A 126240-nucleotide genomic window follows, 5' to 3' on the forward strand; every position below is an offset into this window, starting at 1 on the left:
AGCATAAACAGACAATTATCACATGGAGAGTGACAGGGGGGTGGGGGCAATCAGGGTTGTTACACACCCATCTAATTAGTATTCAACTAACAGAGACACTGCCTGGAGTTACAATTACTTTTTTACAGTTTGTGTGGAAACAACAAAACATTTCTGACTGCACTTTTTACTTTTATGCAGCCAACACTTTTGTTTACAAGGTTCAACCTTCAAAAGTCTTGGCTAGATATATTTATAATGTGTTTTCTTGCACTGTTTGAAGACCTCTAAAACCTGTTTTTTGTACAGTTGTGTTTCCCCTCAATTTAAATAAAACTTGATTGTATTACATTCACTTTACTCTCATATTATTTTTTGTTAGGCTTTTCAGAATACAACCATATGTGTCACTTTTGCATAGATGTTTACAGTTAGTTGAAATACTTGAAAATGTCAAGGTGGTGACAACTGCCTCAAAGTCTCTGAAAGGCCTTAGACTCCAGAGGGTTGAGGCTTAGGGTAACCCTAACCCCGAACCCTTCAAGTTGCACTTTGAAACCCATATGGGCAAACACAGGTGGGGCCACCGTGGAAACTGCGGACAAACCCACGTGGGACCCTTATCTGCAGCCCAAATTTAAATCTTATGGGCCCCACATGGACATGGTGGCTGGGTTAGGTCCACATACGTAAGATTTGTGGAAATTCTGTCTGTACCCATCTATCTATCTATCTATCTATCTATCTATCTATCTATCTATCTATCTATCTATCTATCTATCTATCTATCATCCTCCATTTCTCCGGGGATCGGGTCGCAGGGGCAGCAGCTTGAGCAGAGAAACCCAGACGTCCATGTCCCCGGTCACTTCCTCCAGCTCTTCTGGGGGGACCCCGAGGCGTTCCCAGGCCAGTCGAGAGACATAGTCTCTCCAACGTGTCCTGGGTCTTCCCCGGGGCCTCCTCCCAGTGGGACGGGCCCGGAACACCTCACCGGGGAGGCGTCCAGGAGGCATCCTAACCAGATGCCCGAGCCACCTCATCTGACTCCTCTCGATGCGGAGGAGCAGCGGTTCTACTCCGAGCCCCTCCCGGATGACCGAGCTTCTCACCCTATCTCTAAGGGAGAGCCCAGACACCCTGCGGAGGAAACTCATTTCGGCCGCTTGTATTCGCGATCTCGTTCTTTCGGTCACTACCCACAGCTCGTGACCATAGGTGAGGGTAGGAACGTAGATTGACCGGTAAATCGAGAGCTTCGCCTTCTGGCTCAGCTCCTTTTTACATGAAATAAAAAGTTTGCAAACTCTTCCATTGTTGCATTTTCTCTTTTGTTATCGTGTTTTATAAAACGGGTTTCCCCTGATGCTGTTGTCCAAATGCAATAAAGGAGAATTTCCTGGGAAGGAGTAGGAGGACACAGATAAGTATTTCTGTTAAGCAACCGAGACGCAACATGAAAATGACCCATCTTCCTCAGGTCTAAAGCATTTACGGATAGATAGTTAAGATGTATCAGCAATGAAGTTTTATTTACAGAGAAATTCAGGGTCAACTTGGTGTTAAAAGACAAGCGTCCGGATGGGCCGAGGCCAAAATAACAAACACACGAAGCTATCTGCGTCAGGAGGGAAAATTACCTCAACAAAGCAAAGCAAAAGAAAAGACAATCACTTACCTCCCTGGTCTAACAAAACAGGAGAAAATGAGTGAAAATAATATGGCAGCCCACCCCTACAACCTCCAAGTTATGACTGTGTAAAGTTAGGTGTGTGGCTGGTTGGGAGGTGAGGATATGAGGGAGTCGCTGTCATCCTCACAGCTCTTCATAAGAGACCTTTTCCCCGGTAGCCAATCCTCTGTGAGCTCTTGGAGTTTCACCCAATCGGAGCTTGGCACCGGCACACTGCAGTTTGCATAAATTACTCAAAACACAGCAGTCATAGCAATCACTCTTCTCATAAAAGAATACCAATTTTGAGTGCCACAAAAACTTAGATTAAGGCCTGAAATAAATTCTACAGGGTTGCACAAGAACTGAAGTCCACCCGCTCCCGATGACCTCCCATTCTTTATGTTTCCTTCCAAGCAGTCAGACTTTCTTGTAATCTTTCAAAGCGGTGCTGAGCAATAGTTCTCCAGACTTTCTTCGATCTCAGAAACATGTTCTTTTTAGAGAGAAGAGGCTTTCTCCTGCAGCCCTTCCAAACAAGCCATACCTGTTCAGTCTGTTTCTAACTGTGCTGTCATGAACTTTAACCTTTAACATGCTAACTGAGGCCTGCAGAGTCTGAGATGTAGCTCTTTGGGTTTTTGACCTTGGGGTGACCTTTAACCTTTAACATGCTAACTGAGGCCTGCAGAGTCTGAGATGTAGCTCTTGGGTTTTTGACCTTGGGGTGACCTTTAACCTTTAACATGCTAACTGAGGCCCGCAGAGTCTGAGATGTAGCTCTTGGGTTTCTGACCTTGGGGTGACCTTTAACCTTTAACATGCTAGCTGAGGCCCACAGAGTCTGAGATGTAGCTCTTGGGTTTCTGACCTTGGGGTGAACTTTAACATGCTAACTGAGGCCTGTGGAGTCTGAGATGTAGCGCTTGGGTTTCTGACCTTGGGGTGACCTTTAACCTTTAACATGCTGACTGAGGCCCGCAGAGTCTGAGATGTAGCTCTTGGGTTTCTGACCTTGGGGTGACCTTTAACCTTTAACATGCTAACTGAGGCCTGCAGAGTCTGAGATGTAGCTCTTGGGTTTCTGACCTCGGGGTGACCTTTAACCTTTAACATGCTAACTGAGGCCTGCAGAGTCTGAGATGTAGCTCTTGGGTTTCTGACCTTGGGGTGACCTGAGATAATGTGGAGGTGAATAGGCAGCAGTGTCAGTTTGCAGGTGATTTGAATCCTGTCAAACTTTCAGGTTGATTGGGTCACGAGCAAGATCTGGCTTTTATCCAGTAATCTCTCTAAAAAAACAACTACAATCCAGTTTATAACCACCGGGATTCTGTAAAATGTAGATAAAAAAGAGAAAGCAGTGATTTCCAAATCTCATCAACTCATATCTTATACTCAATAGATCTTAAAAAAAATATATCAAATGTTAAAACTGAGACCGTTTAAAGAAAAATGTGAGTTAATCTTAAATCTGTATCAAATTTAGGATGAAAAAGCAGTTTCCCAATAGAAAAAATGTTGAAAATCACTTTTGCTTAAAACTACTGATGGTAATTTTCTGAAAACTAGCTTTCCCACGAAAGGGGTGATGTTCATAACCTGGTTACAGGGTTGAATATTATGTAAGACAGGCAGCTGTGGGAGGTTGGCCTTATGTATTCTGAGATGCTGAGTGGGATGAATTCATCCTCCATCTGCATCCAACATAAACTCATTCATCGTTTTATACTGGATTCGGGTTGTCAAAAATCAAACGAGAGAATGACTAAATGTGACCGATGCAAACAGGCACCAGCCACTTTGGTGCAGGTGTTTTGGCTTTGCCCCAAATTATTCAACTTCAGGAAGCCAGCCTTTGACCGTCTTTCTTCCTTTTTCCCCCCCTTGTCCTGTCCAGCATTATGCAGCAGAATTGTAATCTGATAACTGTTTGTGCCAAACACATTTGCTTTGCCGAGGGAAGCTTTATGAATGTAAAGCTCCCCTTGATGCCCATCAACTGCTTATTCATTGATTTATTTTTGTTACAATACTTAACATGTGATAGTGCCGAACCGGACCGGGGGACGGGGAAAGAGGGAGAGCACAGAAAAAGAAACGCAACAGAAATAGAAAGAAACAAACATAAAAAACAATGGAAAATCAGACAATCAGCTGCTACACCTGTAAAAACAAAACTGAAGACAATCCACGGCCTCTGTGGGGGATGCAGCCTCAGAGCCACCAGGAGCACCTGTAGGCAGACAAGCAGAGAACAAACAAACAAACAAACAAAAAAGCACAAGCAGCAGCAATCACATACAATACAACTGTGGCTACAGATGACCTTAAACCACAGGACAACACAACAACTGCTTAGCGAGCATGCTAATGGGCTAATGAATGTGTGTGTGTGTGTGTGTGCGTGTGCATGCGATACACATGGTCCCACATGATAACCGTGCTTAAATATCAGTGTATAAGAGTATAGGGCCACAAGCACAGAACCCGGGAAGCCCACCGCAGGGACCCAGAAGACTGCAGAGGAAGCCCTCGGACAGAGGCCCCCCGGCCCCACCAGGCCTCACAAGCCCGAGCACCCCAAACCCCCCGTTATAGGCCCCGCCCAATACCTGAGTGGGCCAGGCGTCCCAGACAGCCAAACACAGTGGGGAGAGGCCGTTGAACTTAGCCCTCTACTTACCTCCACACCTGAAGTCATTGACCAAAAAAAAGAGGGCTCAGACTCAGTCACACCTGGCTGGACATGCACACATTAAGATGATAGGAAAATATTAGGAAATTTGCATTTACAATTTGAATAATCGTTTGGCTTTTGTTCACATGTGATTTGAATCCTGTCAAACAAACCAACTGGATGCATGATGAATGCGACTGCGTCCAAGAGAAAAATGTTTTTGCAAATCAGCGATTTCAACATGCTGATTCATCCTTGAGCGAGACAGCAGATCACTGCCAGCGAGAGCTGAGTGCCTTGACATTAATAAGGTATTAAGGAAACTTATTTTTATCCAGTCAAACAAAGTTAAGTTGTTTGTCCACTGTCCTGCAGCTTCCCGCCACTCCTAGGTACATGTATAATGTTTGATATGAAGTAAAGAGCAATCACTGTCTATGGGGCTGAAGACAGAGAAGGCAGAGGTGGGCTTAAAGGTGGGCTTAAAGCAGCGCTTGGCCAATAGAGGACAGCGCCCTCCCAACAGAAAGCATCATTCATAAGAAGTTTACAAAAATGTCAAAATTTCAAATTGTTGTGTTTAAAATATTGATATACCCAGGAGCATGTGTGAAAAGCAGGAAAGGGTTTGCATCCCATTCCTGCTTTTCTTACCTCTTTTATTTCTTCCCCTACCCGAACCAGGGTTTGCGTCCCCACCCCGCTGTGACGGGTGTGCAGTTGGTGAGAGGCTGGTTGGTTATCGCACTTACTCTAGCACTAGTTTTGCTCTTAGCTGTTTGGTATTAGAAGGAAATGCACTTATGATTTCTTGTGACCTGAAGTTCTTTTGCCTACCGATGTTGAACGCACTTATTGTAAGTCGCTTTGGTTAAAAGCGTCTGCAAAATGACCGTAATGTAATGTAAATGTAATGAAATACATCAAACTACTGTGTAGAATACATCAAACTACTATGTAAAAGTTGGTGGTTCGTCCAATAACCGGAAGGTTGGCGATTCGATTCCCACACGCCACTCAAAGATTGGTGAAACTGACAGCTGGAGGGGTGGCAGTCCACCTCCTTGCCACGGCCGAGGTGCTCTTGAGCAAGGCACCATACCCCCATGCTCCCCGGGCGCTGTGATTGGCTGCCCTGCGCTCCAGTGTGTATGGCATCTGTCTCTGTGAGTGTGTGCTCCACAGGTGCCAACCTGGATGGGTTAAAAGCGGTTATGTAGTGTAACAATAAATCTGATCATAAAGGGATAGTTCGCCTCTTTTGACATGAAGCTGTATGACATCCCATATCAGCAACATCATTTATGAACATCTTCTTACCCCCTGCTGCGTCCTGTGAGCAGAGTTCCAGCCTCGTTTTGGTGTTGATGAAGGTGGTCCGGCTAGTTGCCTGGGGTTTAAAATATAAAGCGTTTGCTTCTCAAAACAATATGCGTTCAAAAGAGTAATACATTTGCATCACAAAATCCTCCCTCCAGAAAAAGTCAGACCTCACAATTGCTTGGCATCCCTTTCCTATCCCTTTAATCATAAAATCCGTTTTTCCGCCACGTCCACTGTTGGTATGTCTCAAATTCAGCTCTGGCGCGATGGAGAAGTCGCCCTGAGGAGGCGGGGTTTTGTAGCAAATTAGCCAATAGCATAATCATATTGTCAAACATTTCATACAAATTTATCCAATCAGCGCTGTCAAAATAATTCCACAAATGGCGACAATTTTATCACCCCAAGCCTAAACTAAGGCAGTTAGACTCTCAACAGACGCCATTTTTCTACACGACAGCAAGCAAAATGACAACCCAGATAAGACCGACTCCTACCTCCGTAAGATCTCTACTTCAAGACCCATTTGAGAGCAGAACTTTGATGGAGAAGCTTTGGGTGAAAGAGTTGGGCCCAGATCACCCTGACCTCGCTATCAAACAGCCAGCAAGTGAGACGGGAAAGCGGTACGTGAGAGGCTTCTCTCCCAACTGCTACACCAGAAAGGCTCAGCTAGCTGGATGCAGCCATGCTAACGCTTTTATTTTGTTTTCGGTTTACGCTTTGAGATATGTTTTTATTTAAAATGCAATATTATTAATATTCAGAGTTTATCAGAATTAAGATTTTGTGGTTTTGGTCAGTGTTATTTTATGATGGAATAAAGTAAATGTTGAATTTATTTAAGTGGAATATCTTACTTTACTTTTTTTGCATTAACTCATTTTAAAACATTTGACAATCACTAGATGTCAGTGTTGTCATTTGCAAATGCTGCCCTTGCATCTGGCTGAGTTGTATTATTTTAATATATAGTATATAGTATATATTAATTTATAGTCTAAATATATAGTCTTTAATATATAGTTTAATATATCAAGTCTGACTCCAGCTATGTTGAATGTATCTTTATCCTGATACAGGTGGGATTAGACGATCTGCAGGTGGGGTACTATGATCTGCAGGTGAGGTACTGTGATCTGCAGGTGAGGTACTATGATTCGCAGGTGGGGTACTATGATTCGCAGGTGGGGTACTATTATCTGCAGGTGGGGTACTATGATTCGCAGGTGGGGTACTATTATCTGCAGGTGGGGTACTACGATCTGCAGGTGGGGTACTATGATCCGCAGGTGGGGTACTATGATCTGCAGGTGGGGTACTATGATCCGCAGGTGGGGTACTATGATCTGCAGGTGGGGTACTATGATCCGCAGGTGGGGTACTATGATCCGCAGGTGGGGTACTACGATCTGCAGGTGGGGTACTACGATCTGCAGGTGGGGTACTACGATCTGCAGGTGGGGTACTACGATCTGCAGGTGGGGTACTACGATCTGCAGGTGGGGTACTACGATCTGCAGGTGGGGTACTACGATCTGCAGGTGGGGTACTTTGATCTGCAGGTGGGGTACTATGATCTGCAGGTGGGGTACTATGATCTGGAGGTGGGGTACTACGATCTGCAGGTGGGGTACTATGATCTGCAGGTGGGGTACTACGATCTGCAGGTGGGGTACTACGATCTGCAGGTGGGGTACTATGATCTGCAGGTGGGGTACTACGATCTGGAGGTGGGGTACTACGATCTGCAGGTGGGGTACTATGATCTGCAGGTGGGGTACTACGATCTGCAGGTGGGGTACTACTATCTGCAGGTGGGGTACTACGATCTGCAGGTGGGGTACTACGATCTGCAGGTGGGGTACTACGATCTGCAGGTGGGGTACTACGATCTGCAGGTGGGGTACTACTATCTGCAGGTGGGGTACTATGATCTGCAGGTGGAGTACTACGATCTGCAGGTGGGGTACTACGATCTGCAGGTGGGGTACTACGATCTGCAGGTGGGGTACTACGATCTGCAGGTGGGGTACTATGATCTGCAGGTGGGGTACTACGATCTGCAGGTGGGGTACTACGATCTGCAGGTGGGATTAGACTATCCACGGGTCACGCACAGTGACCCTGAGCCTCATGCACACTGCAGAGAAAAAACAAGGGGGAAGAAATTAGTTTACCTTGAACTGAGCTCCAATTCAAACAAAAAAAGTAGGTGTTTATCTTTCATTTATTTGGTGTCATTGGAATGACTTTTGGACCATCAAAGATCATGTTTACTTTTGTCCATTTCTTAGTGGGGGTGGAAAAAGCTTTGAAAGGATTTCAACATTTCTCTCTGGTGGCCTCAGAAAACCTTTGGATGTTTTTTTTGTGTTGCTCTTTATTTCTCTGCATTAACTCTGCCATGGACACCATGTGATTGGTTTATATGGTAGATTGTTGGGACAAATTTCATGAAACTCTAAAAAGGAAGGTGGGCAAAGAAAGAACTAAGTTTTCCCCTAACATTCATTCGTACCATAAAAGATCTTCAAAGGACTTTTATCATCCATATTGTCGGACTTCCCTAAACCAATACACATTAAAATACAGAGGTCCGTCTCTCTGGAACAATCTACCCACATCACTGCAATCAATTTCAACATTGTCATTGTTCAAAAAACAACTGATAAGATTTTTGATTAGCAAAGATTTGTTAGGTTTCTGTTATGCACTTTTGTCACTATATATTTTTTACATATATATATAAATTTTTTTTAATTTTTACGCTTAAAATTAAGGTAAATATAGATGAACATCACATGACATATTACACTGTGTCGTTAACAACAAAAACTAAGTGAGGAGCCAGGAGCTGTTGATTAATGCACTGATTCATTGATCATCAGTAAGTGTGAGCACCTCGCATTCAGGTGTGTGTTAATATAATGTTAAGGAGGAAAGACATCAGGTACACTATCAGGAAAGACATCAGGCTTTGGTCTCCAAAGGCTCCAGTGTCTGGTGAGGCTGCTGCAGCTGATGAGGGGAGACCAACGTATGCTGCAGTGATGCAAACAGGAAGAACGGTATTTTTTTTTTTTATGCATTTGTTTCCAACATGGATGAAATGTGCCAGTTACCAGGTTTTTTTAATGGCCACAGCACAGTAACTTGAGTGGAAACCACTTCTATCAATCAATCGATCAATCAATCAAACTTCATTTATATAGCTCTTCACAATAGCCAACTGGTACTCAAAGTGCTTTACAACAGGATAAAAACAACAATACATAAAACAAAACATAAAACAGGATTCAGAAATGGTAAAAGTGCTAAAAGTGCTGCAGGGCATTAAACGCCTTCCACAAGTTAATAAATAAATAAACTGCTATGACGGCGCAAAGCTTCATAATTTGCATAATAATGAATAATTAATCATTGTGTCAATCACAGTGGAGACTGTCCTCCTCACAAACATGACCAAATGGGCGTTTTGCTAACGGAGGTGTGGTGCTCATGAGGTCAGTGTGTTATTCTGAAAATGGCGTCCATTGACGTTGTGACGGAGAAGCACAAAAAACAGTGATCTTTTTTAACTCTTACCCAAAAGATTTGATTTGACCCATCACCAAGGCAACCAGAAAGGGCAAAGGTCGCCCGGACACACTGTAGAACATTGTATGCCAACCCTTACCGTTGTCATTCTCTAAACCCAAACTGGAAATAACACAAGAGTTTAAACTGAGCATTAATGCTTTAGTTAGGTGTTTCTGAACGAACATAACCAGGAACAATAAAACCAGTTATCCAGGGTCAAACTTGGCTGATGGAGCGTTGAGTTATTGTGCAGGCCGATCCTTCCCCTTCTTACTCGTATGCGGCTGGCAAACCGCTGCCTCGCCTGGTCCACTTGAGCACTGCGCTCTAGCACCTGCTGAGCAGCTGGTCCAAACATGTGCTCTGGAACCACTGGAAGAGAACGGAGAGAACGGAGAGTACGTCGACACCCTTCGGACAGAGAGGACTACGCCAGCCAGACTTGTCACTGTTGACATCCACCTTCCAAGCTCCGGAGACATGAATGCAAAAGTCTGAAGGGATGTATCATTTACGGTCTGAGCAGAGAAGTCTACACCAGATTCCTGCAGGATCTGAGACAGGCCCAGTATAAGGTGGGCTATATTATAAGCCCTAACAAGGAGATCATCGGTCAGCCGGCACTGAGGACGGGGACAGCGGGCATCAGGTCTGAGAGCCTCATTGGGTGAGACTGTCAAAGAGGCAATGGTAGGATCGACTGGGACCATACGATCCAACCCATAGCTGCCTGCCTCCTGCATGGCTGCCCAATTGCTGCAATCACTGGCGTGAATCACCACTGGGAGCTGACACCCTATCATCAGGCTGCAGATTGAGTAGAAGCTCCTTAATCTAGGCAAACTCAGATGAGAGAGTGCCCACTTTGTGAGCCAAAGTGTCCACCGTCCTAACTTTCTTCGGAGGTCCCTGTGATGCCGTACTACGTCTGCGTCCCCGTCCCCTAGGTGCTGCTGGGTCTGCGCTCCCGCTAGCGGATAGCAGCGCAGTATCCCCTTCCACCTCTGCCAGTCTAGCCCTTCTGACCGACAGTGGCATAAACCCACAGTTGTCACATAAACCTCTCCTCAGGTGGTCAACACCGAGACAGGCCAGACACTGATCGTGGCCATCCTCAGGTTGGAAGGGGGCCATACAAGAGTTATAGACATGCAAGCTCAACATGTCATTAAGTGGGACAGTTTCCCAAAAAAGGACGAAAGAATAATACAGTCAGTTATCCCATAAACAGTGTAAGACGGTCACAGCGGAGACACTGTGCAGCACACCCACACAAAAATCACTCATCTCTTTACCTGAGGATGAAACCGAAATTCCAGTGAAACGGACGTTATGTTTGCCTCCCACACAAAATGCAAACCTTTGCCAAGAATATTGCGTATGTGGCCGATGGGCAAACTGATAAGCTATTCCCTCCTTGTATAAAAAGGGTGTCGATTCATATGCAGACACTGTGATTCCTGGTTCCTCAAACAGTAAGACTTGTTTCTTCATTCAGATTTAAAGCGACAGACCCTGTTGTCATTTTCAATAGTTGAATTAAATGAATTCAGGTTATAAAAACAACCAAAGAACAGTTTAATGTTTTTGTAGCTGAGATGAAATATAATATTACCGTTGTTTATGTGTCATTTTCTGCAGAGCCAGCAAACAGGACCCAGGTTACTAAATGGATCTCCACGCAGCTAAATGGATCTCATGTGAGTACTCTGCCCGTTGTGGGATTTTGTAAAGAATGTAGAGATGAAAGTTGAATTATTCCAAGATTCCTGCTGATATTACAGGTGAAACAGTTCAGAGAGAATAAGTGATGTGAAATGCTGTGCTGTTCCAGTTTTCTATAATCTAGAAGAACGTTTCAGGCCACCATTTGGAGGGATTCCCTTTTTCAGTTTGGCACAGATAGATGCACTGGAAAAAATCAAAGTCTTACCAAGTATATTTGTCTCATTTCTAGTCAAACTATCTCATTACACTTGATATAAGACACAACTGCCTAACAAGTACCATTTCAGGCAGATATAGGGACTGGTTTGAAGACAATACATCTGGAATATCTTGTTAAATGAAAAAGTCACATATCATATGAAACAATCTTTTTTTTGACATTTGAAGAGGTTTTTAAGAGAATTTCAAGATCACTTTTATCTCAAAAGTTCCAAATATCACATCTTATTTCAAGAAATCTTGACAAGCCGATTTTCACTAGTTCCATTGGCAGATTTATTTGCTTATTTCAAGCAGAAACGTCTTATATTTGTTGGTTTTTTTACTTATTTTTGGAGGGGCCTTTTTTTCCAGTGTGAGTTTGGTTCATGAAAAGCTTCAGTGCATGAACATAAGGATGAGACTTATTTTACTGAGTTTGCAGGCACATTGACTGACTCCCACATGTGAAATATATCAAGAATGAAATACAAAAAATACCTCAAATACAAGTAAAAAAAAGTGAAGTTATAAATATCTTCAAGTAAAAGTACACGATTACAAAGTGATATAAACAGGATAAAGTTTTTGTTTGTGCTCCGACGTGACGTTAGCTTTGCTTCCTTCTTTAGTTTTGCCGCCTGTTTGCAGTCTGATTATTACTCATTTGTCTCCGTTTCCTTTGTAAGATCCTCTTTACATGAGCAGAAATCAGGCTTTGAAGCCTTTATCTGCAGCATCTGACTTGTTTTTGGCACCGCCCGCCTCCCCGTGCTTCACCTTTCAAACGTTGGAATTTTTCATTGTAACCCGTCTCTAATTATGGATAAACACTGCATTCATTCTCTTTTACTTAGCAAAAAGTAGTTTATTCAAATGTACTACGAGTGTACTTATTTTATACTAAAACTGAGGCAGTACACTTGAAGTTGACTTTTTATATACTATATTTTATATACTTTAGAATAGTATAGTGAAGTATACATGGCTTATAATGAAAAGTATAAAGAACATTATGTACATTAATACTAAGACTCACACTTGTACTATACTTGTACTTGTATTATACAAAGTACTAATACTTAGTGTATCTTGATCCAAATACAGAATAAGGTCAAGTCGTTGACTCAGAAAAGTTGACTTGATTTCATAGAAACTCTCCGTTTTTGAAATGCTGTAAATCTTTAATCTTTAAGCAGCTCTTTGTAAATACACTGTATGATAGCTTTTAAAATGTTATGTAAATATATCAAACGTGTTCTCAACATTCTGTCTTGTGACTTTAAAAATACATTGCAGTCTAGTACACATACAGTATGAGTTAAGTCGAATTAACTCGAGTTAACTCTATGAGTTAACTAATAAGGGACTGGATAATGTCCAGTTCACCTTTCATGTGGGTGACCTGGGTTCAAATCCCCTGCATGAAAGATACTACCTCCAGTAGGGGTCCTTAGGCCAGCCTCTTACCCTACCCACCTACCCGTGGAAGTAGCTTTGGATTAAAGAGTCTGCCAAAAGCATAAACATAAACACTATGCTACAAGTAATATGCTGCGAAGTATACTTAAGTTATAACAACAAGTAAAATAGCAAAAATTAGTACTGTTTTAATAATTCTAAGTTCATAAAAGTAAACTTAAAATGTACTTCAAATAAACTAAAATGTGGACTGGAATTATGTACCTAATACACTAGTAGTACATAGATGAGTGTACTTGATCTATACTTGAAAGTATACTTTCAAAAACTTTAAATTGTTCCAATTTAGTCTGAAGAAGTATTAAATTAGTATACTTTCTAGTACACTACAAGTACATGGTCCGCAGTATACTTGCTATACTTTTACTTACACTCAAGCATGCTTAATAAAAATGAAGCTCAGGAATACTACTTTTTGCTAAGGGACGTGTCACTTATTCTGTACTTTATAGACAGATTTATTGGCTTTTTCTTTCTTCCCATTTTGTGTTTCCAGTTGCTTTGGGCTTGCTGGTGCACCACAGCATCACTGCTGAAATCACCCAGAGGAGCCAACTCGCTGATTGTTTGAATGACGCAGACTACGAAACGCTGCTGCAGACAGCAAAGTCTGGTCTCCCAAATATAACTGGAACTTACCATGTTGCCATTGTTGGAGCTGGCATGGCTGGACTAACAGCTGCGAAGCTACTGAAAGCTGCAGGACACACGGTACACAAAAGTATTACTTACAGTAGATGAAGTAGACTGGATTATTAAGTCATCTTTTGTTACATATATTTAGATTAGATACAACTTTATTGTCATTACACATGTACAGAGCAACAAAATGCAGCTTAACATCTAAGCAGTGAGCGCATGCAGCGTAAATAGTGTGGTTTATATTTTTATAGCATATGGACAGTATTTGCAGATGAAAATCTATGATTTTATACATACATATTGATTATATACAGGAAATAGAGCAAAATACACACAATGATTGATTGAGGTGTTGAAAACATATAATGCAGATGGATAGACTATTCACAGGAACCATAGCATGATTTACAATAAAGGAAATAGGCCGAAAATAAGTTGTTTTTTATAAGTTAATTAATACTTAAGGCCTGTATTTTTAAATATTTAAACAAGGTAACCATATTGGAGGCAAGTGAACGAGTTGGAGGACGGGTGGAGACCTACAGGGATAAAGACGGGTGGTACGTCGAACTGGGTGCCATGAGGATCCCAAGTACTCATCAGTGAGTGAATCGGAAAAAAAAGAGTCTTTCTGCTGCTCTTCATTCCAAATCTTATGGTTTTTCTGGACTGAACATCTCCCATCCTCAACCTTTCCACAGTATTCTTCACCACTATGTCGAAGAGCTGGGGCTCCAGCTGAATGAATTCATAATGGATGACAATCAAACCTTTGTCCTGGTGAACAGGAAGACACACAGAGTGTCGGAAGTGAAAAACAATCCCAATATCCTGGATTACAACCTGAAAGAGAGTGAGAGAAATAAATCAGCCAGCCAGCTGCTGGAGGAAGCATTAAAGCCGGTACAGTATATGGGTTTCAGACGAAACTTTTCAAACACTTAGTTTGCTTTTATTTGAATGAAAAGTTACTTTGTTCAGAGCTAATTTACCCGTTGATGAACATCATTGTATCTCATCCCTACTTCGCTGTTGTTGCCAGAGCAAATGTTTAAGGACCAATCTGACATCCAACAAGAGTCGAATAACTTCTCATTATGTGGATTTTCACAGAGACTGTCTGCCTCCCCAAAAATTACCTATGTGGCATAACTTACTTATGCAGGCACATGCTGCCTAAAATTATTTTCAGGGAACATACCCCCTCTAGTGGTCATAAGAGCAACTGCACGTGGAAGGGGGACAGTTGCATTGTAGAAATAATATATTTGTGTCTTCACAATCATTCTTTTTCTTAAACCTAACCAAGAAGTTTTGGATTTTAAAGGCAAGACAAGTTTATAATCAGTCCATAAAACATGAAAATAATCATTAATTAATCAAACTAAAAGCAAAGAGTGCAGATAAAATACTTAAAGAACTTTTTTCAGCCTGGATTTAAACATTGTCAGAGCTGAGGCCTGTCTCACATCTCCTGGAAGAGACTAGTACACAAGCAGAGCTGTTTTAAAGTCTATTCTCTGAGCGACAGGAAGCCAGTGCACAGACCTGAGCACTGGACTAATATGGTCAAAGTCAAAGTCACGTTTATTTGTAGCACATTTCATGTACAAAACAGTTCAAAGTGCTTCACATGAAATAAAAGCATTGCAGCAGGGAGTGGAAGAAGCATTAAAATATATAAAGGAATATAAAGAGAAACAGATAAAATAATTAAAATGATTAAAAACAAGCAACAGTCCAGTTAAGTTCAAAGATATCGTGCAGATTTCATGCATAGACACATGAGAACAGAAATGTTTTTAACCTGGATTTAAAAATGTCTCCATTTGGTGAAAGTTTAATCTCCACTGGCAGTTTGTTCCACTTGTTTGCAGCATAACAGCTAAATGCTGCTTCTCCATGTTTAGTCCTGACCTGAGTCCTTGGATCTAAGAGCTCTGCTGGCTTTATATTCTCTGAACATATCACAGATTGTAAACCATCAGCAGGCTTTTAAAATCTATTCTGTGACTGACTGGAAGCCAGAGTAATGATTTTAAAGCTGCTGTGATGTGTTCAGATCTCTTAGTCCGGGTTAAAACTCCAGCAGCAGCGTTCTGGATGAGCTGCAGATGTTTAATGCTCTTTTTGGGAAGTCCAGTTAAAAGAGCATTACAGTAATCGAGTCTACTGGAGATGAATGCATGGATGAGTTTCTCCTGGTCTGTTTGGGAGAGGAAACCTTTAATTCTGTTGATGTTTCTGAGATGGTAAAAAGCTGCCTTGGTGACAGCTTTGATGTGGCTGCTGAAAGTCAGATCTGAGTCTATCAACACTCCGAGGTTACCAACTCGGTCAGTGATTGTAAGGGCCCGAGTCTCAAGATATTTACCAACGCTGACCCTCTTCTCTTTGCTCTCAAACAGAATGATCTCAGTTTTGTCTTCATTTAATCGTAGAAAATTCTCTCTCATCCAGGTGTTTACTTCATCCAGACACTGACACAGAACGTCTGCTGTGCTGCAGTCGTCTGGTGACAGAGACACATAAAGTTGTGTATCGTCTGCATAAAAGTGTGATAATTGATGTTAAAGTTCTGCAATATCTGACCCAAAGGGAGCATATACAAGTTAAACAGAAGAGGTCCAAGAATTGACCCCTGGGGGACTCCACAAGTCATGGCCACTCGCTCAGATTTATAGCGAGTGGCCGTATTTCCTGGTTCTAGTCAGGACTTGAGCAGCAGCGTTCTGGATGTACTGCAGCTGTCTTACAGCCCGTTTAGACCCCAGTGAGCAGGCCGTTACAGCAGTCTAACCTGCTGGAGACAAACGCATGGATCAGTCTCTCTAAATCTGGTTTAGACACACACTGATCTGTTCGATGCAGCGACACAGTGTATCTACAGGCCCGTGTTCTCCTGCCGTCAGTGACACGTAGATCTGAGTGTCATCTGCATAGTTGTGGTATGACACATTATAGCTGCGTATTAGCTGGCCTAGTGGAAGCATGTACAGATTGAACAATACGGGTCCCAGGATTGACCCCTGGGGAACCCCACAGGTCATAGCCATTTGGTCTGAGACACAGTTACCAATTTCAACAAAATATTTCCTTTCCTCGAGATAGGACTTGAACCAGTTTAAAGCACTACCAGAGATTCCCACCCAGTCTTCTAGCCTCTGTAATAAGATGGCATGGTCAACTGTGTCAAAGGCAGAACTCAGGTCCAGCAGAACTAAGACTGTGACTCTACTTGCATCTGTGTTCAGGGGGATGTCATTTGTCCCCTTGATCAGAGCTGTCTCAGTGCTGTGGTGGGGCCTAAAGCCTGATTGGAAAGTATCAAAAGCATTGTTAGACAGGAGAAAGTCACTAAGCTGTTGGTATACAACTTTTTCTAGGACTTTGCCTAAGAATGGCAGATTTGATATGGGCCGGTAGTTGTTCAGTACTTTGGCATCAAGACTGCTCTTCTTTAGAAGAGGCTTAAAGCTGCAGTCTGCAACTCTTTTCAAGCATAATGCCTGGAACTGTCTGGGGATTCTGAAAGTAGTACATTAAATACCCCAATACAAAAAAAAAAAGAGTTCTCTAGGTCCCCTATATGTCCCGCTAGGTCCCTCCAAAGCCAGCAGGTTTGTTTACAAAATTGCAGACCGGGCCGGTAAAAGGTAACCAATCAGGTTACGAGCTGGGCTCTGCTGCCTGTCAATCACCGATTGTGCACGCGCGATACAAGGTAGGCTCGTCCCCACGCTTATTTATCTGGACTATTGAACTTCATTACGGGCTAGTCTACTTACTGTGTCTTCCATGATCGCAAATGACAGGTGAGTTGATGAATGAGGAGTCGTGTACGCGCATCTGGCGTGCACGTAGACGTGCAAGAGTTCTCATGTGTTTTGATGGGGCGGGACAGGAAGTTGAATAACTTTTTATTTTTCGGTTAAAAAATAAGCATTTCTTGCATTTTGCGACTACGGAGGTCACCGTTTTCAACTTCAAGCGTTCTGATAGATCATGTAAACTCTTAAAATGCCAAAAATTAGGACTTTACGTATGACAACAACAAATCCTGCAGACTGCAGCTTTAATGACAGCGGTTTTCAAGGCCTTTGGAAATGTTCCAGTCTGGAGTGAAATGTTAACTAGATGATCGAGTTATGGTAACAAGCACAGACTTTAGAAATCTAGTGGGAGACTCATCAAGGCAGCATGTTGATGGACTCAGAAAACCAGAGCCAACTTATTTTCCGGGCTAGCCAATCAGATAACGTGTTTTGTTAATATGTAAACATTAAGTCAGAACACTCCAAAAACACAACAAGAAATTTTCTGTTGTGAAATGAACTTCCTTTTGTCTATAAACATTTGTATATGGCAATAAACAGCTATTTAAACTTGTATGCACCGACTCTGGAGCAGAACAGAAGCTAGCTGTCCATCATGACACAGAACACATCCGGTCTTTGTTCTCATCAGTGATTTATCATGTTCGCCGGCCAACCGCATGAGCATCTGTCTGTAGGTGCTTCACGTATGATTAAATGAATGCTTGTTGAGATATGCCAAAAAGCCGACAATTTCCATGTGTGCACACTCTTTCATGTCTGATTTTTGGGTGACTGGAGGATTCAGTCCATTGTCAGTAAAAGTGGCGAATCTCAGTACAAATCCTGCTTTCTGTAGGTGAGAGATGAAGTGAAAGCACGTGGATGTCTGGCCGCACTGAAGAAGTTCGACCGATATTCTGTCCTGGTAAGATTCTCATGTTTTATTGATATTAAATGAGATTGAGCTAAATTTAATTTACCACAAATATGATTTGACTCAGACCCATAATTTAATTCCATTCACTATGTATAAGGAGTTGAGTTATTTGTTCTGTTGACTTTTTTCAGTTTCTCAGCACCAGAATGAAAAAGGTTTTTTTTCTGTTGAGCAGGGATATCTGCAGCAACAAACCAGTTTGAGTTCAGAGGCGATTAGGATGATGGGAGACTTGCTGAACCAAGACAGCCTCATGTCCCTGGCGCTGTCGGAGATGATTTACACGGAGAGTGATATCAACGACGCAACAAAGTAAGGGCTAACACTGTGCCATTCAAAGTTTATGGGGAGAAACTACATATCAATACACACATGGTAAAACATTTAGGCGAGTTCAGTTTATTCCAGCAGAAAAACAAAGTCTCATAGCTTATTTGTATGCCACCCTTTGCTCATCATTGCTCATCACGAGTGAACGTTACACATCTCACACCACCTGTGAATTTTTTTTATTTTTACCAGGAAGTTCCACTCAGGTCAGAAACCTTGTGGCAAGATTTGTAGTTTCTGGTGGAAGCCACAGACTGCAGTAATTTTCAAGTCAACAGTAGGTGGCAGCAGTGTACCGTACAATCTGACTCAAAATAGTAAAGAAGGCAAGCAGAAACTAATCTGATTAGCAATGACATGCTAGTAAGCAAAGCTGTAGACTGTTTTGTACATTGTTGCCTTCGGTATGATGGTTGACAGTCTCCAGGCTAATGTCCAGCCGAAGCAGTGACCAATCCAGTGGGTCACCAGCATTGGAGAAGCTACCTGTTAGCTACTTGTTAGCTTATCTAATGCAATTAGACAATAGTTGATCCAATGAGCAGCTGCATTGGACGCATGAATGACCATCCATGTAGAATCAGTAGAAAACTGCTCATTTGCAATGAACCAGACTGAGGAAGGATGGCCGTCCGCCTCAACCAGCTGCGGTTTGAGATGACAGGAAAGAGGGGACAACAAACACCGTAACACCATTCAAAGGAAACCTTTTGAGATAGGGAAACACAAGTTATTGACAACAGTAATGTCACAGGAAATAAAGGGGGAAAAAGGAGAGAAAAGTGAGGAAAGGTGTGACAGATGAGGCCCCCCCGCAGTCTGGGCCTATAGCAGCTTAACTATGGGATGTTTCAGGATCACCTGAGCCATCCCTAACGATAAGCTTTATCAAAAAGGAAAGTTTTAAGCCTGGTCTTAAAGGTAGAGAGGGTGTCTGCTTCCAGAAGCCAAATTGTCAGCTGTTTCCACAGAGAGGGGCCTGATAACTGAAGGCTCTGCCTCCCAAACTGGCAGCTGGTTCCACAGAGAGGGGCCTGAGAACTGAAGGCTCTGCCTCCCAAACTGGCAGCTGGTTCCACAGAGAGGGGCCTGAGAACTGAAGGCTCTGCCTCCCAAACTGGCAGCTGGTTCCACAGAGAGGGGCCTGAGAACTGAAGGCTCTGCCTCCCAAACTGGCAGCTGGTTCCACAGAGAGGGGCCTGATAACTGAAGGCTCTGCCTCCCAAACTGCTTTTAGAAACTTTGGGAACCACAAGTAAAGCTGCAGTCTGAGAGCAAAGTGCTCTGTTGGGAAAATATCCAACTCTGAGATATCTTAGATGTGATGGAGCTCAGTCATTAAGAGCATTATATGTGAGGAGAAGAATCTTAGATTTTATTCTGAATTTAACAGGGAGCCAATGAAGAGAAGCTAAAACTACAAAGCTACAAGAACGTATGGTAACAGTTGGAATTTTTCTGTTCTCTAGATACACTGAAGTGACTGGCGGAACAGAACTTATCGCTGATGGTTTTAATGAAATCCTCAAGGACCAGATCAAGCTCAACTCGCCTGTCAAACGCATCAATCAATCAGACAGTGGTGTCAAAGTGTCATATCAGAAAGATCAACAGCTTCTAGACCTTGATGCTGATGTTGTCCTGGTAACAACCACCACCAAAGCAGCTCTCTTCATGGACTTTCATCCACCTCTATCCATCCAAAAGATGGAGGCCCTGAGGTCAGTCCACTATGGGGGCTCCACTAAAATCATCCTCACATTTAGTGAAAAGTTCTGGGAAAAAGACGGCATCAAAGGTGGAAAGAGCATCACAGACAGGCCTTCTCGTTTCATCTACTACCCCAGCCATAGTTTCCCAACAAATGAGAGCATCGGCGTCCTCCTGGCCTCCTACACCTGGGACGAAGACTCCCAAATCTTCTTAGGATTGAGTGACGAAGACCTGAAAGAGGCGATGCTGAAAGATTTGGCACTGATCCACGGGGATCACATCAGGTCTCTCTGCACAGGCGTCAAAGTGAAAAAGTGGATGCTGGATCCGCACAGCTTGGGTGCCTTCGCTCTGTTCGCACCTTATCAGCACTTAGAGTACTCCGAGGAGCTCTTCAGAAGCGAAGGCCGAGTGCACTTTGCTGGAGAACACACAGCCTTACCTCACGCTTGGATCGAGACGGCTATGAAATCTGCAATCAGGGCGGCGACAAATATTAACGAAGAGGGACAGAGGGAGTTAGTCAGACGTACGATCAGAAAGAATTTCTGAGGTCTTGGAGTTGATCACAGGTTCCAGAACTGTTTCCTCTTCCTTTCTCATCTTATTTGGTCGCTGCAACCAGTAGTTTGAACATCTCGAAGTTCCAGTTTTAGTTAATGTTTGTAGCTGTAAAATGATTATTGGGCTGTAGGTCAGTTAAAGGGACACTATGTAATAAATTAAGTAATTTATTAGCTCAAATCAACATATTCATTCATAAATTATACCTCATTGGTGTAAAATTATCTCTGTCAAAAATCTCACTTATCCTCCTGAGTGAAGAATAACTTGTCTGTATCTACATAGAGCGGGCAAGCTCTAAGGAGGCTGCCATGTCCTTCCGGTCTATTTAAAAAAACAACGAAGTGCCGAGATGGACATAAAGCACTTTGAATGGCGTTTTCCCAACGCCAGGCCTGCAAGCGGAAATGACGTCATTTTGACGTGACGTCCGCCGAATGGCTTATTACTGGCGCTAATGGTAAATAGATTTTATCTCGTAAATTATCCCACTAATAATGCATTGATTGTTACCAAACTTCTGCCATAGTACACATAGGCTCTTAACTCACAAAACGAGGCATTAGAAAGTTTGTAAGTTTACCGGGAGTTTATTTAAAAGAACACTTTCCAGATAGCAACTACACACTGCTGCTAACGCTAACGCTGCGTCGACGTCACTTCCGGTAACTCCTGGAATATGACTAATTGCATTGATTGCACACCAAAGGCTATGTCAACTTATGTTATCTGACATGTTATCTCTCATCTGTGTTTATAGTGTTATTGTATGTGTGTTATGTAATCCTTTGTACTGTGTGTCTTAATGTCTTTTTGTTTGTATGGACCTTGAGTCTGAAGCTATAGCTTCTTGAATCTTGACACATACCGCCTGCCGTAGTTCAAGAAGTTGCAGCGCACATTTGAAAACGCGAGGCGCTAGAGAGCAAATTCATTCGACTGCAAAATAAAATTGCACCACCAGATGGGGGAAGAAATTACAAAGTGTCCCTTTAAATATCCGTACAGCTTCCTCTCGCTTGGTTTTTCATTAAGATGAATAAGTTCAAAAGACAACATAGTTGCGCTGTCTTATTGGGCTCTAGGCAGGGGTCGCTTTAATCAAACATTTTTTGTTGTTTACCATTTATTTTAATTTTTTTTAAAAGGTGACAGAAAAATCTGAAGGCCATCTGTCATTTTGACTGATTGGAATTCCCACCCTTAACCACTTGGTGGCAAATGATCAATTCACTTCGCTTGTGATTCCAATGTGGCAGCAGAGCGCGGATTCAGAACAACATCAAAACAGCCATGAGAAATCTGCAAAAGTCCAAAACCTCATGACAGCCTCTGCAGCGATCCCACCTTAGACATAAGTACGCACAAGCGGGCAGGCAATTCAAGTCCATGAGGACCAGGAGGAAGGTGCGAGACTGTGCGTTCAGGCCACAGCAGGTGAACTGTTCATATTTGAAGTGTGAGCCGTTTAATTTCACTGTTCATATTATAGCAACTGGGACCACAGTCAGTATTTTTGTCTGCTATACTTCTGCTTGATGTGTGATGGCGCGGGGTGGATTCTCAGTTCAGCTTGTTCGGACTGAACATTAATTAAAAATGAATGAAAATGAAATACTATTGAATATGTCATTATTATCACAAGACAAATACAACTTCGAACACGACCATTTAAACTTCAGTACTTTTGTGTTTATCATTTTTTAAATTAAAGCGACGGGTAAAAATAGATTATGACGGGATTTTTACAACCCCGTCAGTCAAAATGGCGGCCAATGAAAAAGTCTAGCGCAGCCTCTGGCTGTAGGTCAGTCAATGATCCGTACAGCTTCCTGTTGCTTCATAGTTTTTCGTCATGATAAATAAGTTCAAAAGACACAGTTCTGTTTTGTCCGGATGGAAGTCAGTTAATGATCTTTTAAGTGGCAGTTAAGAACTGTAGGATTGGATTGTGGTTTTTGCTTTTTTTTTTTTTTTTTTGGAGTCTCAACCTTTTTTCTTATGGTTAACAAATAGTTTTGTTGCGGGATTTCGGTTAATTTAATAAAGGGCTATTTATAAATAAAAAAAATGTTATAACCGACATACAGTAAACACTCTTCTTGGCAAGTTCAAAAGACATTTTAGTGGCTAAATTCATAATTAACCTATTCCAAACACAAATATTTCTACACTTAAATCCCTGTCCTCTTTTGTCAACTTTGTCAGATAACAATCTACAACATTTTGGGACTGTTGCTCAAACAAAGCACTTTCCCCTTAAAGTCAAAAGTCAAATCAAATTTATTTGTATAGCACATTTCATGTACAAAACAGTTCAAAGTGCTTTACATAAAATAAAAGCATTGCAGCAGGGAGTGGAAGAAGCATTAAAAATACATAAAATAACATAAAGAGAAACAAATAAAATTATTAAAATGATTAAAAACCAGCAACAGTCCAGATAAGTTCAAAGATATCGTGCAGATTTCATGCATAGACACATGAGAACAGAAATGTTTTTAACCTGGATTTAAAAATGTCTCCATTTGGTGAAAGTTTAATCTCCACTGGCAGTTTGTTCCAAGAGGAGACTGAGGAAATAGTGCGACATATCTTTTGATGGTCCAAATGAAATGAAATTCTGCTCTTATTAATCGAAACCTATTTTACGGACAAACTAAGCGGTTCTAAGATTATAACTGATGTCTTTTTGGACAGACACTAATTTGAGATGAGGTGCATACATCACACAGCAAACCTGTACATAAAAAAAACAAAAAAAAAACAAAGCCACTTCCCTTTGGTAGACCTAAAGGAAAAAGTTTTCCACCCTGAAAACAATCTTACACATTCATCATGGCAGCTGCAGTGAGAGGTTCAGGAGGTTCTTGGTCCCCACAGCCATAAGGCTAATTTACGATCATTGTAAATATCCCAAACATTTTTGAGCTACTTGACTAATTTGAATTTCCCCCACTGGGGGATTAATAAAGTATTTTTCAATCCTCACCAACTCATCCTGGAAACTGTTTCACATGTTTTTATTTAAAATACAATACTATTATTAATATTAAGAGTTCGTCAGAATTAAGATGTTGTGGTTTTGGTCAGTGTTATTTCATGATGGAATAAAGTTATTGTTGAATGAATAACCTTTTAAGTGGAAATATCTTAATTTACCTTTTTTGCATTAACTCATTTTAAAACGTTGTCATTTGTAAATGCTGCCCCTGCATCTGGCTGAGTTGTATTATTTTAATATAATCCGCCCACGCACAGACTTTCCATTTACACCTGGGAGAAAATGTTGGCTTTCAAACTTAAACATTTTCAGGATTTTGTATGTGTTTAATCAAAGAGACCCTCAGAGGATCAGGGGTCTGTACTGGGATTATCGGGGTGCGTTCGGGTTCAGCTCCGGATTTACAGCATCATGAAGCTGGCTCACATCTTACCAGGTTGTTGCACCACGGTGACTTACCCTGGAAACCTAATAGCTCCACCCCCTGACCTCTCCTAGGAAATGAAAACATAAAGCTGACCTGTGTGAGTCTCACTGTAATTGGAGTTGAAGACTCAGAAGCATCTTTATCAGTGCCGTGAATGTTTCTGAGGTCTTAAAACAGGGACAGATTCCTCTAAAACTTGTTCCTGCTGACTTTTAAAGATTTAAAACCAACATTTATGACTTTATTCATCAAAATCATCTGAAATATAAAATATTTCCCCAGCGCATCACCTGTTATCTAGATTCAGATTTAGATCTATATACATCTTTTAAGGTGTTTTAAAGATTGATATTAACACATTGAATACCAGCGGTGTTTACGGAATTATGTCCACTGTGGATTCGTGGACTGCGTTAGATGGCGAACCACCCACCCATTCGAGTGTGATCCTGTCGTATGTCATTGCACATATCTATTATTTGCATATCTGGTAGGATTGTGGCCTGCTTGTGTCACATCACTGACTATGACTGACTTGACTTATTGACTTGAATTAACACTTTGCGAACTGAACCAAGGATTAACGTCTTGAACTGAACTGCTTGAAGGGAACTCTTTTCTTTTTTGGAATAACAACTTAAAGAGACTCTACTTTTCCATTTGGAGGATTTAAAGGACTATTACTCAACTTTTGAAGGACAATTCCTTTTTTATTTTATTTTAAAGTGTCAAATCTTTTATTTGGGTAATTGTAAATACTTCTAACTTTTCAATTCATTACTAAAGAAAGAAAAACTTATATCCTTGTGTGGTGTTCTTTTAATTGCACTGTCTTTTCCGACTCTCCCCAGAGCCTTGTGTCTCTTATTCTCTAGTATATTGAACTGAGTCTATCATTGACGTGTACATACTCAGTAGTGGGTTACACAAAGTAAGACTTTATTCTCAGTTAAATACAGATTGAGGAAGTTGTGGAATCCTTCATCCAAAGCTTCTTCAGAACTGCCTGGTCCCATCAGGTCCATTGAACCCAACTAGAAAGTTATAAATCAGAAGAGTTCACATTGAAAAGGTCAACACTGATTACTTGTTTAACTACACTTGAGCTCAAATGAGAACGTTTTAAAACTTACACACAGCAGCAGCGACATCCTCAGAACCACAACAGTGCCACCGGGTCAAAGTCTGAGTCCAGCTATGCTGAAAGTATCTTTATCCTGATGCAGGTGGGGTTGGACCAGTGTTTCCCAAACTGTGCGGCGCTCGGGGAGTTTAAAATTTATTTTTTTTTTTAAATTTATTAAGGCGTCACACTTTTATGGAGGACTGTTTATGAAGGAGACTCCAGTTTTGTGATCAATGTTACATGAGTTAGGCCTGTTAATGTATTCTTAAAAAAAAGAGAAATGTTACTTGTTTAAGTTAGATAACAAAGGAAGATTATTTTGATTTAGTATTTATGCTATTTTGGTTAATTATTTATATTTCAAGAAAATGTTTTTTATTCTTATGTTGAATTCAACTGAGGTTAAGAAAAAAGAGAGAAAGCCTGAGAATTTTATGTTCAAGTTAAGGATATTAAATAAAATGATTTTCATGTAATAACCACTGTGTTGCTCTACTTTTGGAGAATCATCGCACGCGTTGTATGTGTGAGGGGGTACTCGTGGTGTGACAAGAAGGCTCAGGGGGTACTCAGGCCAAAAAGGTTTGGGAACCACTGGGTTAGAAGATCCGCAGGTGGGATTTTAGAAAACTTACCCTAGCAGACACATAAGGCTCTATCCATGCGGTTCCGATACTTTCAGTGTGCTTTAGTCAGTTTTTAAAGCTCTTGCTTTATTGAGAGGACAGCCCACTAAGAGTTAACCTAGAAGTGGTTTCAGAGGGGGAGTGAACACCCGTTCACAGCCCGATTACTCTAATTTCTGATGGCCCAACCAAGGCTACTAGACATCAGATTTTACCCACGGATGGGTTTGTGTCACTTGCTCAACAGCAGATATCCATTTATCCATCATCTTCCACTTCTCTGGGGATCGGGTCGCGGGGGCAGCAGCCTAAGCAGAGAAACCCAGACGTCCCTGTCCCCGGCCACTTCCTCCAGCTCTTCTGTGGGGACCCCGAGGCGTTCCCAGGCCAGCCGAGAGACATAGTCTCTCCAACGTGTCCTGGGTCTTCCTCGGGGCCTCCTCCCAGTGGGACGGGCCCGGAACACCTCACCGGGGAGGCGTCCAGGAGGCATCCTAACCAGATGCCCGAGCCACCTCATCTGACTCCTCTCGATGCGGAGGAGCAGCGGTTCTACTCCGAGCCCCTCCCGGATGACCGAGCTTCTCACCCTATCTCTAAGGGAGAGCCCAGACACCCTGCGGAGGAAACTCATTTCGGCCGCTTTTATCCGCGATCTCGTTCTTTCGGTCACTACCCACAGCTCGTGATCATAGGTGAGGGTAGGAACATAGATTGACCGGTAAATGGAGAGCTTCGCCTTCTGGCTCAGCTCCTTCTTCACCACGACGGGCCGGTGCAGAGCCCGCATCACTGCAGACGCCGCACCGATCCGTCTGTCAATCTCCTGCTCCATTCGTCCCTCACTCGTGAACAAGACCCCGAGATACTTGAACTCCTCCACTTGGGGAAGGATCTCATTCCCGACCCCGAGAGGGCAAATTATTATTTCATGGTTAAATTACTCAATCTTTAATGAGGTACTACAAACCCATATGTACAACACACATACATGCATAAGTGTTATTATAGTGTTATTATATGCATCACATTCGCAGGGCTTCATATGGTGCAACAAGTGATAAAAAGTACATGCATAAGAGTTCTTGCCTTAAATGTAAACATTTTTAAATCTAGGTTAAAAACATTTCTGTTCTCATGTGTCTATGCATGAAATCTGCACGCTATCTTTTAACTTATCTTGACTGTTGCTTGTTTTTAAATTCATTTAAATGATTTTATTTGTTTCTCTTTATATTCTTTTATGTAATTTTTTATTTTATTTTATTTTATTTTATTTTTTAATTAATTTTTTTTTTTTTTAATGCTTCTTCCGCTCCCTGCTGCAATGCTTTTATTTTATGTAAAGCACTTTGAACTGTTTGTACATGAAATGTGCTATACAAATAAATTTGATTTGATTTGATTTGATTTAAAAGATGGTAGCTAAGTGTTAAAAAGTACTTTTAAGGTACCAAAGTAATCACTATGTCTACAAAATATAATTTTGGTATAATGTTGTTATATTACTGTGAGTAAGGTAATAAAAAGTTAGTGTAAAGAACTGTACAACCTGCTAGCTCTTAATTAATTATTAATTTTTCATAAAACTTTGTCTAATTTGTGTTGGACTGTACAACAGTTAACAATCAATAAATTTTGTTCGGTCTTTAGACAATTAGGGGAAGCAGATGGAGTTACAGAAAGGTAGTTTACCAAACCATGTCTTTGCAACAAACAGCCACACATTTTCCTTCTTCTCTGCTTTAAAGAGTCATACAAGATGAAATGGAGAGAGAAGAGGTGAGTCTGCACTTGTTACAAAGTGTAATGCAGCACGATGTGCAAAGTCCAAGCTCATAGATCCATGCATGTGAATAACATCACCATCGTCCACTGGGGACTGGACTGGATCAAATTCATTACAGGTGTGGGGAAAAAGAAGGTATTGATCTGCACACCAAAGAGATCCAGTGTGGGATTCTGTCAGCTGTCGTGATGTTTGGTTTAATTGTATACATACAGTATATGTGTATATATATGTAAAATTAATACTGACAAATTAAAAGCTGCTGACACTGCTAATTATGGCAGATTTTCCTGTTTCTAATGACTCAACCCTTCCTGTTACAGGAGAGAGGAAGCGTAGCCTTATATGGTATTATTTTGGGCGTGGAGTATGCAAATTTACCATACACTTAAATACACACGTGTGGCATTCATCGTGTTTACGCAGGTCGTTTACACACTTTTCCATGTGTTGAATCTGACGTGGCGTGTTCGTACGAGACCTTCATGTGAAAAAAGTGAGAGAAATTTAGAATAAGAAAACGAAAAAGATCTTGAACGAGGCCCGATGTTCCCATAATGAAACTGTTTAATCAAACACAATGAAAGTACAGACACATGATCCATGATGTGATACAGATGTCGTGTTTAAACTTATTGGTCGGCACTTTTTAAAGGCACTTAGTCACAAGAATCCCATCATGCTGATCATTTCTACATTCAAAATGAAATTACATAACAGTAAATTAAACAATTTGTTCAGAAACATAAAAAAACCCAGATAATTTCTTCTTGTTGTCAAATAAAAAACTACAAACCTTTAACCTAACCTAACCTAACCTAACCTAACCCAACATGAAGCCGAAGTTAAACATCAGATCAAGTTAATCTGTTAAATGTTTTCTATGAGCTAAAGTATTAGAGAAACAAGTGGATATCAGGTTGTTTTCTCTCTTTAGCTCCCCCTACAGGTGTGTAATGTCTCACCACTCTCATAAAAACTAATCTCCACATGAACCACTGCTTTACCTCAGCCCCCGAGCGCTCTCACGTGCACAGTAAAGGTCAGCATTGTTCAAACCCAATCAGAAGCCCGTAGCTTTAAGGTTCACTAACTTATTTCTTGTTGTCTAAAAGGCCTTCAGTCTGACCTCTGATCTCAGCTGAATCCTTCATCTCTTTCATTTCTTTCTTTATTTTGTCCTGATGGATCTCTGTTTCCTTCTTCATTTCGAACATCTTTCTAACCACCTCATCACACATCCTCTGAACTAGATTTTGTGTCTTCATCTGTAAATCTTGATTATTTTTCCGTCTTTCACACATTTTATCTGCAGCCTCTTCAACGATCTCTTTCAGTTTTAAGTACCCTTGTGCTTTGTTTTTTGTCTTATCTCCCTCCTTTTGTGTTACTTCTTCATCCACTGCCCTGATCTTCCTGTCAGTCTCCTCAGATTCTTTCCGGAACTTCTCCCTTTGATCAGTAAGCTGCTTTAACTGTTTCTCCAGTTCCTCTTTTATCTTTGTCAGTTCATCGGTTATCAGTGTCGTGCTTTTCAGGTTCTGCTCACTTCTTTCCAACTCCTCCTCAAGTTTCTCAGCCAAATCTTCATTTTTAGCTCTCAGTCTCTTTATTTCCTCTTCATTGATCGGCAGTTTCTTTTTCACTGTGGAAACAAACAAGTCCAAAGTTTTGGATCAGAGCAGTGGTGATATTAGTGAAACACAAATTAAGCCCATGAGACATCATGCGTTCTAACTGGACTTCTGGGTCTGCAGTTTAACCTTTAGATTAATGATGTGATGCGTGCTGATCTCAGATATTCAACATAAAGCAGCTTTAATGCATCAAAAAGATCTTTTGACTCACATTGTTTAATTTTCCAGATATAAAAGGCAACTGCAGAAATCAGCAGGAAGCACAGAAGCACACAGAAGCTGATGGAAGCAGCGCAGCCAGGCGGAGCCACGAAGAAATCACCTGAAAGAAAATCATCAACCAAACTGTTACAGAACACAAAAGCTCAACCGTCTGATGCTGAGAGGGACAGTTTCTCTACCTGGAACATGGATGTGTGTCTCCCTGCTCTGGTTGGTGTTCTTCTGTTGGACTCTGCAGGTGAAGGTGCTGCTGCCTCCCTTCTCCACAGTCACTCTGCTGCTGACGTTATAGAGACCATCAGAACCTCTGAGGGCCTCTGTGGGTCCAGCAGAGAGGAGGCTTCCCTCCCCGTCCACCCAGAACACCTCAGGTTCTGGGTACCAGCCTGCAGACTCACACTGTAGCGTCACCGTTCCGCTAGCTGCATCAAGTCCTGCCAAGCTGATACCAGGCGAGGAGACGACGCCTGATGAGGACAGAGCAGCGGCGTCAATTCGGCCAAAGCTAAGGTATGGCCAGGTCGCTATAGTGACTATATGGGGGGGGGGGCTGGGAGATACCACATTTCAAAAGGGGATACAAGTGTTGGGGAAGATGATACTTAGATACATTGATTATGTTGTCCAGAATTTCATTTGTAGTTCATTTATATGTATTAAATAATAGAATAATCAATACAAATTGACACAGAATAATACCATAAATTCATTAAAAAAAAAAGAAAAGAAAAACGAACATTTACATTTTCCCCTGGAGCCAAGGTGTGGCAGCTGCCATAGGCTACCCAATGAGACAGAGGAAGAATTTCCAACATTATTTATTTTAATTTAGTCTCAACATCCATTTAACTGATCAGTCTAAAAGTCTACTTGTGAAGATTTTACTTTTCTTTTCTGTCCTTTAAATTCTAAAGAAGTTCATCAAAATCTGTGCTGTAGGAACGGCTAAAATTCACCAACTTTGAGAAGTTTTCAACCTTTTCTTTGTGCATTTAGAAAAATTTAAAAACATTAAAAAACACGTCCACGTTTCTGCTAAAACTGTTTTACACTTGTTGGTTTTTGGACTTTAAAATAAAAAGGGGAGTTTGTAGTTGTGTTTGAATCTGTTTTGACTAAATGAACGTGTTAAACCAGAGATCCTCATTGTGCGGCTCCTCAAGCTTTAATTGGCGGCTCGCACTCGCACAGTAGCTTATAACAATATGGTAAAAATAACAATACTTTTTTTTTTTCAAAAAACACACAGCGAATACTGCACAGAATTAGGTATTTTTATTGAGTTTGTGTTTTTGAAGTATTAAGTATTTTTTATTAAGTATTAATTAAGGCGTAATAGTGTTTCCTAAAAGGGGAATCTGTTAAACCTGGCAACGCAGCCCGCTTAAACCACCGTCACACTTGACCGCAGAGCATGCTAGCTCCTTTAGCCAGCGCGAGATGCAGGCACCATGGATCGGTTTTTGATTAAAAAAGGGTTTAGTTTCCACTGATGTCTACTGAATCAATCCGTCAAAAAGTTTTCTGATAAATTCTGGTTAAGTTAGTCAAAAGAGGTTTTCTAGTAATGGAAGATATTTCCACACACTTTACTTTGAAGTCGAAAAAAGGTTCAAAAGTTTTTTTTTAGTTGTTTTGAGAAAAAGGGTGGTGGTGAAGTTCTGACGTAGCAACAAGAAACGTTTAACTTACTTCTGCTTCTATTCAACAAACAAACTCACACAGCTGGAGTGTTGCCACTGATTTCCTGAACTGATTCAATTCAGAATAAGAAGGCTGCGAATTAAATGGATTTATCTTGAAAAACTGTATGGAAGGCCTCTTTAGTACGGGATGGCATTGGGGCCACAAGCTTGTTTCCAGTTAGTGACCACGACTCCTGCTTTTTCCAGCCCGCTGTGATTACACTCCTGCAGCTTAATTCATTCATCCCTCACAAGGAAACATGCCTGATGTTTGTGTTATGGTTCAGTATCGATGGTGGTGTCATAGATTTCCATAGAAAGCCCTCGGTGTCTGCAGCCGACACAGTGAAACAGCTAAATGCTCTATGCTGACGACCTTTTAACTCTTTTTGCAGAGAGAAGACGTTTGCTGTCTTTGTGGTAGGGCTAGGCAACGATTCAAATGTTTAATCTAATTAATCACATGATTTCCCTGATTAATCACGATTAATCGCATTTGTGCGCAAAATCCAAAAATGAATCCAAAAGTAGTGTATAGCTTTTAGCATTTAGCTGGCCCCAGTTCGAGTTCCGCATCGGACGGCCCTGTGTTGCATGTCGCTCCCCCTCTCTCTGCCTCCTGCTTCCTGTCTCTCTGAACTTTCCTATCCATTAAAGGCACGAAAGCCCCCCCAAAAAAATGTAATCTGAAAAAAAAAACCTGCGTTAATGCTCGATAAAATATTTATCGGCTTTGAATAATTTACGAGTTAACTCGCCAAGCCTTACTTTGTGGAATGGTGCATTTTCACCCAAATAATCAATGTTTTCCTTAAATCTAAGCAGCTTTTAACTGCCTTTAAAACATCAAACTAACTGTAATGAATGCAGATGCCACACAGGATTTATTCTTTTACAACGGATCCATTTTTCAGCTGCAGACCAAGCAGGATACAGATCAGGATCATCACACTTTATGTTGAAAACTGACACCAAAGGGTCACATGGTTGATCACAGTTAAGATGCAGAGGGCTGCAGATCAATTTAAATGTGTCATCTTATAGGTTATTGACTTACCAACGACAAGCTCAACAAAGTGTTCTTTTCTGTCATCTTGACTGAAGCATCTGTATCTTCCATTATCAGAGTACCTCAGGTCAGAGAGTTTCAGCGAAACGTCCCCCTGCTTCATCTGATCCACGGACAGCGATGTTCTTCCCTTATAGGCCGGGTTCTGGTTAGCAACGTATTCCTTTCCACTAACTGTCAGATGTACATATCTGGGTTTCAGGTCCAGTCTCCCCCACTCCACTGTCATCTGGGCAACATCTGCAGGAGCGTCCATCTTACACGGCAAAACAGCGTCCTCACCGACCATTGCTGTAACCAGCTGGGCCGGAACAACCTGTGACTGAGCTGGAAAACAGACAAACTTTAGATTTAGATTTAGACTTTATTGTCATGTAGATACAGGAAAATACATGTAATTAGTCCTCTGCATTTAACCCATCGAGGTTGGCAATCATGGAGACAGATGCCATATACACTGGAGCGGTGGGCAGCCAATCACAGCGCCCAGGGAGCAGGGGGGTACGGTGTTCATGGCAGGGAGCTGGACTACCACCCCCTGTTACCACCTGTCAGTTCACCAATCTGTTTGAGCGGTGAGAGTGGGAATCAAACCAGCAACCTTCCGGTTATTGGACGACCCACTCTAACCACTGAGCCACGGCTGCTAAAGAGTCACTTTATAAAAGTAACACACTCACAGCCAGAGATGGGGACTCGAGTCACTGTGACTTGGACTCCAGTCGCTGTTTTGATGACTTGTGACTTGACTTGACAAAAAATAAAAGATTCGACTCTTGACACTTGACTTGACTTGAGACACGATGACTTGAATGACTTGAGAGTTATTCAGTTCATGTTTTCAGTTTGAATATAAAACTAGAACATTTCTGAAGAAATTTTGATGGGTGCCAATCTACTGCCCGCCCAATCGATTAGTGTGTTAATGTTCAGTTAAAGTTGAGAGTCTCCTGTCACATATGAAATTTGAATGAGGTCTCTGTGATGTCGTATGGAGTTATGACAACTCCAAAATAAGGCAGTTTTTGGCATTTGAGGCAAAAGTGCCTTCTTTTTCTCTCCTTATGACCATGAGTTTTAATCCTGATGCATATGCCTGGAAGAAACCTATAAATATGAGAGACCCCTGTCACATATAAACTTTGAATGAGGTCTCTCTGATGTCGTATGGCTGAGTTATGAGGCCTCCAAAACAGGGCATTTTTTGGTATTTTTGGCTCGTTAAGTGCTTTTCAATCGATTTTCCCATTGAATTTTGGGTCTCTGCGAGGCCCAAAATTCCAAAGACAGGTCTGCTGTAGACAGCCATGTCATTTTTATCAAGGTCCTGTTTTAAAAAACAGTTTTTTTAGCATTTTAAAAGGCATTTTGGGCTCGTTAAGTGCTTTTCAATCGATTTTCCCATTCAATTTTGCGCTTCTGCCAGTCCCTAAATGGGGGAGACATTTATGTCATTTTTATCCGGTCATTTTTGTCCGGTGTAAAATACAGTTTTTATGCCATTTTAAATATGCTTAAAGGAGAACTGCGGTATTTTCAACATTAAGCCTCTTTTCTGAGTCGTCTGCAATGTTTTAGAACCCCCCTCACCGCTTTTTTTAATTTTACTGCCGTCTCCGGTATTTGCCTAATTTTGATTCTTCTCAACCTGCTTCAGAATGGCAAGTATGGTGCATGCCCTAAAAGGTCCGTAAAAGCACCATAAAAGTACGTTTTCAAAATCATCAACTCACCGGAGTGGTTACTGGTGTGCACTGGTAATCCATATCAAATTTCGTTGCGAAAAGTTGCTTCTGTCGTGTTTTATTTTGCAGCTCGTTCATGCTCACACTATTTTCTTAGCGGTGGCGGAGTAATATCAACGAATATCCAGTACAAAATGTCACTCTAGAGGTAGAGTGAGAGAGACGCAGAACCTGAGATTTTGGCACCCTCAAACGTAAACTGCCGTTGTGTCAAAGCTATATAATATATATCCAAACCCTTCGATTCAGTTAAAGCCGAGAGTCTCGTGTCACTTACAAACTTTGAATGAGGTCTGTGCTATGCTGTATGGCTGAGTTATAAGGCCTCTGAAAATGCCTTTTTCAAGCTCGTTAAGGCCCAAAATGGCATTTTTTTTAGTTTTCCATGCGTTTTTCCATCCGCTTTTTCCAGACATTTTCCCATTTTGCGGGAATTCCTTTTGACTAATGAGAGCCAAAAGTCTTTGCACACCGTTCCAGATCGATACGCACGCAACGGTGCGCTTTTTATGTCGGTCGGACCATCGCTGCCAGACAAGTAGCACGCCGAACTTTAGGGCGGAAACAGGAGAATAATAAGAGTCTGGCACAGGAGTAAGATGTGTGTCTAATGCCTTTGGCATTGGCACCCATAATTAATAAATTAATTTAAAAAATAACATTACCCGGTAGGAGTGCAGGCTGAGAATGGCGTCATGATTGGATCCCTACCCTGTCAATCAGTCATGCCCTCTCTGCATACCTTAGTGTTTATTGGAGAGAATAAACTCATATCAGATATGCATCAACATGTCAGCGGGACCGAGAGTCGTTGTCTTCGGCTTTCGTAATCACCATTTTGACGGCAAAAGACGAACAGCTCAGTGCAAGACATGCGGCATCAACATCTCAGACAGCCAGACGACAACTTCCAACTTTGTTCGTCATTTAAAGATCCATTCTGACCAGTAAGGGCTTGTCAAATTAGCTAATATTATCCTGTTAGCCTAGTCGGTAGTTAGCTAACGTTAGCTTGATATGATACGGGGTGGACAGGTTGGACACATTGGCCAATGATGTTTACTGACAGTTACTTATATCTTTGTCTTTTCACTTTATTAAGATCAGATTCTCCAGGTAAAACTGCAATAATAAGGTGACTTGACTTTGACTTGACCAAGAAAAAATTACTTGAGACTTGCACATGTGTGACTTGGTCCCATCTCTGCTAACAGCTAACTGTAGCAGCCGTAAACACGTCGATGCAAATTAATGACTAATGCCATTTTATCATGGTCTGATGACTCAGAGCCCTAAAACACAAACTGTTAACCTGTGTGTGTGTTACCTTTGCAGGTGAGTGTCAGCAGGAAGAAACACATCAAAATGGTTCTGAGCAGAGATGTTAAAGATGATCCCTCGGACATGTGAGCCATGTTGGAGTGCTGAACACCACAGAACAAAGGAATAAAGTTTGAATAAGTGGAAAGAAAGAGCAGAAATACACACAAACAGTAACTAAAAGTCACTCCCTGTTTGAGGAGGATATGCAAATTTGAATTGAATTCAATCTATGGTCGTCGTGTTTCAGCTCAGAATCAGAAAACAAATCATCATAATCTCTCTGACAAACACGATGAAGCACGAATGCTTCTTAGCAGCGGTCACCGAACACGGACTTAACCGCCACAACTCACATTCAAGTCTACAACTTCACACACAAACAGCTTCCCACACAGTGTTTACTCACTAATTACACGTCTTACTATCATAACATGTTGAAATACAGTGGACCCATAAGAGTAACTGAGGAAAATCACTTATTTTCCCCAAATAAGCTCAAAAATAATAATTACCTGTGGATGAAAGCGACTCTGCTCTCAGTGAGCCGTGTGGTCAAAGTTCTCACATGAAACTATTTGCTCGTTGAGCGGTCGTCACTTTTCGTGCACTTTAAACCAGTTTCATGATCATATCTTTGCTTATACATCAGATCAAAGTAGAAGTTAAATGTGCACTCACCTTTCAGCAGATTCCGTCACCGTGGCAACCTGTAAGTGAAGCTTTCCCGCTGCTGAAGGAAATAATTTCAGCTGCGCTCTCAGAACACTGACGGCAGAAAGAAAAGTCTCTGCAGCCCCTGGCTGCTTTATTACACTGCAGAGAGCACCAGCTGGTTAATATTCAATCAATCTGAAATTATCTGGGCTGTGCTTTGGACTTTGTAGAATACAATGAGGTGTGTTCAGTTTTAAAAGAGATGAGATAAGAGGGCCATATAAGATTATTTAAATTAATTTTCACTTGCGTAGTTGTGGCAAGGGGGAGGTGGATTTAGGGTTAGAGCTATAGGCCTGTGACCTTAGGGTTAGGGCTGTGACCTTAGGGTTAGGGCTATAGAAAATGATGACAACAATAATAATAATAATAATAATAATAATAATAATAATAATAATAATAATATACGGAATGGAATAATATCAAAACCATTTGTTTTACATCGAGGAACCAGACAGGGACACCCACTCTCTCCATCACTATTTGCTATATTCATGGAACCTTTAGCAATTGCAATACACGAGAATCACAATATCCAAATTTCCAATTACCATCACCAGATTAGTATTTTATTGTACCCCACATCCAATTCACTGCAAGAAGTCATAAAGCTCATTAATCAGTTCTCAAAAATATCCGATTACTCAATAAACTGGACTAAATCAACCATCCTCCCACCTGGCTGCTGTTCACCCGTCACCTACCTGGGACTGAGACAGTCGGGTGTGTTTGGTTGGAGCGCTTGGTGTAACTTCTCAGTATGTCTCAGTGAAAATATTCCTTTTTTCTTTCTTCCTGCTGGTCGTTATTTCTTTCTGCAGAGCGTCTGTTCTCTGGGTTTTGATTCGTCGGAGGCAGAGAGCGAGTTGACAAATGAAAGAAGAAAGCTTTCGTCACCATCACAGCCATACTTGGAGTTCTGTTGGTGTTCTGTTTGCAGGTTTTGCTGTGGAACACTCAAATCTGTTGAATTACAGTGACTGTGGCTGTGGTGCTGATGTCCTCATGCTGGTTTAGTCTACCCAACAGTTTGGCTTTTACCTCTGCTGTTCGTGCACAGGGCAAAAGAACTGCCCTGCTGGCTGAACAGTTCAAAAGCTGAGCATTAACTGTTGGATAAGTTAATAATTTGCTTCCATGCATATCTAAAATATATCTATTCTAAATCCATGTTCATAGTGTATACTGGGAAGAGATTTGACTTATCGGGTTTATTTCTTTGTTGAAAATGAACACGAAGACTCATTGCAAGTTGTGAAATGGAATATTTAATGTGATGTAATGAATCAAAAAAATTTATATCATATAAAATGACTGAAATCTAGCTACTTTTATTAATGGCACATGGAAAAACAACAGGTACTTTCACATAAATATAAAATATAACAGGAACATGTTGCAAGTTTCATGAAAACAAGCCATACACAAACCTGTATTTATATATTTTTTCTTTTAAATACCCCCTCCAGGAGTTAGTAATCTCCTAAATATTCTTCTGTCATATAGAATTGTTAATAATTGTAGTAATTTTGTTAATATTTGTAGGTTTTGGTAAAGGTAAAACAAAAGAAATTGTCAGTTCTGCTGAGAAATTTCCATATTGTGTTCACATATGACTTATTTTCTGCTTGATGGAGCTCTAACCTGCATCTGTGGACGTTACGGTGAGCTGTGTTCACAGACAATGATTCCTGGAAGTGTTCCTGAGCCCATGCAGTGATTTTTCTGCAGACTCTCAGAACCTTTTAATGATATTATAAACTGTAGATGATGAAATATAGTCTTCACAATTAAACATTATTTAATGAATTTGCTCCAGTGTTTTTTGCAGATTGATGAACCTCTGCCCCATCATTACTTCTCAGAGACTCTTCCTCCAAAATCATCTACTAGGTCTCAAAATCAAGTAAATTTAACCTTAAATGAACAACACAGTGTGACATAAAACACTGTGTCATTTTTTTATTCAAAAACTAAGTGAACCCTCACTGCTTCCACAGGAATTAAAAGGGTAAGAAGCCAGCCAGGAGCTGCTGATCAATGCTCTGCTCTGATTAATTGATCATCAGTAAGTGTGAGCAGCTCTATAAAAGCAGAAGTTTAGTCAGTTTGCTGCTCTGGAAGTTCACTCAGAGAAACTGCAAAAACCCAAGAGCTACATCTCAGACTCTGCAGGCCTCAGTTAGCATGTAAAAGGTTAAAGGTCACCCCAAGGTCAAAAACCCAAGAGCTACATCTCAGACTCTACAGGCCTCAGTTAGCATGTTAAAGGTTAAAGGTCACCCCAAGGTCAGAAACCCAACAGCTACATCTCAGACTCTGTGGGCATCAGTTAGCATGTTAAAGGTTAAAGGCCACCCCAAGGTCAAAAACCCAAGAGCTACATCTCAGACTCTGCGGGCATCAGTTAGCATGTTAAAGGTTAAAGGTCACCCCAAGGTCAGAAACCCAAGAGCTAAATCTCAGACTCTGCAGGCCTCAGTTAGCATGTTAAAGGTTAAAGGTCACCCCAAGGTCAAAAACCCAAGAGCTACATCTCAGACTCTGCAGGCCTCAGTTAGCATGTTAAAGGTTAAAGGTCACCCCAAGGTCAAAAACCCAAGAGCTACATCTCAGACTCTGCAGGCCTCAGTTAGCATGTTAAAGGTTAAAGGTCACCCCAAGGTCAGAAACCCAAGAGCTACATCTCAGACTCTGCGGGCCTCAGTTAGCATGTTAAAGGTTAAAGGTCATGACCGCGCAGTTGGAAAAAGACTGAACAAGTATGGCTTGTTTGGAAGGGCTGCAGGAGAAAGCCTCTTGTCTCTAAAAAGAACATGGCCACACAGCTTAACCTCCCAAAATTCCTCCACAACCATGAGAGAGACTGATAACGTCACACAGAAAACCATTACTTTAACTCACTGCTGCTAAAAGTGCTCCTGCAAGCTGTTGGATAATGGGGTTCACTTAGTTTTTCACACCTACAGCTTCTGCGTATTGGCTTAGTTTATGTTATATGAATAAATAAATGACACAGAGTAGTTCTACATCTGAGGTTATATTTACCTTAATTAAGACCTGGTAGGGACCAAATGATTTTTTATTATATTTATATGAAGTGGAAATTAAATTAATTGAGGGTGTACATATTTTATATTTTGCTTTAATTTTCCCACAAACTACCTTTCTAACAAAAAACATTGCTTTGCTAAAATCCTTTGAGATGCAGATTCAGGACCTTAAAGCTCATCTCGGTGTTGGGCTCTGGTTGACTCTTTGTGTGCAATGTTGCTAATATTTGTAGCTGCCCTGATTGCAGATTTCATAGATGTTTCGATCCATGCGTGAGGGAAGGCTGTGTGTTCACCAGCAAAGTGCACCCTGCCTTCACTCTCGAAGAGCTCCTTGGCATACTCTAGGTGTTGGTAGGGTGTGAACAGAGCGAAGGCACCCAAGCTGTAAGGATCGGTGCTCCACTTCTTCACCAGCACACCGGTACAGAGAGACCTGATGTGCTCACCGTGGATCTGCACCAAATCTCTCAGAACCAGCTCTTTTAGTTCTTCATCACTTGCACCTTGAAAGAGGAGGGAGTCATCAGACCAGGTGTAGGAAGCCAGGAGGACGCCAATGGTGTCGTTTCCCGGGAAACCGTGGCTGGGGTAGTAGATGTAACGAGACGGCCCGTCTGTGATGCTCTTTCCTCCCCGAATACCGTCCCTCTCCCAAAACCTCTCGCTGAAGGTGAGGATGATTTTAGTTGAGCTTTCATAATGCACCGCGCGCATGGCCTTCATCTTTTCATTGGACAGAGGTGGATCGAACTCTATGAAGAGGGCTGCTTTGGCTGTGGTTGTCACCAGGACGGCGTCGGCCTCCACGCTTCTTAGAGCGGACTGATGGTCTGTCTCATACCACACAGTTACCCCCTTCTCTGAGTGGTCAATGCGCTTGACTTTGGAGCTGAGGAGGATGGGGACATCAAGAACAGACAGAAAAGCTTTGGCGAGAAGATCCGTCCCTCCAGTTATTTCGTCGTACCTTCGAAACAGAACGACAAACGGTTATTCTCAGCGGGTCTTCTTGTGCATTTCGTGACGTTTAATCAGGAGAGTCACAAACCAGTAAAGCAAAGACCAAAACAGGAAACTAGAGCATTTCAAAGACCAAAACAGAAACCAACAAACCATTCAGCAACTAAGAAACAAGTCTGTCTGAACCTCGCACATGCACAGCCACCGTGTGGCCAAAAACGGTTTAAAGGTGGGGTATGAGATCTTTGAAAAACGGTTCCTGCAAGCTATATTTTTGAAAAAACACAACCTTGCCTCTCCCTTCAGCCCACCCCTCGAAACCACGCCTTCAAAACACATGAACGAATCACGAGTCTGTGAACGCGCAGGGGGGAGGGGTGAGGGTGGCTGACGGTTGATTGGCATGTCAGAATCCAATAGAAGTAACTCTCATCATTACTTCTATTGGTCAGACATTTCCTCTTGCTACACCCTCTACAATGGACTAAAATATAATTTTTTTTCTCCAAACATTCTATTTTAGTGGGTGCAATGGGGTCGTGAGGAGGTTTTCAGACAATATGATAAAAAATGCTCCAGAAAACATCTCATACCCCACCTTTAAGGCAGGTTCATGTTGCAGGATCTAATATATAAATATATCATTTTTACTGTATATAATGCAGCGCCATGGGGTTTTTAAGATAGCAGAGAAGGGAGGCAAAAATAGGGCCAAGTGATTGTGAGGTCTGACTTTTTCCTGGAGAACGATTTTGTTATGCAAATGTATTACTCTTTAGAACGCATATTGTTTTGAGAAGCAAAACGCTTTATTTTCGGGACCCCACCCAACTAGCCGGACCACCTTCATCAACACCAAAACGAGGCTGGAACTCTGCTCACAGGACGCAGCAGGGGGTAAGAAAATGTTCATAGATGATGTTGCTAATATGGGATGATACAGCTTCATGTCAAAAGAGGCGAACTATCCCTTTAAGTGTAGGTCACAGTGTTGACCTACAAATGTATTATCCCCAGCCGCCTCCTGCAAAATCTTTCACTATGTCATCTCTCTGCCATAGATAGTTATAAAAAAAGCTATAAATAGCTCTGAAATAACCTGATAGCACCTTCCCTCGTTTGGGTGAAGTCCCTGTCAACACCCTCACAAACACAGAGCAATAAAAACTGCAAAGTCTGCCAAAAACCAAACTGCTCCAGCAAGTTTAACTGCGATTAGCACATAAACACATTTTACGACTGGCAGGCGGACGGAGTTGCTGACGTTTCTCCACCCAGATCTTCCTGATCTCAGATTTTCAAAGAACGACAAGCTAACAGGAACATTTTGGTTGTTTCTGGAGTGTAAAAGCAAAAATGTTAGAAAGATTTGAAGCTCTTTTTATCGTTTCCACCATGAACTTTCACCATCAGGAGGAAACAGCCATATAAATGATACCCTAAACCTTTATTTTACACATTTCTATGCCTGAAACTACCCCGGAGCCCCTGAGATATCGCAGTTCACAACTTTAGTTTCCACCGCACTGTTTTGCTTTGTGATCACTTGACATATTTGCGGGTTTCTGTTTGCGTCTTGGTGGCGTCTTCAGCATTAAAACAGGTTCATGCGTACGGCTGTACATGTGCAGGGCTCAGACAGATGAGTTTTACAGCTGTAGGGGGAGCCAAAGAGCCAAAAAAAAACCTCAAAAGAACTGGAAAGAACTTCACAGTGTGTCACAAATAGAGAAACCTTACGTTGTTTTGTCACTGACGTCACTGTCGATGTACAACATCTCAGTCAGAGCCAGGTGCATGAGGCTCTGCTCGTTGAGCAGGTCCCCGATCATCCTCACCGCCTCTGCGCTCAGACCGCCTTCAGCTCTCAGATATTCCTGTAAAAAACCAACGCTTTTCATTCACACTCAACTTGACCTTTCTTTTCCTTTATGACTCATAAAACAGGCTCGTGTCTCAGAGGTCACGTTGTGCGTTACCTTCACAGAATAGTGGTCATATTTCTTAAGCATGGCTTCGCAGCCGTGAGCCTCGACTTCGTCTTTCACCTGTAAAAAAAGATCACAACCTGTTATATGCAGACGATTTACACATTTATCTACCATTGAAGCCAAACAGTAACAGTGCACAATGTTCTGTGTTTAACTGTATTTCTGATATTAAGCAGTGGTTGGACCAAAACTTTCTTCATTTAAATGAAGACAGAACTGAATGCATTGTGTTTGGGGACACTGTGACGGCTTTGGCACCTTGTCTTCAAAGCTTAGTTCAACCGTCAGAAATCTGGGAGTGACCTTTGACCTTTGAACAAATTAACAATGTCGTCAGGACTAGTTTTTTCCAGTTGCGTATCCTGGCCGAAGTTAAAATGTTTTTAAGTCGTCATGACCTTGAGAAAGCCATCCATGCCCTAATAAGTTCAAGGTCAGACTATTGCAATGCTCTTTATGTGGGCGTCTCCCAGTCTTCTCTCAGTCGCCTTCAGCTGGTGCAGAACGCTGCTGCCCGTCTTTTAACCAACACCAACAGACGTGTGCACATCACTCCTGTTCTTAACTCCCTCCATTGGCTTCCTGTCCTTTAGAGAACTGATTTTAAACTTTTAATGTTTGTTTTTAAAGCTCTTAACGGCCTCGCCCCATCGTATTTATCTGAGCTTTTAACAGTCCTGGTAGAGCTCTGAGGTCAGCAGATCAGTTTCTGCTGGAAGTGCCCAGATCAGAATACAAACCCTGGGGTGAGCGAGCCTTTTCCCAAAGCTGCCCCCAGGCTCTGGGATAAGCCCCCCGTCCAGCTGCCTCTTATTTCTGACCTGGGCCTCTTCAGATCTGGGCTAAAAACCTGCTTATTTAGGATGGCTTTAATACCCAGTAGTATGATGACACTTTTATCTTATTTGATTTTGTTGTATTTTACTGTTCTTTTATTGTTTTTATTTGTTTTTACTTATTCTTCTCTTTATTTTTTTACCTGCTGTAAAGCAATTTGGTACAGCGTGAGGATTGTCTGTAAAGGGCTGAATAAATAAAGTACATTTACATTTACATTTAAAGAAATGACAGAAAGCTTGTCTGAGAGGGTTCAGGCTGTGTTGGAGAAAACCAAATATTGACCTTTAAGCTTTGTATAAACTCTATTTCTGCCCTTTATATACATTTACGTTTGCACATTTGAATAAATTGCTGCAAATATTTCCGTTTTCTTGGCAACTTAAAAGAAAACGAGGATGAGGTTAAGGACATTTGCTGTATTTGCTGTGTTGTATTTTATTGCTTTCACTGTTCTTTTATTGTTTTTACTTATTCTTCTCTTTAGTTATTACCTGCTGTAAAGCCCTTTGGTACACCGTAAGGATTGTCTGTAAAGGGCTGTAGAAATAAAGTACATATACATCAAATTCAAGAAAGAAAAAAGAAGATACCAATTGTTAGCCAGGACAGATACTCACATGTATGTGCCAGCAGGAAACTCTGGCAGTGTTTGTGTGGAAGGAAAAAGCCGACGATGGAAAAAAAAAAGGAACAGTTACACAAATTGTACCCTTAGGCATTGATTTTAAGGCGGTCCAACTGCAGAACTCACCCTTCAAGTACTGCACGAAATACTGAAACAGCGCCAATTTCCATTGACTCCTCCATAGTGGCAACAGGTGGTATTGCAGTAAGAAGTTAGACTTGATAGTTCAGGACTTCAGTTATTTTATTTTATTACACAATTGAAGGGCTGATGAGCAAGCTGCGCAAGCTAAAGGTCAGTTCGCCGTGAAAGATTTCCTCAGTTGTAGCAGTGAGTTTCAGAAGTCTTTTCAGCTGGTGCAGAACGCTGCTCCCCGTCTTTAACCAACACCAACAGACGTGTGCACATCACTCCTGTTCTTAACTCCCTCCATTGGCTTCCTGTCCTTTACAGAACTGATTTTCCACTTTTAATGTTTGTTTTTAAAGCTCTTAACGGCCTCGCCCCGTCGTATTTATCTGAGCTTTTAACAGTCCTGGTAGAGCTCTGAGGTCAACAGACCAGTTTCTGCTGGAAGTGCCCAGGTCAGAATACAAACCCTGGGGTGAGCGAGCCTTTTCCCAAAGCTGCCCCCAGGCTCTGGAATAAGCTCCCTGTTGTGGCCATTTCTGTTTGTAAATCACAAGTTCTATCAATTTAGTTTTCTTTGGGCAGTTAGAATATACTTTAGTTAGCTTGGAATCAAAATCTGTAATTCATTTTATATTTTATTTTGGTAACTTTTAGACCCTCCCATTAATTAGACATATTAAGAATACACCGGGGGCGGGGGCGTGTTGGAGGAGCTCTTTGTTTGTCAAATGTCCGCTATGAAGACGGGAGGTTTGGGTAAAATGATTTTTTTCTTTACAACTTTTTGAGCTTGTAAAATCAGATTAAGTTCATTTTCATCTAAATTGTAGGAGATTTTTAGTTATTGTTTTGTTCATATTTTTTTGTTGGAAATAAACTACATATATTTGTTAAACAATCACGTCTGAAGTGCAAGAATCAAACCACATGTTGCCACCCTCGGCCTTTGTTAGAAAATATAGTTTGGAAACTTAGACCTGGGCCTCTTCAGATCTAGGCTAAAAACCTGCTTATTTAGGATGGCTTTTAATACCCAGTAGTATGATGACACTTTTATCTTATTTTATCTTATTCGATTTTGTTGTATTTTAATGCTTTCACTGTTCTTTTATTGTTTTTATTTGTTTTTACTTATTCTTCTCTTTAGTTATTACCTGCTGTAAAGCCCTTTGGTACACCTTAAGGATCGTCTGTAATGGGCTGTATAAATAAAGTACATTTACAACTTCACGTTTCATCCTTACACACCCTCTTCAAAGCCCGCTCCAGCAGCTTATCGGCCGACGTGTTCCTCTCTCTTTGGGGCAGTTTGTACTGCAGAACGTCAGGGTTCGCCTTCACCGCGTACGTCTTCTTCCGCAGCCCATGAACCAGATAGAAAGTGTTCATGTCATCCATGGTGAAAGGATTCAGCTTGAGCCCGAGCTTATCGATGAACAAGCGGACGATTCTGTGAAGAGACGTAAGTTTGTGACTGAATCACCTGAAATATGTTAAGACTGTGACTCTTTGCTTTGAGCGACTGTTGCTGTTCAGTCATTGAGAACCAGAGATGACTCTCTAAAACTTTAAGGTAGGAAGTAATGAGGGTGAATACAGTAAAAGCAGACATTTAAGATGGATACTCACTGATGATAACTTGGGATCCTCATGGCTCCCAGGTCAGCGTACCAGCCCTCTCTTTCATTCCTGTAGGTCTCCACACGGCCTCCGACACGACCGCTGGCCTCGACCAGGGTGACCTTCCCCAGATGGAAACATGACAGGATTTTAAGAAATGGTGTGCTGATTGTCAATTTAAAGAATAATTTAACTGATCTTTCTAAAAAAAAAGATGAGTTATTTGTGAATTTGTGACTTCGTCAGTGAGGGATCTTGGCTTGCTTGCATACATGCCTGAACATGCAGCGCACCTTGGGTTGCCACCTGTGTCTGACAAAAATCCTGGACATTTTGACCATCGAATCGACCTTTATGTTTGTAAGCAACGGCGCCTTTCGCACATCTAACCCAAGATAAAAACCGTCATTCTAAGCGACAATTGTATAGCTAAAATTAGTAAGAATGACAATTTCTAGTTATTTGTTTAGTTAATTGCTTTATTTAATAGCAGACCTTTATTATTTTGTTATATTTTCAACAGTTTTTAGTTGTGGACACCTGGGGGCACACTCACTCTCTATCTCCACCTTACCATTTCTAATGAACCTCCACGGTGCGTGCCCCCACCACCACCACCCATGTTATGCTACGTCATTTTTGTAGAGCCGATAAGGCTGTGTATTATGGACGTAGGCACGCTTCGATTAAACTGAAATACACATTTTGCGCATCATGTACAAAAATCCGGGACATTCAGTGTCCCGGATTTTTATTTTTATTTTCCAGGACAGACCATGAAAATCCTGGACAGGTGGCGACCCTAAGCGCACCTGGCTTTGAGAAGGAACTACAAGGCACTTTCCCATCGCTGCATCTTCAGGTAGCAAAACTTCACAACTGGCAGACTGATGGTTGGTTATAAAACAGCCCGTTCACTTACATATTTGACCAAAATGTTATTTTCTGCAACTTTAAATTGGTCCAGTGTTCGTGAGTTAATTCTTGATTTGTTGGAGCACTTTTTTAAAAAAACATTTCAGCTTCAACTAAAGAAAATATCACAGGAGATGAAATCCCTTCCAGTGGTGTAAGATTAAACCAGTTTACAATGGGAGAAACTAAATGCAAGAATAATAAGGTAAAAGAATTGGTCTTTGAAGGTCTTCCTCTCTTTGAAAAGCCTTCCAGCTGAATTAATTATAGTTACTTACAGAAAATATATGCATTATCACATGGATTTCATATGAGACTGTGAATCTCCTGCACCAGACTGATCAGACAGGCAGCAGTCTGAGTGTTTTCTGCCCACTGCTGCACCAGAAAACCCGTGATGGAGCTTTAATGTGTGCACCTGCTGCAGGTACCTTGTGTCCTGCGTCCTGCAATAGCTTGGCGGCTGTCAGTCCAGCCATGCCGGCTCCAACAATGACCACACGATGAGATGTGTTGATGAGAGGGAAAAGGCCGTACTGCGCTGTGTGCAGCAGATCAGCGTAGTCTGCGTCATTCAGACAGTCGGACAGATTCTGCTTCAGGGAGAAAGCGGCGGTGCTGTGGTACAGAGCGGGCAGCAGCGCGCTGACGACCCCTGCAGGCAGGCAGAAAAACAACACATTTATTTTAAATAGAGCTGGGCAACGATTACAATATTTAATCTAATTAATCACATGATTCCCCTGATTAATCACGATTAATCGCATTTGTACGCAAAATCCAAAAATGAATCCAAAAGTAGTGTATAGCTTTTAGCATTTAGCTTTATTTTAAATGTGCTGCCATATGAATGAAAGTGCCATAACATTTGTTGTGCAAACACACTTTTAACATCAGCATCTTTCTGTAGTTTTTATGTAGAAGCCTCGCTCCACTGTCTGTTTCCTTGAATGACTTGCTGCTATCAGTTGTGTGTTTTGCCTTTAAGTGATATTTTAGACTGGAACTACTACGCTGAGAAGACAATTCAACTTGGCTGTAAATGCAGGAGTTTTTTTACAAATTTATTTTGAAATACGTGCTTTTATGTTGAAACAAGTAAAACAGGAAGTAGCGCCGGTTAGCTCCGTGAGCTTCACACAGAGACCGAGGAGCACCTGTAGTGGTGATGTTACCTGCTAGTTTATTTTTATTGTATTACTCCATGCTTTGTGGTGTTTGCTGTGTGAATGTGATGCATTCAACAGACTTTTACAATAATAAAACCTGCGTTAATGCGCGACAAAATATTTATCGGCGTTTAATAATTAACAAGTTAACGTGATAATAACGAGTTAACTCGCCCAGCCCTAGTTTTAAACTTGGTAAAATAAAGCCAGATGGTGTGTCTGTATTACAGGTGGAGGCTTTAGTATTAGTAGAATGAAAAAAAGTCCCCCTTTACATAAAAACACAGTTCTTAACCTTGTTGCCACGTCTGTAAGACCCATCATGAGAAGGTTGCTGTGGCTGGGAATGTCTAATCTGAATCCACAGAACACATACAACCTATTTGTTTTGCATGAAACGTTGGGAGGGACCAATGCAGAGTACTTTAGGATGGAGCTGTATGTATCTTCTAAGAGCTGACGCTAGTGCGAGCTACAAGGTGTTGTTATGAGCGGCTGCTTGGTCTGGCTCCTCATTCACTAAATAAGGAAAACGCTTTCAAGCTCAAGACATTTTGTGGTCAGTATCATTTAATTCAAACTTCAGAATTGCACAATTTTAAGGGAACACGGACCAGGCTTAAGAGGATCCATGTGGAATCCTTCTGGGTTCATCTGGAAATTTAAAGATTGATCTCTGGCAACAAACTTCATCTGGACTCTGCTGAATGGTTACTTGTAAGACAACAGTTGGCCTCGTTCTCAATGAGTCCATTACAGTCAGAGAGGGACTTTCACTTCTGCAAATTCAACATCTTTCAGTGCCCCACACACTCCATGGGTTATTTCTGTGCAGACTGCATTCATGACTTCATTACATCATGCGGGGACAAAAAGAAGAAGAAAAACCGAACCACTGACCAAATGGTCCTGAGAACGCAGAAATAGACCAACTTGATTTAGCTCATTTCTTCATTTTGACGAAACCGCAGGCAGCAAAAAAGAGATCAAAGAAGTCACCACAGAGAATTTGGTTCAGACAGGCCTTAAAACTCAGACCTCTACATGGAGTGATGCGCTGAAGGTCACTTAAGGCTTCATATGGGGGGAACACACATGCTGCAAACTGAAAAATCCAGACGAGCAGGGTCTTGCAAGAAGTTAATGAGCAAGGCAGAGTAGAAACGGATCTGCTGTGGGATTCGGTTGTTGTGCATCGCTGTGCCTCCAGCTCCATGGAGGTAACTTGATGAACTCTGTGTTTGTTTCCACAGAACATTGCAAAGCTTCTTCTCATGTTTATACGGCGAAATCATGGAGAACAGAGCGATCACGATCAGGGTTTGAAGCAGCAAACTGTTGGTGGGACGATGACAACAATTCATTTTTCTGAGCCGAACAGATTTTAAGGAACGAAAGGAACCTTGAGATGACATCCGTTGTGATTTGGTTCTTCATAAATAATTTTTAAGCTCTTCTTTTAATATTTAAGTGGAGGGTGTGGCCCATGTGAGCCTTCTGAAACCAGGCGGCCATTTTAGGTTAGTTGGCCTGTATGGCTTTGTTTTTGCTGGCATTTTTAGTGACTGTAGGACTGTTTAGGTGAGTTTGTCTGCTAAATCTGCTCGTGTGTCTTGTCCTTCTTCCCCTTCTGGCACCCTCTATGCTTTCATTACCCCCTACCCGAACCAGGTTTGTATCCCCACCCCGCTGTGACTGGTGTGCAGTTGGTGAGAGGCTGGGGTAGCTTGTGGTTGTGGAAGGAAAGATGGTTATTGTGGTGCGAGGAGCAGTGATGCCTGGCATTAGGGGAGTGGGACGCCAGGGATCACTGTCTAATCTCCTGGAGGTTGATGAAAGGAGGTTCCCACCTGATGACCCCAATAACATGTTGGTTAGCACTGCTCGCTGATCTATATAGGGAGTAAAGGGAATTATTTACTGAGTCTGGTCCATTTTTTTTTTCTTTAGCACAAGCTTCTTGTGTTTACCTTAAAGGGATAGTTTGCCTCTTTTAACATGAAGCTGTGTAACATCCCATATTAGCAATATCATTTATGAACATTTTCTTACCCCCTGCTGCGTCCTGTGAAACTAGTTCCAGCCTCGTTTTGGCGTTGACGAAAGTAGTCCGGCTAGTTTGCTGGGATTTAAAAAAATAAAGCGTTTTGCTTCTCAAAACAATATGCGTTCAAAAGAGTAATACATTTGCATCACAAAATCGTTCTCCAGGAAAAAGTCAGACCTCACAATCGCTTGGCCCTATTTTCTCTCCCTTCGTATCACTGCGTTCAGCCACCTAGCGATAGCCGTGCCTGTTACAGTGTTTACTGCTCGGAAGCAGGGGACTGCTCGGTCTGCACTTCGGTCTGCACGGTCTACACAGCAGGCAGTGATACAAAGGGAGAGAAAATAGGGCCAAGCGATTGTGAGGTCTGACTTTTTCCTGGAGAACAATTTTGTGATGCAAATGTATTACTCTGTTGAACGCATATTGTTGACGCTTTATTTTCGGGACCATAGCAAACTAGCCGGACTACTTTCGTCAACGCCAAAACTCGGCTGGAACTCGGCTCACAGGACGCAGCAGGGGGTAAGAAAATGTTCATAAATGATGTTGCTGATATGGGATGTCATACAGCTTCATGTCAAAAGAGGCGAACTATCCCTTTAAATTAAATAAAACTGAATTAGATCGCTTTGAAATTATGAAGGTGAACAATGCAAACCCAGCCTCGATTAATTAGTCTCAATCTACCTCCACGTCTCCTTTGTCCATGTGTGGAACTTCATTACTCAGTCTTGGAGCCCTGTGGGACTCCATCGTGAGTTTCCCTTCCTGCTTGATAGACAGTGCAAAGTGGAACTGAGTGGACAAATAATCTCCATCCATCCTGATTTTGGAGTCACTTATCGAGGCATCATCTTTTCACCCCATTCTCACTCTATCAATACAAGTGATGGAGAGGTAAAGCCATTATTTAACTGACTACAGACTGCTCTGGAGTTATGTTTGGTGAAGGAAGGGCAGGACATTTGCATAATGTTAAAAATGTGTTAGTCTGACTTTCACATTGCATTCAAACCCATCTTAACTTCGTCCATCTGAAATCATGCCGGATCAAATTTTTCTAAACCCTCAGATAAAGCAGTTGAAAGTCAAATTTTTCCAACATCTATTTGTTAAAAGGGACTTAAACTGGCCTTGGTGCTCTGCCTCTGGGCTTTGACTCGAAAAGAGGAACAAGGAGCGAAAAACAGAGAATAACCATAAAGGATGGCTCGCATCTCAATCTGTAAAATCATGTTACTAATTTGTCACCTTTTTAAACTCTTTATAAACTGTTTTGTTGCGCCAAAAGACCAGCTGAATGAAGCCAAACACCAACAAGCAGAAAGGAGGCGTATCGCCAAACATAAAAGAAAGAACTGAAAATACTCACAGAAATTCCAGGTCAACATACTTGGCTCCCTCTCGTCCTGGGATGCATCAAGAAGACAAAAAGGAAGAGAAATGAGGTTTGACAGTCACAAAGAATCTATTTTCTGATGGTTATCTTGTACATTATGTTTTGTGGATCCATTTCAAAAGCAGTAAAAATATAAAAGTTGCTAAAATTGTCACATGTTGGTTTTTATTTTCACCATAAATGACTCATCTCTGTCACGCGGCTCCGGCGAGCGACGTATAAATGATGTTCTGTTCCTTTAGTTGCTGTTGAAGTTACTTCATTAAAGTTATGGTTCTTACCTCGTGTTACTTCAGTGAAAGATATTTTAAATTATAGATGAGGTAGACTGTATGCTTTTTTTTTTTTTTAAATGCACATTATTTTGACTGTATCAATGTTTGCTCAAACTGACAGTGGTGATATAATTCTCAATGTAAATGTGACATTGATTTCTATTCCAATGTGCCTTACCTCCCAATAAAAATATTAAACAAACAAAAACAAAAAGATATTTTAAATTAAGAAACCCGTTTCCTACCTTCTGAGGAGCTTCAAAGCCAAACTGTGATCTGGAGTTGGAAAGCAGCGTCTTGTATGCTCTGGTTTTCTGCAACACTGGAATTTTCAAAGGGTGTGGTTTCCCTTTAAATGAAACAGAAAGTGTTGCCTTTAGTTTTTTTGTTTTTTGTTTTCCATGTCGTGCAGCTGGAACATCCACCTCAGTCCCATGTTAGAATTATGACCTGTCGAACATAATGGGAACCATTCCAAAATGTAATTATCCTTCTGCTTTTATTTGCCAGAATCTTTAATTATGTTAATTATGTCTGATGGATTTGATTTGACGGAAGAAATAAAGATAATTCCACTTTCTGCTACACCACTGTGGATTGTTACTTGAATTTTTTAAATCATGCAATGAACAACAGTGTTCAGATCAGTTTAATTTCACTGTTTGGAAGCTTATTTCATCAGAAAGAGTTTTATAAAATGATTTTTTTTAGTGAAAATATAGAAATCTAGCTCATGTATAAGGGCTTAAAACAGTTGCAGCAAACACTGAGGGTTGGTAAAAAGCCATGGGATAACACACACATAAAATTAAAGAGTCCCCTGGTCACCTTTATCTTACGATCCAAAAATGATTTGCATTTGCAGGTGTAGCAGAACCCCAGAAGCAGCCTGCACACCTGCCAGAACTCATAATAATGGCTGTGGTGAAGCTCGATGGATTTGAACACATACAGTAGACGTTTACACATCTTCCTGAGGTCTTAAAGGGATAGTTCGCCTCTTTTGACATGAAGCTGTATGACAGCCCATATTAGCAACATCATTTATGAACATCTTCTTACCCCCTGCTGTGTCCTGTGAGCCGAGTTCCAGCCGAGTTTTGGTGTTGATGAAGGTAGTCCGGCTAGTTGGCTGGGGTTTAAGAAATGAAGCGTTTTGCTTCTCAAAACAATATGCGTTCAAAAGAGTAATACGAAGGGAGAGAAAATAGGGCCAAGCGATCGTGAGGTCTGACTTTTTCCTGGAGAACGATTTTGTGATGCAAATGTATTATTCTTTTGAACGGATATTGTTTTGAGAAGCAAAACGCTTTATTTTCGGGACCCTAGAAAACTAGCCGGACTACCTTCATCAACGCCAAAACGAGGCTGGAACTCGGCTCACAGGACGCAGCAGGGGGTAAGAAAATGTTCATAAATGATGTTGCTCATATGGGAGGTCATACAGCTTCATTTCAAAAGAGGCAAACTATCCCTTTAATGAAATATCTGTGACGTAGTCTGGTTAAATGACCACAGTTATAAAGTACGACAGCACCTTTCTGTAACACGAGTTCCCAGCTCTGTTAATAGAAGCCGACTTTAGGGAGTTGAGTGGGCCACTCGAGTCCACTCCACCCATCTTTTCTGTGAGGGGCGCCACTCTGAGATCTGCCCTACAGCTTTGAGCTATCATACAAACATAGATATGGACACCAAATGCACTCAGTAACACATGAAGCATGTTATTACTGTCTGAGGGAGAATACAGTAGCATGAAAACTGAAACTCGCACACGCAGCAAACCCAGGCCAAACAACCACACACCGAACTGATAAATTCTCAGCTGGCCATTTTATTCTCAAATAGCCTACTTCCTCTTTAAGACATTCTTACTGTGAATCATGTGTATTGACTGGGGTTGTTGGGAAATACCACCAAAGACACAGCATTAAGTCCAGCTGTTGCTCCATTGTTCTGTGCTTTCAGTTCTTAAAGGGTTAATGTCAAGAACTGCTGCTTATATGAGCAATGATGGAACCACTGTCACTCTACTGATGGTGTCTTCAATCACAAATAAGAATTTCCAACTTCTGGTTGGGGGGGGGGGGGGGGGGGGGGGGGGATCAAAGAAAACCACAACAAGAAGTTGCGTCTCCTGGTTGGGATGTAAAGCATTAAACAAAGCACTGGTGCAGTGGACGATATACCTGCTGATGTTAATTAATTACATGTAAGTGAAGATTAAATGGGTGGGATTAAAAAATGTAGATTACAAATCACTCGCATATGTGAGTGTGTAAACATCCAATAAAGCAAACTGACTTCATATATTTAATCTGTCTTTGAGTGTGTTACAGAAATTCTAGGTCAACATACTTGGCTCCCTCTCGTCCTGGGATGCATCAAGAAGACAAAAAGGAAGAGAAATGAGGTTTGACAGTCACAAAGAATCTATTTTCTGATGGTTATCTTGTACATTATGTTTTGTGGCTCCATTTCAAAAGCAGTAAAAATATAAAAGTTGCTAAAATTGTCACATGTTGGTTTTTATTTTCACCATAAATGACTCATCTCTGTCACGCGGCTCCGGCTGTGGAGCAGTGGATTTGATATAATACATGTAAAACAGATTGATTTAAGCAAAGAAAACTGCTGACACGTGTTGAATATTAATGCCATTTTAGGAAAATGTGTATTTTAACGGATGAAAGAAAAATAAATGTATCCACCCTGCTATTGATCTTAGTCATTGAAAAATAGCAACTGACCCAGATTTATGTAACTGCTACACTTCCCCTTTTCGTTTCTTTGTTTTGTCCCGGACAAGCCCCCAATTGTTACGGGGTAACAATAAAGTGTCCCGAGCTGAGGAAATAAAACGATGAGAACTGATGGGTGATGTTAAATGGCTATTCATTGGAAAAGAAAAGTAATACTATTCAACTAAAACCTAGAAAATACACAAACCCAACGGAACCTGCTGAGGACAAACAAGAGCCTAAATCAGTGATACTATTTTTTTCACAAGAGCCACATTGGCAGCTAAATCAAGGGAAGAGCCACTTTTAGGACAACATACTAAAGTCCCCTTTTGCAAATATGCATTTCTACATATAAAACATCCCACAAAAAAAGAAACACAGCCAATACATTTTCAATTAAGACCACATTTACCTTAATACTGGGATGAGCGGAAGCTGGCGTGCATGTCTTTGACTTTCTTCATGTTGTATTTGTAGTTTGTTGTTTTAATCATAGTGAGACATTCAGGATGAGCATGGTTTTTGTGCTGGTTTTTGCCCTTTTTTAATTAAAAACCCATCCATTGTGCCTGCATCTCGCGCTGGCTAAAGGAGCTAGCGTGCTCTGCGGTCAAGTGTGAGGTGGTTTAAGCGGGCTGCGTTGCCAGGTTTAACATTGTGCCCCCTTTAGGAAACGCCATTAAGCCTTAATATTTAATAAAAAATACTTAATACTACAAAAATGCAAAATTAATAAAAATACTTAATACTGTGCAGTATTCGCGGTGCGTTATTTGAAAAAAATGTGTTGTTATTGTTACCATATTGTTATAAGCTGCTATGGGAGTGTGAGCCGCCAATTAAAGCTTGAGGAGCCGCGCAATGAGGATCTCTGGCCTAAATGATTAACAGAACAACAAAACCCAAAGTCAAACTGTCACCCTCCTTCCACTGAAAGAGTTACTCTACTCAACACTCTGTACAAGCTACTGCAAAAACACTCCAACAATAGCTGCGTCTTCCACCTGCTTTTAAAAGCAGCCCAGCTGATTAGACGTAGTCACTCACAGCTGGGACAACTCACCTGCTCACCTGGCTGCAGCCCTAACACACACACACACACACACACACACACACACACACACACACACACACACACACACACACACACACACTATATATACGACCCTTGGATCGTAACACATCTATACAGAGGCAGCAAAAGTTTGACATCAACATTATGATATACTCACTTGCTCACCAACTCACCTGCTCACCTGGCTGCACGTCTCTCACCTGCTCAGTAAAATAGACTTGCGTTGTCCTATGTTTAGATCTAGTAATTTACTTTACTCATCCATTTCTGTTCAGCCAAGGGATGCATGGGATACAGGACTGTCTCGGCTATGAATTGTAAGCTAGAAAGTTTGGGACACATGGAAAAATGCATCAATATGAGGACACCGGTTTTCATTCTTATGAAAAACAAGAAACACTTCATGATGCATCAAAATTGTTTTATTGAATTGTTTTTAAAGAATGGCATCTCACCTTTCTGTTACACTACTTAATTATATCAGACTTTTGACTTTCTTTTGATTAAAATCCCTTTAAAATCGGTCACCCAATCAGGCCTTAGAGCTCATCTCGCCTTTGGCATTTATCTGAAGTGGACAGCGCCGCTTTGTTGATATTCGTGGCCGCCCTGATTGCTGATTTCATCGAGGTCTCGATCCAAGCGTGAGGAAAAGCTGTGTGTTCACCAGCAAAGTGCACCCTGCCTTCACTCCTGAAGAGCTCCTTGGCATACTCTAGGTGTTGGTAGGGTGTGAACAGAGCGAAGGCACCCAAGCTGTAAGGATCGGTGCTCCACTTCTTCACCAGCACACCGGTACAGAGAGACCTGATGTGCTCACCGTGGATCTTTGCCAAATCTCTGAGAGCCAACTCTTTAAGGTTTTCATCACTGGCACCTAGGAAAAGGAGGGAGTCATCAGACCAGGTGTAGGAAGCCAGGAGGACGCCAATGGTGTTGTTTTTTTGGAAACCGTGGCTGGGGTAGTAGATGTAACGAGAGGGCCCGTCCGTGATGCTCTTTCCTCCCCGAATGCAGTCTTTTTCCCAGAACCTCTCACTGAAGGTGAGAAGGATTTTGGTGGAGCTGTCATAGTGGACTGACCTGAGGGCCTCCATCTTCTGGATGGACAGAGGTGGATCAAAGTCCATGTAAAGGGCTGCTTTGGTTGTAGTTGTTACCAGGACAACATCAGCATGAAGGTGGCTAAGCAAGGACTGTTGGTCTGTCTGATATGACACAACGACACCTTCCTCTGAGTGGCCGATTCGTTCAACTCTGGAGTTCAGGAGAATAGGTATGTGTAAAACAGGAAGAAAAGCTCTGGGGAGAAGGTCGGACCCACCAGCAACCTCATAGTACCTTAAAAACAAGAAAGAAAGTGGTTTGTACAGTTAAACATTCAGGTGATCATGCAGAGCTCAGGACATGCAGACGATTGAAACCTCATTTAAGCAGCTACCGTCTGTCTGGATAAGTTCTATATATTTTTATATGCTCATGAACACTAACAACAGAGATAATGAAAAAAGTGTCCCATATGGTTGAGTGTTTGAAATAAAATGTCCCTCAATTTTTTAGAGGTTACCACAGGGCAAAAACTTCATTAGGAGACACACTTAGATATCTTTGCCTATAACTGAAGAAGGTCAGGTTGACCTTGAACGGGATAGCAGAGGCCAACTAAAGGGGAAACTAAGCATGTTGAAGTATGTTGCCATCCAGTAGCAGAACTGGCCAAAAAAAAGGGGAATAAATGTGAGAAAGATTATGGTTCCAATGGACCAAGACAGCTAAGGAAGGATGCTCTTATTAGAGAACCAGAGTGGGCCAGAGTTTGACCTTGGACATAGCATCCCCTCCCTTAAAGCAAAAAAACCCAAAACACCTTAAAAGTTACTGTAATAAAAAACACAAAAGTAAAAACAGGTACAGGAGATGAGCAGAGTTGGATGCAGAGTTTATTTTTGGAAAAAGGAATAAAACCGAGTGTTCCCCAGGAAATAGACTGATTTTTCAGCTACATTGTTCAGGCTTCTATTCACTCAATTCCAGTTAAAATAATGCCTTTTCTTAAAAAAAGAAAGCTCTCCTCTGTTGTGAAACAATGGGACAACACCCAATACGTCTCCCCTGATTGTTTGACTTTCTGCCAACATTACAAATTTCTTCCTTCTGAGCAAACAGTGTCACTTATGTGCTCAGGCAGGTTTCAACCCATGTCATGCAACTCAAAAGCTGTTCTCAGGCTTGTTTTTAGAGCAGATCCTACTGCTAATGCTACATTTTTCACCAGCTGTGCATGAGTAGGATATATTTCATAATCAACTCCGGGGTGTACATTTCATAATACCTGTGAGTTAATTAGATGCAGAGCTTCGCTTCATAATAACAATAAAGTGAGCTACTTCAGAGTGATATACACGCTGTCTATAATGAGATATCGACTAATCTCTTTTACTATGTCTTGAAAAATGGAAAGAGCCAAAATTTGACCCAACACTTTGGATTTTATCATTTTGAACACTAGTTTAAATGCATCTAGATAGAAAACATAAATGTTATGTTAACATCAAACAGCAGTCAGGCCTTACTTGACGTTGTCACCGATGTCGGTTTGGTCATAGATCATCTCACTCAGGGCGGTGTACATGAGACTCTGTTCGTTAAGCAGCACTCCAATCATCCTGATGGCTTCGTGACTCAGACCTCCTTCTTCTTTCAGATACTCCTGTCAAACAAAGATCCTTGTCATCATTTTACAAGATATCCACTTTGCCATACTACCTTAAATACAACCTTAAGTTAAAGGTGGGGTCTGAGATCTTTGAAAAATGGTTCCTGCAAGCTATATTTTTAAAAATACACAACCTTGCCTCTCCCTTCAGCCCTCGAAACCACACCTTCAAAACACATGAACGCGCATGCTGTCGGTCGAGGTGTTCGGATGTTCCCGAGATCGAGAACGAAACTAGACGAGACCTTACGAGTGCTCGCGACACAAGATGAGGAGAGAGTGCTCACGTGTATTACTAGCTAACAACAAAGGAAAAAAAAAAACTCAAGAGTCTGTGAACGTGCAGGGGGGCTGACGGTTGATTGGCGTGTCAGAATCCAATAGAAGTAACTCTCATCATTACTTCTATTGGTCAGACATTTCCTCCTGCTACACCCTCTACAATGGACTAAAATATAAAAAAATTATCTCCAAACATTCTATTTTAGTGGATGCAATGGGGTCGTGAGGAGGTTTTCAGACAATATGATAAAAAAATGCTCCAGAAAACATCAGACCCCACCTTTAAGACCCATTGTGTTTACTTTGGTTCCAGTTATCCATTAAATCAGAACTTGGTAAAATGGAAACTTGAACAAACTTGGGAAGCACTCGGGAGCTAAAACATATACAACTTGCAGGACCCGCCCCCTCCCTCTCTGCTGTGCTTCAGCTCAGGCTCCACGGCCCCTCCCAGGAGAAGCCTGCAACCATGGCAACAGCTGGAGACTCCTCCTTGCTCTTATTGGTTGTTTTCACCCAGGCACAGTGAATTCTTGTGATTGCAACAGTCACAGATAGAGGACCAAGGAAAACTTGAATTATTCTGTCTGTTTTAAATATCGAGTAAGTATTAAGTAAAGAAAAATATCAGTAGCAGTTCTCACACTCCACTTATTTTTTAGCATGTTGTACCTTACCTTCACAGAATAATGGTCATATTTTCTCAATGCCGCCTTGCAGCCATTAGCTTCCACTTCATCTTTCACCTACAAAAAACAACGATTACAAAGGTCATCCTCTTGGATGAAATGTTCAATCATTTAGTGAGATAATGCTGTTATTCTGAGTCGTCTCAATATGAAGTTTGATATTTACACTGATTTACACAATTGTCATGTACCTTCTGCAAAGCTTCCTGTAGCAGCTGGTCGGCTGACTTCCCCATCTCGCTGGCCGGCACCTTGTAGTTAAGGATGCTGGGATTTGCTTGCACTTCATATGTCCTTTTCTTCACACCATTAACCAGGTAAAAGGTGTTGGGGTCAACCATGTTAAATTCATTCAGCTTCACACCCAGCTGGTCAGCAAACCATCGGACGATGCTGTTTAAAGAGGAGTTAATTCATTATTAACGAGCTAATCTCTTTCAGCTGAGACTTAAATGAAGAAAGACCCCTTTAGAGCCGATAATGATCATTTGCTAGAAGGGAAGATCCTCCATGGTCTGTCGAGTGTTGCTTCCTCCCTTTGTCACGATTCCTTCTCACACACTGATATATATACCTGAATATAGCCTATATATCGTTATCATTTACATTTGTTTACACCGTACATTTGCTCAGTTTCCATCTCCAATACCCAGATTGTCTCGTTCTTCTAGTGGCCTGATTTTACGTCTTTGTTTCATAGTGTCAGCCGTTCCTAACGTATGATTCTCATCTACTTGTGTATCTGGGTTTTTGCCTGGTTCCAGGTTTCAGCTGGACAGTTTTCATTGTTTCTTTATAAGGATTCCTTAACCATAATTATGTTGATATTTAGAAGCGATATAACATATTCATATCTGTGTGTAATTCTTCAACTTACTAGTGAAAACTTGGGATCCTCATTGCACCCAGTTCAGCAAACCAGCCCTCCGTTTCGTTCCTGTAAGTTTCCACTCGTCCTCCAACACGGCCACTGGCCTCTAATATGGTTACCTTGTTCAAAGAATACATAAATGTGGTCAGTCATGTAATGTTTAATCCCAGCTATGGTTGTTAGATAATACAATAATTAATGGTGTTAAATCTCTGGTTATTGCTCATCACCTTTATGCTACTTAACGAAACATCCAACACACTCTCAGTCATGAATGTGTGAGAGCTACATTGGTCCACAGAGCAAAATGTAACAGCTTTACATGAAAAAAAAGACTCAGAAATATGTAGACTGCCTAAAATTTCAGAGCAGCAAATCTATCTTTTATCTTTACTAGGGCTGGGCGAGTTAACTTGTTAATTATTTAACGTCAATAAATATTTTATCGCGCATTAACGCATATTTTATTATTGTAAAAGTCTGTCGCTCACAGGCTTTTATTTTGTAAAAGTCTGTCTTATTTTGTAAAGGAACCGGAAAAGAAAGTAATCGGCGGATCCACCAAACATGGAGAAGGGTACGGAACTTTTACTCGGCCATTTTCATTTTAAAGTTCTTCCAGACGGCGGAGTCGACAGAACCAAAGTCATCTGTAAACACTGCCAAGTTGAATTGTCTTCTCAGCGTAGTAGTTCCAGTCTAAAATATCACTTAAAGGCAAAACACACAACTGATAGCAGCAAGTCATTCAAGGAAACAGACAGTGGAGCGAGGCTTCTACATAAAAACTACAGAAAGATGCTGATGTTAAAAGTGTGTTTGCACAACAAATGTTATGGCACTTTCATTCATATGGCAGCACATTTAAAATAAAGCTAAATGCTAAAAGCTATACACTACTTTTGGATTCATCTTTGGATTTTGCGTACAAATGTGATTAATCGTGATTAATCAGGGAAATTATGTGATTAATTAGATTAAACATTTTAATCGTTGCCCAGCCCTAATCTTTACAAATGATGACATGCTAGTTTTGCGTCAATGCGTAAATCTGTCACAAAATTCACATTCGGGTCACGTTTGACTGGTTAGGTTTAGATATTTAGGGTATAAAAAACATGGTTCAGTTTAGGGTATTTTAAAATAGATGCTTGGATTTCACCAGCACGTTACGGGAATGCTGCGCTATGCAAACCAACATTGTCATCCCACATTTGTCCCTTTTTCTGCCGTCATTCCCTTTTTTTGGACTGAAAAATTGTAGGCATTGCACATTCCTGAGAGAATCTTTAACACCTGCTACTGCTGCCGGTACAAATACTGCTGCTATTATCTGCCAACAAGAGTACCTCAACTTTATAAATGGCTTATTTATAAATAATACAGTGTAATTATGAATGATGCCAGATTGGTACTTTATTTGAAGCGACTCTTCTAGCAGCCATTCTCACTAATATTGTGGATTATACATCTTTTGTTGGTGCTTCTGAATTGCTTTTGAATTTATCATAAATAATTTGCTTAAATGCTCCAAGTCATTATGATTAAAGAGCCGACAAACTGCAGTGGTTTCCTGGGACCTGCATCTCATGCTTTAGATGGTTTATCTCACAGAATGACCTCAGAGAAAACATTGATTAGGTCAGGGGTGTCAAACTCATTTTCACCGAGGGCAACATCAGCATAATCGTTGCCCTCAAAGGGCCAGATGTAACTTATAAATGTAACTACTCGTTAATGGTAAATAACTCTGAATTTATTACTTATTCAAGTTACATATATTACACATATATTTGCATAGATGTAAAAAAAAAAACATGTTTGCTTGTTGCTCTGTTGTTATATCATAAATCCTTTTAATTTGTCAGGTTATGAAACCCACATCAACTCCATCAATCAACGATCAAACTATCCAAGTGAATAAAGAAAAATAACATCAAACACAAGTTATGACATTTACTTTGTTCCAAACTTGAACTATCAAACAAAGCTCGCTTTTACTGCCGCATTGTTTTCGGTTGTGGCTTAAGCGAACACATTCTGCTTTTAATTTTTGGGCAGTTTGTTGTTTTTCTTGATGCCTGATGTTGGCACACTCAGCTCCGTGTTTGGTCTCAGAATGCCGACGTAGATCGTACTCTTGAACACAAAAGACGTACCGTTTTTTGTCCTTGAAGCACAAACACGTGTTCGCCTTCCAATGTTTCTTGAAACAGAAAAATTGATGCGGACGCCCTTCCATCTGCATCGATTTCTCTCTTCCTGGACATTTTGTGATCATTATTTGTATTTCTCAATTCCACTTGTTGGAAAAAATTCGCATCGATTTGGAAACATTGTAGTCTAGTGGCGGGATGCCGTCACTTCACGCGTAACATAATCGGCATGCATTGTGGGAAATGTAGTTTTTGGTCACTGCACGTATTTGACATTTATTTTTAGACAATCAGACCTTTTAGGCTCTCGCGGGCCACATAAAATGACGTGCCGGGCCAAATTTGGCCCGCGGGCCTTGAGTTTGACACAAATGAATTAGCTAATTGGATAAATCATCTGTGTTTAGCGTGGTTTTTCCAATTTTCTTAAAAATCTACGCTATCCTTTCAATATTTCATTTGATACGACGCTAAATGAACTACGGTGGAATCAAATTCTTGCTGATGATATGTAAAAAAAAAAAAAACTGGCGCTGCACATATCTAATATCAGAGTGAATTCAGCCTGCTGCGTGTACCCTGTGTCCTGCATCCTGCAGCAACTTGGCTGCCGTCAGTCCAGCCACGCCGGCTCCGACGATGACCACGCCATGAGATGTGTTGATGTGTGGAAGGCCGGCCTTCACTGTCTGCAGCAGCTCATCGTAATCTTTGTCATTCAGACAATCAGCCAGATGTTCCTTCATGCTGACAGCGTCGGTGTGGCGGCAGTACAGCCTGAGCAGCAACACGCTGACAGCAACTGGAGGTAAAAGGCAAAAGGAAATATCCCCAGTTAGTCAAACAGCAAATATCTAAGAATATAACCTTAATACACACATAATACATGGTTGAATCTGCTCTTAAACAGCACAAGTTCACTTTTTGTTCTTCTACGCCAGAGATACTCATTGTGCGGCTCCTCAAGTTTTAATTGGCGGCTCACACTCGCATAGTAGTTTATAACAATAACAATAATTTTTTTCAAATAATATACAGCGAATACTGCACAGTATTAAGTAATTTTATTAAGTTTGCGTTTTTGTAGTATTAAGTATTTTTATTAAGTATTAATTAAGGCTTAATGTTGTTTCCTAAAGGGGGCTCTGTTAAACCTGGCAACGCAGCCCGCTTAAACCACCGTCACACCTGACCGCAGAGCACGCTAGCTCCTTTAGCCAGCGCGAGATGCAGGCACAATGGATCGGAAAAGTAAAAAAGGGCAAAAATCAGCACAAAAACCATGCTCATCCTGAATGTCTCACTATGATTACAACAACAAACTACAAATACAACATGAAGAAAGTCGAGGACATGCACGCCAGCTTCCACTCATCCCAGTATTAAGGCAAATGTGGTCTGAATTGAAAATGTATTGGCTGTGTTGTTTCTTTTTTTGTGGGATGTTTTATATGTAGAAATGCATATTTGCAAAAGGGGACTTTAGTATGTTGTCGTAAAAGTGGCTCTTCACTTGATTTAGCTGCCAATGTGGCTCTTGTGAAAAAAAAAATAGTGAGTATCACTGGTCTACGCAGTGTCACATGCATTCCTGGAAAGTCCAGACAAACTTAACCATGATGCAACCCAAACTTTGATGGTGTAAAGTTTAGCTGAAAAAAACAGAACTAGAATATTCTTCAATGGTTTTTACAGGAAACAAGTGAAGGAAGTGAAGCCAGACAGTGAACCCTGACCCCCCCTGCTGCATTCATTCAGATAATTAGCAATGAAATCTCTGAGCTCTCCCAGAATAGAAGGCATCCCAACAGCGAGGGTACTAAACAACAACAAAATAAACGAAAATACTCACATAATTTCCATTTCATCTCGTGTCGATTCATTTCAGTTTTTAATTTTTGCCGCTTCTTTGTCTTTGGTGAAGAAAATGAAGAGGAAATGTGTGTTTCAGTCGGTTGAAATACTCTTATTTTCGTCACAGGGATCGACTTTTTTATATTCATAATCATAATAATTCTGCCATGACTTATTCACACAATACAGATTGAACTCAACATCAGAACGTCTGATTTAAGGAAACACAAAATCTTATTCTAATAAAATCTACAGACTTTTTACACTCCTAAACACCACAGTATACGGCATGACATTAAACTTAAATTAATATTGCATTGTAGTATCTTTCTATCTGTATTTGCACACCTTTTTAAATGGAAATAGCTGATAAAAATCATAGTTTCTTACCTTCCTCGTAGCTTTAGGGTCAAACGTACAGTCACTGTTGGGTGAAATGAAGCAGTAAACGGATTCACTTTGTGCTGGATTCATTTCCATCACCTGACAAGTTTTACCACATTCTTTATTTTCTTTTTGTGGTTTTGGCCTTGACATTCATCATTGAGCAACACCCCACGATCAGATGATCTGAAAAACTCTGTCTCGTCACGTGATTAAAAAACGGGATCCACGCCTGTTTGGTAGGAAGCCTGCCAAAAGGACCTGAGATTAAAAACTCTTTGTTTTATTTCTGTTTAATGTTTAATCTTGGGAGTTCAATTGTGAAATAAATGGTTGGCATGTGCGATTCGTGAGTCAATCCTTCAAAACTCGAGGTTATTTTTACTGACTCGGGAGTTACGAGTCAATGGGCCTCATGCAAGAACATTTTGGTGTTTTTATTCTAAATTTCTCACTTTTTTCATGCGAAAGTCTCGTACGAAAACGCCACGTCAGATTCAACAAGCGCTCTTAACTTGGGAAAAAGTGTGTAAGCGACCTGCGTAAATGATGAATCCCACCCGTGCGTATTTAAGTGCACGAGGACAGTAGATTTGCATACTCCACGCACACATTTATACCATATTAGGCTACGTTTCCTCTGTCCTGTGCCAGGAAGGGTTGAGTGTTGAGTCATGAAAATGGCATCAAGGTGCAAAAAGATCTGAGGTTGAAGTTCTGCTTTCAGAGATCGAGAAAGGAAAATCTGTCATCTTTAGCATGTCAGCAGTGGAATTACAGGACCTGCTGAAGCCAAGAAACGGGAAGCATCTTGGTGAGAGGGGTCAGTATCCTCAGATATATATATATTTTTTTATTCTTGCTGCTGGTGTTGTTGCTGTTTGTGTTTTTCTCTGTTCGTCTTCCTGTGGGTGCTCCTGATGGCTCTGCGGCCTCAGTTATGGTTGTTTCCTATCTTTCGTACGTATCTCTGTCTTCTTTCTCCTTTCTTTGTTCCTCCTGTCAGGATCAGCATTAATATACAATTTAAACAAGAATGAATAAATAAACATGTTGTACTCATGCATCAAGGGGATCTTCATATCCATAAAGCAAACGTGTTTGGCACAACAAGGCATTCAGACCGCTGCTGAACTACTGAACTATACAATCATTCAAAATCATGTCACCTGTGCAGAAAATTCATGCTTTTTTTCCCAGTTGTCTTGGTTTTATGTGCTACCATAAAAATGCAACTGAAAGACTTTGGTGCGAGTCTTGTTTCTGTCCAAGTGAGGCTTTAACTGGTAATCTGGCACATCCTGACAACACAGGAAACGACTGCTGAACTACTAACCCATCCTTCTGTTTGCTATGGACATGGCAGGATGTCGAAAGCAGCTCCTTTATTGGTTTTCCCAATCGTTCTTCCCTACGTGACAGTCGCTTTAGCTCTGTCTATGTCTGGTTCTGTGGGCGTGGCCTTTGAGCTTCCTGGCAACGTGTACCTACCGTAGTCACTTCATCATCACAGGCCTACTAACGGACAAACCACCATCAACCTTTCATGTAAACCCGAGGCTTCGTTCCGGTCTCGCCTGTTTTGACTGCGCTCTTTTTCGCTTCACAGCCTCACCTGTTTGTCCCTCCTCTTTATTGTTACAGCTGCAGCCATAAAGTTTCACTTCAGAGTTGTTGGGAGGTATAGATCAAGCACAATATGTTGAGGAACCTCAGCATCTCGCTGCCCTGCCTCATATCCTGCACAGAGACGGTACGAGCTGAACATAGCACATGATGAAAAACCTGTCTCAACACGAAAACTCACAGGAATTGTTTTCTCAATACCACACGGTCACCAGGCAAGGTGACGTTTTATCTGATTGTAACGTGAAACTGAGGAAAAAAGTGTCACGCCCATGGGATTTCTCCTCATGTTTTTAGTTTGGTGTTTTATGTGTTAATCATGTCTTAGTTTTTAAGTCCATGTTTAGTTGTTAGTTTTGCCATTGTTTTTCCCTCAGTCCCCATGTTCTGGTCATTAGTTTCATTTACTTGAACTGTCCATCGTTTCTCAGCTGCACTCATTTATCAATCACCCTGTTCAGTATTTAGCTTCCATTCCCCCGTCGCCGGTTGTCCGGCCGCCCTCTGTCAGGTAGGGGCGGTGGGACACGGATGCGGACTCCGATGACAAAGTGAATGAAGGTGATGGCAAAGGAACAGAAACTGTAGGGAAAACATGGCTAAACTAAATACCGGACCTGAACTAGAAAACTAAGGCATGAGGGAAAACCATCCATCCATCCATTTTCTATACCCGCTGAATCCGTCGGTCGGGTCGCGGGGGGGCTGGAGCCTAACCCAGCAGTCAATGGCCGAGAGGCGGGGCACACCCTGGACAGGCCGCCAGTCCATCACAGGGCCACACAGAGACAAACGAGACAAACAACCATACACGCTCACACTCACTCCTAAGGACAATTTTAGAGACACCAATTAACCTAACATGTATGCTTTTGGACAGTGGGAGGAAGCCGGAGTACCCGGGGAGAACCCACGCATAAACGGGGACAGGGGTGGACTGGGACAAAAAAAAAAAAAAAAAAAATCGGCCCTGGCATTTTGGACTAGACTGGTCCACCACATTGCACAACACAAACATTGTCAGGTTTTTTATGTATACCAACTGTAAAAATTTTGAAAAAATAAATACCTTGAGGCATGGGTTAATGGAAATTAGTGAGAGTGGACACTTAAAATTTGCATTTTTAGTGGTGAATACCTTTTGCACAACTGGATTTTCTGTGCTTTGTTGTGGGTGGTGATTCAAAAAGTTTTGTAAAAGACAAGGATCAGGACGGGCAAAGTAATCGATTTCCTCCTGCTCTCTGCTCTCATCTCTCTCACCATGTCTCTCCTCAGTCTCGCCAACTCTCTCCTCTCCCTCCCTGACTTCTTTCTCGTGGACTCTCTCCTCTCTCACACTACCACTCTCCTCTTCTTGGGATGCTCTCTCAACCTGGCACAACAAAACGTGCTGTCACTGTGTTTTTTATTTTTTTTCACATAAGGATGCAGTCAGTTCCAGAGTTCTTGGATTGTCTGGTTGACAGACACAGCTGCATTAGCATAACACTGACACAAAATTATGTAATTTCTTCCAACAGTAGTTCAACAATTATCCTAATAATTAAATCAGAGTTCTAACTCGCTTTTCGTATTGGGGAGTGGCTTTAGAAATACATTTTAAATACTATTTGACTCTCTTAGAGAGTCATACATATACACAGTATACATATACAGATACACAGCCTAATTGGCATAACAAGCAAAATGATATAGCAAAATAATATGATTTCAAAAATTGTGACTTTCTTTCATTGACCTTATCCATCTTAATAGAAACTGCCACCTGCCTTTTGGCAAAACCTAATTTAGCCTTGGTCTAGTCTCTGCGCCTCCCTTGCGTTTCCTATCCATCACTAAGTGAACACGGAGAGTGAAGGTGTTTTTCCATTTCCTGATTGGCCTAGCCCTTTTTAGACTGTCAGTGATGATAACCAATGGGCTGCAGTTGCCTGTCGTAAGGGCCGGTTGATCGGAACAGACTCTTGCGCTGCTGATTTAAATTTTTCTTCATGCATTATGCAGATATGACGATGACGATATATAAAAATACATATTATTAATATACATGTCGGATCTGCCGGCCCATCGGGCAAATGCCCGGTACGCCCGATTATCAGTCCATGCCTGCACGGGGAGAACATGCAAACTCCACGCAGAAAGGCCGCAGCTGGGAGTTGAACCTGGAACCTTCTTGCTGTGAGGCGACAGTGCTAACCACCTTTTGTGTGGCTGCTCGACTCAGACCGGTCCATCTATTATGTTATCTCACAATATTCTGCCAGTATGTACTCATGAAATTAGGCGAGACCTACTAGAATCTTAGTCTTCAGTGGGGTGGAGGAGGGGGGGTTGAAGTTGGTTGAAGATGGGATCGATTCGTTTTACTGACTCGAGTTTGTATGAGTCACTCACTAAAGTGAATCGGGTTTTCGAGTCACTTGGACCAGTCACCCAGAGTGTGCGCCACGGAATGTACAAACAAGTTCCAAATCATTGTGAAAAAGGCTAAAAATCAAGAAATCTCCAAGGTGAAACATTTTTTTTTCTTTGTTTCTCTCTAAATAAATTAATAAAACCCGAATAGCCAATAAATTAACATTCAGTGCAAAACAGTGCAAAAATATAATAAAATGTAAAAACTGTGCACAAATAGAACATTCAAATAACCTAAACAATAGTGCAAAAATAATAATATTCAACACTGCACAATTAGAATAAGATAATTATGTACAGAATGAATGAACTCCCGCTTCCTTCAAAATAAAGCCGGGAGGGAGTGAGCTATGAACTGTGAGTCAGGTACGAATCGTGAGTCCTGAATCGTGAGTCCTGAATCGTGAGTCTTGAATCGTGAGTCTTGAATCGTGAGTCTTGAATCGTGAGTCCTGAATCGTGAGTCCTGAATCGTGAGTCCTGAATCGTGAGTCTTGAATCGTGAGTCCTGAATCGTGAGTCCTGAATCGTGAGTCCTGAATCGTGAGTCCTGAATCGTGAGTCTTGAATCGTGAGTCTTGAATCGTGAGTCCTGAATCGTGAGTCCTGAATCGTGAGTCCTGAATCGTGAGTCTTGAATCGTGAGTCCTGAATCGTGAGTCCTGAATCGTGAGTCCTGAATCGTGAGTCCTGAATCGTGAGTCTTGAATCGTGAGTCCTGAATCATGAGTCCTGAATCATGAGTCCTGAATCGTGAGTCTTGAATCGTGAGTCTTGAATCGTGAGTCTTGAATCGTGAGTCCTGAATCGTGAGTCCTGAATCGTGAGTCCTGAATCGTGAGTCTTGAATCGTGAGTCTTGAATCGTGAGTCTTGAATCGTGAGTCCTGAATCGTGAGTCCTGAATCGTGAGTCTTGAATCGTGAGTCTTGAATCGTGAGTCTTGAATCGTGAGTCCTGAATCGTGAGTCCTGAATCGTGAGTCCTGAATCGTGAGTCCTGAATCCTGAATCATGAACAATGAGTCCTGAATCATGAATCGTGAGTCCTGAATCACGAATCCTGAATCATGAGTCCTGAATCGTGAAACACGAGTCCTGAATCACGAGTCCTGAATCCTGAATCCTGAATCATGAACAATGAGTCCTGAATCATGAATCGTGAGTCTTGAATCATGAGTCCTGAATCACGAGTCTTGAATCACGAGTCTTGAATCACAAGTCTTGAATCACAAGTCTTGAATCACGAGTCTTGAATCACGAGTCTTGACTCACGAGTCTTGACTCACGAGTCTTAAATCACGAGTCTTGAATCGTGAGTCCTGAATCGTGAGTCCTGAATCGTGAGTCCTGAATCGTGAGTCCTGAATCGTGAGTCCTGAATCACGAGTCTTGAATCACGAGTCTTGAATCACGAGTCTTGAATCGTGAGTCCTGAATCGTGAGTCTTGAATCGTGAGTCTTGAATCGTGAGTCCTGAATCATGAGTCCTGAATTGTGAGTCCTGAACCACGCGGCGCAAAGAGCTGACGAGTTTCTCAGGTAAGGGAGGAAGAGCGAGCTGTGAGCAAATACAGCAATTAGCTTTATACATTTACGCAGCTGCAGTTAGAATACCAGCTGTGTGGCATGTCTCCTCTTTGCAGTTAGCTGGCAGCAGCGGTGAGTCAGTGAACGAGTTAATGGAGACAATGACTCGTAACTCCCGAGTCAATAAAAAGAATCTCGAGTTTTGAACGATTGACTCACGAATCGCACATTACTACCACCCATTCCGACATCAGACCGGCCCGATGTCGGACCGAGGAGGGGTGGGGTACAGGAGAAGTATTCACTCTTATGTTATCTTACTCTTAGATTCACCCCACTTGCACTGTTTCACCATGAAACTCGAGTATTCTGACAGACATTTGAACATGAACAGAACAGAAGGTGGCTGTAAATAAACCACAAAACTCCTCACAACAGGGAAAGAGGCCTCCTGGACAGGGCGCCAGTCCATCAGAGGGCCAACACAGACACAAATGAGACAAATAAAATGCTTTTTCTGCCATGATCTTAACAAAAAACAAATACTTCCTCTATTGTCTCCAAGTTCCTGTTTATTCTGCAAATCTGGCACCTTTGGTCAGTCTGAGGTGCGCTCCCTAATAGTATCAAATGTCATATTAAATAGCAAGTAGAGGGAAAATTAAGCCCACAGCACGTGAACCCGTGGTTAAAATGAGTGTATCTTTGGCCTTAGTTTCAGAGGACGTGCACAACCGAAGCTTCAAACAATTGTATAATATACGAGGTAACCATGATAGCCACAAGTTAATGTGATTAAAAGCAAGTTTATTCCCATTTATATATATATAAATCCATACAACTCACTTAATACAAATAGTTTGGTGTAAACGATGGAACACAGTGTAAGAAGCCAGTTATAATTAAACCCTGAAACCCGTGTGAGCATTTGAAAATGTTAGTTTTTTTGTCATAAATGCAAATAAATAACTTTCATGAATGATTATCTGAATATTACTGAACATATCACAACAGATCACAGCTTCCTGAACACCAAGCATCATCTCTTTCAGACATTTAATCTGGTTTTAACATAAGGACCAACAGACGAGTTCAAAGAGAGTTCAGATCTCAACCTGCTCGTAAGTGAGATAAGAAAAAGCTTGTGAGTTTAAAGAATAATTATTTACTTACAGAGCAATCAGACTTCTGTACGGTGCGAGTCTTGTTTCTGTGTGAATGAGGCATTAACTGGCAGTCTGGCACATCCTGACGACACAGGAAACCACCGCTGAACCCTGCAATCATTCAGAACCATGACACCTGTGCAGCAAATTCATGCTGCTTGCAAATTGTCTTGGTTTGATATGCTTATTCACCATAAAAATGCAACTGAAATCAAAACCGATCATTAAATAGATGCATGCAAATCAGTTTTGCAGCTAAGATTCTTTTCATGTTCAGTTCACAGAACTTTACCCAGCATTTACCAAGTCAAAGGTCTGTCTCTTCACTGAAAACCACAAACTGCAACCCACCGTGAGAAAGGCCACTTCGATAAGTCGCATCTCAGGGAGACAGGAAGTGAGCAACCACGCTGTAACCTCAGTCCTGCCTGGACCCTGCAGATTGAACTGAAACATTCTGCCTCTTTACAGTTCAGCTAAGACTACAGCTCGGCCGGGTTCTTTCATTGGACCACTGTCCTCCTCCCAGTATACGGCACAAAAGCAGAAATCGATGACGGATCAAAGTGTGCCTGACTCCTCTGTGATGGTTGGAGGTATGAGCTCGTCTGTATGAGCCTTTTTCTGGTTAAACCACTAAACCACAGAGCAAAGCGAGGCACAAACAATGTTGCTGGTGGCAAATTGTTCCCAGCTTTAGAGCTCGGTAAACTTCACATGCCGTCATGTGAACGTAGAGGTGAGTGTGATCTGGTTTGTGGAGCTTAAAGGGATAGTTTTCCTCTTTTGACATGAAGCTGTATGACATCCCATATTAGCAACATCATTTATGAACATCTTCTTACCCCCTGCTGCGTCCTGTGAGCAGAGTTCCAGTCTCGTTTTGATGTTGATGAAGGTAGTCCGGCTAGTTGGCTGGGGTCCCAAAAATAAAGCGTTTTGCTTCTCAAAACAATATGCGTTCAAAAGAATAATACATTTGGATCACAAAATCGTTCTCCAGAAAAAGTCAGACCTCACAATCGCTTGGCCCTATTTTCTCTCCCTTTGTATCACTGCCTGCTGTGTAGACTGAGCAGCAAACACCGTAACAGGCGCGGCTGTCGGAAGGCGGCGCAGGCAGTGATACGAAGGGAGAGAAAATAGGGCCAAGCGATTGTGAGGTCTGACTTTTTCCTGGAGAACAATTTGGTGATGCAAATGTATTACTCTTTTGAACGCATATTGTTTTGAGAAGCTAAACGCTTTATTTTTTAAACCCCAGCCAACTAGCCGGACTACCTTCATCAACACCAAAACGAGGCTGGAACTCAGCTCACAGGACGCAGCAGGGGGTAAGAAAATGTTCATAAATGATGTTGCTAATATGGGATGTCATACAGCTTCATGTCAAAAGAGGCAAACTATCCCTTTAAAGCACCGACCGGTGAAGTAAATATATCCTTAACACATGTTGGGAACCTCTGAGACCTCAGAGAAGTGTGTTCCTTAAAGAAATGAAGAAAAACATGCAACATACTGGAAAACTCATATTCTTTTAACTTGATTGATGCCAATAATTGATTAGGCCCAATGAAAATCAACAGCAACCAAACTATTGTCATAAACTGAGGCAACTCGCCAATGAAGCCCCCTTTATCGTAAAGAGTTAAAGAGTTGGAGTCGGGGACAAGAAAACTGTGAAAGTGTCTGGAGCTGCCAGATTGGTTCCTGCTGTCCTTAAGGCCTTGTACAGCTACGGTGGTAAAAGCTGCACGGAGGACCATGGGCTGCATCGGAGATATCTACACCACCAGATGCAGGGAAAGAGCTGTCTCCATCCTCCATGATCCCACTCATCCTGCACACCAACTGTTCACCCCCAAGCCTTCTGGAAGGAGGCTGCGCAGCATCCCAGCTCAGACGTCCAGACTCAAAAACAGCTTCTACCCAGAGGCTGTCAGACTGCTGAACTGCTCCGCCCATCTTCTAAACATTTTACTTCCCCTACATTTAAGCCTGATTTATGGTCGTCTACGGAGAGCGACGCTTGCGTGCGTCGGCCAACATTCCTACCTATCCATCCGTCGAGGCGACGGAGACTCGCGGAGACCTCAAGGGTTGTGATTGGTCGGCTAACAACATCATTTCCGGAATCACTTTTCTGGTTTAGCTCCCTCCTCTCAGGACAAAAACACCGCCATTTTTGAAAGAGTTTACTGTGTGCCGGTGTAGGTACCAGATCGGCTCGGGTTTCGTCGTCCGCTGATTACGTCACACAATATGGCTGTCTGCTTGAATGGGAGTACATTGTGATTGGCTGTAAGTCGGACAGTTGTGATTTGCTGTAGTAACCGTAACGAGGCGCTGCACGTCGCAGAGTTCTTTTCTCAGTCTTTCGGTGATCGGCAGCAGCTTTGGAGAGCTTTTACGAAGAAATGAAATATTTCCTACAAAATAGTGTGTACCACACCTTGACCACCTCGAGCCCCAAAGCTTTAAAGCAATACAATGTAACTTCTCAAAAAGCCCACTATGGAGCTCCCCCTACAGGCTTGGAGGTAATGTACGGTTACACTGTCGTAAATACAACACCCTTTCACTTTCACTTTCACGTTTGTTGACGAACTGGCGAGGAGTCAGAAGGTGCAAGCTATGTCGACCGAGAAGGTAAGAGTAATCAAATGTACCTGGGAGCGTGAGAGGGGTCTATTTGTTTTTGCGGTAGGTGTGCCAGAAAGCAAGTCGAAGTACTTCCGCTCAGCTCCCGGGCCACTACCGGGCCGGTCCAGCAAAGTTACATAGCGCAGTTTTTCCAACTCAGACCCCCGAAGGGCATAGGAGACAGGCCAATCGTAATATTAAAACTCATTCTAGCCGCACAATTTTTTTCAAGCTGTTATTTTAAGGTAGAAATGTTACATAGTATTGCTTTAAGATCTAGTTTGTTTTGTTTAATCATTTTGGCCACTTTGGTTCACTCTGAAGAGAAGCTTCATTTTCAGTTTTGTGTATCGTTTGTGTGCTGAGCAGCAATAACCTCTTTGACTATATGCGTGTGGACTCCTGCATATAAATGTACATAAAACTTGTAAAAATCTGTTGGATATGTATGTATATACATACACTACATGTAATATATATAGATATATATACATACAGTCTAGGTAAATAAGATAAATACACACTGAAAAATTAGGTTAAAGAAAAGGTTTAATAGCCTCTGCGTGACCACGGAGTCGGATTGACGGATAGCGACGGAGAAGCATACTGAGGCCTTTACGCTAAAAATCACACCTGCTGCTGCCGTCCGTTGTGCAATCTTGTCTTTAGTTTTATTTATTTAAATCCCAGAACGGTTTAAAATACATCTGTGATGTGTTCAGAGAATATAAACCCAGCAGAGCTCTGAGATCCAAGGACTCAGGTCAGCTGGTCCAGTCCAGAGTCCAGACTAAACATGGAGAAGCAGCATTTAGCTGTTATGCTGCCAACAAGTGGAACAAACTGCCAGTGGAGATTAAACTTTCACCAAATGGAGACATTTTTAAATCCAGGTTAAAAACATTTCTGTTCTCATGTGTCTATGTATGAAATCTGCACGATATCTTTTAATTTATCTGGACTGTTGCTGGTTTTTAATCATTTAAATTATTTTATGTATTTTAATGCTTCTTCCACTCCCTGCTGCAATGCTTTTATTTTATGTAAAGCACTTTGAATTGTTTTGTACATGAAATGTGCTATACAAATAAACTTGATTTGATTTAGGTTACTTACGTCTTATATTTATATATATTTTTATATATACCTGAGAAACTGTATTTCGTTCTACCATGCTGTGGTTTTCAATGACAATAAAACTGTCTGAGTCTGAGTGTCTCTTTTTTCATGAATGGTTAAACAGTGTCACATGAATTCCAGGAAATTCAAGGAAAGAATGGACTAATCCCTATTTCATTCGATAGTTGTGAAATCGAAACTTGGGCTGAAAAAGCAGAAGTGAAATATTCATCAAAGTGTTTGGATTTTTTTTACATCAGACCAGACATAAAGCTCACAACCGACGAGACAATATGTGCTCTTTCAGCAAATTCTGAATTATTCTTTCAAATCAAATCAAATCAAATCAAATTTATTTGTATAGCACATTTCATGTACAAACAGTTCAAAGTGCTTTACATAAAATAAAAGCATTGCAGCAGGGAGTGCAAGAAGCATTAAAAATACATAAAATAATATAAAGAGAAACAAATAAAATCATTTAAATGAATTTAAAATCAGGCAACAGTCTAGATAAGTTAAAAGATATTTCATGCATAGACACATGAGAAAAGAAATGTTTTTAACCTGGATTTAAAAATGTCTCCATTTGGTGAAAGTTTAATCTCCACTGGCAGTTTGTTCCACTTGTTTGCAGCATAACAGCTAAATGCTGCTTCTCCATGTTTAGTCTGGACTCTGGACTGGACCAGCTGACCTGAGTCCTTGGATCTAAGAGCTCTGCTGGCTTTATATTCTCTGAACAGATCACAGATGTATTTTGGGCCTAAACCATTCTGGGATTTGTAAACCATCAGCAGGCTTTTAAAATCTATTCTATGACTGACTGGAAGCCAGAGTAAAGATTTTAAAGCTGCTGTGATGTGTTCAGATCTCTTAGTCCGGGTTAAAACTCCAGCAGCAGCGTTCTGGATGAGCTGCAGATGTTTAATGCTCTTTTTGGGAAGTCCAGTTAAAAGAGCATTACAGTAATCAAGTCTACTGGAGATGAATGCATGGATGAGTTTCTCCTGGTCTTTTTGGGAGAGGAAACCTTTAATTCTGTTGATATTTCTGAGGTGGTAAAAAGCTGCCTTGGTGACAGCTTTGATGTGGCTGCTGAAAGTCAGATCTGAGTCTATCAACACTCCGAGGTTACCAACTTGGTCAGTGATTATAAGGTCCCGAGTCTCAAGATATTTACCAACGCTGACCCTCTTCTCTTTGCTACCAAACAGAATGATCTCAGTTTTGTCTTCATTTAATTGTAGAAAATTCTCTCTCATCCAGGTGTTTACTTCCTCCAGACACTGACACAGAACGTCTGCTGGGCTGCAGTCGTCCGGTGACAGAGACACATAAAGTTGTGTATCGTCTGCAAAACTGTGATAATTGATGTTAAAATTCTGCAATATCTGACCCAAAGGGAGCATATACAAGTTAAACAGAAGAGGTCCAAGAATTGACCCCTGGGGGACTCCACAAGTCATGGCCACTCGCTCAGATTCATAGCTGCCAATAGTGACAAAATAACTCCGGCCTTCTAAGTAGGACCTGAACCAGTTAAGGACCGCTCCAGAAAGTCCAACCCAGTTTTCCAGCCTGTGCAACAGGATTCTGTGATCTACAGTATCAAACGCAGCGCTGAGGTCCAACAGAATCAGGACTGAAACATTACCAGAATCAGTATTCAACCTAATGTCGTTTAACACTTTGACCAGAGCTGTTTCAGTGCTGTGATGACGTCTGAAGCCTGATTAAAAGTTATCAAGACTTCCACTTTCATTCAGAAAGTCGTTGAGCTGGTTAAATACAACTTTCTCAATAATGTTGGATATAAAAGAGAGGTTAGAGACAGGTCTGTAGTTGTTCATCATAGAGGCATCTAGAGTTCTCTTCTTTAGGAGTGGCTTCTTTGACTCATAAACTATCCAAACTCAAAATCATGAGAAAAAAAGCAGGTAACAGCCTGTGGATTCAGCAGCAGCGGCTGGCCAACAGAGGGCGCTAGATCGCCGCCCTCCCCACAGAAAGCATTATTCAAATGTCAAAATTTTTGTCTTTAAAATATTGATTTACCCAGAAGCATGTGTAAAATATATAAAATGACTGTGTAAAATCTGTTTTTCCTGCACGTCCACTGTCTCAAATTCAACTCTGAAGAAATCGCCCAGAGGAGGCGGGGTTTTGTAGCAGATTAGCCAATAGTATAACCATATTGTCAAACATATGATACGAATTCATCCAATCAGCGATTTCAAACTAATTCCACAAAGGGCAACATTTTATCGCCCAAAGCCTAAACTAAGGCAGTTAGACTCTCAACAGGCGCCATTTTTCTACATGACATCAAGCAAAATGACAACCCCGATTAGACCGACTCCCAACTCCGTAAGATCTCTACTTCAAGACCCATTTGAGAGCAGAACTTTGATGGAGAAGCTTAAAAAAAAAGAGTTGGTCCCGGATCAACCTCGCTATCAAACAGCCGGCAAGCGAGAAGGGAAAGCGGTACGTGAGAGGCTTCTCTCCTGCTACACCAGAAAGGCTCGGCTAGCTTGATGCAGCCATGCTAACGCTTTATTTTGTTTTCCGTGTATGCTTTGAGATATGTTTCTATTTAAAATATAATAATATTGTTTTTAATCTTTAGCTGTGACCACACTGAAAAGCCATGTTTAGTAAAAAAAAAAAAAAAAGTTCCAAAATGTCTGCTGAAATTTGAATGGACTTTAATTGTGCTTTTCCAAATGTGGAATTACTTTAAAACTTGAAATTTTACACACTATACGCACATTTTTAGCCTTTTTACCCAAATTGGACAAAGAAATACATTAAAACGACGTCAGAGCAATCCGAGATGATACATCAGTTTATTTTCTTTTTCATAAAAGTGAAGTATAATATGCAATAACACATAAAACATCTGATTCATTAGAAGTACAATATAAATAAATTAACTCAAGACAATAGTTTTAGTCAAACCAGAAAAAACAGGTATTCCTTATCAAACATTCACAAATACAATAAAAACAAGTAGTGAAGGTAAAATTTGAGAAATAATAACTTTCATTATTTCACTGTTACATTATTTCACACATCCAGTAGTTTGTGGGACCAATAAATAAGTAAGTAATTGAAAATTAACTTGAAAGACGATAGCTGGATGACAATATTGATCGTCTTGAATCTGGATTATATTGTATCGGAAGTTTTCGTCTCGTCTGGCTCGTAATATTTATCTGAATTCGGTAGCGCTGCTTCATTAATATTTGTCGCCGCCCTGATTGCAGATATCATAGCCGTCTCGATCCAAGCGTGAGGGAAGGCTGTGTGTTCTCCAGCAAAGTGCACTCGGCCTTCGCTTCTGAAGAGCTCCTCTGCATGCTCTAAGTGCTGATAAGGTGTGAACAGAGCGAAGGCACCCAAGCTGTACGGATCCAGGCTCCACTTTTTTACCAGCACGCCGGTGCAAAGAGATTTAACATGCTCGCCGTGGATCAGTGCCAAATCTTTCAGAGCCAGCTCTTTCAGGTTCTCATCGCTCGCTCCAAGAAAAAGGAGGGAGTCATCAGACCAGGTGTATGAAGCCAGGAGGACGCCGATGCTCTCATTATTCGGGAAACTGTGGCTGGGGTAGTAGATGAAGCGAGAGGGGCGGTCTGTGACGCTCTTTCCCCCTCGAATGCCGTCTTTTTCCCAGAATTTCTCGCTGAATGTGAGGATGATTTTGGTGGAGCTGTCATAGTGAACTGACCTCAGGGCCTCCATCTTTTGGATGGATAGAGGTGGATCAAAGTCCATGAAAAGAGCTGCTTTGGTGGTGGTTGTTACCAGGACAACATCAGCATGAAGGTGAGTAAGATGGGACTCTTCACCGATCTGATACGACACATTGACGCCATCATGTGACTGGCTAATGCCTTTGACCATCGAGTTAAACTTGATTGGGTCTTTGAGGACTCGCTGAAAAGCTTTGGGGAGTAAATCCATCCCGCCAGTCACTTCATTGTACCTTTAAAAAAAAAAAAAAATGGATGCTCTTATTGCACATATTCCTTTAAACTGTTTATTTAGTTAGAGGTGCAATAGATGGCACTGCATGGCCCCTTTAAGCAAAAGAAAAAGAAGCCAGTAACAGAATTAAGATCTAACTTTGGGTACTTTAGAGGTTTGAGCAGCTCTGTACTTCAGAAAAGCCAGACCAATGGCACCTTTTTAGCCAAAGAAAATTGTTTTAATTGGCTAACACTTGACGACAGTTGAAATGTCTACAACACGGAGGGGGGAAGAGTCAATAATTCCCTGGTAACGTCACAAAGTGATTAATTCTATGCTGCTATAATGTAAAAAGCCTCATTTAAGAACTGGAATATGCACTCTAGCACAGTATTTTTGGTGGCTCTTGAGCTGATGTCCCGTAATTTGACAACCTGCTTGAGTGTATGGCTGTTCCAATGCCTGTAACAATCAGTAGCATTAATTACATAAAAAAAAACAAGCTGAGAAAAAGGAAAGATAATCCACAAGTGCATGCTGAAAGACGCAGAATTCTGCTGAAAATAATCAGCCCATCAAAGTAAAAAATGTCTTTCTGCTACATCTCACTCCTCAAAACTCCATTGCACTTTAAATCAAATGATTAAGTCAATGAAAAGAATTGTGTGCAGACGAAGAAGAAAAAACACAACTCTGAACACAGAAATATAGAAAATGGAATCATCTGCAAAGAAGTGAAAAATTTCAGTTTTCCACACCATTAAATGAGCCATTGACTCAAATTCTTGCCCTCTGGTTAGGGTTCTTATTATTTGAAATCTGTTTAAATGTAAAGTCATGCCCATTTCCAACAGCTGTCAGGTCTTACGTGTTTTGGTCGCTGATGTCGGTTTGATCATAGATCATCTCACTCAGGGCGGTGTACATGAGGCTCTGTTCGTTAAGCAGCTCTCCGATCATTCTTATCGCTTCTGGACTCAGATCGCCTTCCTCTTTCAGATATTCCTGTCAAACACACACAATTCAATGTTCTGCAGTCAGGATGAGTTGGAAAGCAGCTGGTTTTCAAACATCAAGATTCATGCAAATCCACGTTACACAAGTCTAGTATTTTCTAAGGAAATCTAGTAGTTTTAGAGGTTAATGCAGGAGACGTTTGTTGCTTCAGTGAAAAAGAACAAGCTCAAACACTTTCAAAGAATGATGAGATGGATGGCATGTTTTTCAATAAGCTATCATTGTGAGACATTTGTTTCATGTCAACATTAGGTCTTTAGCTAGCTAAAAAACTCTTTCTAATAGATATGTTGTAAAATGTTACACAAATGGCTGTTCTGGGTTAATGCCACTGAACTTTAGATGAACACAAACCATTTCTGGGCTGCAGATTGTGCAGATGTGTTTAAATTTCACAGAATATCAACGGATCACATTGAACTTCACCTTTACGGAATAGTGGTCAAATTTCTCCAGTGCAGCTTTACACCCGTTTGCGATCACTTCATCTCTCACCTGCAGAAAAGACCATTTGGATTGAGAAGTGCTTCTCTTGCACTGGTACTGGACACCTAAACCTTCAAAGAAACACCAGAGAAGCTTTCTGAACCTTAAAACTATGTTTTTCCGACTCGTTTTGAAGCACACAGATGTTTTTATGCACATTACCGGGCCTGAAACTGCCCTAGAGCGCCCAAAAGCTGAGATACAGTAGTTTGGTTTCCAGCCCAGCTCTCCACCGGTTTGCTTGACATTTTTATGGCCTTTTGATGGCGTCTTTCTGGCTCTTCAAAATAACAACAGGGCTGATATGAAAGTGGTGTTACATTCAACTGTCGGAGGAGCCAAAGAGCAAAGACAAACCGTTTTTTCTGGTGTTAAGAAAACACAACAAGTATGCCGACAGTACAACTTGCCCACAGTCCTCTGTACCTTCTGCAAAGCTTGCTGCAGCAGATCGTCCACTGGTTTATGTCTCTCGTTTTCTGGCAGGTTGTACCTCAGGATGTCAGGGTTTTCCTTTACTTCATATGTCTTGTGTTTTTGGTTTTCATTCACCAGGTAAAAGGTTTGGTTGTCATCACCGATGAATGCATTCAGCTTGACTCCAAGCTCCGTCGCAAACCAGTGGGCAATTCTGTTGAAAGGAGATATTAAAGGGATAGTTCGCCTCTTTTGACATGAAGCTGTATGACATCCCATATCAGTAATATAATTTATGAACATCTTCTTACCCCCCGCTGCGTCCTGTGAGCAGAGTTCCAGCCTCGTTTTGGTGTTGACGAAGGTAGTCCGGCTAGTTTGCTAGGGTCCCGAAAATAAAGCGTCTTGCTTCTCAAAACAATATGCGTTCAAAAGAGTAATACATTTGCATCACAAAATCGTTCAACAAAAAAAAGTCAGACCTCACAATCGCTTGGCGCTATTTTCTCTCCCTTCATATCAATGCTTTCAGCCACCTGCTGACAGCTGCACCTGTTACGGGGTTTACTGCGCGGTCTGCACTTCGGTCTGGACGGTCTACACAGCAGGCAGTGATACGAAGGGAGAGAAAATAGTGCCAAGAGTATGTGAGGTCTGACTTTTTCTGGATGGACGATTTTGTGATGCAAATGTATTACTCTTTTGAACGCATATTGTTTTGAGAAGCAAGACGCTTTATTTTCAGAACCCTAGCAAACTAGCCGGACTACCTTCATCAACATCAAAACGAGGCTGGAACTCTGCTCACAGGACGCAGCAGGGGGTAAGAAAATGTTCATAAATGATGTTGCTAATATGGGATGTCATACAGCTTCATGTCAAAAGAGGCGAACTATCCATTTAAAGTGCCCAAAGCTCAGAACACTGGGGCTATATCAGCTCTGTTTGGCTGCAATCACCAGGAGAGATTTCTTATTTTACAAAAAGTTTGGACTTACTTGTGGAAACTCGGGATCCTCATGGCTCCCAGTTCAGCATACCAGCCCTCTTTTACATTCCTGTAGGTCTCCACCCGTCCTCCAACTCGTCCACTAGCCTCTAATACGGTTACCTTGTTAAGATATTACAAAGAACAAGCCATTCACACTGCTACCACAAACAGAAATAACATTAATGGGGAGAATAAACACAAGTGTGTTGCTAATGCCTTGTGTCCTGCATCTTGCAGTAACTTGGCAGCTGTTAGTCCTGCCATGCCAGCTCCAACAATGGCAACATGATGAGTCATGTTTATGTGTGGAAGGCCGGTCTTCGCTGTGTCCAGCAGCCTGTCATAGTCTCTGTCCTGCAAACAATCAGCCAGTTGGTCCTTCAGGGTGAAAACAGCTGTGTGGCTGTGGTGCAGAATGAGCAGCAGCAGCAGCGTGCCGACGCCACCTGGAGGCACATAATGGACCTTTTAAAGGTTTTCCTCTCAGATGACTCACAAAAACAACAAAGCCAGAACACGAAAGATTTGGGTCCAATCAGACTGCAAACACAGGAGCTATAAGCATGTGGTACTATTACATTGTTGGAAAGCATGGCCACCGCAGGGAGACATTGTTTAACATCACATGTGCAAAACTAAAAAGTGTTTCTGTCCAATTAAAACTAAAAAGGTCAACAGCAGTCAAACAAGAAAGAAATGGAGATAAAATTCTGTAAAAATTGTGGGTTTACAGTCAAACACATCAAACATCCTCATCTCTTCACTCCTCAGTTCAAAGAAAAATAAAGCAGGAAAAACTCACGAAATTTCCATTTAACTGCGTGTTGATCCATTCAGTCAAGTTCTGGTCTTTTCTTCTGCGATGTTATGAAGAGGAAGAAAAGTTAAGAAGGGATAAATAACTAGGGCTGGGCAATGTTTAAAATCTTATTAATCTAATTAATCACATGATTTCACTGATTAATCACAATTAATCGCATTTGTACGCAAAATCAAAAAATGAATCCAAAAGTAGTGTATAGTGTTGTTTTCGTCAACGATGACGATGACGAAATCATTTCGTTGACGCCACTTTTTTTCATGACGATAACGAGACGGTGACGAGATAAACATAGCTCTCTGATAACGAAAACATGACAAGACGTGTGTGAGTTTTCGTTGACGAGACGAGAATGGACGAAAATGTTAGTGGGTGATCTGTCAGACGTTTAAAATGCATGACATTTCTGCTTATTGTTTGTGTCAATTAAAACCTAAAAAGTATCTGCTGCGGCACCTTAAGGCTCGCCACAGGGATATTTTTTCGAGGGTAAGTTACAAATGCTGTTAACATAATCGATAAATTTCATAGTAAGCTAATACATTAGTACGTTTTCCACATACTCCTGGCGCAAATGGGCTGCTAACTTCAGGCTAAAGTTAGCTTTTGTTATGCTAACGTCAATTCATTATGTGTGTGTTACTTTAGCAGCATGTTTAGCCATGTTTACATTCAGTGACGGTGTGGTTATCTCTTTGTGTGTACGTTCTGTCAGCACGTAACTTGATATGTTAAACAGGTCGAGTTACTGTTATACGTAGAGTCTGCTAGCTTTATTCTAAAAGCCACAAGTGACGTTGTGCAGCCCTAACCAGGACCTGTGCGTTTAGTGCGCTTACAGTAAAGTTGGGACACACACACAGTACAGAATGAAAAATGAGAAAGCTTTAGTACAGGGTCAGTTAATAACCTATGTATTTTTGTTCTGCTTGTTTGATAGTTAAGACCATACTATTTTCTTAACACGGTAGACTATACTTATTTTTTCTTTTTACTAAAACTAGACTAAAACCTTTTTGACTTTTCGTCGACTAAAACTATCACATATAGAAGTGACTAAAATGTGACTAAAACTAATAAGCATTTTAGTCCAAAAGACTAAGACTAAGACTAAATCTAAGATGGTTGTCAAAAACAACACTGGTAGTGTGTAGCTTTTAGCATTTAGTTTTATTTTAAATGTGCTGCCATATGAATGAAAGTGCCATAACATTTGTTGTGCAAACACACTTTTAACATCAGCATCTTTCTGTAGTTTTATGTAGAAGCCTCGCTCCACTGTCTGTTTCCTTGAATGACTTGCTGCTATCAGTTGTGTGTTTTGCCTTTAAGTGATATTTTAGACTGGAACTACTACGCTGAGAAGACAATTCAACTTGGCAGCGTTTACAGATGACTTTGGTTCTGTCGACTCCGCCGTCTGGAAGAACTTTAAAATGAAAATGGCCGAGTAAAAGTTCCGTACCCTTCTCCATGTTTGGTGGATCCGCCGATTACTTTCTTTTCCTGTTCAGCAGACAGACAGCAACAGACTTTTACAAAATAAAAGCCTGTGAGCAACAGTTTTATAATAATAACGCGATAATAACGAGTTAACGCGCCCAGCCCTATAAATAACAACTCATTTCTCTGTCATCGCACTCTTTGTGAAGTGGCGCTGCTACCAGGTGGTTTGCAGCACCTTTATGAAGGCTTATCCCCGTCTAGAATTAGGAGCATACCTTTTAGATCCAAGGGCGAGATTCCTTGTTTTCATGCTCAGATATCGTTCACACTCAAAATGTCCCTGCTTGCGTGCAGATATATGATCTATTTACTCACATTTGAGCCCTTCTTCTCAGAATATTGCGTCGGTGCACTTGCGGTTTCTCTCTCCTTAAGAGTGCGGAACTCTCAAGATGTGGAAATCTGAAGTGAGTATCAGATTTGACGATGATCCCCTTGTTACCTGTGTGCCACTTTGCCACTGATCCTTTAGCTCGTCACCTTTTCTTTTAGTATTTCTAAGTGTTGTCGTCTGTTCAAATGTGAGCAGATAGATCATATTTGCCTGCAAACAAGGACTTTTTGAGCGCCAGCAGAACAATATTTGATTAAAGATAAAGGATATAACCCCACTGACACATTAGAGAAAGAGTAATGATTTTCACTGAGGCCCAGAACAAAGTCCTTCTGTTTCTTTCATCAAAATGAAAATAACTGGAATATAAATCTATTCCTTTTCTTGTCACCGTTAAGTTTAATGCTGAAATAAAACTACATCATGTAAGTTATGAGACACTGGAGTTAAAGGCTGATTAAAGCCATAGTGCTTACCTGAGGAGGATGTGTGAAGGCCAGAGCTCAGAGTCTGCCGGGATGTTGAACCATAGAAGCCTTTATATGTGCGCAGGGGAGGGGGAGGTGATGCATCGTGTTGCAAAGTATGAGTCGGGAAGGTTCAATTGGAATTTATGTCATCTGCTGCACCGCAGAGCGGTACTTTCTAAAAGGGTGTATTTTGAGTCATTCAACGATAGCCAACATGATGCAACAAGCTATAATGACTTCAAAAAGTCGTGTTTTTAGCTACCTGCTGTCCTGTAGAGGATGAGCTGTTTATCTTTGGCTCAGTCCGGACCAGTTTCACTGTCCCTCTGGGTACGAAGCACCCCCCTAAAAGCATGAATGTGCCACCGCCATGCTTTACACACTGGAAAAAAATCAGTCTTACCAAGTATATTTGTCTCATTTCTAGTCAAAATATCTCATTACACTTAATATAAGACACAACTGCCTAACAAGTACTATTTCAGCCAGATATAGGGACTTGTTTAAAGACAATACATCTGGAATATCTTGTTAAATGAAAAAGTCTTGAAAACAAATTGTTTTGAGTCACATAAATATATGAAACAAGGTTTTTTTTTTTTTACATTTGAAGAGGTTTTTAAGCTAATTTCAAGATCACTTTTATCTCAAAAGTCCCAAATATCACATTTTATTTCAAGAAATCTGGACAAGCCAATTTTTACACGTTCCATTGGCAGATTTTTTTGCTTATTTCAAGCAAAAACATCTTGTATTTGTTGTTTTTCTTACTTATTTTTGGAGAGGCATTTTTTCCAGTGCATTGGCGTCCCGTGTTTTCCTTGGTACTTTTGGATCCTTTAAAACGGGTCAGACAGACTCCATGAGCTGCTGTCTTTAAGTAGTCGTTTCCATTTAACTGGTCTGCTGTGAAGGCCGGAGTAATGCTGCTGAGATGGCTGACCTTCCTGCAGGTTCTCACGTTTCTAACAGAACTCCTGAATCTTCCTGTCAGATAGAAGGGATCACTTTCTCGACTGGACGGCCATCTTTATGGAGACTCCACTGGTTCCAGACCTTTTCCATGTTAGGGCCTTTGTCCTGTGTGATCCCACTCTGCTCTCTTTCCTCTCCATGTACATGTGACATCATTGCTGTCATTAACTTTTGTTTTACTCTCTCAGCAGGTATCTCTGGCCTGGTGTTACGGTGCTTGTTGTCCCCTCTTTCCTGTCCTCTCAGCCCCCAGCTGGTCGAGGCCGATGAGGCTGGTTCTGATGGAGGTTTCTTCCTGTTAAAAGGCAGTTTTTTCTCCCCACAGTCGCCTCGTGCACGCTCAGGACGGGAGATTGGATCAAAAGAAAGTCTTGTTGCAAGCAGTTGGTTTCCTGAGCCAGGCTACTTGGCTCTGTAGGTATGAATTGGGCTCTGTGACCACACACAGGTGACACATGGTAAAGCACCTTCAGCCTTTCAGCCATGGTTGGTTCATATTTACATTGTTCCCCACTGGTTCTGTGGTGAGTGCACACACCACATTGGACTAATGCTCAAACATCATATCTCCAACAGAAGCACAAAAAAAACCGACACGACTCATCATATTTGTTGTCTCCAGTTTTCTTTATTAGGGACCGAGCAGTCTATGGTATCTGTAGGAGTTCTTCTCTATTATTCTTATTCTTTGAAAAAGGTGCTCGAAAACTCATGAAATTTTGCGAGCACCACCTGCCAGTCGACGACATGAAAGAATCTAAACTTTATATTTTTGGGAGTCGCTCATTGACTCTGTAGCGCCCCCCACGATGCTTAAAAATGGTCCCCGCATTGGGCTTAGTTTCGCGTGGGACGACAAAATTCGGTACACTCATTCATCGTGCCCAGACGCACAAAAAAGTCTGTTGCCGCCATGGTCCCACGTCCACAGGAAGGCGGCCATTTTGGATGGAAAGTGAGTTTTGGTGCCATTTTTGACCGATTCCACACCTTCCATAAGATCGAACTCCTACAGATTTAATGCTACAAGCTTCAAACTTGGCCAGGTTACTCTTCAGACATGGGGGGAAAAAATCATGGGGGAACTTTTCCAAACTCTGAATGGTGTGGGCGTGGCCAGACGGTGAAAATCATGTGAAGGCGTTTGTGATTTGAAAGCCTTATCATCAGCGTAAGGTCATGAAACTTGGCACACACGTCCACCCTGTCGACCTCGTACATATGTAAAGGGTATCGTGTGTGGGCGGAGCAAAATGGCTCCGTGGCGCCCCCTAGAATTTTTCAAAAACCCCTCCGCATTGGGGTTATTATGTGTTATTGCAGAACCTGTGTGTGAAATGTGGCCAGAAGTCTTGTTTTCTCTGTTAATTGGGGTTGATTGGTCTTGGGGGCGGGGCTTGGGGGTATATAAGGCTCAGGCCGACCAGACACTGGAGGTTGAGAGTGTGAGGACTGCCACTCTGTGAAATAAGGGCTTGCTTTGTGTCCACATAACTGGCTTCTTTTTTTGTTTTCTCCCTGTAAATCAACCGCACAGCTTCAGCACTACCAGCCATTTTGTGTTTGCATCCTGAGTTTCCCACATTTTGTGGAAGGCTCATTTGGAATTTAACCAATCGGATTTGATTGGACTGTGACTGTATCACAATGAACTGGATTGTATCTTTGAAGTGCCTTGAGATGAAATTTGTTGAAATTTAACCCTTTTATGAATTCAATTTAATTGAATTCAACTGAATCTTCGGGACTTTATGCCACCTAAAATTCAGTAAAGTTAATAATTACCCTTAATGTATCGCTTTTATGCATTTACTGCACCATCTCCACCTTTTCTGAATTTCACTGCAGACGCATGTTCTTTTCCTTTTTCATGTTTCCACTTTACCATTGAAAGTTATTACAAAAAAAACTGTTTCCATTCATTTGAATTCTAGTTCAGCAATAAAAAAGTGAAAGAAACTGTCGGGCAGCAAATGTACGTACAGAAACACAGATTCACACTGCTCTTTATCTGCAAAGGTCAAAGGTCATAGCCTTTGGTTCTTTTGCTGACTTCAAATGTTACGCTGAAATTATTTTTGCCTATCAGATAGTGTTATGGAGAAATTAGAGTCGAATCACGCGTTGGTCAGCCGTCCATTGGGGAGTTTATTGAACAAACTGTCACAGCAAATGTGCATACAGAATGTACAAAATGTCCGCCGTCTTCCTTCTGTGATCTCTCTTTATGCTGGTCCTTATCAAAACAAGCGTACGTGGCCCTCTCTGGAGGTGCCTAATGTTAAACAACTCATTCTAACTATCAACAATATTCATCTGAACCAGTCAGCAAGGCACACGATGTAACTAGGCCAGAAGTCATGAGAATGTCATGACATCCTTCTCCCACAATAGAAGCTAGATAAGAAGGTATTTTCATTCAAACACACATGATGTCAGTGGATGATGCAGATGACAGCTGTTTATTCATAGATGTGTATGTTCACTTCTTATCTCTCCTCAGGCCCAGTAGACTTTTTGCCCGTTACATTTCCAATCAGCCAATCAGCTTGATCCAAGCAAACATGAACACGGACGCGATATTTACATGGGTGATATATATGATGAGGAGAGGAAAATGAGCCTTTATTGAAGCTTTGAGAAGAGAAAGAGGAGTTTAACAGCATTGGAAAAATGGAAGAGGCAAAGGTCAAAAGGTCAAACACCAGACGATGAGAGCGTACGAGATGGAACAAGTCTTCTTTCATTTTTTTCCAGTTACGTCTCCTCATAGCAAACAAATTAACAATGTCGTCAGGACTAGTTTTTTCCAGTTGCGTCTCCTGGCCAAAGTTAAAATGTTTTTAAGTCGTCATGACCTTGAGAAAGCCATTCGTGCCCTGATAAGTTCAAGGTCAGACTATTGCAATGCTCTTTATGTGGGCGTCTCCCAGTCTTCTCTCAGCCGCCTTCAGCTGGTGCAGAACGCTGCTGCCCGTCTTTTAACCAACACCAACAGACGTGTGCACATCACTCCTGTTCTTACCTCCCTCCATTGGCTTGCTGTCCTTTAGAGAACTGATTTTAAACTTTTAATGTGTGTTTTTAAAGCTTTTAGCGGCCTCGCCCCATTTATTTATCTGAGCTTTTAACAGTCCTGGTAGAGCTCTGAGGTCAGCAGATCAGTTTCTGCTGGAAGTGCCCAGGTCAGAATAGAAACACTGGGGTGAGCGAGCCTTTTCCCAAAGCTGCCCCCAGGCTCTGGAATAAGCCCCCCGTCCAGCTGCGTCTTATTTCTGACCTGGGCCTCTTCAGGTCTACACACTCAGAAAATAAAGTACAGAATTGTACCTTTAGGGGTACGATGGCTTGTCACTGGGGCAGTACCCTCAGAAGGTATAGTTTTGTACCTTACAGAGACCAATCTTGTACCCAGTAGTATGATGACACTTTTATCATATTTGATCTTTTATTCGATTTTGTTGTATTTTATTGCTTTCAATGTTCTTTTTTATTGTTTTTATTTGTTTTTACTTCTTCTTCTCTTTATTTATTATCTGCTGTAAAGCACTTTGGTACAACGTAAGGATCGTCTGTAAAGGGCTGTATAAATAAAAATACATTTACATTTAATAGTAAGCGACAGAAGTGTCCTCTAAAGTCGCACTCTCATCCTGTAATATGCTTCAAGTGAGAGTTTACAAGTCAAATGAAATGTCGCTGTGAAGTTTTTGCCGGAGCTGATGAGGAGCGGATGGTGCCAGTGACTGAGACACAACACAACAGCTTTTCACTTCTGTGTTTCCACTCTTTCACTGTTGTCTCATTGCAGCTACTGTGTTAGGTCAGAGCAAAGGTCGTTTGAGCTCAAATTCATTCTGTCTGCACAAGAGTTCCCACGCACTTCTTCGTCCTACCACTAGGTGTCTCAGATTTCCAAAATAGAGATATAATAGCCGTCTCAGCAAAAGTCTTTCTTTTAGGACAGTTTCAGGCTGAATGGTATTAAAAGGGTTGAACTGTGTCATTTCTTATGAAGCCTGATGTCATTCACCATCCGTTTATATACTCATCATTTCCTCACCAGTCACAAGATGCTGACCTTGCCTTGCCTCCATGACAAATTATTTTGTGTTAACTTGAGTCACAGTGTCACGAAGGAGGAATTTTAGTGAAAATTACAAGTTTTCTTTTTATATAAAATCAAATCAAATTTATTTGTATAGCACATTTCATGTACAAACAATTCAAAGTGCTTTACATAAAATAAAAGCATTGCAGCAGGGAGTGGAAGAAGCATTAAAAATACATAAAAGAATATAAAGAGAAACAAATAAAATCATTTAAATGAATTTAAAAACAAGCAACAGTCCAGATAAGTTCAAAGATAGCATGCAGATTTCATGCATAGACACATGAGAAAAGAAGTTTTGGATTTAACCGGCTCTTTTCTTGAGAATGGAAATCTTTGGTAGCATTGGCTGACGCGTCCACATCTCAATGGGATGGTGGTCGGGGAACTAGGTGTGCATTTTCTCGTATTTGAGGCGTGGTTTACGAATGCCTCGAGCCGTTTATTGATCCAGTAGCTGGTAGCAGCAGTGAGAAACTAAGTGAACCCCTGATCCAGCAGCTGGTAGCAGAAGTGAGTGAGAAACTAAGTGAACCCCTGATGCAGCAGCTGGTAGCAGCAGTGAGAAACTAAGTGAACCCCTGATCCAGCAGCTGGTAGCATCAGTAAGAAACTAAGTGAACCCCTGACCCAGCAGCTGGTAGCAGAAGTGAGTGAGAAACTAAGTGAACCCCTGACCCAGCAGCTGGTAGCAGAAGTGAGAAACTAAGTGAACCCCTGATCCAGCAGCTGGTAGCATCAGTAAGAAACTAAGTGAACCCCTGACCCAGCAGCTGGTAGCAGAAGTGAGTGAGAAACTAAGTGAACCCCTGATGCAGCAGCTGGTAGCAGCAGTGAGAAACTAAGTGAACCCCTGATCCAGCAGCTGGTAGCATCAGTAAGAAACTAAGTGAACCCCTGATCCAGCAGCTGGTGGCAGAAGTGAGTGAGAAACTAAGTGAACCCCTGATGCAGCAGCTGGTAGCAGCAGTGAGAAACTAAGTGAACCCCTGATCCAGCAGCTGGTAGCATCAGTAAGAAACTAAGTGAACCCCTGACCCAGCAGCTGGTAGCAGAAGTGAGTGAGAAACTAAGTGAACCCCTGATCCAGCAGCTGGTAGCAGCAGTGTGTGAGAAACTAAGTGAACCCCTGATCAAGCAGCTATTAGCAGCAGTGAGAAACTAAGTGAACCCCTGATCCAGCAGCTGGTAGCAGCAGTGAGAAACTAAGTGAACCCCTGATCCAGCAGCTGGTAGCATTAGTAAGAAACTAAGTGAACCCCTGATCCAGCAGCTGGTAGCAGCAGTGAGAAACTAAGTGAACCCCCTGATCCAGCAGCTGGTAGCAGCAGTGAGAAACTAAGTGAACCCCTGATCCAGCAGCTGGTAGCAGCAGTGAGAAACTAAGTGAACCCCTGATCCAGTAGCTGGTAGCAGCAGTGAGAAACTAAGTGAACCCCCTGATCCAGTAGCTGGTAGCAGCAGTGAGAAACTAAGTGAACCCCTGATCCAGCAACTGGTAGCAGAAGTCAGTGAGAAACTAAGTGAACCCCTGATCCAGCAGCTGGTAGCAGCAGTGAGAAACTAAGTGAACCCCTGATCCAGCAGCTGGTAGCAGAAGTCAGTAAGAAACTAAGTGAACCCCTGATCCAGCAGCTGGTAGCAGCAGTGAGAAACTAAGTGAACCCCTGATCCAGCAGCTTGTAGCAGAAGTGAATGAGAAACTAAGTGAACCCCTGATCCAGCAGCTGGTAGCAGCAGTGAGTGAGAAACTAAGTGAACCCCTGATCCAGCAGCTGGTAGCAGCAGTGTGTGAGAAACTAAGTGAACCCCTGATCCAGCAGCTGGTAGCAGCAGTGAGTGAGAAACTAAGTGAACCCCTGATCCAGCATCTGGTAGCAGTAGTGAGTGAGAAACTAAGTGAACCCCTGATCCAGCAGCTGGTAGCAGCAGTGAGTGAGAAACTAAGTGAACCCCTGATCCAGCAGCTGGTAGCAGCAGTGAGTGAGAAACTAAGTGAACCCCTGATCCAGCAGCTGGTAGCAGCAGTGAGAAACTAAGTGAACCCCTGATCCAGCAGCTGGGAGCAGAAGTGAGTGAGAAACTAAGTGAACCCCTGATCCAGCAGCTGGTAGCAGCAGTGAGTGAGAAACTTTATTTATTTATTTTTTATTATTTTTATTTAACCAGGTGAACCCCATTGAGATCGAAATCTCATTTTCAAGGGGGACCTGGGCAGTAATCTGCAGGACATATCAACCTGGTTACAAAAATTAAAATTAATACATACATATACACAGAGATAAAACAGTATAAAACAATTTAAAAACAATGACACTGTTTAAAAGAATCTCGTTGCCTGTTTTTTAGAATCGCTCGAAATAAATCGAGTGAAATCCATTCAGTCATCTTGATTTCAGACTGTAGCTGATTCCAGACAGTGGGAGCCATCACACTGAAAGCTTGCTTCCCTTTCTCAGTTCGGAAGCGTGGAACATGCAAACGAAAGATGTTATTGGAACGTAAAGAATGGGAATTAACAGATCTAGTTAAAAGAGAGTGTAAGTATGCTGGTGCCAAGCCAAGCAGAGATTTATAAATCAGGATCAACAAATGATTGTTTCTCCGTACACTTAGAGGAGGCCATTCAGCTTTAGCATACAAATCGCAATGATGTGTGAGACGTCTACAACCGGTTACAAATCTTAAAGCACAATGATAAACAGTATTTAATGATTGAAGACATTTGGTCGAAGCATTCATATATAAAACATCGCCGTAGTCCAGGAGCGGCAGAAATGTTGCAGCTACCAATTTACTTCTAGCTTTAAGAGAAAAACAGGACCCATTTCGGTAATAAAACACAATCTTCATCTTCAGTGTACGACACAAATTTGCTATATGACTTTTAAAAGAAAGCTCTTTATCTAAAATAAAGCCAAGATATTTATAAGTACTGACAAACTCAATTTGTGTTCCTGCTGTAGTGGTGAGCAATGGGGGAACATCTGTTATTTTTTTAGAATGTGAAAAAAACATTGCTTTTGTTTTTTCCACATTCAGGACCAACTTCAACGTTTGTAAGCGGGTTTGAACTACATTAAATGCAGACTGCAAATACTGAATTGCCTGTGCCAGTGATGTAGCATAGCAGTAAATTACCAAGTCGTCGGCATAAAAATGATAAAAAGCATTTGACAGATTTTCACACAAGTTATTTATATAAATAGAGAATAAAAGTGGCCCAAGAACTGAGCCCTGTGGGACACCATTTAAAATCGTACAAATAGAAGAATTGAAGCCGCCCAGTTGAACTTTCTGGGTTCTATTTGACAGGTAATCAGCAACCCACATGATAGCTTGATGTGAGAGCCCGATTTTGTATAAAATATCAATTAAAAGCGTGTGATTTACTGTGTCAAATGCCTTTGATAAATCAATAAATAGAGCGACGCAATGCTTTTTGTTATCAAGAGCCTGAATTAAGTCATTTATAACCTTTAAAGTGGCAGTAACAGTACTATGTTTTTTCCGAAATCCAGATTGTGCAGTTTGTAAAACACAATTGCAATCTAAAAAAGTCTTTAATTGATCTGCAACTAATTTCTCAAGAATTTTAGCAAGGATACACAGTTTAGAAATTGGTCTGTAATTGTTTGCCTGTGATGATTCTCCACCTTTAAATAGAGGCACAACAAATGCTGATTTCCAGACATTAGGGATTTTATTTGAGTTTAGACTTAAATTATAAATATGAGACAATGGCTCCGCTATAAATTAGCAACTTAGAAACTAAGTGAACCCCTGATCCAGCAGCTGGTAGCAGCAGTGAGAAACTAAGTGAACGCCTGATCCAGCAGCTGGTAGCAGCAGTGGATTCATTTTTGGATTTTGCGTACAAATGTGATTAATCGTGATTAATCAGGGAAATCATGCGATTAATTGGATAAAACATTTTATTCGTTGCCCAGCCCTAGAAAATATAGATGTTATATGTAACAAAAGAGTCATTTGACAGCAATAAAAGATCCTTCGTCTTTTTGCATTCACCCCATATTATCTTTAATTAGTGGCTGTGATGCCTTCCTTTTGAAATACAGTCAGGGTGTGGCTGCCGATCACTCATCACATCTTTATGACAGGTTCCACAAACCAAGCCTCCTTTTCATGGAATTCAGATGCAGTTTAGATCATAAAGTCACTCAACATGTGAAAGGTGTCACGCCACAGGACTTATGTTTTAAGTTTTATGTTTTAGGTTATGTTTTGGTTCTTAGATCATGTCTTAGTTTTACAGTCCATGTTTAGTTTTTAGTTTTGCCTAACACCTTTGCCATACTTACCTGACCTGCTTGTTTACTTACCCATGTGACATGTGTTGCTCATGATCTTTGTCAACCACCTCCCAAGCTAAGTATTTATTTATTCATGCCGTGCCAAGTTCTTTTTTTATTTTGTCACAGTTAGTTTTTTGAATCTGGCTAAGCCGCGCCTTTCGTTTGAACTTTGTTTTTGTCTTGTGTACCAAATCCAAGTTTTCTTTTTTTTTTTTTTCAGTCACAGCTTCTCTCTGTTCTTTGAGCTCCAGATTTGACAGTTTCGACAGCCACAGCCCCGGGCTGAGGATGTGTCAGGGTGTGCTTCAACTGTCTAACTATCTCTGTGGCAACTCCTTTCTTTGGAAAACTCATAAATTACTTGTATGTTTGCCAGTTTATCTGTTCAACAAAAGCAGTTAGTGTGTTACTGTGTGTGGTAATCTGTAGCAGAGCTGAAAAGGACTGAAGAGTGAGAAAATTCATGTTTCTCACATTTTGAGTTGTTGTTTTTATTTTTTTTTTAAGTCTGGATGAAAGCAGAAGTTTTGTGCTGCTTCTTTTTGCCATCCTGCTTCACTTTGCAGATGTCCAATAAAAGAAATATGAATGAGATCACACACCCAATCAACAGGACAAAAGCATCCAAAGCTAACAAAGCAGCAAAGGACACGATAATGATCGTTTTTTTTTTGTTTTTTTTTTTTCATGTTGTGGTGTAAACTCAGCAGAAAGGAGACAAAGAAAAGTTGATACTTATTTGCATTTATTCTGGTAACTAAGACGAGTAATGTTAAGATATAATCCTCTTTGTTTTGACAGCTGTTACGATTTGTGTCTTTTTTTGTCAATTTTATGCAAATTACAGTGTGCAGGTGCCAAGCTCTGATTGGCTAAGACTTCAAGAGCCCGTAGAGGATTGGCTATCAGGGAGCGGACTTCTTAATAAAGATCTTGGAGTTTGTCGGGGTGGGCTGCCATGTTATTTTCTTGAGTTTCTCCCGTTTTATTAGTCTGGGCGACGTAAGTGTCTTTTGTTTTGAAGTTGCTTTGTTGAGGTCAGCTGAAGGCTCCTGTTACCGGGGCAACGCCTTGTTAGCCTGCTCTGTTCTAAGACTGCTTAAGAGGGCAGAGCCAAGATGGCTGCCCTGTGATAATTGCTTAATGTTATAAATCTGATCTGCTTTTCTCCTTTAAACTGATAGTGAGGGGAAATTTGAAAATACCCACAATGCATTGAAAAGCACTTACCGAGGCCATTTTATGCCATAAAAGCTGTATTTTAAACAGGACCTTGATTTAAAAAATGAAATAGCTGTCTACAGCACACCTGTCTTCTCCATTTTGGGTCTTGCAGAGGCGCAATATTCAATGGGAAAATCATTTTAAAAGCACTCAACGAGCCCCAAAATGCATTTTGAAAATGGCATAAAAGCTGTATTTTAAACAGGACCTTGATTATAAATGTCTTCATCAGACCTGTCTTAGGAATTTGGGGCCTCGCAGAAGCCAAAAACTGCCCTATTTTGGAGGCCTCATAACTCAGCCATACGACATCACAGAGACCTCATTCAAAGTTTGTGATACTTCAACTGAACTAAAGGGTTTGTTGATAGGGCGGGCAGTAGATTGGCACCCATCAAAATTTCTTCAGAAATCTTCTGGTTTTTACTTGCTGTTGTAGTGACTGATATTTACCAGCTGTGGCTCAGATAAGAGACACACTCCTCAGTGCGTCCAGGGGAGGCCCACCAGATAAGTATACCTTATATTCTGGCTATGTGCCCGTTGACGGGGGCGTGCAGCATCTTCAGGGTTACCCCCACATATGGGAAGGTTTTACACTGGAAAAACTGCCCCTCCAACAAATACAAGATGATTTGCTTGAAATAAACAAAAAAATCTGCCAATTGGCTTGTCAAGATTTCTTGAAATAAGATGTGATACACTGGAAAAAATCTAAATCTTACCAAGTATACCTAACAAGTACTATTTCAGTACAATACATCTGGAATATCTTGTTAAATGAAAAAGTCTTAAACATCTTGTTTTGAGTCATATTTTACATGAAACAAGCTTTTTTTTTTTGTTGTAACATTTGAAGAGGTTTTTAAGCTAATTTCAAGATTACTTTTATCATGCTCCATCTGCACGTCGGCCTTTTGAAGGCGACCATCCCTCATTCACCACTGCAGAGGATTTAGTTTCCACACAATTGGAACTACGGTGTCGTTTATGTCAATTTCAATAACCTTTGGCATGCAAAATGATTCAATAAAATATCAATTCTAACTACTCGCAGATTTAATTACAGTTACAGGTGACAGTTTGTGGTCACGCCGTTCCCTTCACACTTCAGCATCACAGAACATGCACAAACATGCCAGATTAACAGAAACATTCAGGAGATAAAACCCAAGAGAGTGCGAGCCAAGGCCACCTGCCAAACTGATACAGTCGTTTTTTTATAACTTTTAAAGATGTCTAAAACGTATTTGGGTTGTGTGTAAATTGATAGAAAAATACAAATGTCTCAGTCGGCCACGTTATTGAGTGGCACGTGCTGGCCATTATTAGGCACATAAAATGACACCTGCACACACTCTTTGTCATCAATGAATGTTTTTTATCATCAACTTAAAATGTTTTTTTTTTTTTTTTTTTTTTTCATATGGATATCCTAAAACATGATGTGAATGTATTCAATTCAGTTTGATTGATAAAGCGCCAACTCACAACAAATGTCATCTGAAGGCACTTCAATAACACAGTCCAATTCATTGTAATCATAATCCAATTGATTTAAAAAAAAATATATATATCTTTCACTTAACTCAAAAGTCCTAAATATCACATCTTATTTCAAGAAATCTTGACAAGCCGATTTTCATTAGTTCCATTGGCAGATTTTTTTTTTTTTTTTTTTTTTTGTTTTACTTAATTTTGGAGGGGCATTTTTTCCGGTGTAAGCTTTATCAGAAAGGAAAATTTTTAAGCATGATCTTAAAGGTAGAGAAGGGTGTCTGCTTCCTGAAGCCAAACTGTACGAGATTTGTACTGATGATCTCATCTCTTTACCTGAGGATGAAACGTAAATTCCAGTGAAACGGATGTTATGTTTGCCTCCCACACAAAATGCAACCCTTTGCCAATAATATTGCGTAAGTGGCCGATGGGCAAACTGATAAGCTATTCCCTCCTTGTATAAAAAGGGTGTCGATTCATATGCAGACACTGTGATTCCTGGTTCCTCAAACAGTAAGACTTGTTTCTTCATTCAGATTTAAAGCGACAGACCCTGTTGTCATTTTCAATAGTTGAATTAAATGAATTCAGGTTATAAAAACAACCAAAGAACAGTTTAATGTTTTTGTAGCTGAGATGAAATATAATGTTACCGTTGTTTATGTGTCATTTTCTGCAGAGCCAGCAAACAGGACCCAGGTGACTAAATGGATCTCCACGCAGCTAAATGGATCTCATGTGAGTACTCTGCCCGTTGTGGGATTTTGTAAAGAATGTAGAGATGAAAGTTGAATTATTCCAAGATTCCTGCTGATATTACAGGTGAAACAGTTCAGAGAGAATAAGTGATGTGAAATGCTGTGCTGTTCCAGTTTTCTATAATCTAGAAGAACGTTTCAGGCCACCATTTGGAGGGATTCCCTTTTTCAGTTTGGCACAGATAGATGCACTGGAAAAAATCAAAGTCTTACCAAATATATTTGTCTCATTTCTAGTCAAACTATCTCATTACACTTGATATAAGACACAACTGCCTAACAAGTACCATTTCAGCCAGATATAGGGACTGGTTTGAAGACAATACATCTGGAATATCTTGTTAAATGAAAAAGTCTTGAAAACAAATTGTTTTGAGTCGGATTTCATATGAAACAAGTTTTTTTATATACATTTGAAGAGGTTTTTAAGCTAATTTCAAGATCACTTTTATCTCTAAAGTTCCAAATATCACATCTTATTTCAAGAAATCTTGACAAGCCGATTTTCACTAGTTCCATTGGCAGATTTTTTTGCTTATTTCAAGCAAAAACGTCTTTTATTGTTTTTTTACTTATTTTTGGAGGGGCATTTTTTCCAGTGTGAGTTTGGTTCATGAAAAGCTTCAGTGCATGAACATAAAGATGAGACTTATTTTACTGAGTTTGCAGGCACATTGACTGACTCCCACATGTGAAATATATCAAGAATGAAATACAAAAAATACCTCAAATACAAGTAAAAAAGTGAAGTTATAAATATCTACAAGTAAAAGTACACGATTACAAAGTGATAGAAACAGGATAAAGTTTTTGTTTGTGCTCCGACGTGACGTTAGCTTTGCTTCCTTCTTTAGTTTTGCCGCCTGTTTGCAGTCTGATTATTACTCTTTTTTCTCTTTTAGGAAGTGTATATATGGCATATTTATATACGTGTATTGTAGTTAGGATAGTTACAAACTGAAGTGTAGTTAAAAAGGGATGGGAAACTAAAAAAAATTGATTGTACTTCTTTCCATTCCTTTTTCGAACAATGTGCGGTGTTTTGTTATGTATTAGCACAGGGGTATTCAATTAAAAGTCACTGAGGTCCAGTTATTAAATTTTGTCCAAGTAGAAGGTCCGAACTGAAGTCCAGCTTGTGTCTCACAGCCTTCCCCTCTGTCCACATTTTCATATGGTTTCAACAATATCTATGGTTAATTTCCAATGCAAGAAATGAACTGAGTACAACTATCTCTTTTCTCTTAAATTAAAGAGGTCCCAACCTGAGGAATCAAAGGCCTAGTAAAAAAGTCAACTCAGAAAACAACTAAAGTGCAAACAGAGCATTGACTTAACAATTTTTCTTTGTTCTTAAAATAAGGAGGTAATGAGGGCATACTTTTCAAGAAAAAAAAGTCCACATCTTCAGAAAACAAGTGGCTTTTTAGTGGCTTCTTTTTCTCTTTTAATTCTTCTTTTACTTTTCTTTAGTGGAGAGCCATTTTCATTCACTGGTGCTGTTTGAAAATGAGAAGTTTTTTTTTGTTTTTTACATGTTTAAACTCTTTTTGAACAAAACTAATGGTTTAATATCACATTATTGTGACCTTGTTAATTTTCCCCGTAACAGTGAGGACTGCAGCAGGAATGTTTGGCTCTGCTGGAGTCTGTTTACATCAGTGAGTTACGCCCCTGCTGGGGATCCACGCCCTCACACCAACGTGCCTGCACAGGCAGCTCATTTTAATCTGGCATGACCTTCGTTCAGATCACCGGGCCTCATGCAACAACCCTTCGTACGCACAGATTTTTTTTCTTAAAGGAGCCAATGGCATGAAATTTCACTTTTTAAGGTTGTTTAACATTAATATGAGTTCCTCTAGCCTGCCTGCGGTCCCCCAGTGGCTAAAAATGACGATAGACCTAAACCATGCAATGGAAATTATTCTCTGCCTTTGGTAATGTGACCATGCAGATGGCCTGATCGGGAAAGCCGCCGCTTATGACGTGGGCGCCGCTTATGATGTGGAGGTTGTTTCAACCCAGAGCCCATATATGGCGATACCAAACTGCCTTTCCCCGCCCACAGCTCTTTGGCCAGCTCATTGCTCTGTACATGGATGTAAAAAATCTGTTTAGAGCTCCTGCATCAGAACCTCTAAAGAGCCAGTGGACAGATTTTGTTTTTTTTTTCTGGGAAAGTGACGACAGAACAGAGATTTGTGTTTGCGCCAAATATTTCACAAACGAATGTTTCCAGAACTTGGGCCAATACCGAGCCCAAGGGAGAGCCCAGACACCCTGCGGAGGAAACTCATTTCGGCCGCTTGTATTCACGATCTCATTCTCTCGGTCACTACCCACAGCTGTGACCATAGGTGAGGGTGGGAACATAGATTGACCGGTAAATCGAGAGCTTCGCCTTCTGGCTCAGCTCTTTTTTTTCACCACGACGGGCCGGTGCAGAGACCACTGCAGACGCCGCACCGATCCGCCCGTCAATCTCCTGCTCCATTCGTCCCTCACTTGGGCAAGGATCACATTCCCGAGAGTAAGTAATTTAACGCTCTATTTAGGCCCGAGCAGCTAAGCGCTGCGAAGGCCTGTTGAAACTGAAGGATTTCACTATTATTTTTCCGATTCTTACTTCTTTTCCGCGCGGAAAAGGCCTAAACGTATTCGAAAACTCACCAAACTTTACTCAAAATTGTCTCCCGCGTGAAATCGCATGATTTTAATGGAGTCGAAAGTGGGCGTTGCCAAACTGCTCTACAGCGCCACCTAACGTGAGATAGCCCGAACAGTACATCGTAGAGATCTGAAACTTGGTATGTATGTAGATCGCCTCAAATCAAGAACAAAAGTCTTTTGGAGGTATGCTCTAAAATGTACAAGGAGGCGGCCATTTTGGGTCAAAGGGCAAATTTTGGCCATTTTTCAGATTTACACACCTCGTATTTGAACTAACTCCTCCTCGGGATTTTGAGCTACGGACTTCATCTTTGGTCGGTATGCAGTTAAGGGATGGGGGAACAAAATTTATCAAATCTTGAGTTTTTGAGCATATTTAGGGGGCTTGGCCAAGCAGCGAACTTGGCGTACTCGCCAGTGTAAACGAAACGCTATAACTTTCACGTAAAAAGTTCAATCTGCACCACACTTGGTATGAGTCATCCATGTTGGATGCATGTCAATCCTATGTGGTCACATGCTGACGTCATAGAAGACCCGCCCCCTCAGAACAGGAAGTCACTTTTTTTTTTACTCGGAAAGCTCCATCTCTGGCCCCCTTCACCTAATCAACATGATCTTGTGGCAAAGTACAGATAACAAGTTGGTCTCACTTGCTTTAAAGCACCAACAGTTTTCAGTTGAAGGCGTGGCGGCTTGGTGAAGTCAGACATCACGCCGTTACCATACGCTTGGCTCTAAATTCTACAGTTTTCAGCTGAGATGCACCAAACTCACTGGGATCAATCCTAATCCACCCCCCAACAGGTGTGCAGTCTAATATTTGATGGGCGTACCTAATGTCTCCACAGCGCCCCCTAGAAACTCTAAAAACATCAGCCCCAAGCCATGCTTTCACCGACAATCATGAAACTCATGACCTCGACCGGATCCGGATCAATGTCCGCCATTTGGTGATGCCTGTATTAGCACTTTATGTGATTGAATTTTTTTTTTAATTTCTTTTTCTTTCATTTTGTATGTACAAATAGTTACATACATTTTCTTTTTTATAGATTTTCGAAAATAAAAATTAACCTAATCTATCTTGATCCAAATAAATGAATAAGGTCGAGTTGTTGACTCAACAAAGAAGGACTCTTTTTTTTTTTTTAATGAATCTTTAATGATTTAAGCAGCTATTTGTAAATACACTGAATGATATCTTTTAAAATATTCTGTAAATATATCAAACGTGTTCTCAACATTTGTCAAATACATTGCAATCTAGAACACATTCAGTATGAGTTAACTCGAGTTAAATCTATGAGTTAACTTGGGTTAACTCTATGAGTTAACTAATATGGGACTGGATAATATCCAGTTCACCCTTCATGTGGGTGACCTGGGTTCAAATCCCCTGCATGAAAGATACTACCTGCAGCAGGGGTCCTTAGGCCAGCCTCTTACCCTACCCGTGGAAGTCTTAGCTTTCAAATCAAGTAAGTCCCAAGTATTTTTTATCTTGGTCAAGTCACCTTATTATTGCAATTTTACCTGCAGAATCTGATCTTACTAAAGTGAAAAGACAAAGATATAAGTAACTGTCAGTAAACATTATTGGCCAATGTGTCCACCCCGTATCATATCAAGCTAACGTTAGCTAACCACCGACTAGGCTAACAGGATAATATTAGTTGATTTGACGAGCACTTACTGGTCAGAATGGATCTTCAAATGACGAACAAAGTTGGAAGTTGTCGTCTGGCTGTCTGAGATGTTGATGCCGCATGTCTTGCACTGTGCTGTTAGTCTTGTGCCGTCAAAATGGTAATTACGAAAGCCTAAGACAACAACTCTCTGTCCCGCTAACATGTTGATGCATATCTGATATGAGTTTATTCTCTCCAATAAACACTAAGGTATGTAGAGAGGGCATGACTGATTGACAGGGTAGGGATCCAATCATGACGCCATTCTCAGCCTGCGCTCCTACCGGGTAATCCATGTTATTTTTTAAATTAATTTTATATTCAAACTGAAAACATGAACTAAATAACTCAAGTCATCGTGTCTCAAGTCAAGTGCCGAGTCTTTAACTTCCAAGTCCGAGTCGATTCTCAAGTCTTTTATATTTTTGTCAAGACACAAGTCATCAAAACAGCGACTCGAGTCCCCATCTCTGGTTGAAAGTATACTTTCATAAACTTAAAATTGTTCCAATTTAGTCTGAATAAGTATTAAATTAGTATACTTGCTATACTTTTACTTACACTCAAGCATGCTTAATAAAAATGAACCTCAGGAATACTACTTTTTGCTAAGGGACGTGTCACTTATTTGGTACTTTATAGACAGATTTATTGGCTTTTTCTTTCTTCCCATTTTGTGTTTCCAGTTGCTTTGGGCTTGCTGTTGCAGCTGTTCACTCTGCACCACAGCATCACTGCTGAAAGCACCCTGAGGAGCCAACTGGAGGATTGTTTGAATGACGCAGACTACAAAGAGCTGCTGCAGACAGCAAAGTCTGGTCTCCCACATATAACTGGAACTTACCATGTTGCCATTGTTGGAGCTGGCATGGCTGGACTAACAGCTGCGAAGCTACTGCAAGATGCAGGACACACGGTACACAAAAGTATTACTGATAGTAGATGAAGAAGACTGGATTATTAAGTCATCTTTTGTTACATATATTTAGATTAGATACAACTTTATTGTCATTACACATGTACAGAGCAACAAAATGCAGCTTAACATCTAAGCAATGAGTGCATGCAGCGTAAATAGTGTGGTTTATAAAGGTATGTACAGGTTGTTATAGCATTTAGACAGTATTTGCAGATGAAAATCTATAAACAGGTGAGACCGTACAACAGGTGATGGAGCAAAATACACACAATGATTGATTAAGGTGTTGAAAACATAATACAGATGGATAGACTATTCACAGGAACTATAGCATGATTTACAATAAAGGAAATAGGCCGAAAATAAGTTGTTTTTACTCTGATATTAGATAGGTGCAACGCTACGGTTGCCAAATTTACCAACAAGTGGACCCCTGAGCTTTATATTTATATCATATAGCTTTTTTTATATAATCAGGAAGAATTTGATTCCAACGTAGTTCATTTAGCGTTGTATTAACTGAAAAATTGAAAGGACAGTTTAGATCTTTAAGAAACGCCCCTTCAAAGTCCGGTAGAATTGAAAAACCACGCTAAGCACAGATGATTTATCCAATCACCTAATCAATGTTTTCTCTGAGGTCATTCTGTGAGATAAACCATCTAAAGCTGAGATGCAGGTCCCAGGAAACCACTGCAGTTTGTCGGCTCTTTAATCTTAATGACTTGGAGCATTCAAGCAAATTATTCATGATAAATTCAGAAGCACCAGCAAAAGATGTACAATCCACAATATCATCTGACATCATTAATAATTACACTGTATTATTTATAAATAAGCCATTTATAAAGTTGCGGTACTCTTGTTGGCAGATAATAGCAGCAGTATTTGTACCGCAGCAGTAGCAGGTGTTAAAGACTCTCTCAGGAATGTGCAATGCCTACAATTTTTCAGTCCAGAAAAAGGGACAAAAATGTGGGATGACAATGTTGGTTTGCATAGCGCAGCATTCCCGTAACGTGCTGGTGAAATCCAAGCATCTATTTTAAAATACCCTAAACTGAACCATGTTTTTTTTATACCCTAAATATCTAAACCTAACCACTCAAAAGTGACCCGAATGTGAATTTTGTGACAGATTTACGCATTGACGCAAAACTAGCATGTCGTCATTTGTATAGATCAGAGGTCTTCAACAGGGGGAAATCTTTGGTTGATTATTTGGATGATTTTTAATATTTCTTTTTTTTTTTTTTTCAAACAGTTTTTTTTCTCACAAATTGCAATGTCTTTAAATTGCATATTAACATGAATCCAAAATATTGTAGCGAATGGAAAAATGGAGGCAGACGTTATCTTTCAGTCAGCAATGCACGCATTCACGGCCACCCTGTACCTTGCACATGTTTAAAATAAAAACATGAATATATTAACAAGTGTATTATTTGAATTGCTTAGTATTAAATGTACAATAACAGAGTAGCTATGTTTATACACGGCACTAGGCCCCGTTAAATATAAAACACAATTGTATGCCATATAAGTAGTGGGGGGGTCCCTGGCCTGAAAAACGTTGAAGACCCCTGGTATAGATAAAAGATAGATTTGCTGCTCTGAAATTGTAGGCAGTCTACATATTTCTGAGTCTTTTTTCTTCATGTAAAGCTGTTACATTTTGCTCTGTGGACCAATGTAGCTCTCACACATTCATGACTGAGAGTGTGTTGGATGTTTCGTTAAGTAGCATAAAGGTGATGAGCAATAACCAGAGATTTAACACCATTAATTTTATCTTACAACCACAGCTGGGATTAAACCTTACATGACTGACCACATTTATGTATTCTTTGAACAAGGTAACCATATTAGAGGCCAGTGGCCGTGTTGGAGGACGAGTGGAAACTTACAGGAACGAAACGGAGGGCTGGTTTGCTGAACTGGGTGCAATGAGGATCCCAAGTTTTCACTAGTAAGTTGAAGAATTACACACGGATATGAATATGTTATATCGCTTCTAAATATCAACATAATTATGGTTAAGGAATCCTTATAAAGAAACAATGAAAACTGTCCAGCTGAAACCTGGAACCAGGCAAAAACCCAGATACACAAGTAGATGAGAATCATACGTTAGGAACGGCTAACGCTACGAAACAAAGATGTAAAATCAGGCCACTAGAAGAACGAGACAATCTGGCAATTGGAGATGGAAACTGAGCAAATGTACGGTGTAAACAGATGTAAATGATAATGATATATAGGCTATATTCAGGTATATATATCAGTGTGTGAGAAGGAATCGTGACAAAGGGAGGAAGCAACACTCGACAGACCATGGAGGATCTTCCCTTCTAGCAAATGATCATTATCGGCTCTAAAGGGGTCTTTCTTCATTTAAGTCTCAGCTGAAAGAGATTAGCTCGTTAATAATTAATTAACTCCTCTTTCAACAGCATCGTCAGATGGTTTGCTGACCAGCTGGGTTTGAAGCTGAATGAATTTAACATGGTTGACCCCAACACCTTTTACCTGGTTAATGGTGTGAAGAAAAGGACATATGAAGTGCAAGCAAATCCCAGCATCCTTAACTACAAGGTGCCGGCCAGCGAGACGGGCAAGTCAGCCGACCAGCTGCTACAGGAAGCTTTGCAGAAGGTACATGACAATTGTGTAAATCAGTGTAAATATCAAACTTCATATTGAGACGACTCAGAATAACAGCATTATCTCACTAAATGATCGAACATTTCATCCAAGAGGATGACCTTTGTAATTGTTGTTTTTTGTAGGTGAAAGATGAAGTGGAAGCTAATGGCTGCAAGGCGGCATTGAGAAAATATGACCATTATTCTGTGAAGGTAAGGTACAACATGCTAAAAAATAAGTGGAGTGTGAGAACTGCTACTGATATTTTTCTTTACTTAATACTTACTCGATATTTAAAACAGACAGAATAATTCAAGTTTTCCTTGGTCCTCTATCTGTGACTGATGCAATCACAAGAATTCAATGTGCCTGGGTGAAAACAACCAATAAGAGCAAGGAGGAGTCTCCAGCTGTTGCCATGGTTGCAGGCTTCTCCTGGGAGGGGCCGTGGAGCCTGAGCTGAAGCACAGCAGAGAGGGAGGGGGCGGGTCCTGCAAGTTGTATTTGTTTTAGCTCCTGAGTGCTTCCCAAGTTTGTTCAAGTTTCCATTTTACCAAGTTCTGATTTAATGGATAACTGGAACCAAAGAAAATATAATGGGTCTTAAAGGTGGGGTCTGATGTTTTCTGGAGCATTTTTTTATCATATTGTCTGAAAACCTCCTCACGACCCCATTGCATCCACTAAAATAGAATGTTTGGAGAATTTTTTTTTAATATTTTAGTCCATTGTAGAGGGTGTAGCAGGAGGAAATGTCTGACCAATAGAAGTAATGATGAGAGTTACTTCTATTGGATTCTGACACGCCAATCAACCGTCAGCCCCCCTGCACGTTCACAGACTCTTGAGTTTTTTTTTTTCCTTTGTTGTTAGCTAGTAATACACGTGAGCACTCTCTCCTCATCTTGTGTCGCGAGCACTCGTAAGGTCTCGTCTAGTTTCGTTCTCGATCTCGGGAACATCCGAACACCTCGACCGACAGCATGCGCGTTCATGTGTTTTGAAGGTGTGGTTTCGAGGGCTGAAGGGAGAGGCAAGGTTGTGTATTTTTAAAAATATAGCTTGCAGGAACCATTTTTCAAAAATCTCAGACCCCACCTTTAACTTAAGGTTGTATTTAAGGTAGTATGGCAAAGTGGATATCTTGTAAAATGATGACAAGGATCTTTGTTTGACAGGAGTATCTGAAAGAAGAAGGAGGTCTGAGTCACGAAGCCATCAGGATGATTGGAGTGCTGCTTAACGAACAGAGTCTCATGTACACCGCCCTGAGTGAGATGATCTATGACCAAACCGACATCGGTGACAACGTCAAGTAAGGCCTGACTGCTGTTTGATGTTAACATAACATTTATGTTTTCTATCTAGATGCATTTAAACTAGTGTTCAAAATGATAAAATCCAAAGTGTTGGGTTAAATTTTGGCTCTTTCCATTTTTCAAGACATAGTAAAAGAGATTAGTCGATATCTCATTATAGACCGCGTGTATATCACTCTGAAGTAGCTCACTTTATTGTTATTATGAAGCGAAGCTCTGCATCTAATTAACTCACAGGTATTATGAAATGTACACCCCGGAGTTGATTATGAAATATATCCTACTCATGCACAGCTGGTGAAAAATGTAGCATTAGCAGTAGGATCTGCTCTAAAAACATTGGTGAAAAACAAGCCTGAGAACAGCTTTTGAGTTGCATGACACAGGTTGAAACCTGCCTGAGCACATAAGTGACACTGTTTGATCGGAAGGAAGAAATTTGAAATGTTGGCAGAAAGTTAAACAATCAGGGGAGACGTATTGGGTGTTGTCCCATTGTTTCACAACAGAGGAAAGCTTTCTTTTTTTAAGAAAAGGCATTATTTTAACTGGAATTGAGTGAATAGAAGCATGAACAATGCAGCTGAAAAATCAGTCTATTTTCCTGGGGAACACTAGGTTTTATTCCTTTTTCCAAAAATAAACTCTGCATCCAACTCTGCTCATCTCCTGTACCTGTTTTTACTTTTGTGTTTTTTATTACAGTAACTTTTAAGGTATTTTGGGTTTTTTTGCTTTAAGGGAGGGGATGCTATGTCCAAGGTCAAACTCTGGCCCACTCTGGTTCTCTAATAAGAGCATCCTTCCTTAGCTGTCTTGGTCCATTGGAACCATAATCTTTCTCACATTTATTCCCCTTTTTTTTGGCCAGTTCTACTACTGGATGGCAACATACTTCAACATGCTTAGTTTCCCCTTTAGTTGGCCTCTGCTATCCTGTTCAAGGTCAACCTGACCTTCTTCAGCTATAGGCAAAGATATCTAAGTGTGTCTCCTAATGAAGTTTTTGCCCTGTAGTAACCTCTAAAAAATTGAGGGACATTTTATTTCAAACACTCAACCATATGGGACACTTTTTTCATTATCTCTGTTGTTAGTGTTCATGAGCATATAAAAATATATAGAACTTATCCAGACAGACGGTAGCTGCTTAAATGAGGTTTCAATCGTCTGCATGTCCTGAGCTCTGCATGATCACCTGAATGTTTAACTGTACAAACTACTTTTTTTCTTGTTTTTAAGGTACTATGAGGTTGCTGGTGGGTCCGACCTTCTCCCCAAAGCTTTTCTTCCTGTTTTACACGTACCTATTCTCCTGAACTCCAGAGTTGAACGAATCGGCCACTCAGAGGAAGGTGTCGTTGTGTCATATCAGACAGACCAACAGTCCTTGCTTAGTCACCTTCATGCTGATGTTGTCCTGGTAACAACTACAACCAAAGCAGCCCTTTACATGGACTTTGATCCACCTCTGTCCATCCAGAAGATGGAGGCCCTCAGGTCAGTCCACTATGACAGCTCCACCAAAATCCTTCTCACCTTCAGTGAGAGGTTCTGGGAAAAAGACGGCATTCGGGGAGGAAAGAGCATCACGGACGGGCCCTCTCGTTACATCTACTACCCCAGCCACGGTTTCCAAGAAAACGACACCATTGGCGTCCTCCTGGCTTCCTACACCTGGTCTGATGACTCCCTCCTTTTCCTAGGTGCCAGTGATGAAAACCTTAAAGAGTTGGCTCTCAGAGATTTGGCAAAGATCCACGGTGAGCACATCAGGTCTCTCTGTACCGGTGTGCTGGTGAAGAAGTGGAGCACCGATCCTTACAGCTTGGGTGCCTTCGCTCTGTTCACACCCTACCAACACCTAGAGTATGCCAAGGAGCTCTTCAGGAGTGAAGGCAGGGTGCACTTTGCTGGTGAACACACAGCTTTTCCTCACGCTTGGATCGAGAGCTCGATGAAATCTGCAATCAGGGCGGCGACAAATATTAACGAAGAGGCACAGAGGGAGTTAGCCAGAGGTACGGTCAGAGATGAGTTCTGAGGTCTTGGAGTTGGAGTTGGTCACAGGTTCCAGAACTGTTTCCTCTTCCTTTTTTCATCTTATTTGGTCATTCCAACCAGTAGTTGGAACACTTATCTCGAGTTCCAGTTTTAGCTTCCTTTGTTAATGTTTGTATCTGTAAGATGCTAATCATGGGTTCTGGTGTGTGAATAATTTCTACCACACAAATATCATCCTCCTCCTCATATCATCCCCATAACCTTATGCCCCTTTTCCACCGCCAAGCTAGCCCTACTCTACTCGGTTCGATATAGCACGACACTACACGACACAGTACCAGTAACATTTTCTTTTCCACCCAAACTGTGTCCTGGAAGTGGGCGGAGTCGGCCCGTTCACCACTAACGTGACGTCGGTTTCAGGTGACTACAAAGTGTCACGCCGCGGTTAGTCAAAAGTTAACACAATGATGGAGTGTAATGTGGAATGCAGTTGACAATTCATATTGTTTAGTTAAACCAAACTCTTTATTAAAAATGACAGTACAAAAGTAAACAGCAGGAGTTGTCTCAGATGCAGGCGTCGACGCCAGTGTTGGTGCCGGTGGAATGCAGATCAGCTGTTGCCTCAGCTGCAGATTGCGATGCCAGTGTCGGTTCTGAAGCCTGCGGGATTGGAGGATCTTCGCTGACCTCAGCAACCGAACACTCATCGGTTGCACAAACCGAGTCTTGAGGGGGAAAAAAATAAAGTGTGAACATACGAAACGCATACACGTAACCGCATAGGTGAGACACTGTGCTAGCCTTCCCAAACAGCGTTGTTTGCAAGCTCACTCAGAACATCTTACATGAGACACCTGCGTAACTTTTTACACAAGTTAAAGACTGAACATGTATTTGTTATTGTTGCTCTCGCAGGTGTGTTTTCATACATGATGGGTGATTATTTAAAGCTCCCCGAGCTTCGTTGCGTGTATGACGTAATTTCACCTGACCAATCGGTGGAAAGCACTGATCACGTGACGTTTTAGCACCGACTAGACCCACCTCTGAAGCAGGTACTAGTCGGTCCTGAAAATTGTAACGGGTCCCACCTTCAACCCGCGGTGGAAAAGCTCCCAATCAGGGTAGAGTGGGACCGTGTAGAGCTGTACTGGTCCAAAAATGTTCGGTGGAAAAGGGGCATTAGACTGCAAGATATTTCAATGTTCTTTCATTTGAGTTTCAGAGTTTTTTTGTCTATAGCCGCTTTCGGACAGACCGTTCTAAGAAAGTAGTTATCAGAACTACCCTCCTCGAATTTCGTTCTGATAACTGTCCTTCCCCAGCGGAACTGTTTCAGTCTGCATTCGCACATGAGTCGGGACCTGATAGGGACTGATGCGCCGCGCGCAGCCGTCTGCTTCAGTGACGTGTTAGCCGTTAGCCATTTAGCGCTACATTCAAACACAAAACAAAACGGTAAAAGTAAGGAGAGTAGAAAAAACACCACCGAGAAGCTAATATGAAGAGTGGGGAGGCCACCGTGTTTATGGTCTGCATGATGGTGATATTAATCATGGACAATCACATCAGGCGTCTAATATCGAGGCTGGAAGAGCTCACAGAGAGAGTCAGGAGATACTTTTTTATTTCATGAAGGAAGAAAGGAGAGCAGAGCGCTGCAGACAAATGAGACAAAGTGTAAGTTAACTTATTAAACACCCACCGGTTGTGTCTGTGTCATGTGAGGAGACATTTCAGCCGTGATAGAATTACATGGGGCGTAGCTACCGACCACCAGACACCTCCGTCAGATTAGTTCTATAGAACCATGAAAAGACCCGACCTCGGAGAAGGAGCTAAATAGTTATAGGAACTAAGGGAGAAAGCCCCGAGTTCCTGTATGTCCGAACACGGGAGAAAACGGCCCCGCGGATTAAAAGGTTATTAGAACTGCCAAAGGTTCCTACAGTCCGAAAGCGGCTTATGGCTGTGTTCGAAACCACATACGACAAACTTCCATTCTGCATACTACATACTCATCGATCAGACGGTATGCAGAGCGTTTACCCACAATGCATGTTGCTCCTGCCCGAGCCGAAATTAGCCGGCCTGAAGCTGATTTCACTTAAGCTCTAAACTCTGTAAACCTTAGCAACATTTGAAACATTTTCAGGCGAGAAAGTAGTCGTTCAGATCCCCAACGTGTTGAAAATCTGACAAAATTCCGGCTATTTACAATTTTGTTCCCACGAATTCGGCGCAACTAAAGCTAGCCGCAGTGAACCTACCCTCGTTGTAGGTAGCTTGAAACTGCCGTTTTGACAGGAAATGACGATCGTTGACGTTACGTTGCATCTTGGGTAGTTTGAGTAGTAACCTCATGATGCATACCCAACATTTTGGCGAATCTAGTATTCATCCGCTTACTCAAAAAGTTAGTATGAGTAGAAGGAGTAGTTGTAAAAGTATGCGGTTTCGAACACAGCCTTTGTCTATGTTTTTATCTCAATGAATCTCGCAGTTTGATTCAGTTTCTTCCTGTACTAAACATTTATAGGTTGAAATGTATTTCCTATGATTTATTCTCTTTGTTCACTTCATGACTTCAAAAATGCACATTTTAGTTGTACAATATATTAATCAATAAACCTTCAAATCTCACCTACTGTGAGTAGTTTATTTAACCTCAATTAACTGACTTGTTTCTTCCCCTGGATGTCAGCCATCAAGTCTAAATCCAGTTTAAATATATCAATGAAACAAACGAAACAACAACTGTTGCCAATGATTTATTAAAATGTCATGTTGCACACAAACAGTCCTTAACAATCCATAAAACTGTCTTTTATAAAGAAGCAGCTCAAAGCACAAAGCAATAGCAACTGTTGTTCAGCTTCTTTTAACAATAAGTGTGTAATAGGCCTTGTTGAGACCCAGAGAAACATGGCAGGACCAATGAGAGTCCTGCTCATTTGCTGATTACATCATGTGACTGCATCACGATTATATTGCATCATGTCACACCACTGATATATTCTACACATAAATTGATCACAAGCAAATAAAATATCAAACAATAAAAGGAGATCATTCTGATTTAGGTCATTTTGGGTGACTGCAGCCCCTGTGAAGAAGGTATTCGTGGGTAAGACACAAAATCGTCTTATATGTGATACACAACACTTTAGGAGTCCTGATGTATGGAATAACAAATTCTTTTGTCTTCTTTTGCTGAAGGAATAAAGGTTCTCAATGTCTTTAAACATTTCAGGGTTCAGTAGCTCAGGCCTGAGGTGAGTTTTGTTTAGGCTGCAGCACATGTGGGAACAAATGGTGCAACCCCCCCGAGACATCGCAGATAAAGGCAATGTTTTTTTTTTTTGTTTGTTTCTTTTCCCTTGTCCTGTACAGCATTATGGCAGCAGAATTGTAATCTGAATACCGTTTATGCTAAACACATTTGCTATGCCAAGGGAACCTTTATGAATGTAAAGCTCCCCTTGATGCCCATCAACTCCTCATTTTTATTTATTTATTTTTGTTACAATATTTAACATGATATGATAATAGTGCCGAACCGGACCGGGGAACAGAGAGAAAGGGAAAGTGAAGAAGAGAATAAAAGAACAGAAACATGAAGAGACAAACATAAAAAACAATGAAAAATCCGACAACCAGCTGCTACACCTGTAAAAACAAAACTGAAGACGATTCACGGCTTTTGTGGGGAATCCAACCTTAGAAGCACCAGGAGCACCTGGAAGCAGACAAGCAGAGAACAAACACACAAACAAAAAAAAAACACAAGCAGCAGCAATCTCATATAATACACAGGTGACCTTAAACCACAGGACATCACAACAACTGCTTAGTGAGCATGCTGCTGGGCTAATGAATGTGTGTGTGTGTGCATGAACATGCAATACACGAAGATGGTCCCACATAATAACCATGCTTAAATATCAGTGTATAGTGTCACAACCCCCCCCCACCCCCTGCAATCAGAAGCAGGCCGAGAGGGCCCCCAGACCCCAAGGAGCACAGAACCTGGGAAGCCCACCATAGGAACAACCACGCATCCCCCCAGAAGACAGCAGAGGAAGCTCCCGGAGCCCCCACAAGCATCGGGCAGAGCTCCTCCCGGCGACCAGAGGTGGCATCCTACCAGCCCCGCCAGGCCCCCGCCACCCAGACATGGGCCGCGCGCCAGAACCGGCCCCCGAGCGCCACCAAAACCCCCCGGCAGGGGCCCCGCCAAACACCCGAGAGGGCCAGGCGTCCCAGACAGCCAACCGCAGTGGGCCAGCGCCTGCCCCAGGGCCCCTGGGCAAGCGCCCCGGGAGTCAAGACGTGCCCACAGGTGGGTGAGGCCGCGAGCAGCGAGGAGAAGAAATTAGAGTTCTCAACAGGCCTGAAAATTACAACCCGACCCAACCCGGCCCGTGGCTTTCAAAGCCCGATGTAACCCGACACATCAATATGAATTATCTACCCGAACCCGACGCCGGGGGTCGAGTTTTCCCATGTTATCCCATGGAGACTGACGGGCTGTGGGTCATTACGGCACTTATGTGCAGTGGCGAATGCCCACAGCTTACTGTATGGCGGCTCAGGCTGGACGTCCCTGTTTTTTTGCTGTCATATTTTAACAGCACCTTGCATTTTGAGCATTGCACATAACCTGTGGAATTTCCATCAGAATCCAGAATCCAAAAATTTGGAGATGCATGAATCTAGTGACTTAAACCATGTAGCGGATGGTTTTATGGGGATCATTGAAAACAAATAGTTAACTTTTGGTAACACCATCATTTTAATGGTAGCGACTCTCCCCATAAGTGATATGGGTAATGACTTCCAACGAGTGAGATCATCCTCTACTGTCTTTAAGAGTTGAACATAATTCAGCTTTGTTAGCTCTGACAGCCTGGAGGAAATGTTTATGCCTAAGTATCCTATATTTCCTGACTGTAAAGTGATAGCAGGTATATTCTTGAAACTACAGTTGATGGGCAGAACGGTGGTCTTAGACCAGTTGATAGAGTAGTCAGAAAGTGCTGAGAATTTATTTACGAGTGTGATCGTGTGAGTGAGAGATGTCTCTGAGTTCTGAAGGAAAAGTAATACATCATCAGCATAAAGACTTATTTTATGTTCAATATGTTTGGGATGGATGCCTTTAATATTTCCATCTTGTCTGATAGCAGCTGCTAAAGGTTCGATGAAGATGGCAAAAAGTGAGGGTGAAAGTGGGCAACCCTGTCTGGTACCTCTCTGCAGAAATTTGATCATTTGTCCTGACACATGCATTTGGGGAGCTGTATAATATCCTTATCCAGTTAATGAAGTACGACCCAAACCCAAATTTGTTTAATGCTGCAAATAAAAATTTCGAGTTAACTTTATCAAATGCTTTTTCAGCATCTAGAGAGACAATTGTGGTTTCCAAGTTGTTGATGGTAGAATAATCTATGAGATTAATTAGTCTGCGTGTGTTAGTGGATGCGTGTCTACCCTTTATAAAACCTGTCTGGTCAGGATGTATTATAAGGGGAGTTATTTTTTCTATTCTTTTGGCGAGAGCTTTGCAGATTATTTTGAGGTCTACATTTATTAGTGATATTGGGCGGTAGCTGGATGGAAGTACAGGGTCTTTTCCTGGTTTCTGTAGAAGGATAATGTTACCAGAGTTCATGTTAGGGGATAATCTGCCATTTTCCTTGACTTGTAAAACCATTCCCAGAGAACACAAGCTGACATTCCTGGCAGGTCATTATTTTCCAGATATATAGACCATTCCCTTTTGAAATAATCAATAAAATCAGGGTCTTTAAGTAATGATGTATTAAATCTCCAATTTCTAACTGGTGGTGTAACTCTGTTATTCTTCAGTGTGATAGAAACTGGAGCGTGATCACTGATGGTGATGGGGTGGATTTTGGTGTCTGAAATATTACTCATCAGAGAACTGCTAACTAAGAAATAATCTATTCTTGAATATGAGTGGTGTACTGCTGAGAAGAAGGTGTACTCTCTGAGAGTGGGGTGTTGGGAGCGCCAAGCATCACAAAGACCAAAATCATTCATATATTGTTTAACAACATTTGCGGACTGCCAGTTCCGCTGACTTCCTGTAGTACTGCACCTGTCCACTCCTGAGTCAGATACCATGTTAAAGTCCCCTCCTATGATGAGTGTGTTATCTGAGTGATCAGAGAGTGAAGTGAAAAAGGAGTGAAAAAACGAGGGGTCATCAACATTTGGGCCATATATATTAGCAATGCATAAACTCATATTTTGGATCAATAAGTTAACAATTATAAATCTGCCTTCTGGATCAATAACTGTGTTGTTTACTGTGAAATTTACTCTTCTACTTATCAAAATGGCTACACCTCTTTGTCTGGAGTTGTAACAGGATGAGTACACATGAGGAAACTGTGCTGTGGTGAGAACATCAGCTGCAGTCTTTGATAAATGAATCTCCTGTAGTAAGACAATGTCTGCCTGTAGGTCCTTCAATCATATTGGAGATTTTTAGTCTCTTCTCCCTGGACCCAGCTCCATGCACATTCCATGAAATAAACCTTAGCGTGGACATGCTCAGACTAACGCAGTGAGTCCTGGATGCTTGTTAAGAGCATCCCTTGCATGCGTGTGCATTTATGCTTGCAGGCGACTGATTGTGCTTCTGCTCTGAGTGCCTGTGCGCTGTCAGTGCTGTGTAAGCGTGGCGTTTGATTACGAGTGCTACTCAAATCTCCTTCTGTGCCGTGCATGTTAACATTAATATGACATACTGAGGTGGAAACGCAGCAGGTTGGGGAAGAGAGAAAGAAGAGAAAAACAGTGCAAAAGAGTAGAAGTGTGAGATAGAAAGAAAGCCCAAAACAAACCCAAATAGACACAACAACCATAACCACAACCACAAGAGCAACAACCACAACAACAGCAACAACAACAACAACAACGAAAAAGGATATGGAGGTGATGAGGGGTGAAATGTTCACAGCCATAAAGCAGTGACTTACCTTTGTGCGGCTATGTGTATTATGTGTACTAGTGTTACCTATATATGCATAGTCCTAAGTTTTATTTCAAGCCAGTATGCGTAAGTGTTCGTGTTTACTGTTCAAGATGTTATATCGGCGGAGAAAGTAGTATGCTTAATAAAGCCAGGGGGTGATGTTTGGGTCTCTGAAGAGTTGACCGTTCACATTGAGTTTATCCACGGCGATGACAGCTCGGGAGTTTTCTTCGATGAACTTCTTCCTCAGCGGGAACAGACGTCTGCGACGATCCAGGATCTCCTTCGGGAACTGATCGTTGACGCTAAAGTCCGTTCCGCGCAGCTCTCGTCCTCGGCTCTTCACCAGTTCCTTCTGCTTGAAGTGTTCGAATTTGGCGACGATCGGCCTGGGTCGCTGGTGGTCCGGTCTCCTCCCTCCGAGGCGATGAATCCGGTGGAAGGTGATCGTGTCCATGGCTTCTTTCGGGAGCTTCAGCTGTTTGTGAAGGAAGCTTTGGATGGTGGTCTCCGGGTTCTCCTCCTCACGTTCCGGAAGCCCGGCAAAAACGAGGTTGTCTCTCATGCTACGGGCCTGAATGTCGAGAAGGGACTCCTTTATTTGTTTCTTCTCCTTGTTGAGGCTTGTCATCCCCTCGGAAAGTTGCTTTACCGAGTCTTTCAATGTTTTGTCTTCTTCGGTTAGCATGGTTAGCTGATTCTGGCTAAACTCCAGGGATTCTCGCAGGGACTGGAATTCCCTGTGGAGGATCTCCACCAGAGCAAGCCTGGCATCAAAGCTCGCCAATCGCTCGTTTATGGAGTCTAGGATGGCCACAAACTCCTTCTGTGGGGAGGCGGCAGCTGTCTGGGACTCGGCTTCGCGGCTGCGTTTGGTCGCCTGCGATGGCTTCCCCATGACGACGCGTTGGAAGCTTTCCTCCACAAAATCCTGAAGTGACTCGATCGTCTCTTCCAGGGTGGACGATATGTTGGGCAGTCCACGTAGAGGTTTCAGACCTATATTTTTAAGTTTTGGGTCTTGTTATCTAGCGTTTGCTGTGGATATTAGCGCTGTTTTTAGAGCTAGATGGAGGACGCCATGTTGGATTCCGCACTGGGCTCGCGAGAGTTCACAGCATCACACGCGATCTCACCTGCTCCTTCTCATCACTCCTTCTTAAAATTTGCTGACTTCAAATGTTACGCTGAACTTATTTTTGCCTATCAGATAAAGGCTAGATGAGAAGATATTTTCATTCAACAAGATATGAAGTCAGTGGATGATGCAGATGACAGCTGTTTATTCATAGATGTGTATGTTCACTTCTTATCTCAACTCAGGCCCAGTAGACTTTTTGCCCGTTACATTTCCAATCAGCCAATCAGCTTGATCCAAGCAAACATGAACACGGACGCGATATTTACATGGGTGATATATATGATGAGGAGAGGAAAATGAGCCTTTGTTGAGGCTTTGAGAAGAGAAAGAGGAGTTTAAAAGCATTGGAAAAATGGAAGAGGCAAAGGTCAAAAGGTCAAACACCAGACGATGAGAGCGTACGAGATGGAACAAGTCTTCTTCTTTCATTTTTTTCCAGTTACGTTTCCTCATAGCAAACAAATTAACAATGTCGTCAGGACTAGTTTTTTCCAGCTGCGTCTCCTGGCCAAAGTTAAAATGTTTTTAAGTCGTCATGACCTTGAGAAAGCCATTCGTGCCCTGATAAGTTCAAGGTCAGACTATTGCAATGCTCTTTATGTGGGCGTCTCCCAGTCTTCTCTCAGCGGCCTTCAGCTGGTGCAGAACGCTGCTGCCCGTCTTTTAACCAACACCAACAGACGTGTGCACATCACTCCTGTTCTTAACTCCCTCCATTGGCTTGCTGTCCTTTAGACCAGGGGTTCCCAAACTTTTCCATGCCAAGGTCCTTAAACAGTATTAGCTTTTGGCCCCCTTTGCAAACCACAGACAAACTTAATGTCTGCTGCCTCATACTTTCTGATTTTAGTCGGCCAGTTCTTTCAGTCTCTTCCAAGTCAAAAATCTGTCCATTTTGGCTAAGCTACCTACATGCTAGCTTTAGGAGCAGAGCAGCTTGAGAACAGGCGCAAACCGCCAGGTCTACGATGTTTTTACTGGCAGCCAATCAGAAAGACAAGCATGGCAAATAACATTTTGATATATTATTATAAATTGTATTTTACAATACTGATTAAAAAAGATGTAACATTTTTTTTTTATAATGATGTTTAAAAAGAATTGAATTCTATTTTTTTATTTTTGCATTTTTTTCTTATCTTCACTCCAATTTTCTGAGGCCCCCCTGGCGGCCCCCAATTTGAAAACCACTGCTTTATAGAACTGATTTTAAACTTTTAATGTTTTTTTTTAAAGCTCTTAACGGCCTCGCCCCGTCGTATTTATCTGAGCTTTAACAGTCCTGGTAGAGCTCTGAGGTCAGCAGATCAGTTTCTGCTGGAAGTGCCCAGGTCAGAATACAAACCCTGGGGTGAGCGAGCCTTTTCCCAAAGCTGCCCCCAGGCTCTGGAATAAGCCCCCCGTCCAGCTGCGTCTTATTTCTGACCTGGGCCTCTTCAGATCTACACTCTCAGAAAAAATAAAGTACAGAATTGTACCTTTAAGGGTACGATGGCTTGTCACTGGGGCAGTACCCTCAGAAGGTATAGTTTTGTACCTTACAGAGACCAATCTTGTACCCTTATACTGAAGTAGCCTAACACAGACTGTCTATTGTACCCCGGCATGTAGAAAAAAAGGTACATATAGGTACCTTTAGGTCCGATAATTAACCCTAGGGGGTACATTAGTATAGATTGTACCTTAGGGGACAAAAAAGGACTCGTACTATACCCCTATTTCTGAGAGTGGCTAAAAACTAGTGGTGGGCATAGATTAATTTTTTTAATCTAGATTAATCTCACTGAAATCTTGAAATTAATCTAGATTAAAATGGCTCATTCAGAATATGCGTGCTACCCAAGTAATGACTAAAAATCAGTCTTTGAGATCGGGTTTCTTAATACAGGGGGTGCATTAAACCAGGGGCTCATTTCCTGTTTCCAAAACCCATCACTGATTGCTTGAGAAAGCTGTTCTACTTTGACATTTGGTGAAGAAAAAAAAACATGCTCAATAAAATGTACTTGTGTTAAACGGGTTATTCAGTTAAACGTGGAAATTAGTACGGTAAGCCTACAAGGTTTACATCAGTAGCTTTTTGTTAATCAGTCCAAGCGCTACTTTTCCTTCTTCCACCAGTCACTAACCCAGCTTATTCACATGCATGGCTCCAGCAGTTTCTCTAGCTTCGCCAACTTCTCATATTCAGCACTTGTTGAGAGGGCCAGATGGTGCTGCTGTTGAGATAGCGTTGTGTGCAAAAAAAACAGCGAAATTTCGGGGAAACGGGCGCTTTTAGCGGGTGAATTTCAATCTTAACGTGATACTGAGATGCGCAATATGGCACTTTAGGCTTGCCAGACAAGGGAGGTTTGCTGGACTTTCAGCTCGTCTGCGTTGGCCGGACTGTGTTTGAAATGTCCCACCATTTTACGACACATGAACTATCCCCAACCTCCATAAACTGCCTAGCACAGGCTTCTGCAAAGTGGCGTTCTTCTGTTTTCATAACGGCAGACAAAGTACATCGGCCTACACCCGAGCTAAAATATCAAGGTAAAAGTCATCACAGTTTGGTTACCTACTTTGACCCAGTTCCCAACCCAACTTTGAGAATAGATTAACGGCGATATTTTTTATATCGCCCGATAAGACTCTAAAATTATCGCAGCACGTTAACGCCGATAACGGCCCACCACTAATTAGAACCTACTTATTTAGGATTGCTTTTAATACCTAGTAGTATGATGACACTGTTATTTTATTTTTGTTGTATTTTATTGCTTTCACTGTTCTTTTATTGTTTTTATTTTTGTTTACTTGTTCTTCTCTTTATTTATTATCTGCTGTAAAGCACTTTGGTACATATTTGTCTATTGTCTATAAAGGGCTGTATAAATAAAATACATTTACATTTAATAGTAAGCGACTTTTGTCGGTGCTGATGAGGAGCGGATGGTGCCAGTGACTGAGACACAACACAACAGCTTTTCACTTCTGTGTTTCCACATTTTCGCTGTTTTCACATTGCAGCTACTGTGTTAGGTCAGAGCAAAGGTCGTTTGAGCTCAAATTCATTCTGTCTGCACAAGAGTTCCCACGCACTTCTTCATCCTACCACTAGGTGTCTCAGATTTCCAAAATAGAGCTATAATAGCCGTCTCAGCAAAAGTCTTTCTTTTAGGACAGTATCAGGCTGAATGGTATTAAAAGGTTAAATTAAAGGTAAAATTGAACTGTGTCATTTCTTATGAAGCCTGATGTCATTCACCATCCGTTTAGATACTCATCATTTAATTGTGTAAACTTGAGTCACAGTGTCACGAAGGAAGAATTTTAGTGACAATTACAAGTTTTCTTTTTATATAAAATCAAATCAAATTTATTTATATAGCACATTTCATGTACAAACAATTCAAAGTGCTTTACATAAAATAAAAGCATTGCAGCAGGGAGTGGAAGAAGCATTGAAAATACATAAAAGAATATAAAGAGAAACAAATAAAATCATTTAAATGAATTTAAAAACAAGCAACAGTCTAGGTAAGTTAAAAGATAGCATGCAGATTTCAAGCATAGACATGTGAGAAAAGAAATGTTTTTAACCTGGATTTAAATATATACCAAGTAATGAGGGTTAAATTAAGCTTGAAGCCAGAGGAGCTGAGCTCACATGGAATGTGATAAAAGCCTCCACCAAAGGTCGATGCAAAGCTGTGAGCTGTTCACAGGTTTATTTAGCTGTTTACCACAACCTCACTGTGTTAGTTTCACAACCTCAATGTGTTAGTTTCACAACCTCAATGTGTTAGTTTCACAACCTCAATGTGTTAGTTTCAGAGGCAAAGGACATGGCACCTTTTTGATGATTAACTGACCACAGCGGCTCTTTTCTTGAGAATGGAAATCTTTGGTAGCATTGGCTGACGCGTCCACATCTCGATGAGATGGTGGTCTGGGAACTAGGTGTGCATTTTCTCGTATTTGAGGCGTGGTTTACGAATGCCTAGAGCCGTTTATTGGGCGCTACGGAATGTCTATCAAATGGCGTCTGGTTCTTCCCATGCTGCTTTGCGCGCGATTCATAGCCAATTGTATCACTTATACCAGATGACGTATGTAGAGCGACAGAATTTTTTTGCCAAAGCCTGTTGGTAGCAGAGCAAATACATCCTTCTTGGCAATGAAATCTTTCAACGCCAAACGTTGCTCTCTTTTAAAAGTAAACCTGCGTTCTAAGCTACTTAAAACACTTTCTAAGGCTGCATCGAACGGTAACGAATTGTGTCCGCTGCCATGTTGGATTAACACTCTACAAGCTTCAGTGTCGCGCATAGACGTCGTCATCATCTTGCTGCCCCCCCCCCCTTGTCACTGCTGGTAGCAGCAGTGAGAAACTAAGTGAACCCCTGATCCAGCAGCTGGTAGCAGCAGTGAGTGAGAAACTAAGTGAACCCCTGATCCAGCAGCTGGTAGCAGCAGTGAGTGAGAAACTAAGTGAACCCCTGATCCAGCAGCTGGTAGCAGCAGTGAGTGAGAAACTAAGTGAACCCCTGATCCAGCAGCTTGTAGCAGCAGTGAGTGAGAAACTAAGTGAACCCCTGATCCAGCAGCTGGTAGCAGCAGTGAGTGAGAAACTAAATGAACCCCTGATCCAGCAGCTGGTAGCAGCAGTGAGTGAGAAACTAAATGAACCCCTGATCCAGCAGCTGGTAGCAGCAGTGAGTGAGAAACTAAGTGAACCCCTGATCCAGCAGCTGGTAGCAGCAGTGAGTGAGAAACTAAGTGAACCCCTGATCCAGCAGCTGGTAGCAGCAGTGAGTGAGAAACTAAATGAACCCCTGATCCAGCAGCTGGTAGCAGCAGTGAGTGAGAAACTAAGTGAACCCCTGATCCAGCAGCTGGTAGCAGCAGTGAGTGAGAAACTAAGTGAACCCCTGATCCAGCAGCTGGTAGCAGCAGTGAGTGAGAAACTAAATGAACCCCTGATCCAGCAGCTGGTAGCAGCAGTGAGTGAGAAACTAAGTGAACCCCTGATCCAGCAGCTGGTAGCAGCAGTGAGTGAGAAACTAAATGAACCCCTGATCCAGCAGCTGGTAGCAGCAGTGAGTGAGAAACTAAGTGAACCCCTGATCCAGCAGCTGGTAGCAGCAGTGAGTGAGAAACTAAGTGAACCCCTGATCCAGCAGCTGGTAGCAGCAGTGAGTGAGAAACTAAATGAACCCCTGATCCAGCAGCTGGTTTCCTGTGGGACGTTTTCAGTTTCTCTGATGGTTAAAGGAGGAATCTCGGCTTCTTCTCTCCAGCGCTGCTTCAGCTCATTGAGGTTTGCAGCATTGGTTTCTGCACAGCTCTCTGAAGGTCCCACCACAGCATCTCAGTCAGGCTGAGGCTTGCCGTCATTGGGCAAGACAAGTTCACCTTGGAAGTCTATCACAGGGCCACACAGAGACAAACAACACTTACTGACATATTTCAGCACTTAATTCCTTGTAAGGGTCAACCTCAAACTGTCATGACTCGTGGTTTAAAGGAACACTATGTAACTTCTCAAAAAGCCCATTATGGAGCTCCCCCTACAGGCTTGGACGTAATGTACGATTACAACACTGCCTCTCTCTTTCTCTTCCTTGCTTCATCAGTCAACGTCTTCTTCTGTTTCTTCGGTGCCTCTGCCATGATGATCATACTGACAATGTTGCGCTAGCTTAGCCTTATACCTGGGAGCGTGAGAGGGGTCTATTTGTTTTTGCGGTAGGTGTGCCAGAAAGCAAGTCAAAGTACTTCCGCTCAGCTCCCGGACCGGTCCAGCAAAGTTACATAGCGCAGTTTTTCCAACTCAGACCCCCGAAGGGCATAGGAGACAGGCCAATCGTAATATTAAAACTCATTCTAGCCGCACAATTTTTTTCAAGCTGTTATTTTAAGGTAGAAATGTTACATAGTATTGCTTTAAGTGAAAGGAGGAAAAAGACCCAAACTCAGAACTTACAGGAGGATGCTGAGGCGGGATGAATAAAACCATGACTTCATTCTAGATAAACAAAAGGTGCTGCCAAGGTAGGAATATATCCATCCATCCATCCATCCATCCATCCATCCATCCATCCATCCATCCATCCATCCATCCATCCATCCATCCATCCATCCATCCACCACGACGGGCCGGTGCAGAGCCTGCATCACTGCAGACACCGCACCGATCCGTCTGTCAATCTCCCGCTCCATTCGTCCCTCACTCGTGACCCTGAGATACTTGAACTCCTCCACTTGGGGAAGGATCTCGTTCCCGACCCGGAGAGGGCATTCCACCCTTTTTTCCGGCCGAGGACCGTGGTCGAATGGGAATATACTAACCTGAAAATGAACAACGATCGAAACTCAGGAAAAGACACCGGCTTCATCCATACTGAGGGAAGATTTACAAATGAACAACAGGTGGGAGCAATCTGAAGATATCGAGAGATCAGGCTCCACAAAAGAAAACTTATGTGAGATGAGGACACAGCAAGTGGAAACAGCTAACTGACTACCAGACAGGAGTAAAACAAAACAATGACAACACTGAAACTCAGCTGATCCTAAGCAACTGGAAGGTTTTAATGGACGCCGGAAACACAAAAACTCAAAGACCAAGACGGAAACTTTTAGGAAAACTTTGCACAGACCTCTTTTGCTTGGACCCGGATCACCTGTGGTGCTGAGAGAGAGGAAGGGATGGTGTGCATGTCTGCAAATGCTTATTGTGCAGGCCAGACCGGGGTCTGAAAAAAGGTGTCTGAACAAAGGGCCGTGCAAGAAGAAGAGTTTGTCTCTGTCCCACCACTAACAGAAACAGGAACAAAGTGGTGGGCCACTTAAAACCACTTTCAACTGGTTTCCTCTGTGATAGACTGTTTCCTCCTCCTGTTTGTACAATCATACATATACCTGAGGTTTGGGTTAAGTGGTCGCGACCTATCCTCTCATGAAAACTTCTATAGAACCTTCCACTGAAACAGGAAGGCTTTTTATTTTGCATTCATAGTAAGCAAATGCAATTGCATTTTTACAATCGTGTACTAGGAATCACACTATAAATAATATCAGAGTCATTCAAGATTCAAGAGTTTTACAGATATAAAGCACATGTTTTTTAAGATGATTATGTATCATGAAGTCCAGGTAACTCTGAAGGCGTTTCTTCGGTACTGTGGTTGGTGAACTCCTCCTCCGGTTGTTTGGGTATTAAAGGACATGTGAACGGAAGATAGAAAGATAGTTGAGAGACTTTTTGTGGTGACAGCAAAACCTTTTTACGTCGAGACTTTTTCTTCTTTCTGGTTCCTGCAAAGCTTCAGGTAAAGTCCTCCTGTTTTTCCTAATATGTTAATTCAGTCCAACAGTTATTTTCAGCTTTAATCTGGTGTTTTACTTAGAAAGTGCTTCAACTTTGGAGAAATCGTTTCATAACTGAGTTCAGCTACGCTGCTCCATCACAGCTGGCGGACGTTTACTGGAAGTAAAAGTCGGATAATTACATTTTTTCTCATAAACCTCGAGGTCAATACATGCAGCAGCTACTAAACGGACATTTGGATGTAACAATGTAATCAATGAGGATATTTTTGTACGATCATTTGGTTTTGTAGTTGACGACATATATAAACAACTTAGTTGCAGAGCAGTGCATTGGTGGTGCAAAGTCCCACCACTAACAACAACAGGAAACATCGGGCTGCAGCCCACATCAGACCACACGAATCATTAGGCTGTTAAAACCTGGACTTTAATAAAACATCCATTTAGTAGCTGTCTGTTTTTCTATCTATCAATAAGTTTAAAAATATGTATTTTGATGAGTGACGTTATATCTTGAAAGCAGCAGAGAGACCAACCCAGTTGGTAGGCTACCGTATGTCCTCTGTTTTCTGACTACAAAGAGCCTAAACTGACATGTTTTCTGGTGAGGCTGGACTGGTACCAGTCCAATGATTATATCACAGGAAGCGGTAACGACTACTTCTGTTTTTCAAACTGGACCTCCGTGTTGCTGATGATCAGCCCAGTCCAACATGAAAATGATCCACTAGTCTAACACGTATCGGTGAGATGGTAATCTGTTTCGGAGCACGTTGTTTTGTATTGAGAATCATCCAGAGGCAGTCTTGCAAACCTGCAACTGTATCTATTAATATCAAATGTGTTTTTCAACCTTGACCCGAACAATAGTTTTTTTTACTAGTATATGGAAAATAGCAATGTCTATGTATTCCACACCCTAACAAACTGCGACTGAAAGCATAGAAAGCTGAAGAGTGTTGGACAGCATTAAGTACGATGGGACTCGATCATGTATCTCTGGCATGACTGTCCATCATTCCATTTTCTATACCCTCTTAACCCAGTTCGGGGGGGGGGGGGCTGGGAGGTAGGCCACACCCTGGATGGGTGGGTTGCATGACCGTCCATGTGGTAAAACCTCTTTCTGAACATTTTGACCTTATAATAACTGTGCAGTTCCACCACATATACATTATAAAAAGACCTGGGCAACGATTAAAATGTTTAATCTAATTAATCACATGATTTCCCTGATTAATCACAATTAGTCGTATTTGTACGCAAAATCCAAAAATGAATCCAAAAGTAGTGTATAGCTTTTAGCATTTAGTTTTATTTTAAATGTGCTGCCATATGAATGAAAGTGCCATAACATTTGTTGTGCAAACACACTTTTAACATCAGCATCTTTCTGTAGTTTTTATGTCGAAGCCTCGCTCCACTGTCTGTTTCCTTGAATGACTTGCTGCTATCAGTTGTGTGTTTTGCCTTTAAGTGATATTTTAGACTGGAACTACTACGCTGAGAAGACAATTCAACTTGGCTGTAAATGCAAGAGTTTTTTTTAAATTAATTTTGAAATACGTGCTTTTATGTTGAAACAAGTAAAACAGGAAGTAGCGCCGGTTAGCTCCGTGCGCTTCACACAGAGACCGAAGAGCACCTGTAGGTGATGTTACCTGCTAGTTTATCTTTATTTTATCACTCCATGCTTCGTGGTGTTTGCTGTAACTGTGTAAAAGTGATGCATTCAACAGACTTTTACAATAATAAAACCTGCGTTAATGCGCGACAAAATATTTATCGGCGTTAAATAATTAACAAGTTAACGTGATAATAACGAGTTAACTCGCCCAGCCCTAATTATAAACATTTAGCCTTCATTGTCAAACTTCTACGTTTATGCTGATAGATTTAAGGACTCGTAATGGAACATTTTTCACAGTGCATTAACCCCTGTACATCTTTGGTGTGTGGTGAGTTCAAGCGGTTTACTAAACCAACAACTCATGTGCATCAGCTGGAGATGCAGGCTAAAGGTTGACTGTTACCACAAAACTTTAGTTTGAGACTCGGTGAATTTAAAGAAGACACGGTATGGTATTTCCCTGTCATGCAATTCTTAATCTTGGGTGCTTTTAGGGTAGCCTTGCATGTTTCATAAATTTATTCTAAATATTGTGTAATTAGCTCAGAACGATGGCGAAAGCCAAGGAGAGGATTCTGTGATCCTGTGAGGTTTGCAGGTAAAGGGATGAAAATAACTCTTGATCACAGACTATTACAGTTAACGGCTAGAAGGGCTG

At 41.4% G+C, this 126240-nt stretch overlaps 5 protein-coding genes across 5 annotated transcripts; 2 read left to right on the forward strand and 3 right to left on the reverse strand.

The window, feature by feature from the left end:
* The first annotated feature begins 13278 nt into the window (after positions 1-13278).
* LOC142369498 (L-amino-acid oxidase-like) lies at positions 13279-20636 on the forward strand. The gene is made up of 6 exons (XM_075451844.1): positions 13279-13355; positions 13779-13888; positions 13988-14189; positions 17961-18029; positions 18217-18353; positions 19841-20636. The coding sequence occupies exons 1-6, from the start codon at positions 13308-13310 to the stop codon at positions 20634-20636; spliced, it is 1362 nt and encodes a 453-aa protein (XP_075307959.1). The 5' UTR covers positions 13279-13307.
* Positions 20637-37330: 16694 nt separating this feature from the next.
* Positions 37331-70610, reverse strand: LOC142369343 (L-amino-acid oxidase-like). The gene is made up of 9 exons (XM_075451677.1): positions 70564-70610; positions 51293-51396; positions 50746-50782; positions 46586-46809; positions 45249-45361; positions 44868-45069; positions 42011-42079; positions 41772-41908; positions 37331-40038 (listed from the first exon to the last, which is right to left on the reverse strand). The coding sequence occupies exons 3-9, from the start codon at positions 50762-50764 to the stop codon at positions 39237-39239; spliced, it is 1566 nt and encodes a 521-aa protein (XP_075307792.1). The 5' UTR covers positions 50765-50782; positions 51293-51396; positions 70564-70610; the 3' UTR covers positions 37331-39236.
* LOC142369339 (L-amino-acid oxidase-like) lies at positions 55286-63930 on the reverse strand. Its single transcript, XM_075451674.1, has 8 exons — positions 63825-63930; positions 63433-63493; positions 62159-62382; positions 59431-59543; positions 58745-58946; positions 58542-58610; positions 57440-57576; positions 55286-56207 (listed from the first exon to the last, which is right to left on the reverse strand). Exons 1-8 carry the CDS (start codon positions 63912-63914, stop codon positions 55406-55408), a joined length of 1698 nt encoding a protein of 565 aa, XP_075307789.1. The 5' UTR covers positions 63915-63930; the 3' UTR covers positions 55286-55405.
* A 6882-nt stretch (positions 70611-77492) lies between the features above and the next one.
* Positions 77493-81963, reverse strand: LOC142369499 (L-amino-acid oxidase-like). The gene is made up of 7 exons (XM_075451845.1): positions 81939-81963; positions 81424-81653; positions 81215-81327; positions 80226-80430; positions 79740-79808; positions 79165-79301; positions 77493-78312 (listed from the first exon to the last, which is right to left on the reverse strand). The coding sequence occupies exons 1-7, from the start codon at positions 81961-81963 to the stop codon at positions 77493-77495; spliced, it is 1599 nt and encodes a 532-aa protein (XP_075307960.1).
* Positions 81964-96934: 14971 nt separating this feature from the next.
* LOC142369341 (L-amino-acid oxidase-like) lies at positions 96935-111122 on the forward strand. Its single transcript, XM_075451675.1, has 8 exons — positions 96935-96976; positions 97143-97201; positions 102272-102501; positions 104361-104473; positions 104958-105159; positions 105294-105362; positions 106329-106465; positions 107712-111122. The coding sequence occupies exons 2-8, from the start codon at positions 97171-97173 to the stop codon at positions 108511-108513; spliced, it is 1584 nt and encodes a 527-aa protein (XP_075307790.1). The 5' UTR covers positions 96935-96976; positions 97143-97170; the 3' UTR covers positions 108514-111122.
* Positions 111123-126240: the final 15118 nt, after the last annotated feature.

This window comes from Odontesthes bonariensis, chromosome 19 (assembly GCF_027942865.1).
Source record: "Odontesthes bonariensis isolate fOdoBon6 chromosome 19, fOdoBon6.hap1, whole genome shotgun sequence".
NCBI classification, from domain to species: Eukaryota; Metazoa; Chordata; class Actinopteri; order Atheriniformes; family Atherinopsidae; genus Odontesthes; species Odontesthes bonariensis.

What these genes read in the sequence shown, in the direction of transcription:
- LOC142369343 (XM_075451677.1), bottom strand. An exon ending in TGCAGGACGCAGGACACAAG is followed by an intron (nt 45,362 to 46,585) that starts GTACCTGCAGCA and finishes CATCTGGGGAAG; the next exon opens with GTCACCCTGGTCGAGGCCAG. An exon ending in ATGACCACTATTCTGTGAAG is followed by an intron (nt 41,909 to 42,010) that starts GTAACGCACAAC and finishes GGTTTTTTACAG; the next exon opens with GAATATCTGAGAGCTGAAGG.
- LOC142369499 (XM_075451845.1), bottom strand. Translation starts at nt 81,963, where the DNA reads ATGAGGATGTTTGATGTGTTTGACT. An exon ending in AGGATCCCGAGTTTCCACAA is followed by an intron (nt 80,431 to 81,214) that starts GTAAGTCCAAAC and finishes TCCTTTCAACAG; the next exon opens with AATTGCCCACTGGTTTGCGA. An exon ending in GACATCAGCGACCAAAACAC is followed by an intron (nt 78,313 to 79,164) that starts GTAAGACCTGAC and finishes TTTTTTTTAAAG; the next exon opens with GTACAATGAAGTGACTGGCG.
- LOC142369339 (XM_075451674.1), bottom strand. Translation starts at nt 63,914, where the DNA reads ATGGAAATGAATCCAGCACAAAGTGAATCCGTTTACTGCTTCATTTCA. An exon ending in CGAGATGAAATGGAAATTAT is followed by an intron (nt 62,383 to 63,432) that starts GTGAGTATTTTC and finishes TTTTACCTCCAG; the next exon opens with TTGCTGTCAGCGTGTTGCTG. An exon ending in ATGACCATTATTCTGTGAAG is followed by an intron (nt 57,577 to 58,541) that starts GTAAGGTACAAC and finishes TTTGTTTGACAG; the next exon opens with GAGTATCTGAAAGAAGAAGG.
- LOC142369341 (XM_075451675.1), top strand. Translation starts at nt 97,171, where the DNA reads ATGGATCTCCACGCAGCTAAATGGATCTCAT. An exon ending in AGGATCCCAAGTTTTCACTA is followed by an intron (nt 104,474 to 104,957) that starts GTAAGTTGAAGA and finishes CTCTTTCAACAG; the next exon opens with CATCGTCAGATGGTTTGCTG. An exon ending in TACAGGAAGCTTTGCAGAAG is followed by an intron (nt 105,160 to 105,293) that starts GTACATGACAAT and finishes TGTTTTTTGTAG; the next exon opens with GTGAAAGATGAAGTGGAAGC.
- LOC142369498 (XM_075451844.1), top strand. Translation starts at nt 13,308, where the DNA reads ATGGCTGGACTAACAGCTGCGAAGCTACTGAAAGCTGCAGGACACACG. An exon ending in TGAAAGCTGCAGGACACACG is followed by an intron (nt 13,356 to 13,778) that starts GTACACAAAAGT and finishes TATTTAAACAAG; the next exon opens with GTAACCATATTGGAGGCAAG. An exon ending in GATATCAACGACGCAACAAA is followed by an intron (nt 18,354 to 19,840) that starts GTAAGGGCTAAC and finishes TCTGTTCTCTAG; the next exon opens with ATACACTGAAGTGACTGGCG.